This window comes from Gallinula chloropus (assembly GCF_964237585.1).
Source record: "Gallinula chloropus genome assembly, chromosome: 21".
Lineage (NCBI taxonomy): Eukaryota > Metazoa > Chordata > Aves > Gruiformes > Rallidae > Gallinula > Gallinula chloropus.
In genome coordinates this window covers 4,879,604-5,014,911 of record NC_140106.1, presented here as the reverse complement: position 1 = coordinate 5,014,911, position 135,308 = coordinate 4,879,604, and the positions used below count along the sequence as shown (strand labels likewise).

The 135,308-nt window shown below is 58.9% G+C and overlaps 7 protein-coding genes across 9 annotated transcripts; 5 read left to right on the top strand and 2 right to left on the bottom strand.

The window, feature by feature from the left end:
* The first annotated feature begins 45,160 nt into the window (after positions 1–45,160).
* SLC20A1 (solute carrier family 20 member 1) lies at positions 45,161–53,552 on the top strand. Its single transcript, XM_084274049.1, has 10 exons — positions 45,161–45,633; positions 45,727–45,867; positions 45,961–46,046; positions 47,507–47,603; positions 49,231–49,350; positions 51,200–51,448; positions 51,546–52,104; positions 52,204–52,389; positions 52,694–52,778; positions 53,103–53,552. Exons 1-10 carry the CDS (start codon positions 45,315–45,317, stop codon positions 53,262–53,264), a joined length of 2,004 nt encoding a protein of 667 aa, XP_084130175.1. The 5' UTR covers positions 45,161–45,314; the 3' UTR covers positions 53,265–53,552.
* A 1,429-nt stretch (positions 53,553–54,981) lies between these two features.
* Positions 54,982–59,931, top strand: LOC311199910 (cytosolic purine 5'-nucleotidase-like). 2 transcript variants are annotated; one of them, XM_084274051.1, is made up of 18 exons: positions 54,982–55,391; positions 55,940–56,013; positions 56,124–56,241; positions 56,319–56,414; positions 56,509–56,600; positions 56,704–56,761; positions 56,857–56,950; positions 57,085–57,138; positions 57,233–57,316; positions 57,465–57,506; positions 57,603–57,710; positions 57,873–57,939; positions 58,020–58,190; positions 58,350–58,401; positions 58,476–58,536; positions 58,657–58,833; positions 58,972–59,073; positions 59,176–59,931. In XM_084274051.1, the coding sequence occupies exons 1-18, from the start codon at positions 55,060–55,062 to the stop codon at positions 59,215–59,217; spliced, it is 1,824 nt and encodes a 607-aa protein (XP_084130177.1). In that variant the 5' UTR covers positions 54,982–55,059; the 3' UTR covers positions 59,218–59,931. The 2 variants fall into 2 exon arrangements, with proteins under 2 accessions (XP_084130177.1, XP_084130178.1); XM_084274052.1 differs by lacking the exons at positions 54,982–55,391; positions 55,940–56,013; positions 56,124–56,241 and having other exon boundaries at positions 56,330–56,414; positions 56,540–56,600.
* Positions 59,932–60,335: 404 nt separating this feature from the next.
* On the bottom strand, positions 60,336–70,198 carry CKAP2L (cytoskeleton associated protein 2 like; the record flags this gene model as incomplete). Its single annotated transcript, XM_084273883.1, has 10 exons — positions 60,336–60,630; positions 60,726–60,873; positions 61,133–61,196; positions 62,258–62,413; positions 63,659–63,851; positions 64,200–65,293; positions 65,607–65,667; positions 67,817–67,873; positions 69,381–69,447; positions 70,171–70,198. 10 exons carry the CDS (start codon positions 70,196–70,198, stop codon positions 60,387–60,389), a joined length of 2,112 nt encoding a protein of 703 aa, XP_084130009.1. The 3' UTR covers positions 60,336–60,386.
* A 609-nt stretch (positions 70,199–70,807) lies between these two features.
* Positions 70,808–72,662, bottom strand: LOC311199911 (interleukin-1 beta-like; the record flags this gene model as incomplete). The annotated part of the gene is made up of 6 exons (XM_084274053.1): positions 70,808–71,562; positions 71,663–71,808; positions 71,922–72,092; positions 72,205–72,394; positions 72,477–72,525; positions 72,622–72,662. The coding sequence occupies 6 exons, from the start codon at positions 72,660–72,662 to the stop codon at positions 71,350–71,352; spliced, it is 810 nt and encodes a 269-aa protein (XP_084130179.1). The 3' UTR covers positions 70,808–71,349.
* Positions 72,663–74,096: 1,434 nt separating this feature from the next.
* On the top strand, positions 74,097–113,836 carry OGDH (oxoglutarate dehydrogenase). Of its 2 annotated transcripts, none has more exons than XM_084274047.1 (23): positions 74,097–74,153; positions 78,177–78,425; positions 87,894–88,082; positions 92,571–92,673; positions 99,495–99,610; positions 101,374–101,528; positions 102,688–102,834; positions 103,237–103,327; positions 104,119–104,298; positions 105,509–105,637; positions 107,736–107,915; positions 108,727–108,879; positions 109,356–109,458; positions 109,645–109,773; positions 110,622–110,772; positions 110,854–110,981; positions 111,069–111,247; positions 111,406–111,477; positions 111,896–112,018; positions 112,501–112,573; positions 113,116–113,279; positions 113,383–113,537; positions 113,631–113,836. In XM_084274047.1, exons 2-23 carry the CDS (start codon positions 78,204–78,206, stop codon positions 113,749–113,751), a joined length of 3,063 nt encoding a protein of 1,020 aa, XP_084130173.1. In that variant the 5' UTR covers positions 74,097–74,153; positions 78,177–78,203; the 3' UTR covers positions 113,752–113,836. The 2 variants fall into 2 exon arrangements, with proteins under 2 accessions (XP_084130173.1, XP_084130172.1); XM_084274046.1 differs by having other exon boundaries at positions 74,148–74,171.
* Positions 113,837–115,123: 1,287 nt separating this feature from the next.
* Positions 115,124–122,507, top strand: ZMIZ2 (zinc finger MIZ-type containing 2; the record flags this gene model as incomplete). The annotated part of the gene is given in 22 exon segments (XM_084274048.1): positions 115,124–115,151; positions 115,154–115,353; positions 115,355–115,378; positions 116,262–116,276; positions 116,279–116,331; positions 116,435–116,549; positions 116,653–116,855; positions 116,945–117,137; positions 117,219–117,473; positions 117,555–117,728; positions 117,839–117,904; positions 117,995–118,166; positions 118,562–118,706; positions 119,828–120,038; positions 120,119–120,224; positions 120,396–120,553; positions 120,635–120,702; positions 120,793–120,861; positions 120,982–121,226; positions 121,311–121,486; positions 121,605–121,823; positions 121,961–122,507. Coding segments are annotated over 22 exon segments (3,003 nt in total). The 3' UTR covers positions 122,069–122,507.
* Positions 122,508–123,087: 580 nt separating this feature from the next.
* LOC311199912 (peptidyl-prolyl cis-trans isomerase A) lies at positions 123,088–125,496 on the top strand. Its single transcript, XM_084274054.1, has 5 exons — positions 123,088–123,194; positions 124,513–124,543; positions 124,649–124,737; positions 124,894–125,066; positions 125,174–125,496. The coding sequence occupies exons 1-5, from the start codon at positions 123,126–123,128 to the stop codon at positions 125,307–125,309; spliced, it is 498 nt and encodes a 165-aa protein (XP_084130180.1). The 5' UTR covers positions 123,088–123,125; the 3' UTR covers positions 125,310–125,496.
* Positions 125,497–135,308: the final 9,812 nt, after the last annotated feature.

The window sequence follows — 135,308 nt, the reverse complement described above, 5'->3', positions numbered from 1 at the left end:
TCGCCTCCCGAGTGACAAGCAATAGGACAAGAGGACATGGCCTCAGTGTGCCAGGGGATGTTTAGCTTGGATGTGAGAAAGAATTTCTTCCAATAGACGGTTTTTGGCCTTGGAAAGAGCTGCCCCGGGAGGTGGTGGAGTCACCAGCCTCAGGTGGGTGGTGGCAGAGTCACCAGCCTCAGCGTGGCTCCGGCACAGAGGGTGCAGGGGGACAAGGCAAGGGGACGGGGCAGCTTTTCAAGGTACAAGTGACAATGGCTGCTGCAGTTGCCTCGGCTCTCAGAGGAGCTGGTATCGTTTGCCCGTCTGTCCCGCTGCGAGGTGCAGCTGGCAGTGTGGGACCAGGCTCCTGAAGCTGCAGCCAGGTGCCTGAGGTGACAGGAGGCTGCCAAGGCCCTGCCATGGCTGCAGTACTGGGTGCTGCAGGGTGCCGTTCAGCGCCGGCTGCACTGTGGGACGCAGGCACTTGGCTGCACATGGAGTTGTGTCCCCTGTTTGGAGAGCCACAGGTCCTTCTTGCCTGTCAAACCACCCCAGAGGGATGCAGGCACTCACCCAGGGCCCTTCTGCAGGCCTCTCCCAAGGGCTGCTCTCTGCCCTCGTCACCCAGAATGGCCCAGCCTTGGACCTGCTCCCATGGCCACACGGCTGGTGATTGCCCAGCTCTCTGGTCTGCCCAGGTCTCTCTTTGAGGCCTAAAAGCCTCATTTTGGGGGTCCAAGGCCTCATGGAAAAGTTCCAAGCTGCACTTTCAGAGTGACAGGACTCCCCTCCTTAGGAGCCCAGACCATCCCCTTGAAGGCCTCGACCCTGCATTTGAAGGCCCCCCCACCGCCTCCACGTGAGACTACAGAGCAGTGCTTAGGGACATGGTTCTGTGATGGCTTTGGCAGACCAGCTAGATGGTGGGACTCGTTGATGTGAGATGTCCCTGCTGCAAAGACAGCTGAAGGATTCTGTGATTCTATGATGCCTTGTGGCCATCGAGGAAGCAACAGGTTCCCCCCATTTACAGGGCCCAAAGCCTGGTTTATAGCCCCTGTGTCATGATGAGGGGGTCCCATGCCCATCTGCCTGCCTGCTGACCCTGTGAGCATGCGTGGCCCTGCATGCCCCAAGGTGCAGTTTGGCCCAGGGAACTCCTGGGTCTTCTGCTGTCAGAACCCAGACAGTTGTGCTCTGACCTGCATTTCTCTATATACATTTATTCGGGGTGGGGAGGTGGATTCCATTCATAGGAGAGCTGGTAGGTGTTGGGCTGGTCCTGCACATCATGGCTGGCTGTGCTGGACGGCCATTGAGGTCGGGGTGAAGGTGCGCGGGGTGGTGGGGTCCCTGGTCTAATGGGAGCAGGTCCACCTCCGGTGATCGACTGTAGCCAGGCAGCGGCTTTTCCAGAGAGAAAAGATGGCTTTTGGTGTTGGTTCCAGCTCTCAGCGGTGCCGGCTTCCATTGTCTGGCTGTCAACAAGCGAGGTGTAGCTGCTGGTTTTGGACCGGCCAGCCTTGCGCCTGTGGAGACAGGAGGATTCTGAGGATGTGTCCCAGCTGCGGTGTTGGGGGGGTACAGGGTGGGCTACAATGCCATCCACATTGTGGGACACAGGCACTCAGCTGCATGTGGAGCTGTGGGCACACAGGGCTCTGTGCAGAAAGCGGGGTGCTCAGCACCCTCTGGCTCATCTGGGGCTCTGCTCGCCTGCCGCTGGCTCGTCTCCTCTCAGAGACGAAGGGGAGTTGGGGTGCAGCTGGGACAGCCTGGCTCCTCTCCTACTCTGCCCTACCTCTAAGTGCTTCATGGCTAATAGCAGCCATGGCACACAGAGGTTTGGAGACCACCCGCCCCCAACTGCTGCCCATCAACTTACTTTCGCCTCGTCCTCCATAGAGAGATGGCCCAACACAACAGCATCCCAAAGAGGATGGAGCCCAGGATGGCCGCAGCGCCTTCTATACAGTATATCTGTATATTTCCTGCACTCAATGCACGAGCACTTCTTCCTTCCACACCTGGAGGAACAATTAACGACATGAGCATGTCCTGTACACCACAGATAATCTCCCAGGTGTCCAGGAAATGTTCTTTCTGACGTTTCTAGCCTCTCTGAAGCAGTGAACATCCTGGGGATGCCATGTTCCCTCGGTTTCAGAAGGAGCAGAGGAAACGCTGCAAGCCTCCCCTTCTCCTCTCAGGTTTCCTATAAGCTTAAGTTCCTTAAGCCACACCACTTGAAAGCCCCTGTTTTAGGACTTGCTTCCCTTATGGCCCCTGCAAGACAGCCCAGTACCTGGATTCAGTGGGAAACGGTCATCTCTTCCGGCATGCCAGGCTTCCCCGGGCTTGGGCAGCACTGCCAAGGGTCAGAGAAAGGTAAAGCCTCAGCGTGGCTCCGGCACAGAGGGTGCAGGGGGACGGGGCAGGTGCCCTCTGAGCCGTGCCCGCTCTGGCAGGGCATCCCTTTGGGCCTGAGTGCACGGGAGGGAGCCGCTCGCCTTTCTTGTGCCCGGGCCTCCTCCCGGCAAGCTCTGGGATGCTCCTGGCTCCTTTTGGAACAGGCTCCCTGCACTCACAGGCTGGCTGATGACACCATAAGCAGCAGCGGCACCGGGGGAAGAGCCGGCACACACACAGGGCTTTCATTTGTGACACTGAACGACCAAAGCACAGCAATTACCTGGCACGACGTACGACTGACTTGTCCTCTTATTGTCCTCAGAGCCTGGCACTGGCTGGCTCTGTCCTTCCTGAACCACCTCCTTCTCCACAGCCCCACCATCCATCTCTTCAGAAAGAAAGTGAGACAGTTGAATGAGATGTGCCCATTCCTCATGAGGAGCGTGGTCTCTTCAGGAGGCAATACTTCTCCAAGGACATGGATAGTGCTTAGGAGCAAAGCCTGGGCTTTTATCTGCTGGTCACGTCACACCGTGTCATTCATGGAGGAGCATTTAGGTGCCAGACACTTTCCTGTTTACCAGTGAGCAGCAAATCCTGACCCGCTGACACACTAGGAGATTGCATGCCATCTTTTGTTTGCCTGCCTTCCTGCCCCTGCTGTGTAGGCCACAGCTTGTCTGTAAGTTCATCTCAAACCCCAGCTGGTTAAGAGTGATGGAGACCCACCTCGTGCTGCTTTCACCAAGTCCCTCATCATGGCCTCTAGCATTTCTGATGTGTGCTGGGGAGATTTGCCCCTTTCAGCTCTGGGGGTCTGGTACTGGCGTGGGACCGGTCGTGGGCGGGGATTTCCAAAGCCGCAGGGAGGCCTGGGCGACCTGTTGGCTGCGGCTGGCAACTCAGAATACTGTTTCCAGGCCATGGGCAGGGTGGGGACACACACACAGCTCCTGGGGGACTTCTTACAGGGAAAAAGACTTGGGGGTACTGATGGAAGAACAGCTGGATGTGAGCCAGCAACGGGCACTCGCAGCCCAGAAAGCCAATTGCATCCTACATCCTGGGCTGCCTCACCAGAAGTGACCCTTCCATCTTGACACATGCTATCGTTCTGTGCACAGAAGCAGCCCAGATGAAAGCACTGGAGGAACAAGCCCATCATTCACAGGACTTGTGCAGAAGAGCCTGCTGGCCTCTGACAGCCTGTACTGGTCCTGCCCCATCTGCTCCCCGGGGCTGGGGGCTTTTCCAGCCTGTCCCATGGGGACTGGGGTTCACCCAAGGAGAGCACAGCAGGGCTAGATGTGGAAGGCTCCTGTTTTCCTGACAGGACATCTCCTGAGGACAGCCGTCTCTGAGGCTGAAAGGCAGCACTCAGCCGGGCAGCCTGAGAGCCATGGCCCTGGGCATGGGGCTGTGACAAGCCCAGGGCTTGGACAAGTGCTCCCCTGGGCTATTCCTGGCCCCTGCAGTGCCGCTCCAGCCCGGGCAGCCTGGAAAATGCCCGTGGCAGCAGCCACGAACCCTGTGCCACCCCATGGGGTGTCTGCCACCTCCTCCCTGCAGAGCTGACCACAGCTCGCCCAGCCCCACTGTTCACCCAGCATGGCCCAGCCCTTCCCCACCACGAGCTCAGCCCCACTGCCAGCCAGAGGGGCAGAGGGTTCTGCTCCATGCTGCCATTGCTGGCTGCTGCCCTTGCCAACCGCCTACCTAATTTCAAAGTTGGACGTGGAGCAGCCCCAATACACTGGGCATGCAGGGCCACCAAGAGAAGGATAAGGAGGCAGGAGGGACCCATGGCCCTTCCTGCCTGAATAATACTTGTAATGCTGCTGCTGCTGCTGCTGCTAGCACTACTGTACTGGCACTGGCTGGCTCTGTCCTTCCTGAACCACCTCCTTCTCCACAGCCCCACCATCCATCTCTTCAGAAAGAAAGTGAGACAGTTGAATGAGATGTACCCATTCCTCATGAGGAGCGTGGTCTCTTCAGGAGGCAATACTTCTCCAAGGACATGGATAGTGCTTAGGAGCAAAGCCTGGGCTTTTATCTGCTGGTCACGTCACACCGTGTCATTCATGGAGGAGCATTTAGGTGCCAGACACTTTCCTGTTTACCAGTGAGCAGCAAATCCTGACCCGCTGACACACTAGGAGATTGCATGCCATCTTTTGTTTGCCTGCCTTCCTCCCCCTGCTGTGTAGGCCACAGCTTGTCTGTAAGTTCATCTCAAACCCCAGCTGGTTAAGAGTGATGGAGACCCACCTTGTGCTGCTTTCACCAAGTCCCTCATCATGGCCTCTAGGACATCTGATGTGTGCTGGGGAGATTTGTCCCTTTCAGTTCTGGGCCATGGTCTTCGACGACCTGAAGGAACATTTAAAGTGACATTTCTCCCGACTGAAATCCTGACAGCGAGCGCTCAGGCTGTGACGTCAGTCGAGACGGATTCCTCACTCACCCCTGGGACGCCAGGTGAGCTCCAGGGCAGGATCCGGACTGGGGGCTGGGAAAGCTCTCCCTCTACCCACATCTGCAACCAAAGATAGTCACGAGGAGTTTCCCTCATACACTGTGATATACCCCCTCATAACCGAACAGCAGAACCTGCACAGGGGTCAGGAAGGACACGGCACACACGAGGCAGGTCTGGATTCTCCCACCTGCCACAGACGCCTCGCTCCCACTGGGGCTTTGAGCTGGCAGCTCTCAAAGCAAGTGAAAAGCCACCACGTACCCATGGCACCTCCCTGCAGTGCAGTCCTGGAAGGCAGCTGGGAAGCCGGACACCCGTCACCTCCCTCCATGCCTGTAAACAAAGCGACCAGAGAAGCTCCCATGACATCTTGCCGTCCACGGCTTCAGATGGGAACGGCAGTGAGTGCCGGCCAAACGCGGGATTGCTCCCTGCGCTCGTCTCTCCCTTCCACACAGCAGCGTTGTGCGGACAGTTCCTGGCTGCCCGGAGCCATCCATGCACAGAGCTGTCGGCAGAACAGTCTCCCTGCAGCCACAAACATCCCCACCCTGTCCCACACCATGGCAATGACCAATGGCCCCTCCTGATGCAGATCGACCTTGATATCATCTGCATGGAGGAGCAACAGCATCCCTGCTTGCCCATCCCAAGGCAAGCTCCTTGCCCAGGCTGGCAAATGCTAGCAGCTAAACCACTTCAGAAAGTCACTGCTATCGCCATCATTGAGGAAACCACCAAAGCACAGCCCCAGCATGCCAGTGCTCCTGAGGGGAGGGAGACTGAGGCTTCCCCAGCCTGCCCCTCGCATCATGGACCTTTCCTGGGCATCAGGGCTGGCTCTGCCCAGCACTGAGAGCCACCAGCACAGCCAGGAGCAGCTCTCTTAAATGCCACTGCTGTGTCTCCTGGGGCAGGCAGGTGCTGAGGCACTGCAGAGAGGCCGGGAGCCAGCGGCATGGGGAACGCTTGTCCTGAACCCTGGGGCTTCTCTTGGGAGCTGCTCTGGTGTGGGAGCATTGCAGCAGCAAAGGCTCCAAAGCTGCTGCCTTTTTGCTGTCTAAAGGCTCAGCTGCGGCAGCAACGTCTCATTTTCAAACTCCAGAGAGGCTTTCTTGGTGTCCCAATCCTCATTTTCTGGCTCCATAATGTCACTTTGGATGCCCAGCACATCATTTTTACAGTCTAAACTGCACCTTGAGTGTCAAATTCCACCTATTCCTGGTCAAAACAGCGTCCCTCTTTAGGAGGCCAATCCCATGCCCTGCACATCGGCAGATAACATGCCCAGGGTCCTGACTGCTGACCCCGTGGGCATTCCTGTCCCTGCGTGCCCCAAGATGCTGTTTGGCCCAAACCAGGGGAACTCCTGGGTTTGCTGCTGTCATGAGCCAGAGAGCTGTGCTCTGATCTGCAGTTACTGCTGAGCTGTTATATGGAAATAAATGTTGAAGCCTCAGCTGTTGGTCAGGAGTCTCTTGTTGTCACACCCCAAACCTGTCCCATTCGGGCTGCCTCAGGGCCTTGCAGGAGGATGGGGCGATGGGATTGGGGGTGGTCTCCCTTCATCTCAGGGCTGGATGGTGCTGGGCCAGTCCTGCAAAATGTCTCTGGCTGCATTGGACGGGCATTAAGACCGGGCAGCTTTTCAGGGTACAAGTGAAAATGGCTGCTGCAGTTGCCTCAGCTCTTAGAGGAGCTGGGATCAGTTGTCCATCTGTCCTGCTGCGAGGTGCAGCTGGCAGTGTGGGACCAGGCTCCTGAAGCTGCAGCCAGGTGCCTGAGGTGACAGGAGGCTGGCGAGGCCCTGCCATGGCTGCAGTGCTGGGTGCTGCAGGGTGCCGTTCAGCGCCGGCTGCACTGTGGGACGCAGGCACTTGGCTGCACGTGGAGTTGTGTCCCCTGTTTGGAGGGCCACAGGTCCTTCTTGCCTGTCAAACCACCCCAGAGGGATGCAGGCTCTCACCCAGGGCCCTTCTGCAGGCCTCTCCCAAGGGCTGCTCTCTGCCCTCGTCACCCAGAAAGGCCCAGCCTTGGACCTGCTCCCATGGCCGCACGGCTGGTGATTGCCCAGCTCTCTGGTCTGCCCAGGTCTCTCTTTGAGGCCTAAAAGCCTCATTTTGGGGGTCCAAGGCCTCATGGAAAAGTTCCAAGCTGCACTTTCAGAGTGACAGGACTCCCCTCCTTAGGAGCCCAGACCATCCCTTTGAAGGCCTCAAGCCTGCTTTTGAAGCCCCACCCACAGCCTTCACGTGAGAGTACAGAGCCTCCTTCTCTGGCTCCAGAGTGTCGCTTTTAGGAACCATAGCCCAATTGTGAAGATTCAGCACAGAGTTTTGTGTGCCCAAAGCCTGGTTTTAGGGTGCAATCCCCTCAAGCAGAGATAAAGGCCTCATTTGTTTCATGCTCAAAGCCCTGTTTTCAGACTCCAATCTCCCATTTTTAGTCTGCAAAGCATCACCTGAGGACTCCAAACCCTGTTTCTGTATGGAAAGCCACATATTCATTCCTAGAGCTCCACTGTCAGCACCCAAAGTCCTCTTCTGAAGGCCAAACCCCTGCTTTCAAGGGTCCAGACTCTCCTGTGTGGGGCCCAAAGCCCTCTTTTCCAGCTCTAGATCCCCAGGCCCTCTAATATGGACCAAAGCTTCATTTGGGCAAGGAGGGGCAACGGGCTGCTGAGGGGACTAGAAGACAAATGTTGTGAGGGGCGTCTGAGGGAAGCCGGGCTGTTTAGTCTGGAGAAGAGGAGGAGGCTCAGGGGAGAGCTAATGGCTCTCTACAACTCCCTGAAGGGAGAATGTAGAGAGGTGGGGGGGCTGACATCGCCTCCCGAGTGACAAGCAATAGGACAAGAGGACATGGCCTCAGTGTGCCAGGGGATGTTTAGCTTGGATGTGAGAAAGAATTTCTTCCAATAGACGGTTTTTGGCCTTGGAAAGAGCTGCCCCGGGAGGTGGTGGAGTCACCAGCCTCAGGTGGGTGGTAGCAGAGTCACCAGCCTCAGCGTGGCTCCGGCACAGAGAGTGCAGGGGGACAAGGCAAGGGGACGGGGCAGCTTTTCAAGGTACAAGTGACAATGGCTGCTGCAGTTGCCTCGGCTCTCAGAGGAGCTGGTATGGTTTGCCCGTCTGTCCCGCTGCGAGGTGCAGCTGGCAGTGTGGGACCAGGCTCCTGAAGCTGCAGCCAGGTGCCTGAGGTGACAGGAGGCTGCCAAGGCCCTGCCATGGCTGCAGTACTGGGTGCTGCAGGGTGCCGTTCAGCGCCGGCTCCACTGTGGGACGCAGGCACTTGGCTGCACATGGAGTTGTGTCCCCTGTTTGGAGAGCCACAGGTCCTTCTTGCCTGTCAAACCACCCCAGAGGGATGCAGGCACCCACCCAGGGCCCTTCTGCAGGCCTCTCCCAAGGGCTGCTCTCTGCCCTCGTCACCCAGAATGGCCCAGCCTTGGACCTGCTCCCATGGCCACACGGCTGGTGATTGCCCAGCTCTCTGGTCTGCCCAGGTCTCTCTTTGAGGCCTAAAAGCCTCATTTTGGGGGTCCAAGGCCTCATGGAAAAGTTCCAAGCTGCACTTTCAGAGTGACAGGACTCCCCTCCTTAGGAGCCCAGACCATCCCCTTGAAGGCCTCGACCCTGCTTTTGAAGGCCCCCCCACCGCCTCCACGTGAGACTACAGAGCAGTGCTTAGGGACATGGTTCTGTGATGGCTTTGGCAGACCAGCTAGATGGTGGGACTCGTTGATGTGAGATGTCCCTGCTGCAAAGACAGCTGAAGGATTCTGTGATTCTATGATGCCTTGTGGCCATCGAGGAAGCAACAGGTTCCCCCCATTTACAGGGCCCAAAGCCTGGTTTATAGCCCCTGTGTCATGATGAGGGGGTCCCATGCCCATCTGCCTGCCTGCTGACCCTGTGAGCATGCGTGGCCCTGCGTGCCCCAAGGTGCAGTTTGGCCCAGGGAACTCCTGGGTCTTCTGCTGTCAGAACCCAGACAGTTGTGCTCTGACCTGCATTTCTCTATATACATTTATTCGGGGTGGGGAGGTGGATTCCATTCATAGGAGAGCTGGTAGGTGTTGGGCTGGTCCTGCACATCATGGCTGGCTGTGCTGGACGGCCATTGAGGTCGGGGTGAAGGTGCGCGGGGTGGTGGGGTCCCTGGTCTAATGGGAGCAGGTCCACCTCCGGTGATCGACTGTAGCCAGGCAGCGGCTTTTCCAGAGAGAAAAGATGGCTTTTGGTGTTGGTTCCAGCTCTCAGCGGTGCCGGCTTCCATTGTCTGGCTGTCAACAAGCGAGGTGTAGCTGCTGGTTTTGGACCGGCCAGCCTTGCGCCTGTGGAGACAGGAGGATTCTGAGGATGTGTCCCAGCTGCGGTGTTGGGGGGGTACAGGGTGGGCTACAATGCCATCCACATTGTGGGACACAGGCACTCAGCTGCATGTGGAGCTGTGGGCACACAGGGCTCTGTGCAGAAAGCGAGGTGCTCAGCACCCTCTGGCTCATCTGGGGCTCTGCTCGCCTGCCGCTGGCTCGTCTCCTCTCAGAGACGAAGGGGAGTTGGGGTGCAGCTGGGACAGCCTGGCTCCTCTCCTACTCTGCCCTACCTCTAAGTGCTTCATGGCTAATAGCAGCCATGGCACACAGAGGTTTGGAGACCACCCGCCCCCAACTGCTGCCCATCAACTTACTTTCGCCTCGTCCTCCATAGAGAGATGGCCCAACACAACAGCATCCCAAAGAGGATGGAGCCCAGGATGGCCGCAGCGCCTTCTATACAGTATATCTGTATATTTCCTGCACTCAATGCACGAGCACTTCTTCCTTCCACACCTGGAGGAACAATTAACGACATGAGCATGTCCTGTACACCACAGATAATCTCCCAGGTGTCCAGGAAATGTTCCTTCTGACGTTTCTAGCCTCTCTGAAGCAGTGAACATCCTGGGACTGCCATGTTCCCTCGGTTTCAGAAGGAGCAGAGGAAACGCTGCAAGCCTCCCCTTCTCCTCTCAGGTTTCCTATAAGCTTAAGTTCCTTAAGCCACACCACTTGAAAGCCCCTGTTTTAGGACTTGCTTCCCTTATGGCCCCTGCAAGACAGCCCAGTACCTGGATTCAGTGGGAAACGTTCATCTCTTCGGGCATGCCAGGCTTCCCCGGGCTTGGGCAGCACTGCCAAGGGTCAGAGAAAGGTAAAGCCTCAGTGTGGCTCCAGCACAGAGGGTGCAGGGGGACGGGGCAGGTGCCCTCTGAGCCGTGCCCGCTCTGGCAGGGCATCCCTTTGGGCCTGAGTGCACGGGAGGGAGCCGCTCGCCTCTCTTGTGCCCGGGCCTCCTCCCGGCAAGCTCTGGGATGCTCCTGGCTCCTTTTGGAACAGGCTCCCTGCACTCACAGGCTGGCTGATGACACCATAAGCAGCAGCGGCACCGGGGGAAGAGCCGGCACACACACAGGGCTTTCATTTGTGACACTGAACGACCAAAGCACAGCAATTACCTGGCACGACGTACGACTGACTTGTCCTCTTATTGTCCTCAGAGCCTGGCACTGGCTGGCTCTGTCCTTCCTGAACCACCTCCTTCTCCACAGCCCCACCGTCCATCTCAGCTGGTACTGGCGTGGGACCGGTCGTGGGCGGGGATTTCCAAAGCCGCAGGGAGGCCTGGGCGACCTGTTGGCTGCGGCTGGCAACTCAGAATACTGTTTCCAGGCCATGAGCAGGGTGGGGACACACACACAGCTCCTGGGGGACTTCTTACAGGGAAAAAGACTTGGGGGTACTGATGGAAGAACAGCTGGATGTGAGCCAGCAACGGGCACTCGCAGCCCAGAAGGCCAATTGCATCCTACATCCTGGGCTGCCTCACCAGAAGTGACCCTTCCATCTTGACACATGCTATCGTTCTGTGCACAGAAGCAGCCCAGATGAAAGCACTGGAGGAACAAGCCCATCATTCACAGGGCTTGTGCAGAAGAGCCTGCTGGCCTCTGACAGCCTGTACTGGTCCTGCCCCATCTGCTCCCCGGGGCTGGGGGCTTTTCCAGCCTGTCCCATGGGGACTGGGGTTCACCCAAGGAGAGCACAGCAGGGCTAGATGTGGAAGGCTCCTGTTTTCCTGACAGGACATCTCCTGAGGACGGCCGTCTCTGAGGCTGAAAGGCAGCACTCAGCCGGGCAGCCTGAGAGCCATGGCCCTGGGCATGGGGCTGTGACAAGCCCAGGGCTTGGACAAGTGCTCCCCTGGGCTATTCCTGGCCCCTGCAGTGCCGCTCCAGCCCGGGCAGCCTGGAAAATGCCCGTGGCAGCAGCCACGAACCCTGTGCCACCCCATGGGGTGTCTGCCACCTCCTCCCTGCAGAGCTGACCACAGCTCACCCAGCCCCACTGTTCACCCAGCCTGGCCCAGCCCTTCCCCACCACGAGCTCAGCCCCACTGCCAGCCAGAGGGGCAGAGGGTTCTGCTCCATGCTGCCATTGCTGGCTGCTGCCCTTGCCAACCGCCTACCTAATTTCAAAGTTGGACGTGGAGCAGCCCCAATACACTGGGCATGCAGGGCCACCAAGAGGAGGATAAGGAGGCAGGAGGGACCCATGGCCCTTCCTGCCTGAATAATACTTGTAATGCTGCTGCTGCTGCTGCTGCTAGCACTACTGTACTGGCACTGGCTGGCTCTGTCCTTCCTGAACCACCTCCTTCTCCACAGCCCCACCATCCATCTCTTCAGAAAGAAAGTGAGACAGTTGAATGAGATGTACCCATTCCTCATGAGGAGCGTGGTCTCTTCAGGAGGCAATACTTCTCCAAGGACATGGATAGTGCTTAGGAGCAAAGCCTGGGCTTTTATCTGCTGGTCACGTCACACCGTGTCATTCATGGAGGAGCATTTAGGTGCCAGACACTTTCCTGTTTACCAGTGAGCAGCAAATCCTGACCCGCTGACACACTAGGAGATTGCATGCCATCTTTTGTTTGCCTGCCTTCCTCCCCCTGCTGTGTAGGCCACAGCTTGTCTGTAAGTTCATCTCAAACCCCAGCTGGTTAAGAGTGATGGAGACCCACCTCGTGCTGCTTTCACCAAGTCCCTCATCATGGCCTCTAGGAGTTCTGATGTGTGCTGGGGAGATTTGTCCCTTTCAGCTCTGGGCCATGGTCTTCGACGACCTGAAGGAACATTTAAAGTGACATTTCTCCCGACTGAAATCCTGACAGCGAGCGCTCAGGCTGTGACGTCAGTCGAGACGGATTCCTCACTCACCCCTGGGACGCCAGGTGAGCTCCAGGGCAGGATCCGGACTGGGGGCTGGGAAAGCTCTCCCTCTACCCACATCTGCAACCAAAGATAGTCACGAGGAGTTTCCCTCATACACTGTGATATACCCCCTCATAACCGAACAGCAGAACCTGCACAGGGGTCAGGAAGGACACGGCACACACGAGGCAGGTCTGGATTCTCCCACCTGCCACAGACGCCTCGCTCCCACTGGGGCTTTGAGCTGGCAGCTCTCAAAGCAAGTGAAAAGCCACCACGTACCCATGGCACCTCCCTGCAGTGCAGTCCTGGAAGGCAGCTGGGAAGCTGGACGCCCGTCGCCTCCCTCCATGCCTGTAAACAAAGCGACCAGAGAAGCTCCCATGACATCTTGCCGTCCACGGCTTCAGATGGGAACGGCAGTGAGTGCCGGCCAAACGCGGGATTGCTCCCTGCGCTCGTCTCTGCCTTCCACACAGCAGCGTTGTGCGGACAGTTCCTGGCTGCCCAGAGCCAACCATGCACAGAGCTGTCGGCAGAACGGACTCCCTGCAGCCACAAACATCCCCACCCTGTCCCACACCATGGCAATGACCAATGGCCCCTCCTGATGCAGATCGACCTTGATATCATCTGCATGGAGGAGCAACAGCATCCCTGCTTGCCCATCCCAAGGCAAGCTCCTTGCCCAGGCTGGCAAATGCTAGCAGCTAAACCACTTCAGAAAGTCACTGCTATCGCCATCATTGAGGAAACCACCAAAGCACAGCCCCAGCATGCCAGTGCTCCTGAGGGGAGGGAGACTGAGGCTTCCCCAGCCTGCCCCTCGCATCATGGACCTTTCCTGGGCATCAGGGCTGGCTCTGCCCAGCACTGAGAGCCACCAGCACAGCCAGGAGCAGCTCTCTTAAATGCCACTGCTGTGTTCTCCTGGGGCAGGCAGGTGCTGAGGCACTGCAGAGAGGCCGGGAGCCAGCGGCATGGGGAACGCTTGTCCTGAACCCTGGGGCTTCTCTTGGGAGCTGCTCTGGTGTGGGAGCATTGCAGCAGCAAAGGCTCCAAAGCTGCTGCCTTTTTGCTGTCTAAAGGCTCAGCTGCGGCAGCAACGTCTCATTTTCAAACTCCAGAGAGGCTTTCTTGGTGTCCCAATCCTCATTTTCTAGCTCCATAATGTCACTTTGGATGCCCAGCACATCATTTTTACAGTCTAAACTGCACCTTGAGTGTCAAATTCCACCTATTCCTGGTCAAAACAGCATCCCTGGAGGCCAATCCCATGCCCTGCACATCGGCAGATAACATGCCCAGGGTCCTGGCTGCTGACCCCGTGGGCATTCATGTCCCTGCGTGCCCCAAGATGCTGTTTGGCCCAAACCAGGGGAACTCCTGGGTTTGCTGCTGTCATGAGCCAGAGAGCTGTGCTCTGATCTGCATTTACTGCTGAGCTGTTATATGGAAATAAATGTTGAAGCCTGCAGCTGTTGGTCAGGAGTCTGTTGTTGTCACACCCCAAACCTGTCCCGTTCGGGCTGCCTCAGGGCCTTGCAGGAGGATGGGGCGATGGGATTGGGGGTGGTCTCCCTTCATCTCAGGGCTGGATGGTGCTGGGCCAGTCCTGCAAAATGTCTCTGGCTGCATTGGACGGGCATTAAGACCGGGCAGCTTTTCAGGGTACAAGTGACAATGGCTGCTACAGTTGCCTCAGCTCTTAGAGGAGCTGGGATCAGTTGTCCATCTGTCCTGCTGCGAGGTGCAGCTGGCAGTGTGGGACCAGGCTCCTGAAGCTGCAGCCAGGTGCCTGAGGTGACAGGAGGCTTCCGAGGCCCTGCCATGGCTGCAGTGCTGGGTGCTGCAGGGTGCCGTTCAGCGCCGGCTGCACTGTGGGACGCAGGCACTTGGCTGCACGTGGAGTTGTGTCCCCTGTTTGGAGGGCCACAGGTCCTTCTTGCCTGTCAAACCACCCCAGAGGGATGCAGGCTCTCACCCAGGGCCCTTCTGCAGGCCTCTCCCAAGGGCTGCTCTCAGCCCTCGTCACCCAGAAAGGCCCAGCCTTGGACCTGCTCCCATGGCCACACGGCTGGTGATTGCCCAGCTCTCTGGTCTGCCCAGGTCTCTCTTTGAGGCCTAAAAGCCTCATTTTGGGGGTCCAAGGCCTCATGGAAAAGTTCCAAGCTGCACTTTCAGAGTGACAGGACTCCCCTCCTTAGGAGCCCAGACCATCCCTTTGAAGGCCTCAAGCCTGCTTTTGAAGCCCCACCCACAGCCTTCACATGAGAGTACAGAGCCTCCTTCTCTGGCTCCAGAGTGTCGCTTTTAGGAACCATAGCCCAATTGTGAAGATTCAGCACAGAGTTTTGTGTGCCCAAAGCCTGGTTTTAGGGTGCAATCCCCTCAAGCAGAGATAAAGGCCTCATTTGTTTCATGCTCAAAGCCCTGTTTTCAGACTCCAATCTCCCATTTTTAGTCTGCAAAGCATCACCTGAGGACTCCAAACCCTGTTTCTGTATGGAAAGCCACATATTCATTCCTAGAGCTCCACTGTCAGCACCCAAAGTCCTCTTCTGAAGGCCAAAGCCCTGCTTTCCAGGGTCCAGACTCTCCTGTGTGGGGCCCAAAGCCCTCTTTTCCAGCTCTAAGCCTCTTTGTAGATCCCCAGGCCCTCTAATATGGACCAAAGCTTCATTTGGGCAAGGAGGGGCAAGAGGCTGCTGAGGGGACTGGAAGACAAATGTTGTGAGGGGCGTCTGAGGGAAGCCGGGCTGTTTAGTCTGGAGAAGAGGAGGAGGCTCAGGGGAGAGCTAATGGCTCTCTACAACTCCCTGAAGGGAGAATGTAGAGAGGTGGGGGGGCTGACATCGCCTCCCGAGTGACAAGCAATAGGACAAGAGGACATGGCCTCAGTGTGCCAGGGGATGTTTAGCTTGGATGTGAGAAAGAATTTCTTCCAATAGACGGTTTTTGGCCTTGGAAAGAGCTGCCCCGGGAGGTGGTGGAGTCACCAGCCTCAGGTGGGTGGTGGCAGAGTCACCAGCCTCAGCGTGGCTCCGGCACAGAGGGTGCAGGGGGACAAGGCAAGGGGACGGGGCAGCTTTTCAAGGTACAAGTGACAATGGCTGCTGCAGTTGCCTCGGCTCTCAGAGGAGCTGGTATCGTTTGCCCGTCTGTCCCGCTGCGAGGTGCAGCTGGCAGTGTGGGACCAGGCTCCTGAAGCTGCAGCCAGGTGCCTGAGGTGACAGGAGGCTGCCAAGGCCCTGCCATGGCTGCAGTACTGGGTGCTGCAGGGTGCCGTTCAGCGCCGGCTGCACTGTGGGACGCAGGCACTTGGCTGCACATGGAGTTGTGTCCCCTGTTTGGAGAGCCACAGGTCCTTCTTGCCTGTCAAACCACCCCAGAGGGATGCAGGCACTCACCCAGGGCCCTTCTGCAGGCCTCTCCCAAGGGCTGCTCTCTGCCCTCGTCACCCAGAATGGCCCAGCCTTGGACCTGCTCCCATGGCCACACGGCTGGTGATTGCCCAGCTCTCTGGTCTGCCCAGGTCTCTCTTTGAGGCCTAAAAGCCTCATTTTGGGGGTCCAAGGCCTCATGGAAAAGTTCCAAGCTGCACTTTCAGAGTGACAGGACTCCCCTCCTTAGGAGCCCAGACCATCCCCTTGAAGGCCTCGACCCTGCATTTGAAGGCCCCCCCACCGCCTCCACGTGAGACTACAGAGCAGTGCTTAGGGACATGGTTCTGTGATGGCTTTGGCAGACCAGCTAGATGGTGGGACTCGTTGATGTGAGATGTCCCTGCTGCAAAGACAGCTGAAGGATTCTGTGATTCTATGATGCCTTGTGGCCATCGAGGAAGCAACAGGTTCCCCCCATTTACAGGGCCCAAAGCCTGGTTTATAGCCCCTGTGTCATGATGAGGGGGTCCCATGCCCATCTGCCTGCCTGCTGACCCTGTGAGCATGCGTGGCCCTGCATGCCCCAAGGTGCAGTTTGGCCCAGGGAACTCCTGGGTCTTCTGCTGTCAGAACCCAGACAGTTGTGCTCTGACCTGCATTTCTCTATATACATTTATTCGGGGTGGGGAGGTGGATTCCATTCATAGGAGAGCTGGTAGGTGTTGGGCTGGACCTGCACATCATGGCTGGCTGTGCTGGACGGCCATTGAGGTCGGGGTGAAGGTGCGCGGGGTGGTGGGGTCCCTGGTCTAATGGGAGCAGGTCCACCTCCGGTGATCGACTGTAGCCAGGCAGCGGCTTTTCCAGAGAGAAAAGATGGCTTTTGGTGTTGGTTCCAGCTCTCAGCGGTGCCGGCTTCCATTGTCTGGCTGTCAACAAGCGAGGTGTAGCTGCTGGTTTTGGACCGGCCAGCCTTGCGCCTGTGGAGACAGGAGGATTCTGAGGATGTGTCCCAGCTGCGGTGTTGGGGGGGTACAGGGTGGGCTACAATGCCATCCACATTGTGGGACACAGGCACTCAGCTGCATGTGGAGCTGTGGGCACACAGGGCTCTGTGCAGAAAGCGGGGTGCTCAGCACCCTCTGGCTCATCTGGGGCTCTGCTCGCCTGCCGCTGGCTCGTCTCCTCTCAGAGACGAAGGGGAGTTGGGGTGCAGCTGGGACAGCCTGGCTCCTCTCCTACTCTGCCCTACCTCTAAGTGCTTCATGGCTAATAGCAGCCATGGCACACAGAGGTTTGGAGACCACCCGCCCCCAACTGCTGCCCATCAACTTACTTTCGCCTCGTCCTCCATAGAGAGATGGCCCAACACAACAGCATCCCAAAGAGGAGGGAGCCCAGGATGGCCGCAGCGCCTTCTATACAGTATATCTGTATATTTCCTGCACTCAATGCACGAGCACTTCTTCCTTCCACACCTGGAGGAACAATTAACGACATGAGCATGTCCTGTACACCACAGATAATCTCCCAGGTGTCCAGGAAATGTTCTTTCTGACGTTTCTAGCCTCTCTGAAGCAGTGAACATCCTGGGACTGCCATGTTCCCTCGGTTTCAGAAGGAGCAGAGGAAACGCTGCAAGCCTCCCCTTCTCCTCTCAGGTTTCCTATAAGCTTAAGTTCCTTAAGCCACACCACTTGAAAGCCCCTGTTTTAGGACTTGCTTCCCTTATGGCCCCTGCAAGACAGCCCAGTACCTGGATTCAGTGGGAAACGTTCATCTCTTTGGGCACGCCAGGCTTCCCCGGGCTTGGGCAGCACTGCCAAGGGTCAGAGAAAGGTAAAGCCTCAGCGTGGCTCCGGCACAGAGGGTGCAGGGGGACGGGGCAGGTGCCCTCTGAGCCGTGCCCGCTCTGGCAGGGCATCCCTTTGGGCCTGAGAGCACGGGATCTAGCCGCTCGCCTTTCTTGTGCCCGGGCCTCCTCCCGGCAAGCTCTGGGATGCTCCTGGCTCCTTTTGGAACAGGCTCCCTGCACTCACAGGCTGGCTGATGACACCATAAGCAGCAGCGGCACCGGGGGAAGAGCCGGCACACACACAGGGCTTTCATTTGTGACACTGAACGACCAAAGCACAGCAATTACCTGGCACGACGTACGACTGACTTGTCCTCTTATTGTCCTCAGAGCCTGGCACTGGCTGGCTCTGTCCTTCCTGAACCACCTCCTTCTCCACAGCCCCACCGTCCATCTCAGCTGGTACTGGCGTGGGACCGGTCGTGGGCGGGGATTTCCAAAGCCGCAGGGAGGCCTGGGCGACCTGTTGGCTGCGGCTGGCAACTCAGAATACTGTTTCCAGGCCATGGGCAGGGTGGGGACACACACACAGCTCCTGGGGGACTTCTTACAGGGAAAAAGACTTGGGGGTACTGATGGAAGAACAGCTGGATGTGAGCCAGCAACGGGCACTCACAGCACAGAAGGCCAGTTGCATCCTACATCCTGGGCTGCCTCACCAGAAGTGACCCTTCCATCTTGACACATGCTATCGTTCTGTGCACAGAAGCAGCCCAGATGAAAGCACTGGAGGAACAAGCCCATCATTCACAGGACTTGTGCAGAAGAGCCTGCTGGCCTCTGACAGCCTGTACTGGTCCTGCCCCATCTGCTTCCCGGGGCTGGGGGCTTTTCCAGCCTGTCCCATGGGGACTGGGGTTCACCCAAGGAGAGCACAGCAGGGCTAGATGTGGAAGGCTCCTGTTTTCCTGACAGGACATCTCCTGAGGACGGCCGTCTCTGAGGCTGAAAGGCAGCACTCAGCCGGGCAGCCTGAGAGCCATGGCCCTGGGCATGGGGCTGTGACAACCCCAGGGCTTGGACAAGTGCTCCCCTGGGCTATTCCTGGCCCCTGCAGTGCCGCTCCAGCCCGGGCAGCCTGGAAAATGCCCGTGGCAGCAGCCACGAACCCTGTGCCACCCCATGGGGTGTCTGCCACCTCCTCCCTGCAGAGCTGACCACAGCTCACCCAGACCCACTGTTCACCCAGCCTGGCCCAGCCCTTCCCCACCACGAGCTCAGCCCCACTGCCAGCCAGAGGGGCAGAGGGTTCTGCTCCATGCTGCCATTGCTGGCTGCTGCCCTTGCCAACCGCCTACCTAATTTCAAAGTTGGACGTGGAGCAGCCCCAATACACTGGGCATGCAGGGCCACCAAGAGAAGGATAAGGAGGCAGGAGGGACCCATGGCCCTTCCTGCCTGAATAATACTTGTAATGCTGCTGCTGCTGCTGCTGCTAGCACTACTGTACTGGCACTGGCTGGCTCTGTCCTTCCTGAACCACCTCCTTCTCCACAGCCCCACCATCCATCTCTTCAGAAAGAAAGTGAGACAGTTGAATGAGATGTACCCATTCCTCATGAGGAGCGTGGTCTCTTCAGGAGGCAATACTTCTCCAAGGACATGGATAGTGCTTAGGAGCAAAGCCTGGGCTTTTATCTGCTGGTCACGTCACACCGTGTCATTCATGGAGGAGCATTTAGGTGCCAGACACTTTCCTGTTTACCAGTGAGCAGCAAATCCTGACCCGCTGACACACTAGGAGATTGCATGCCATCTTTTGTTTGCCTGCCTTCCTCCCCCTGCTGTGTAGGCCACAGCTTGTCTGTAAGTTCATCTCAAACCCCAGCTGGTTAAGAGTGATGGAGACCCACCTCGTGCTGCTTTCACCAAGTCCCTCATCATGGCCTCTAGGAGTTCTGATGTGTGCTGGGGAGATTTGTCCCTTTCAGCTCTGGGCCATGGTCTTCGACGACCTGAAGGAACATTTAAAGTGACATTTCTCCCGACTGAAATCCTGACAGCGAGCGCTCAGGCTGTGACGTCAGTCGAGACGGATTCCTCACTCACCCCTGGGACGCCAGGTGAGCTCCAGGGCAGGATCCGGACTGGGGGCTGGGAAAGCTCTCCCTCTACCCACATCTGCAACCAAAGATAGTCACGAGGAGTTTCCCTCATACACTGTGATATACCCCCTCATAACCGAACAGCAGAACCTGCACAGGGGTCAGGAAGGACACGGCACACACGAGGCAGGTCTGGATTCTCCCACCTGCCACAGACGCCTCGCTCCCACTGGGGCTTTGAGCTGGCAGCTCTCAAAGCAAGTGAAAAGCCACCACGTACCCATGGCACCTCCCTGCAGTGCAGTCCTGGAAGGCAGCTGGGAAGCTGGACGCCCGTCGCCTCCCTCCATGCCTGTAAACAAAGCGACCAGAGAAGCTCCCATGACATCTTGCCGTCCACGGCTTCAGATGGGAACGGCAGTGAGTGCCGGCCAAACGCGGGATTGCTCCCTGCGCTCGTCTCTGCCTTCCACACAGCAGCGTTGTGCGGACAGTTCCTGGCTGCCCAGAGCCAACCATGCACAGAGCTGTCGGCAGAACGGACTCCCTGCAGCCACAAACATCCCCACCCTGTCCCACACCATGGCAATGACCAATGGCCCCTCCTGATGCAGATCGACCTTGATATCATCTGCATGGAGGAGCAACAGCATCCCTGCTTGCCCATCCCAAGGGAAGCTCCTTGCCCAGGCTGGCAAATGCTAGCAGCTAAACCACTTCAGAAAGTCACTGCTATCGCCATCATTGAGGAAACCACCAAAGCACAGCCCCAGCATGCCAGTGCTCCTGAGGGGAGGGAGACTGAGGCTTCCCCAGCCTGCCCCTCGCATCATGGACCTTTCCTGGGCATCAGGGCTGGCTCTGCCCAGCACTGAGAGCCACCAGCACAGCCAGGAGCAGCTCTCTTAAATGCCACTGCTGTGTCTCCTGGGGCAGGCAGGTCCTGAGGCAGTGCAGGAAGGCCGGGAGCCAGCGGCATGGGGAACGCTTGTCCTGAACCCTGGGGCTTCTCTTGGGAGCTGCTCTGGTGTGGGAGCATTGCAGCAGCAAAGGCTCCAAAGCTGCTGCCTTTTTGCTGTCTAAAGGCTCAGCTGCGGCAGCAACGTCTCATTTTCAAACTCCAGAGAGGCTTTCTTGGTGTCCCAATCCTCATTTTCTAGCTCCATAATGTCACTTTGGATGCCCAGCACATCATTTTTACAGTCTAAACTGCACCTTGAGTGTCAAATTCCACCTATTCCTGGTCAAAACAGCGTCCCTCTTTAGGAGGCCAATCCCATGCCCTGCACATCGGCAGATAACATGCCCAGGGTCCTGACTGCTGACCCCGTGGGCATTCCTGTCCCTGCGTGCCCCAAGATGCTGTTTGGCCCAAACCAGGGGAACTCCTGGGTTTGCTGCTGTCATGAGCCAGAGAGCTGTGCTCTGATCTGCATTTACTGCTGAGCTGTTATATGGAAATAAATGTTGAAGCCTGCAGCTGTTGGTCAGGAGTCTGTTGTTGTCACACCCCAAACCTGTCCCATTCGGGCTGCCTCAGGGCCTTGCAGGAGGATGGGGCGATGGGATTGGGGGTGGTCTCCCTTCATCTCAGGGCTGGATGGTGCTGGGCCAGTCCTGCAAAATGTCTCTGGCTGCATTGGACGGGCATTAAGACCGGGCAGCTTTTCAGGGTACAAGTGAAAATGGCTGCTGCAGTTGCCTCAGCTCTTAGAGGAGCTGGGATCAGTTGTCCATCTGTCCTGCTGCGAGGTGCAGCTGGCAGTGTGGGACCAGGCTCCTGAAGCTGCAGCCAGGTGCCTGAGGTGACAGGAGGCTTCCGAGGCCCTGCCATGGCTGCAGTGCTGGGTGCTGCAGGGTGCCGTTCAGCGCCGGCTGCACTGTGGGACGCAGGCACTTGGCTGCACGTGGAGTTGTGTCCCCTGTTTGGAGGGCCACAGGTCCTTCTTGCCTGTCAAACCACCCCAGAGGGATGCAGGCTCTCACCCAGGGCCCTTCTGCAGGCCTCTCCCAAGGGCTGCTCTCAGCCCTCGTCACCCAGAAAGGCCCAGCCTTGGACCTGCTCCCATGGCCACACGGCTGGTGATTGCCCAGCTCTCTGGTCTGCCCAGGTCTCTCTTTGAGGCCTAAAAGCCTCATTTTGGGGGTCCAAGGCCTCATGGAAAAGTTCCAAGCTGCACTTTCAGAGTGACAGGACTCCCCTCCTTAGGAGCCCAGACCATCCCTTTGAAGGCCTCAAGCCTGCTTTTGAAGCCCCACCCACAGCCTTCACGTGAGAGTACAGAGCCTCCTTCTCTGGCTCCAGAGTGTCGCTTTTAGGAACCATAGCCCAATTGTGAAGATTCAGCACAGAGTTTTGTGTGCCCAAAGCCTGGTTTTAGGGTGCAATCCCCTCAAGCAGAGATAAAGGCCTCATTTGTTTCATGCTCAAAGCCCTGTTTTCAGACTCCAATCTCCCATTTTTAGTCTGCAAAGCATCACCTGAGGACTCCAAACCCTGTTTCTGTATGGAAAGCCACATATTCATTCCTAGAGCTCCACTGTCAGCACCCAAAGTCCTCTTCTGAAGGCCAAACCCCTGCTTTCCAGGGTCCAGACTCTCCTGTGTGGGGCCCAAAGCCCTCTTTTCCAGCTCTAGATCCCCAGGCCCTCTAATATGGACCAAAGCTTCATTTGGGCAAGGAGGGGCAAGAGGCTGCTGAGGGGACTAGAAGACAAATGTTGTGAGGGGCGTCTGAGGGAAGCCGGGCTGTTTAGTCTGGAGAAGAGGAGGAGGCTCAGGGGAGAGCTAATGGCTCTCTACAACTCCCTGAAGGGAGAATGTAGAGAGGTGGGGGGGCTGACATCGCCTCCCGAGTGACAAGCAATAGGACAAGAGGACATGGCCTCAGTGTGCCAGGGGATGTTTAGCTTGGATGTGAGAAAGAATTTCTTCCAATAGACGGTTTTTGGCCTTGGAAAGAGCTGCCCCGGGAGGTGGTGGAGTCACCAGCCTCAGGTGGGTGGTGGCAGAGTCACCAGCCTCAGCGTGGCTCCGGCACAGAGGGTGCAGGGGGACAAGGCAAGGGGACGGGGCAGCTTTTCAAGGTACAAGTGACAATGGCTGCTGCAGTTGCCTCGGCTCTCAGAGGAGCTGGTATGGTTTGCCCATCTGTCCCGCTGCGAGGTGCAGCTGGCAGTGTGGGACCAGGCTCCTGAAGCTGCAGCCAGGTGCCTGAGGTGACAGGAGGCTGCCAAGGCCCTGCCATGGCTGCAGTACTGGGTGCTGCAGGGTGCCGTTCAGCGCCGGCTCCACTGTGGGACGCAGGCACTTGGCTGCACATGGAGTTGTGTCCCCTGTTTGGAGAGCCACAGGTCCTTCTTGCCTGTCAAACCACCCCAGAGGGATGCAGGCACCCACCCAGGGCCCTTCTGCAGGCCTCTCCCAAGGGCTGCTCTCTGCCCTCGTCACCCAGAATGGCCCAGCCTTGGACCTGCTCCCATGGCCACACGGCTGGTGATTGCCCAGCTCTCTGGTCTGCCCAGGTCTCTCTTTGAGGCCTAAAAGCCTCATTTTGGGGGTCCAAGGCCTCATGGAAAAGTTCCAAGCTGCACTTTCAGAGTGACAGGACTCCCCTCCTTAGGAGCCCAGACCATCCCCTTGAAGGCCTCGACCCTGCATTTGAAGGCCCCCCCACCGCCTCCACGTGAGACTACAGAGCAGTGCTTAGGGACATGGTTCTGTGATGGCTTTGGCAGACCAGCTAGATGGTGGGACTCGTTGATGTGAGATGTCCCTGCTGCAAAGACAGCTGAAGGATTCTGTGATTCTATGATGCCTTGTGGCCATCGAGGAAGCAACAGGTTCCCCCCATTTACAGGGCCCAAAGCCTGGTTTATAGCCCCTGTGTCATGATGAGGGGGTCCCATGCCCATCTGCCTGCCTGCTGACCCTGTGAGCATGCGTGGCCCTGCATGCCCCAAGGTGCAGTTTGGCCCAGGGAACTCCTGGGTCTTCTGCTGTCAGAACCCAGACAGTTGTGCTCTGACCTGCATTTCTCTATATACATTTATTCGGGGTGGGGAGGTGGATTCCATTCATAGGAGAGCTGGTAGGTGTTGGGCTGGTCCTGCACATCATGGCTGGCTGTGCTGGACGGCCATTGAGGTCGGGGTGAAGGTGCGCGGGGTGGTGGGGTCCCTGGTCTAATGGGAGCAGGTCCACCTCCGGTGATTGACTGTAGCCAGGCAGCGGCTTTTCCAGAGAGAAAAGATGGCTTTTGGTGTTGGTTCCAGCTCTCAGCGGTGCCGGCTTCCATTGTCTGGCTGTCAACAAGCGAGGTGTAGCTGCTGGTTTTGGACCGGCCAGCCTTGCGCCTGTGCAGACAGGAGGATTCTGAGGATGTGTCCCAGCTGCGGTTTTGGGGGGGTACAGGGTGGGCTACAATGCCATCTACATTGTGGGACACAGGCACTCAGCTGCATGTGGAGCTGTGGGCACACAGGGCTCTGTGCAGAAAGCGGGGTGCTCAGCACCCTCTGGCTCATCTGGGGCTCTGCTCGCCTGCCGCTGGCTCGTCTCCTCTCAGAGACGAACAGGAGTTGGGGTGCAGCTGGGACAGCCTGGCTCCTCTCCTACTCTGCCCTACCTCTAAGTGCTTCATGGCTAATAGCAGCCAAGGCACACAGAGGTTTGGAGACCACCCGCCCCCAACTGCTGCCCATCAACTCACTTTCGCCTCGTCCTCCATAGAGAGATGGCCCAACACAACAGCATCCCAAAGAGGAGGGAGCCCAGGATGGCCGCAGCGCCTTCTATACAGTATATCTGTATATTTCCAGCACTCAATGCACGAGCACTTCTTCCTTCCACACCTGGAGGAACAATTAACGACATGAGCATGTCCTGTACACCACAGATAATCTCCCAGGTGTCCAGGAAATGTTCTTTCTGACATTTCTAGCCTCTCTGAAGCAGTGAACATCCTGGGACTGCCATGTTCCCTCGGTTTCAGAAGCAGCAGAGGAAACGCTGCAAGCCTCCCCTTCTCCTCTCAGGTTTCCTTTAAGCTTAAGTTCCTTAAGCCACACCACTTGAAAGCCCCTGTTTTAGGACTTGCTTCCCTTATGGCCCCTGCAAGACAGCCCAGTACCTGGATTCAGTGGGAAACGTTCATCTCTTCGGGCATGCCAGGCTTCCCCGGGCTTGGGCAGCACTGCCAAGGGTCAGAGAAAGGTAAAGCCTCAGCGTGGCTCCGGCACAGAGGGTGCAGGGGGACGGGGCAGGTGCCCTCTGAGCCATGCCCGCTCTGGCAGGGCATCCCTTTGGGGCTGAGTGCACGGGAGGGAGCCGCTCGCCTCTCTTGTGCCCGGGCCTCCTCCCGGCAAGCTCTGGGATGCTCCTGGCTCCTTTTGGAACAGGCTCCCTGCACTCACAGGCTGGCTGATGACGCCATGAGCAGCAGTGGCACCGGGGGAAGACCTGGCACACACACAAGGCTTTGATTTGTGACTCTGGATGACCAAAGCACAGCAATTACCCGGAACAAAGTCTGACTGCCTTGTCTTCTTATTGTCCTCAGAGCCTGGCACTGGCTGGCTCTGTCCTTCCTGAACCACCTTCTTCTCCACAGCCCCACCGTCCATCTCTTCAGAAAGAAAGTGAGACAGTTGAATGAGATGTACCTGTTCCTCATGAAGAGCATGGTCTCTTCAGGAGGCAATACTTCTCCAAGGACATGGATAGCACTTAGGAGCAAAGCCTGGGCTTTTATCTGCTGGTCACATCACACCGTGTCATTCATGGAGGAGCATTTAGGTGCCAGACACTTTCCTGTTTACCAGTGAGCAGCAAATCCTGACCCGCTGACACACTAGGAGATTGCATGCCATCTTTTGTTTGCCTGCCTTCCTCCCCCTGCTGTGTAGGCCACAGCTTGTCTGTACGTGCATCTCAAACCCCAGCTGGTTAAGAGTGATGGAGACCCACCTCGTGCTGCTTTCACCAAGTCCCTCATCATGGCCTCTAGGACATCTGATGTGTGCTGGGGAGATTTGTCCCTTTCAGTTCTGGGCCATGGTCTTCGACGACCTGAAGGAACATTTAAAGTGACATTTCTCCCGACTGAAATCCTGACAGCGAGCGCTCAGGCTGTGACGTCAGTCGAGACGGATTCCTCACTCACCCCTGGGACGCCAGGTGAGCTCCAGGGCAGGATCCGGACTGGGGGCTGGGAAAGCTCTCCCTCTACCCACATCTGCAACCAAAGATAGTCACGAGGAGTTTCCCTCATACACTGTGATATACCCCCTCATAACCGAACAGCAGAACCTGCACAGGGGTCAGGAAGGACACGGCACACACGAGGCAGGTCTGGATTCTCCCACCTGCCACAGACGCCTCGCTCCCACTGGGGCTTTGAGCTGGCAGCTCTCAAAGCAAGTGAAAAGCCACCACGTACCCATGGCACCTCCCTGCAGTGCAGTCCTGGAAGGCAGCTGGGAAGCTGGACGCCCGTCGCCTCCCTCCATGCCTGTAAACAAAGCGACCAGAGAAGCTCCCATGACATCTTGCCGTACACGGCTTCAGATGGGAACGGCAGTGAGTGCCGGCCAAACGCGGGATTGCTCCCTGCGCTCGTCTCTCCCTTCCACACAGCAGCGTTGTGCGGACAGTTCCTGGCTGCCCAGAGCCAACCATGCACAGAGCTGTCGGCAGAACAGTCTCCCTGCAGCCCACACCCACTCTCACCTCAGCCCCAACAAGCCCGCTGGCTTTGCAGCAGGCCCCAGAAAAAGCCTGGGAGAGATGGCTTTGTGAGCGTTGGGGCACATCCCTGAGCCTCAGCCATTCCCCCTCTGCTCTTCTGCGTGTCTGAGAACACGCCAAGACAACACAGTGAATTCCCCGGAGCGACACACGAAAACCTAAACGCTGGCGCATTGGCGTGACGTACCGGCGGGATTGCCCTGAGGCTCCAGGCCTGGATCCGGCTGGGAGCTGGGGAGCCCATCGGCTACAGGCACATCTGTAATCAAGCATGTTGCCGTTAGACCTTGTGATCTCCTTCCTTCCCAGTGAGCTGCGGTGACTGGAGGGGGGGTCTGGTACTGGTGTGGGACCAGTCGTGGGCGGGGATTTCCAAAGCCACAGGGAGGCCTGGGCGGCCTGTTGGCTGCGGCTGGCAGCTCTCAGAAGTGACCCTTCCATCCTGACACATGCTATGGTTCTGTGCATGGAAGCAGCCCAGATGGAAGCACTGGAGGAACAAGCCCATCATTCACAGGACTTGTGCAGAAGAGCCTGCTGGCCTCTGACAGCCTGTACTGGTCCTGCCCCATCTGCTCCCCGGGGCTGGGGGCTTTTCCAGCCTGTCCCATGGGGACTGGGGTTCACCCAAGGAGAGCACAGCAGGGCTAGATGTGGAAGGCTCCTGTTTTCCTGACAGGACATCTCCTGAGGACGGCTGTCTCTGAGGCTGAAAGGCAGCACTCAGCCGGGCAGCCTGAGAGCCATGGCCCTGGGCATGGGGCTGTGACAAGCCCAGGGCTTGGACAAGTGCTCCACTGGGTTATTCCTGGTCCCTGCAGTGCTGCTCCAGCCCAGGCACAGAGGCCCGAAGGAAGCTGCCATAGGGCAGGGGAACACAGGGACAGCTCTAGGGAAAAAGGTTTCCCACGGCTCCCAGCTCCATCAGTTGCCTAGAAAATAACCGTGGCAGCAGCTGCAAACATCACCACCCTGTCCCACACCATGGCAATGACCAAAGGCCTCTCCTGAAGCATATCGACCTTGACATCATCTGCATGGAGTAGGAGCAGCATCCCTGCTTGCCCATCCCAAGGGAAGCTCCTTCCCAGGGTGGCAAATGCCAGCGTCTAAACCACTTCAGAAAATTACTGCTATCGCCATCATTGAGGAAACCACACAAGCACCACCCCAGCATGCCAGTGCTCCTGAGGGGAGGGAGACTGAGGCTTCCCCATCCTGCCTCTCGCATCATGGACCTTTCCTGGGCATCAGGGCTGGCTCTGCCCAGCACTGAGAGCCACAGGCACAGCCAGGAGCAGCTCTCTTAAATGCTACTGCTGTGTCTCCTGCTGCAGGCAGCGGCTGAGGCACTGCAGAGAGGAATTAGGAACGCTTGTCCTGCACCGTGGGGCTTCTCTTTGGAGCTGCTCCGGCGTTGGAGCATTGCAGCAGCAAAGGCTCCAAAGCGTTTTCTTTGTACTAACGGCCTACTTTTAGTAGCAATGTCTCATTTTCAAAGTTTAGAGAGGCTTTCTTGGTGTCCCAATCCTCATTTTCCAGCTCCATAATGTCATTTTGGTTGCCCAGCACATCATTTTTACAGTCTCAACCGCATCTTGAGTATCCAAACCCACCTCTTTCTGTCCCAAACAGCATCCCTTTTTAGGATGCCGATCCCATGCCCTGCACATCAGCAGATTCCATTCCCAGGGTCCTGACTGCTGACCCCGTGGTCATTCTTGTCCCTGCGTGCCCCAAGATGCTGTTTGGCCCAGACATGGGGAACTCCTGGGTTTGCTGCCATCATCAGCCAGACAGTTGTGCTCTGATCTGCATTTAGTGCTGAGCTCTGATATTGAAATAAATGTCAAAGCCTGCAGTTGTTGGTCAGGAGTCTGTTGTCACACCCCAAACCTGTCCCCTGTTTGGGCTGACTCAGGCCCTTGCAGGAGGATGGGGCGGTGGGATTGGGGGTGGTCTCCCTTCATCTCAGGGCTGGATGGTGCTGGGCCAGTCCTGCAAAATGTCTCTGGCTGCATTGGACGGGCATTAAGACCGGGCAGGTTCATGCAGCACATGCCAGCAAAATCTTGACATCCATGCCCATGAGCCAGTAAGAGAAAGTCAATTGCTGCAAGGTGGTATGTCTTCCAGAATCCACATATGTAGCCAGGGCCCTTAATACCTTTGTTGTTGCATTTGATTGCTTTGCCAACCAACAGGCTACCTTATTTAATTGAGTCCAACCCTTTGATGCAGCAGCTCTGGAAGAAACAAGCTGGCAGCAATTGTCTTTCCTCTAGTCAGGTAAAACTGGCTTCACATTTCATGCAGACACCCATTGTGGTCTTGCCCTGGCACCCCCAAAATGGAAAATGCCTTTTGGAAGAGTCGATTAATATCCTTTCCAGTTTCCCCTGCGGGGGCTGTAGCTACCAGTGCATGAGAGTTGGTATCCACAGTTACATGCACATATTTTAAGCACCCAAATACATTAACATGTGTAACACCCCATTGCCAAAGCTGCAACGCTTGCAGCCTCTGGGGGTTGGTCCCATGGAAAACTGGTTCGTGATTCACTGCTCATTCACTAAGTTTTGCAGGGCCTGCAATTTTTCCAGAGGCAGGGGCCACTGATCTACACACACAGGTTTCTCAGTTAACCATGTCAAGGTTCAGGTGGGCTGTTTAAGGCCCTGCAACACAGTGGCCCCTGTCAAAAATCCCTTGTAAATTTTACTCCCCAGTGTGATAAACACTCTCTGCCCTAGAAGGTCAAGGGGGCATGTGTCACGTCTGGGCAGACCGTAGCTGTTTGGCCCTCCAAATTAGTGATGAGAATTGGCTTGGCTGACACCCTGCCTTGTGCTGCCCCCCAAGCCAAGCACCCCGACCCCCGCACTGACAAGTGGCCATGGACTGGGACAGAGAAGGTGTGAGATAATAGTGACGTCTGCTCCAGTGTCCAAAAGGCCCTGGACTCGAAGGGACGATGGTGAGTGGTTTCTCTTGACAAGTGTGCAGGACAGCTGGGGCCGCTGATCCATCACCTGCTGCCAGCAGGAAACGTGAGGAGATCCAGTCGCCTCGAATCCTCCATCCTGACGCTCCGGTGGCTCTGCTCAGGGAACACAACTCACACAGGGAACAAGTTGAGACAGATGCGGATCTTTTGGGATGGTTACCGGCGGGTGCCGGGTGGAAACCATTGCATGAATTTGTCCTGTACAGTCAGCGTCAGTGACTCCTGTGGGTACAGAAATGCCATTACTAGTACTGCTGGATTTTGCTATCAACAAAGCACTCAGTCTGCCTATTGGTCTCCAGGCATCAGGGGGAACTTTGTTAACATCCCAGTTCAGGATGGTTACTGTGTCGGCGGTGGATACATCCATGCCGGCAGATCAGCTGGTCTTCCCTGAGAGCTGCTTGCACAGGGTGTGCTGCTCTGTGTTCCCAGGAAGGCGTTGGTTGAGGGTGCTTGTGTCTGGGCACAGCCCTCCCCACTCTTCCTGCTGATTCCCTGCAAGGACTGTCCCTTCACATGAAGTTCTGACCTGCACTGTTTTGCAAAGTACCCCGACCGTCCACAGTGCTTACAGGTCATATTTTTTCCAGTAGCATCAGTCCACCTGCTGCATCCCCCGACAGCCATCTGCCCCAAAGCTTCTTAAGGTATCTCAGGGCAGCTCTTAGTGTCTTCTGTCCTGCACACAGGAAACTGTCCACCCTGTTTGCCTGGATGAGAGAAAACAGCTTAAACACGGCCAAGTTCTCGGAAGATATTGAAGATCTTGTTATCAAGACGCTGATCTCAGCTCACCCCATTGTGAAGCACCAGTACCACAGTTGCTTTCCCCAGCATGTGACTGGCAGTGCCTGCTTTGAGATCCTGGGCTTCGACATTTTACTGGACAGAACGTTGAAGCCGTGGCTGCTCGAGGTGAGGGGGGAATCTCCTGCTGGGCTAAAACAAGACTGGAAGCAGTGGAGAGCTGAGAGCTGGCTGGTCTGGGGAAGGCTGCGCAACAAGGGGCGGTGGGCTGAACAGAGCTGCTTCAGAAGGGCAACGTGGGTCCCAAAATCATTGAGCTGTGAAGTCAAGTAGCCAGGCGAGCTGCTGTAGGCTGAGGGAATGGAGGGTGTCCCTGTCCATTCCCTGGACACCCTCTCCAAGAGCAGGGAGTGCCTTAGTTTGAGATCATCCCCGTTACCTTAGAGATGTATTGCTGACAGATCATATGCTTGTCCTTCTTGATCTCCTTTGGGTTACATGTTATGAAGATGCCTTTTCCCTGGCAGCCACTGGGAGGCTGCAGATGAACGTTCCTGTTTTCCTCTTGCCTCTGGAGGAGGGTTGACAGTTCGTGGCAGATTTCTGGGGGTTTTGTTGGGTGGGGTTTGTTGCTGTTTTAAAAAGCTGTCTTTCTGCTCAACACAAATTGAGCCTTTGCAGTGTTTGCTACTTGTTGTTTGCCAGATAAACACCAGTCCAAGTTGAGTATCTCCAGTATCAGGCTACAATATTCTTCCTACAAACATAAAACCACGTTGCAGATATCGAAGGTTGCATAACCATCTGTTTTTCTAAAGTCTTAACTACAATTCAGTGATCTTTGCAATAAAATACTCCAACACATGTCAAATACAGTCAAACCCAAGTTAGCAGTAACATTTCTGAAAGCACAGGAGCAATGGCATACATAAAAGTAGACTTTTAAGAAACATTCAATGCCTAATATAGCTCATTTCCAGGTTCACGAGACAGAGCTCTGAAGAGATGAATCGCTCTCACTTGCTGCCTACTCACTTAATCCCTGCTCATCAGAGAGTGATCTTATACTTAAGTATATTGTGATGGAAAATACTTAATACCCTCATTTTAAATCATCCAAACTTAGGGATATGCAAACTGGGGGGTTGGACTCAATCTCTACATGTCCTTTCCAGCCCCTACAATTCTGTGAAAAAATGTAAGCAGACTTCAGGGAAATCTGCATGGCTGTGGGAGGAAGGGGGAGTTGTTAAGAGCTGCAAAACCTCCCAGCCCCAGAGCTCTCCTGACCAGTGACCAAGCGATGCTGATGCAGACCAGCACAGCCCAAACTTGTGCATCGGAGGAGCCGGACAGCTCTTCCTGACCTACACCAGTCCCAGGCTGGCCCTTGTGGGACCTGACAGCTCCCCTGGTTCCTCCTTTGACTCACACACATCTCCACCTCTGCCTGCAGTGCAGAGAAGCAGGTTACCACTCTGCATGCAGGAGCCAGACAAGGGTTTGAGCTCTGCTGCTGCAGAGAGAGCAGGAGAAGAGAAACCCTGCACACAGAGGGTTTGTGACCTCCTGGTCATGAGTCTTTCCCTCACCACAAGAGATAGCAAGAAAAAACCATGCTTTCTGTCACAGGAAAAGTCATCCTGGGCTCCATCAGCAGAGGGGTGGCAGCAGGGACAGGGAGGGGATTGTCCCTCTCTGCTCTGCCCTCCCCAGCTGGAGTCCTGTGTCCAGAGCTGGGTCCCAACACAAGGAAGATGTGGGGCTGTTGGAGAGGGGTCAGAGGAGCCACAGAGATGCTCAGAGGGCTGGAGCAGCTCCCCTATGGAGAGAGGCTGAGGGAGCTGGGCTGGGTCAGCCTGGAGAAGAGAAGGCTGTGGGGGGACCTCATTGCAGCCTGCCAGTGCCTGAAGGGAGCAGAGGAACAGGAGGGGAATCAGCTTGTTAAAAGGACAGACAATGGCAGGACAAGGGGGATGGAGTGAAGCTGGAGGAGGGAAGGGTTAGAGGAGAGATTGGGGGGAAGTTCTTTGCAGAGAGAGTGGTGAGGGGCTGGAACAGGCTGCCCAGAGAGGGGGTGGGTGCCCCATCCCTGGGGGTGTTCAAGGCCAGGTTGGCTGGGGCCCTGGGCAACCTTGGGAGGCCTGGAGGTTGGTGTCCCTGCCTGTGGCAGCGGGGTTGGAGCTCTGTGACCCTTGGGGTCCCTCCCAACCCAGACCAGGCTGGGATTCTATGATTCTATGATCAAGAGAAGACACAAGAGAACAGCTCTTCACTCCCAAAACACAGACAGCCATGCAAAGAACTTGACCTTAATACAGACCCAAAACAAAACGCTTGTAGAAGCAGCATCTTTGTTGTTAGTACAGGTTAAGATGGAGCCCCAAGGAACAGCCCAGCTGACCCAGGCTATGGGGGCTTTACAAATCCCCTCTGGAAGCGCCTGCTTTGCTCTGCAAGAGCATCAACATCACAGGATGCTCTCAGCTGTTGGTTTCACCAACACCACCGTGCTCTCAGGACACCAAAACAGGATTTGCAGGACTGTGAGCACAAAGAATGTGCCACAGTTAAGACAAGGAAATTTAAAACCTGAAATAGGAAGAAACAGAAGTTCTGTCTTGCTATTCCATTTTTTTCAGTCTCCTCATCTTAACCTTGTCTCATCCTCAGCAGCAGGAAACCCAGCAGAGTGTGACACTGGGCCTGAGCACACAGAATCACAGAGTCACAAGGTTGGAAAAGACCTTTAAGCTCATCAAGTCCAACCATCCCCATCCTGAGCTAAATCATATCCCTAAATACCTCATCAACCCCTGTCTTAAACACACCCAGGGGGTGACTCAGCCCCTCCCTGGGCAGCCTGTGCCACAGCTCCACAACTCTGCCAGGGAAGAACTTTCCCCTCCCAGCTGCTCTGACCCTGCCCTGGGGCAGCTTGAGCCCATTGCCCCTTGTCCCATCTCCTGTCCCCTGGCTGGAGAGACCATCATCCACCTCTCTGCACCCTCCTGGCAGGGCAGGGGAGGTGGGGAGAAGGTCTCCCCTCAGCCTCCTCTTCTCCAGGCTCAACACCCCCAGCTCCCTCAGCTGCTCCTCAGAGGATTTGCCCTCCAGCCCCTTCCCCAGCCTGGTTGCCCTTCTCTGGACTCGCTCCAGGACCTCAATGTCCTTCTGATGCTGAGGAGCCCAGAACTGGCCCCAGCACTGGAGCTGCAGCTCAGGGGTGGAGCGGGAGCGCCCTGCAGAGCTCGGGGTGCTGGTCAGCAGACAGCCCGGGGGGAGCCTGAGAATGTGGGGTTTGTCTCTCTGGAGAGCAGAGAGCTGAAGGGTGACCTCAGGGCCCAGTGCAGCTCTCAGGGTGGTTGAGCTGAGCCCCTTCTCCCCGGGACCGCCGGGCGCTGCACCGGGGGGGGGGGGGGGTGGGACTGGTTCGCAGGTGCTCCCCGAGCTCCCGCCCGGCACCCCCGGCCCTCCCCGCCCGCCAGCGCCCCGGTGCTGAAGGGGCAGCAGCGGGGTCCGCGGGAGGCGGGGTGCTGAGCCAGCGGGTCAGCTCCCGGTCCCGGGGCGGGCTGGGGGTGTCCCAAGGGGGCTTGGGGGGGGGGGGTCGCCTGTCGGGGCGGCCGGAACGTTGCGGCGCGGGGCCGGTTCCGGGCGGGCCGAGAGCTGCGAGGGACGGAAGCGTCGGGCGGGCCCGGAGCGGAGGCGCAGCCGGGCAGCGCCGCGGGGCCGGAGCCGCCGTGGAGGCCGCGGCCGCGCTCAGCGACACGGAGCCCCGGGCGCTGCCGGGGATCCTGCGGCAGGTCGGGGACGTGGGGGAGCGTCCTGCGCGTCCTCCTCGGCTTCCTGCTGCGGCCCGGGGACCGGCTGGGCTTCCCGCCCGGCGCGGCGCAGGCCGGGGCCCTCCAGGTACCGCCGGGGCTCCTCGGCGGGACGTGCCCGGGCCTCGCCGAGACGCGTTCGGCCCCCGCGGAGGTCCGGGCCGGGCTGGGGTGGGGGGGGGAGGCCAGGAACGGGCGGCCCGCGGGTACCCGAGCCAGCCCGGCGGCGCGGGGAGGAGGCCTGAGGGGACGAGGAGCCCCGGGGGCGGGACGGGGACTGCGAGACCCTCGCGGGAAGAGCCGCGACCCTGTGGAAAGTGGTAAGAAATGTTGCTTTTGCAAACTGAAACATGTTATTGTATTCTTTACTGGCTTAGAGGACTCAGGCTGCCTCATCAGAAATCCTGTGTAGGGGGTTTAGGATAGCACATAAAATAAGGGGGAATACAGTTCTCAAATAAGGCTTCAATTTGAGTACATAGCTCTGCTAAAAGATCCAGATGATCCTGGACAATGAGATAAGGGGTTAAATCCTGACTGAGGACATGGGCTGGAACTTAAGGAAATCAGGCTCAAGGAATAGGCTTCAACCATGTTGCAGTCTGAAACGTGTCTGGAGCTTTGACTTCCTTCAGCCCAGGGCCATGTCAGTTGCTGGGAAAGTTAAGATGAAGACAACTACTTGCCAGGAAGCAGTTGTCCCAGCCAAAAGGACTCCTACATTTTAATTTTCTTCACCAATGGAAGGGGGAATGTCCCAGACATGCCATGTGTGTTATATTGTGCACTGCTGTGGATGGGGCACCTTGGCTGAGCCTGTAAAACCCATAGTTAAACAGAGGAAGCAGGTGAAAGGTTCAACCTGAGGAAGACTCTGAACCTTCATCGCTGAGACCACAGATGACCACTACCACAGGACAATGCTCAGATGCAATTGGGAGGAGTTTATGGAAACCACCTCTTGGAACTCATCTTAATAGGCAATGGGACAGGAGATGAATATGTATAGATGTGTGGTAGGATAAGGCTGCAGGCTCTGACCAAAGGTGTGCCCACTTTGTTGGGTCACCCGCTCTTGCAAGAACGTGTAATAAATCACTGCTTCACTAATATCTCTACCTTGAGTCCTGTTTTTAGGACCTTTCCAACAACCCCGCCTGGAGCTCGGCCCTGGGAAGCTGCCGCGGGAGCCTGAAGGGTGGCCGAAGGCAGGCGGGGGGCCCCGGGAGCCGGGCGGGGACGGGGGGTGCTCAGCGGGCGCTCGCAGCCGGCACCGGGCTCATGGATCACGGGAGAGAGACGAGCAAAGCCCCGACCTGCTGCTCTCAGGCTGGGCTGGGCTGCGGGTCTCTGGCCCGGGGCTGTCGCTAATCATTAACAGCAGGAGAGTGGCCCTGGAACAGAGACACCTCTGCTTGCTGGAGAGAAGCTGCAAAAGCAAGAGAAAAACCAGGAGAGAGGGTCAAGAGGGTCGTGTAGAGCTGTAAGGTTGTGCAGGGAGGTGCCACAGTGTGGAACAAGCCTTGGCATAGGAATGTTGTGGCTCTTCCAGTAATGAAAAGTGCTGGAACCTGACTGGAGGCAGCTGTGTCAACCATCCGAAGGGTAGAAAGGTTTGCTGAGTTGTTCTTAACGTTGTCTTCCAGCCCCCAGAACTGGAGTCTGTGCCCTTCAATACCCCACAGAAAGGAGCTCATAAAACGAGGGGTGAGGCTGGTTTCAGTGAGGTGGTTTTCCCTCCACAGACCTGGCTGGCTGGGCTGACAGGAGATCGCTGCCCATCTCCCACTGTCTCTCCAGTGACAGTGAGACCTGCCTTGTGTGAGACTTGCATTTGTGAGGCTGCACCTTGAGTGCTGGGTCCAGTTCTGGGCTCCCCACCATCAGAAGGACATTGAGGTCCTGGAGTGAGTCCAGAGAAGGGCAACCAGGCTGGGGAAGGGGCTGGAGGGCAAATCCTCTGAGGAGCAGCTGAGGGAGCTGGGGGTGTTCAGCCTGGAGAAGAGGAGGCTGAGGGGAGACCTTCTCCCCACCTCCCCTGCCCTGCCAGGAGGGTGCAGAGAGGTGGATGATGGTCTCTTCAGCCAGGGGACAGGAGCTGGGACAAGGGGCAATGGGCTCGAGCTGCCCCAGGGCAGGGTCAGAGCAGCTGGGAGGGGAAAGTTCTTCCCTGGCAGAGTTGTGGGGCTGTGGCACAGGCTGCCCAGGGAGGGGCTGAGTCACCCCCCTGGGGGTGTTTAAAACAAGGGGAGATGAGGTGCTCAGGGAGCTTGTTTAGCTCAGGATGGGGATGGTTGGACTTCATGATCTTCAAAGGTCTTTTCCAACCCTGTGACTGTGACTCTGTGTTCCCCTCAGGGGCTGTTCCATGCCAGGGCCCAGGGAGGGGGGCAGGGCTGTGCCCTGGGATCCAGAGAGAAGGGATGGGGGGGGCAGATTGGAAGGGTCTTGTTCCCCATCCCAGCTTGGCCACAGCCCAGGGGAGGGATGTGGCTTCGAGGTGTCGCTCTGCAGGAGCTGTGTGGGGCTGACTTGAGCTCAGGCTTTGGCTGGGGAGGAGCCAGTGACAGGCACCCTGGCTTCAGAGGGCCTCAGGGCGATGGCCAAGGCAAACAGAGCCAGGGTGATGCCTGGTGTCCTCTGTGCTCGTCCTGCAGGCTGGTCCCACGTGGGGAGGAAGCCCAGGGGGAGGGGCAGAAACACACACCATGACCACAGTGCTCCTGTCCCAGGAGCTGGCAGGAGTCCCTGTGGAGCTGTGTCACAGAGTCAGACTCACAGGGGTTGGAAGGGACCCCCAGAGCCCATGGGGTCCAACCCCCTGCCCAAGCAGGGTCCCTGGGACAGGGCACACAGGGAGACATCCAGATGGGGCTGGAATCTCTCCAGAGAAGGAGACTCCACACCCCCTGGGCAGCCTGTCCCAGGGCTCTCTCACCTTCACTGGGGAAAAGTTCTTCCCCATGTTGGTGTGGAACTCCCTGTGCTCCAACTTGCAGCCATTGCCCCTTGTCCTGTCCCCACAGACACTGAGAAGGGGCTGCCCATTCCCCTCTGCATCCCACCCTTCAGATATTTATAAACATTAATTAGGTCCCCCCTTAGTCTTCTCCTCTCCAGGCTGAACAGCCCCAGCTCCCTCAGCCTTTCCTCCCAGGGGAGATGCTCCAGGCCCTTCAGCATCTCTGTCCCTCCTCTGGACTCTCTCCAGGAGATCCCTGGCTGTTTGATCCCAGGGAGCCCAGCACTGGACACAACACTCCAGGTGGGGCCTGACCAGGGCAGAGCAGAGGGGGTGGATCCCCTCCTGTCACCTGCTGCCCACACTCCTCCTGATGCCCCCAGGATCCCATTGTCTCTCTCAGCCCCAGGGCACACTGCTGGCTCATGGCCACCCTGTCACCCACCAGCACCCCCAGGTCCTTCTCCACAGAGCTCCTCTCCAGCAGTTCCCCCCAGCCTGTCCTGATTCCAGCAGTTATCCCTTCCCAGGTGCCAGACTCTCCACTTGCTTTTATCAAACCTCATCTGGTTTCTCCCTGCCCAGTGTCCCTTTGCCTTGCACAGCCCCTGCCTGCAGGAAGGTGTGATGGGTGGTACTGTGGGCCAGGCTCAGGGTCTGTCTCCTGCTGGCAGCGCTGGAGCTGCCTCTGAATTGTGCCCAGGAAGGGCAGGAGGGCAGCAGTTGAGGTTCCCTGGCTTCCCAGCACGTGTTTTACACTGACAAAAGGCCTGGCAGTTGGCTGGGAAGCAGCTTCAGCTCCTCCAAGGAGCAGGCTTGGTCCTGGGTGGCTGTGCCTCCCTTGGCTGCCCCCCAACTTTATCCCAACCCAAAGCAGGCCAGGCAGGCTGGAGGCTGGCAGTTCCCTTGCTGCCCAGCAGCTGCTGTAGTGCTGGGTTTGGAAATGCAGCCCATGGAAGGGACCCCATGCCAGAGCAGGGGAAGATTAGGAGTCCTCCCGTTGAGGAGGAAGGAGCAGCTGAGACAATGTGTGATGAGCTGACCCCAACCCCCATTCCTGTCCCCCTGTGCTGCTTGTGGGGGGAGAAGAGGTGAAGAATTGGGTGTAAAGTTCAGCCTGGGAAGAAGAGGGGGGAGGGGGGGGGAAGAGTTGGATTTATTTCTCATTGCTCTCCTCTGTTTTCTTTGGTAATAAATCAGATTCTTTCTTTCCTACTTGAGTCTGTTTTGCCTCTGAGAGTAATTGCTGAACGGGCTGAGCTCACAAGCCTCTTGTTACATCTTCTCTTACCTGTCCAGCTGAAGAAGGGCAGTGACAGCACAGGCCAGGTGCCTCCCAAAGCTCCTGAGTGCCTCTCCAAAGACCTTCAGGTTTGCTCTCAGGGAATCTCAGGCACACACTCTGCTGTCCTTTCTCCTTGGGACACTCATCCACCTTGTGCTGCCTGTGGCACCCAGCACCCATCCCAATCCCCTGCTGCCCCTCCCTTCCCAGCTTACCAGCCTGGGAGGACATTGGCCCTCCCTGACTGCTCATGACCAAACAACTCCTCTCCCTGAGCCTTCAGGCCTCAGCCAGGCCCACTCCTCCCAGTGGGGTGGCATTCCCTGCTGGCAGTGGCTGGGCACTTGGAATCTCCCCCTGTTCCTCCCAGGACTTTTCCCTGTGGCCTGTAGAGCTCTGGGGGGGGCGTGTCTCAGCTGGGTGGTGAGGAGCAGACAGCCCCTGCCCCATTTGGGGGGCTTGGTTTTCCATCCCCTCACTCCCTTTCGCTTCCTCATGCTGCCCAAGGAGCTGCTCAGCCCCAACTACATCATACCTGAGACCATCCTGAGCCTGGAGCAGCTCAGCACTGTTGGGATAGGGCCCCAGGAGCTGTGTTGGGATGTGTGGATGGAGCTGGAGCTGCTGCCAGCCCAGCCTGGCAAGAGGGACCTGAAAACCAGGGGAAGCCCTGACAAGCTGCTGCAGAAGCACCAGAACCTGGGAGCAACCCCACCCCAGCAGGGCTCCAGCAGCCAGCACTGGGAGAAAGGGCAGGATTAGACCCATGGCAGGGTGGGAAGGGGGTGGGGATGAGTGGAGAGGGAGTGGATTTGGGGTTGTCATGTGTCGCAGGGGGGGGTGAGGGATAGGGCTTCATTGTATTCCTTTTGATGTCACCTTCCTTCCTGTTGCTGTTCCATTAAAAGCTGCTGCCCCTGTGTGCCTGCATGGGGCAGGGAGGGAGCACAGGGGGCAGAGGGAGGTGCAAAAGCCCCACTGAGCCCCAAATCCCAGCCAGTGTGCCCCAAAGGGCACCCAGCCACCCCCAGGGCTGAGTCCCCAGCAGCAGGGCAGGCAACAGCTTCATCCCCTTCCCAGGGGAAGCTGGGACAGGTGAGTCACTGCAGGGCTCCCAGTGCAGAAATACACACCCTCTGTGGGGCAGGGGAGGGACAGGCATGGCAACAAGGGCTGCAGCACCTTGGTCTTCAACACAGCAGGGCCAGGGCACGATGCAAAACCCTTCCCAGCCCCCAGACAATCCTGCCCTTCCTCAGGTCCCAGAGGGCTCAGCCCAGCTCTGGGAATCACCCCAGGAATGCCAGGAGGGAGCTTTAGAGACACCCCCAACTTGCATCTGCCTGCACCCTGGGCAGCTCTACCTGACCAGTGCCCCCAGTTCATCCCAGCTGTGCCCTCCTGTGTGTGGTGGCTGGACAGGCTCTTCCTCTCTGCCCTGCACACCAGTGGCCTCGGGGCAGAGCTGAGCCCCTGCTGGGCGATGCTGGTGCTGAGGCACCTCCTGCACCCATCCTGAGCCACCAGCTTCTCATGGAGGCACTAACCTGACTGTGCTACTTGTTCCATAGGATCACAGGGGCTGGAAGGGACCCCCAGAGCCCATGGGGTCCAACCCCCTGCCCAAGCAGGGTCCCTGGGACAGGGCACACAGGTCGGTGTCCAGATGGGGCTGGAATCTCTCCAGAGAAGGAGACTCCACACCCCCTGGGCAGCCTGTCCCAGGGCTCCCTCACCCTCACTGGGGAAAAGTTCTTCCCCAGATTGGGGGGGAACTCCCTGTGCTCCAACTTGCAGCCATTGCCCCTTGTCCTGTCCCCACAGACACTGAAAAGGGGCTGGCTGATTCCCCCTGCATCCCACCCTTCAGATATTGATAAACATTCATAAGGTCCCCCCTTAGTCTTCTCCTCTCCAGGCTGAACAGCCCCAGCTCCCTCAGCCTTTCCTCACAGGGGAGATGCTCCAGGCCCTTCAGCATCTCTGTCCCTCCTCTGGACTCTCTCCAGGAGATCCCTGGCTGTTTGATCCCAGGGAGCCCAGAACTGGCCACAACACTCCAGGTGGGGCCTAAGCAGGGCAGAGCAGAGGGGGAGGATCCCCTCCTGTGACCTGCTGCCCACACTCCTCCTGATGCCCCCAGGATCCCATTGTCTCTCTCAGCCCCAGGGCACACTGCTGGCTCATGGCCACCCTGTCACCCACCAGCACCCCCAGGTCCTTCTCCACTGAGCTCCTCTCCAGCAGGTTTCCCCACACCCCCATCTCCTTATGCCCCCCAGTGCCCCAGCAGCAAAACCCTCAGCAGCCCCAGACCAGTGGGGTGACCCCAGGTAGAACTTCCAGTCACTGTCAGGGGCACCTGTGGCACCTGCTCATTTCTGACAGTGCCAGGAGGTGCCCAGGGTTGGTGGGGATGTCACCCTGCCCAGAAGGTGGGCGGGGGGTGGACTGAGAGGTTTGGGGGCAACTAAGGGCTGTGGGAGTGCTGGGGGCTACGAGCTCTCAGGTGGGTGTGGCAGGGGGTTCCATGGGCCATGGAGATGTTGGAGCACAGCCAAAGGAGAAGAGGTGTCCATGGGATGGGTCAGGAGTGGGGCTGGGGGGGGGTCTGCAGGGCCACAGTGGGAGGGGCAGTGACTGGGGGGGGTGCAGTGGGGCTGCAGGGTCTTGCAGTGATACAAAGACACCCACCCACCCCACTGTGCCATCCCACTGGCACCACTGCTCTGGGACACACACAGCTCCTCTCCCCATGCCATGGGGACACCCCAGGCTCGGAGGATTTCAGGGGTGAGACTTGGGACCCAGCAGAACACGTGGGCTTGGGAAGGCAGAAGGATGGAGCAGAGCAGTTCCAGCACTGATTGTTTTATGGAGCAGGGGATGGGTTTGTAGGTGAAGGGGCCATGGGCTTTACCACTTGTTGGGTTATTCCCCAACAGCTCCCTCTGCTCCACTTGACTGAAATTTCATGATCCTGCTGCTCTGGGAGGGGACCTGCAAGAGCTGAGCTGCCACAGGTCCAAGGTTATGGAATTGGAGATACATTTTGGCTGGAAAATACCTTTAGGATCATCAGGTCCAGCTGTTACCATGGCACTGCCAAGCCCACCACCAAATCACATCCCCACCTGCCTCTTCTGCAGGGCTTTTAGATCCCCCCCTCCCCAGGGATGGTGACCCCAGGGCTGCCCCAGCCAGCCTGACATCTCCAACCTGAACCTACCCTGGTACAGTGTGAGGCTGTTTGCTCTCATCCTACTGCTTGTTACTGGGGAGGAGATACTGACACCCCCCCCCACACACACACACCCCCAAGCTACAACCTCCTTCTAGGCAGTTGCAGATCATCCATCTTCTTCTCCAGACCCTTGGCAGCTCTTATGCCCTCCCACCCCCCCTGGACCCACTGCAGGACCCCCACCCAGAGCAGTGTGTACCCCCAGGGCTTGTCCTTCTCTCCTGGGTCTTGGTGGGTGCTGCTGAGTGGGTGCAGTGGCCCCTCTCCTCACATCCCTCACGTCACTGGCACAGCCAACCCACAGGACAAACGGCCCAGTGAAAGGCTGGTGGCTGCTGGGCCAACCCTGATCACTGGATCTCAGCACAGGGCTCCTGCCCTTCAGGATGAGACCCTGTTGCAGCACCCAGCCCCAGGACACAACTGTCCCACTGCTTGTCACCTGTACCCTGCAGATACAGCTGGGGGAAGGGGTGCTGCTCCCTCCAGGGGCTCTGGGGGTTCCCCAGAATCGGCTGTTTCCACCCCACAGGTTCCCACTCCAGGGGGTTGGAGATGCCATCCTGGGAGTGAGGCACCTCATGGGGCTGTTCCCAAAGATCTGCTGGCAGGATTCCTGCTGATGCAGCTGCAGATCCCTCTGCAGTCACCTTGGGAGCTGGGGAGGTCCCTTCCTCTCCACACCCTGCATCTCTTGGTGTCCAGGCAGGTCCTTCACCAAGCCACCACACCTCCTCTCAGCTGAACAAGCCAACAGCCTGGGCTGGTGGGAGGCTGGAGAGGTGGGTGCAGTTGTGTCCTCCCTCTCTGGACCTGGGAATGGCTGTCCCTGTCGAGAATGGGCTTCCCAGCTGAGGCCAGGGAGCCACAACTCTATCCCAGGTTGCACCACAGCATCAATCCCTCAGGGCTTGTGGCACCTCTCTGCTCACAGCCACAAGGAGGAAGAGCAGAGACACTGACCCAAGACACAAAGGAAGACAGCCCAGGGCATGTAGCAGGGCTGGGGAGGAAGAGCTGGAGGTGGGACACCTCCATGGGGACTGCAGCCCATGCAGGACCCAGGGCTGCTGACAAAGTGAAAACTCTCCAGGGAGCAAAGGAACAGGAGGAAGAAGCTTTTCAATATCCCCATGGATGGAGACCCCACCGCTTCTCTGGGCAGCCTGTGCTAGTGTTTGACCTCCACAAAGTGTGGTGCCTTCTGCTCAGGTGCCATTTCCTGGGTTTTCCATTTGTTCCCCTTGGCTCTTGTCCTGTCTGTGGGCACCACCAGGAAGGGTCTCTCCCCCCCCCTTCTTCACTGCCTCCCATCAGCTACTCCCAGGGCTCTGAGTGTCTCCTTGCTGAGCAGCTTGAGGTGTGTCAGCCACTCCTCCCTGGTTCATTTAACCTGTGGAGCTGCTGAAGGTGCATCTGCCCCAGCATCCAGCTCATGAGTGATGATGCTGATCAGGACTGGCCCCAGCACTGACCCCTGGGTCAGACTATTAGTGAGTGGCCTCCAGTGGGACCGTGTGTGTGATCACTACTGTCTGACCCAGACTGTGGGCCAGTGTTCAGTCCACCTCTGGCTTGTGTAGGAGGATGTCACAGTGGAGGCAAACAGCTTCCTCTGCTTTCCCACCAGACTTCACTGTAGAAGGCCATCTGGCTGGTGAAACATGATTTCCCTCCCCTCTGGCAGTCCATGCTGACCCCTTCCCATCAGCTTCAGCTCCTTCCTTGTGTGCTTGGAAATGGTTTCCAGGTCTTTGCTGTTGTCCTCCTTGAGACAGGAGTGGGATTTGCTCTCCTCCCACCTTCAGGAAGGTCCCTCAACAACCATGACCACACAAAGCCCATCTAGATGCAGGGCAGTCAGCACTGCTGACCCCTCCTGTCCCCATGCATCACGTGTTCACCATCTGAGAGAGGTGCCCACACATCCCCTTGGCCCTGCACCCCTTGTGCACAGCACTCCACCTCCTGTCTTTACCCAGCCCATGGGTCTGTGCTGCCTCCATCAGCAGGGGCTACACCCACCAGCCCCCAGCACCCTTCTGTGCTCAGTGCTGCACCCCACATGGTTGGTGCTGCACGCCTGGGCTGCCTCCCCATCCTGTGCAGGCTCTAGCTGTTGGGGGGCAGCTCTGCCACAGAAGTGCCCCCACACCTGGGTCCCTTTCCAGCTTTGGGAGTGGGTCATGAGGGCCCAGGCCATGGGTCTTCTCAGCTTCATCCAGGGGCTCCTGCCTCAGTTTCCCCCTGCAGAGTCTGGGGCAGTCCGGAGCACCCAAGGGTGACATGGATGCAGGGTGGGGTCATCACCCACTAATGCCCCGGGGCCAAGAGGGCCAAGGGGATCCCCACCTTCAGGTCCACGCTCCCCCCCTCACCCCTCACGCCTGTCCTCAGCCGTGCTGCAGCCCTGTGCACCCAGCACCATCCTTGGCTGGGGACACAGGGCCTGTGGGGACACAGGATGGACTCTGGCCCAGTGACGTGGGGACAGTGGAGCTGGGGCACCCTGGCCACTTCCTCCCTGCCAGGTGCCATCCACGGCCCCACGTCACAAGCAATGTCCCACAACAGCCCAGCTTTGGCCAGCACCAAGCCACTGACCCGTGCCCCAGCACCATCCCCCCTCCCTCCAGCTGGACAGCCCAGCTTCCTGAGCTGGACAAGACCTTCTGCCCCTGGGCTGTGGTGCCACCGCTCTGCCCACTGAGCCGCGGTTCCCATGGGGCAACGGTCACTCTGCAGCCCGACACCCTGGGGCACACGTGTGCACCCCGTGGGGGGCTGTGCACACACACACTTGTCCACAGAGGGGAGGGTACACGCACTGGCAGGGTGACAGATGCCCCCCCCATGCCAAGCTGTGGGAGCCAGGGGTACCCACAGAGCTCCTGGGTCCCCCAGGGTCCCTCAGGCTGCGTTCACTCAGCCCTGGGTACCCTGCAGGAAGCAGCTTCAGTCCCTGTGTGGGGCCTTTGCTGGGGAAGCCTGTGCTGCCCCAGTGCTGGGCTGGGAGCCTCCTGGGCTGGGTGCTCCTGGGGTTGACGTTGCTGGGTGCTGACCTGGCTGGGTGCTGACCCAGCTGGGTGCTGATAGAGCCTGTGGGTGACACCACCCCGAGCAGCACGGCGGTGCCACCCTGACCTGGTGCTGGGGGCTGCTCCCAAGACAGGGGCTGAGCTCCGAGCTGTGCAGGACCCTGTGCAGACCCCAAAGGCCCAAAGCTGGATCCAAGGCCACCCCCTGGGGCTGCGCTGGAGCCTGACCAACCCCCCCCCCCCCCAGGCCCGGCGCGGCGAGCCACAGCCGGGCCCGCACCCAGCCCGCACCCAGCCAGGCTGGGCAGGGCCAGACACACACTCATGCGGCGGGTGAGCCGCACCAGGGCCGGGCCGGGCCGGGCCAAGCCAGCCGCCCCCGTGGCGGTCAGACGGCCCCGGGCGGGCCCCGCTCCGCTCAGCGCGCACGTGGTTCCAGGGCGCGCTGCCCGCGCGGGGGTGCGGCGGCCGGTGTGGGCGGGGCCCCGCGGTCCCCTCGGCGCTGGCCCAATAGCGACGCGTCTTCCCCCCACCCCGCCGGCGAGCGGACCAATGGCGAGGGGGGAGAGTGGGCGGGGCGGCGGTCACGTGGCGCGGAGGGAGGCGCTTAAAGGGCGGCGGGCGCGGGCGGTCGCGGCAGTTGGCGGCGGCTTCTCGGCGCCGGGCGGGACGGGACGGGCCCGGTGAGTGTGGGGCTTGGCCCGGCTGGTGAGCGGCGGCCTGGGGCGGGCCGGGCGCGGCACGTGGCGGCGGGAGGGCGGGCGGACAGACAGAGCGAGCGGCGGGCGGTGTCGTGCGCGGGAGCGGCCGTTGCCGGCGGGCGGGAAGGGCCGTTATCCGCCCGCTTCCCTTCCCCCCCACGCTGAGCCCCGTCTCTCCCGCAGGATGAAGAGCGGCGCAGGCCATGGCGCGGTACTCGGCCCCTCGGCCCTGCTCCCGGCGAGCCCGTAGGACAGCGGCGCCCCCGCACCCCCTCTAACCCCCCCTCTGCCCTGTATTTAATTTTCTATCTAATTTATTGCCGCCTCGCCCCGCTCCCCGCCATGGATCCCACCCCCTCGCTGCTCCCTGCCCCCATGGCAGACTCCCTCTGGATGCTGGTGCTGGGTTTCATCATCGCCTTCGTCTTGGCCTTCTCCGTCGGGGCTAACGACGTGGCCAATTCCTTTGGCACGGCGGTGGGCTCGGGGGTGGTGACCCTCCGGCAAGCCTGTATCCTGGCCAGTGTCTTTGAGACTGTGGGCTCCGTCCTGCTGGGAGCCAAAGTCAGCGAGACCATCCGGAAGGGGCTGATCGATGTGGAGATGTACAACTCCACCCAACGGCAGCTGCTGATGGCAGGTTCGATCAGCGCCATGTTCGGTGAGGAATGGGGCTGGAGGAGGGGGTGGGCAGGGTGCCCTGAGGTGCTGTGGGTGATGGGGGGGTCCCTCACTAAGCTGCTGTCTCCTCCAGGCTCTGCTGTGTGGCAGCTGGTGGCTTCTTTCCTGAAGCTCCCCATCTCTGGCACCCACTGCATCGTGGGAGCCACCATTGGCTTCTCGTTGGTGGCCAAAGGCCAGGAAGGTGTCAAGTGGTTTGAGCTGCTAAAGATTGGTGAGTCCTGCTTGTGTGACCACCCCTGAGCGTGGACCCTGTGGGTCCCCCCTTCCAGCACTGGGGGTGCTGATCCTGCCTCTCCCCTCCCAGTGTTGTCCTGGTTCATCTCACCCCTCCTGTCGGGCATCATGTCAGCTGTCCTGTTCTTCCTCGTCCGCAGGCTCATCCTCCGTAAGGTAAGGACTGGCTGCTCCATTTCCTGCTGCCTTGGGGCTACTGGGTGCTCCTCTGTCTGCCAGTGGGATGTGTTGGCTGCTTTACAAGCGCTGGAGCTTCTCTAGGCCCCTCTGCTCTTGGCTGAGCCCTGTGGGGGAGCAGCTGAAGGGACAGACCTGCACCTTCTCCACAGGATGCAGCCTGGGAGGTGGGCAGGCTTTGCTTCTTCTTCTCCTCCAAAACACCTGGGGCAGGAGTGTCCTGTCTGGCTGCTGTAGCAGCAGCTTCAAAGTAGTGAAGTAGCCCAGGACCAGTCAGGTCAGAGCTTCTCCTTGGGCTCTTCCTAAGTCCTGGCCCAAGGCTGGGCCTTGTGCTGCCTCAGGCAGTTGTTAAGGCTGCTGCTCTAAAGGAGAGCCTGGATTCTCTCTGGTGCTATGCAAATGGTGCTTTTTTTCCCCTCTCTGAAGCCTTGGGCTGGCTCTGTGGATGTGCTCCCAGCCTTGGGAGTGTCCAGCAGCCTAGGAAGAGGGATTGGGCACCCAGAGGTGCTTGAGGTGGTGGCAGCAGCAGCTTTTAGGCCTTGTCTTGCTGAGGTGATGGCCCTGCCTGCCTGGAGTGGGCTCATGCCCCTGGCTGTGCAGAGGAACTTGGCATCTTCATTGCTGTTTTTGAGGTTAACTTAAATGATTTCAGGTCTCTGCTCTGACTGTTTCTGGTTGGAGAGATGTTAAGGTCTTCCCACTGCTGGTTTCTACCTGGCAGCCCTTAAAACCAGGCAGTGTCCCTGCTGGCAGGGTAACCTTCTCTAAGTGGCCTTTCCAAGCTGGGCTGCCCCTGCCACGCTTCAGGCTGGTGCTGAATAGGTGGGTGGCTCCATCCTGCTTGGCATCCAGTCCTGCTCAGCGTGTTTGTGCTGGTGCTGGACCCCAATTGGTGGGCAGCAGCAGGGATTTAAGTTCTCCTGCTGGGTGGCTGAGGGCCCCTCCGTGCAGTTCTGTGGGCAAATAAGCAGATTGGTCAGTAATGGACTTTAGTTTGGCCAGGTCAGCTGGAGAGAGGTCAGAGCTTGGTCTGACAAGTGGGTTTTGTCTTGGGGTTCCCTGGGGAGTTGAAGGAAAAGATTTGTGTGGCTGGGGGGATCTGCAGGCTGGGGGGAGGGGGGTGCTCTGATCTGGGGGGCTCAGGAGCTGGGCAGCCCCTGCCTACAGGAGTGGGGGGAGGTCTGGCTGCCCCTGCCCTAGGGAGCTGCAGCATTCTGGTGCTTTCTCCTTCCCCTCTGCCCCCCTCCAGCTGCTGCAGGGACAGCTCTTCAGACACCCTGTTGGCTTGTTCTCTGAAAGCTGTGGGGCACTCTGGCTTGTGGTGTTTGAGCAGCTGACTGTGGGGGGGGCATGAAAACCCCCTCTTCTTATTTTTGGGAAGGAGCTATTGCCTGGTTGCTGCTGGGCTGCTGTGTGACCAACTCCTTCCCCTCCCTCAGGTGGACCCTGTCCCCAGCGGCTTGCGAGCTCTGCCCGTCTTCTACGCCTGCACCGTGGGCATCAACCTCTTCTCCATCATGTACACAGGGGCACCTTGTAAGTAGGCATCACAGTACTTGAAGCTTAGTTTGTAAAACCTTTCCAAAGCCTCCATTAAATGCACGATTTACCCCTCTTTTGCTTTACAGGACTGACAGCTCCTAGAAGGCGGCCGGCCTGTGCTGGCTACAGAAGGCTGCAGGCTAGCGTGTGCTGAGCTCTGGGCTAGGTAGTTGCCCAACCAAAGAGACCTGCTCAAACTAAACCCCTCCAGACCTTTCTCCCTAGACTTCACAGGACCTGCAGATAACATGACTTCCCCCTTCCCTTCTCTTAGCTGTGCTAAAACTCAGGTACCCAGCTGCTGCTGAAGAGATTCCTTGAGGCTGGGAGCAGGGATGGAGGCTGTGCCTCCTGATCCACCATCTCCCTAAGAAATAATCTAATTATCCTTGGCAAGAAGAGCTGGCACCTCCTCTGAGAAAAAGAGTTTGTAATTTGGTTTGAGAAGCCGTCCTGGTTGTTGTGTCTGGGGACAGGCTGTGGGCAGGGCTAGGGCAAGGGCTTTGGGCAGGGAAGGATGGGGTTTGCCAGAGGCTCCATAACTTCTGTCTTCTGGGGTGACTTGTCACAAGCTGTTTTTGGTCTGAGTGTGGGTTTCCTGTTGTGGAGGAGCTGCTGGAGGTGGAGTGAGGGCAGTCAGTGCTGGCTCTGTGGGGGTTTTCTCTGTAAACAGCAGCCGGAAGGAATTTGGGAGGCACATTGGGATGAAGCTGCTGCTGGGGGCACTGCAGGCACAGAGCCATCCCCACAGCTGGGTTTGCTGCTGGGTTCCACCCTCACAACCCCCCTGCCCAGGTGGATTTGTGGTGATCCTGAGTGTTCAGCTGGCTGAGCTCCGTGCTGGGCTAGTGGCCTTGGCATAAGCCAGCCCCTGGCTGTGTGTGGGGTGCCTGGGCAGCAGCAGCTGTTACCTGCAGCAGAAGGTGCAGGAGCTGAGTGGTTGTGCCTGGTCAGGGGCTGCAGCAGGCTGTGTGAGGCAAAACCTCCACTCCAAGTCATGCTGGGAGTGTGAATGCTTGGAACTAGGTCATGGAGCATCTCAGCTGCCTTGGAACTTCTGCTCCTGGGGCTGGGAGAAGCAGGAAGGAACACTGAGGGGCTCTCCAGTGGGAGCAGCCCAGGTCCTGCTGTGCCCTCCCTGCCTGGGGGGAGGTGGTGCTGGCACTGCAGCAGCTGTGCTGGGTTGCTGGGTGTTTTGCTGGGTGTTTGGCTTTGGGTTTTACTGCTTTCTTTTTTTTTTTTTTTTGCCTTTTTCCTTTTCCTTTTTTTTTCTTTGACATTGCAGCAAGTGAGGAGTCAAGGGCTGTGAGGAGCCTCCTGCACCAGCCTGGGGCACGTGCTGCTCTCTGGCTGGGTTTGGCAGAGGGAAGGGAGAGGTGCCTGCATGTGTGAAAGATGAGCTTTGGATAGGGGGGGGATTGTAACAGGGTTTGGGGGCTTCTGTATGGGGGAAGCTCCTGGTTTTTGGTGTGGTCACCTTGTAGCATCCTGATGACGCTTCTCCCTGGCAGGTGAATTAGCTCAGGGATGGTGCCAGGGAGCTGGTGGAGCACTGGAAAGAGCAAATGTCACACCTGGAGGGAGGCAGATGCTTTCAAAGATGCGTTGTTTTATTTCCTAGTGCTGGGCTTTGACAAACTGCCTCTGTGGGGCATCCTCCTCGTGTCGGCGGGGAGCGCTCTTGTCTGTGCTCTTGTCGTCTGGTTCTTTGTGTGTCCCAGAATGAAGAAGAAAATTGAACGTAAGTAACACCCCTCCCTCTGCAGCCCTTGGGGGGGAAACAGCTGTGCTGGGGCAACTCATGTAGCAGATCATAGAATGGGCTGGGTTGGGAGGGACCCCAAGGGTCACAGAGCTCCAACCCCCCTGCCACAGGCAGGGACACCAACCTCCAGGCCTGGAGCTACACAAGGTTGCCCAGGGCCCCAGCCAATCTGGCCTCGGACACCCCCAGGGATGGGGCACCCACCCCCTCTCTGGGCAGCCTGTTCCAGCCCCTCACCACTCTCTCTGCAAAGAACTTCCCCCCAGTCTCTCCTCTCACCCTTCCCTCCTCCAGCTTCACCCCATCCCCCTTGTCCTGCCATTGTCTGTCCTTTTAACAAGCTGATTCCCCTCCTGTTCCTCTGCTCCCTTCAGGCACTGGGAGGCTGCAATGAGGTCCCCCCACAGCCTTCTCTTCTCCAGGCTGACCCAGCCCAGCTCCCTCAGCCTCAATTCCTAGGGGAGCTGCCAGCTTCCCAGTGGGAAGTCTCCTTAGCCCCAGGGTTGGCATCAGCAGGGGGTTCCTCAGCTTCACTGACTGAGTCACTGGGGCACTTGATGAAGCTGCACCCCACCTGCTCCCAACCTGCAGCAGCACCAGGGACCCCAAACATTCCTGGGAGCAGCTGCAGTGCTGCCAAGAGGTACCTGGCAGCCAGGGCAATCCCTCCTTGACCTGCTGAGGATGGGCAGGCACTGGTAACCAGCCTGATCTCACTCTTTAATGTAACAGGAGACAACCTGCCCATTAACTGGCATAACCTTTAATCCCCTGCATACCTGCTGAGCAGTGTTGGGCCTGGCAGATGCAGATCACAGGTTTAAAGCCCTGTAAGCTGCTGAAATCCTTTCCCTGGAGCAAATAAAAAAACCCAAGCCCATCACTATTGAAAGGCATCCAAAAGAGCAGCGCAGAGCTCTGCCTGCTGAGCAGCACAGGCAGCTCTCCTGGAGCTCTGTGTGGTCTTGCATATAAATTGTGTGTGCAGCCCAGGGTGCTTCTGGCCCTGGAGATGAGGGGATAACCAGTGTCCTTGTCAGACTGGTGTAATTGGGGTGTGACTAACAGCTTTATGCTGCCCTTGACATTCTTCCAGCTGTTGAAGCTTTGGCTTAACCCCTGCCTGCCATGGGTGCAGAGCATGGCTGGGAGGAGGGGGTGATGCAGGGGCAGCTGGGCTTGGTGCTGGGCTGGGTGTTGCAGTGGTGGTGGGGTGTGATGAGGCTCTTGCTATCTGGCAGCTCACCTCGTGTTCTCATGTGGGGGGGAAAACCCTTTACCCCACAGAGGAAGGGGGGGGAAATGGGTTTGGCTCTTCCAGTGGGACAGGAAAGGCTGGGGAGGTGCAGACCAGCTCCTGTTTGGGTTTGTCAACCACCTGTGGGAGCTGGAGAGGAGCCCAGGTGGGTAAGTTCTCCTGGCAGGCTGGATCTGGGCTCCTCTGGGCACCTTCCCCTCAGCTTTGGGGTTTGCACCTGCCCCAGGAGCTGGCCCAGAGCACTCTGCAGCTGCTGCAGATGGGAGTGGGACACAGGAACCTCTGCTGGAGGAGGAACCAGCAGAAAAGCCCCATAATGATGCTCACCACACCCCGTGTGGGTGAGGGCCCTAAAAATAGGAGATGAGCTGGTCTGTGACAGATTGGCTGTTGTTCCTGGGACAAGGTGTGACTGCCTGGTAGTTTCCAGAGTTCAGGATGGTGTGGGGGGAAGCTGTAAATGTTTATTTAGCTGCCATAAACCTGAGTGGTGAGGGGTGTGGGCTTGCTTCTGGTGTTGGGTGCAGTGGTGGGAAGGGGTTTGATAGCAGCTGCCTCCTTCCACAGGAGAGATCAAATCCAGTCCTTCTGAAAGCCCCTTGATGGAGAAGAACATCAGCCCCAAGGAGGACCAGGAGGAGCCCAAGGCACCTCTGGGTGATGCCAGGACCCCTGTGGCTGAGGTGGGCTCAGCTGTGCCCCACAGGGCAGCGGTGGAGGACAGGACAGTCTCCTTCAACCTGGGGGAGCCTGAGGAGACCCCAGAGCAGGAGAGGCTCCCCAGCCTTGACCTGAAGGAAACCAGTGTGGACAGTGGTGAGTGGGATGGAGGGGGGGTGATTTTGGGGGTGGGTGGGGTGGGTGCTGCCCCCTCCCCACCTCAGGTGCTGACCTCTGCTGCTTCCCCTGACAGGAGCTGTGCGGCTGCCCAACGGCAACCTGGTCCAGTTCAGCCAGGCTGTGGTGGGCCACCAGCTGAGCTCCAGTGGGCAGTACCAGTACCACACGGTGCACAAGGACTCGGGGCTCTACAAGGAGCTGCTGCACAAGCTCCACCTGGCCAAGATGGGGGACTGCATGGGGGACTCGGGGGACAAACCCCTGCGGCGCAACAACAGCTACACCTCCTACACCATGGCCATCTGCGGCATGCCCCTGGACTCCCTGCGAGCCAGGGACGGGGAGGAGGGCGAGAAGCTGACCTGGCCTGTGGTGGACACCAAGAAGAGGGTCCGCATGGACAGCTACACCAGCTACTGCAACGCGGTGGCGGACGCGCACCCGGCCGCTGACGTGGATCTGGCGGCCGCCGCCACCCGGGTGGAGATGGGAGGTGGTGACCGTAAGGACAGCAGCAGCTCCCTGGGGGAGTGGCACGACCAGGACAAGCCTGAGGTGTCCCTCCTCTTCCAGTTCCTGCAGATCCTCACGGCCTGTTTCGGCTCCTTCGCTCACGGGGGCAATGATGTCAGGTGGGTTGGTGCGGCGGGAGCTGTGGAGGGTGGTGAAGGTTGGTGTCTCCCTGGCCCAGGGCCTCTGTCCCTCTAGCCTGTGTCTCCTCTCCTTTCCAGCAATGCCATAGGGCCCCTGGTCGCCCTGTACCTGATCTATCAGACGGGTGATGTGGCTACCAAGGTGGCAACTCCCATCTGGCTGTTGCTCTATGGAGGTGCAGGGATCTGCATTGGTTTGTGGGTCTGGGGAAGGAGAGTCATCCAGACCATGGGGAAGGACCTGACTCCCATCACACCATCAAGGTAAGGTCTAGCTTGGGCCATGGCAGGGTTGGGGGAGGTGCTTTGGGCAGGCCTAGAGCTGCAGCCCACTCCTGGAGCTGCTCAAGGAGAGGGGATGGTCATTTACTTGGTGTGGAGCTGGGGCATGTGTATCCCCAACCTCTCTCTCTGCATTCCCTTGGGGCTGCTGGGGGTCTGGAGAGCCCAGGGAGGAGTTGTTCCTCCCCCTCACCTGCAGGGTCTGCCTAGGGAGAACAGTCTCAGGTCTGGTGTGGGCTCAGCCAGGGTGGTGGGGAGACTTCTCACCCACTTTCCATCTCTGCAGCGGCTTCAGCATTGAGCTGGCATCTGCCCTGACAGTGGTCATCGCCTCCAATGTTGGTCTCCCTATCAGCACCACCCACTGCAAGGTAGGGGAGTGGGGGACTGGTGGTGCCTCCTTGCTGTGAGCTTGGTGTCCCTAACTCCTGGGGATCTGGTGGAACTCTGGGGAGATCCCAAAACCGGGCTCCTGGCTGCCCTTCCTGTCTCAGTGCAGGCTGGGGGCAGCCTCTGGGTGAGGGGGGCATTGGGGGGGAGAACAAAACCCCTCTGGAGCTCTGGGCTTTTGTGGTACCCTGTCCCTACCCTGGTGGCTCCTCATCCCCCTTTGCTGAGGGTCTGCTGTGTCCCCTGGGGAGGGGAGGGGGGTGCTGCCTCCCTGTGTGTGCTGAACTCCCCTGTTCCCTGGGCAGGTGGGCTCGGTGGTCTCGGTGGGCTGGCTGCGCTCCAGGAAGGCAGTGGACTGGCGCCTCTTCCGCAACATCTTCATGGCCTGGTTTGTCACCGTGCCCATCTCTGGGCTCATCAGTGCTGCCATCATGGCTGTCTTCAAGTATGCCATCCTGAAGGGCTGAGGGGGCTCGTGTGCTGCTCTGGCCTCCCTGCGACCCTGCCTCCCCCCCTCCAGGCTCTGGGGCAGCTCATCCCACCCCAGGCTGGGGCTGCTGGGGCTCCCTCACTCCTGTAGTGTTGTCACTGAAGTATCTCTCTCTTATTTGGATATCAACGGCTTGGAGCTGAGTCTGGGGCAGGGGCTGCAGCTGCACCCCCCATACCCACCATCTGCCCCCCTCCCTGCTCTGCTGTAGCTTTAGATTAGCAGTTCCAGGAGGCCACTCTCAATTAAATCATTACAATTCAGAGCCCAGGGCAGTGATTGCTTCTCCAGTAAGGATGGGCAGGAGGGGAGGGTCCTTGTCCCTCCTGGGGGGAGCGTGGGGAGGCTCTGGGGCATCCCCTCATGCTGGACTGTGCTGCCTTCTGGCTTTGCCTCCATCGCTGTGGTGTGGATGTGAGATACTGCCCGGCCATTCTGCTGGGGGGGGAAGGGGGGGAGAACAACCCCCCCCTCCTGTGTCCCCCCCCTCAACTCCCTGCTGCTACCTCGGATACAATAAAGATTTCCTTCGTAGCCGGTGCTGCTGCTGTTCCCTGGGCTGGGCTGGACCCGGGGCTGGGCTGGGCTGTCCCCTGAGCCGGGCAGCCCCAGGGCTGCTGCTCCCCCCCCCCCCCCCCACCTTGGCCCCAGCGCGGGGCCTGGGGCAGCTGATAAGGGCCCTCTCGGGCTCCCCCCGTGTCACGGGACCGGCTGTCACCTGCCCTGGGCTGATCCCCGCGCCCGGGGGGCTGGTTATCGGGGTCCTACAGCCGATGGGGGTGGAGGGGGGGGGAGGTGGGGCCTGTCCCCGGTGCTGCTGCGGCCGGGCCAAGGCCGGGGCCCGGCACCCGCGTCAGCGCAGCCGGTACCCGCGTGTCGCAAGCTGCGGCCGCTCCGCTCCAGCCCGGGGGCAAGGGAGGAGGGGGGTGGTTTTGGGGGGCAGCCGGGGCTCTCTGGGGGTGCTCATCCCGCTCGGCGGGGCCGAGCTGGGCTGTGTCACGTCCCCTCCTGGCCCCGGCCCTTCGTGGTGCGGTGCTGGGGGCGGCGGTTTGTGCTGGGACCCCCCACCCCCCCTCTTTCCCCCAGCGCTGCGCAGCATCCCCGCGGCTCCCGCCCCTCCCCGGGCGCCCATCGGGGCGGACTCGGGGCGGCGGGGCCGGTCCTTGACCCCGGTTAATGATTCGCCGCCGGTCGCTCCCCGCTGCCAACGGCCCCGCTGGGCAAACACGGAGCCCGAGCGACGGGCCGGGCGCCCGCGACCGCTACTGGCGCCGTCGGGGCCGGGGCCGTGGGCGGGCGCTTCCTGAGGGGCAGCTCGGGCCGGGGGGGGGGGCAGTGCCGGGGGCTGTGAGGCGGGGATGGGGGGGGGGGGCAGTGCCGGGGGTTGTGAGGCGGGGAGGGGGGGGCAGTGCCGGGGGTTGTGAGGCGGGGGGCGGGGGGCAGTGCCGGGGGTTGAGGGGGGGGCAGTGCCGGGGGTTGTGAGGCGGGGAGGGGGGGGGGGGCAGTGCCGGGGGTTGTGAGGCGGGGGGGGGGGGGGGGGGGGGGCAGTGCGGGGGGCTGTGAGGCGGGGAGGGGGGGGGCAGTGCCGGGGGTTGGGGGGCGGGGAGTGGGGGGGGCAGTGCCGGGGGTTGTGAGGCGGGAGGCGGGGGGCGGGGGCGGGGGTTGTGAGGGGCGGGGGGGACGACAGTGCGGGGGGTTGTGAGGGGCGGGGAGATGGGGGGGGGGAGCCGCTTTTGGGGTGTACGGGGACCCAGTGCTCTCGCTGAGGGTGGATGAGGGAACGCTGCCCCCCGGGAGGGGGTGGGGGGGGGGGGGCACTTCCCCCATTTTGGGCTCTTCGTGCCCCGTCCCTGGAGGGGCGGGGAGGCCCCGTTTCGGGGTTCGGCATCCCGAGGTGTCCCCGAGCAGCCGGACCGACCTTTAGGCACGGGGAGGCCGGGCCGGTGCCGGGGCGGGGCGGTCCCGTCCCGTGGGGCTCCGTTAAAGCGGGAGGCGACCGCAAGCGGCGACCGGAGGCGACGGCGATGGGCAGCGAGGGCGAGCGGGGCCCGGCGGGGCCGGGTCAGGCCGACCCGAGGGCGCTGCGCAGGGACTGCCAGCACCGGTGGGGCCGGGGGGCGGCTGGGGGGGGATGAGGGGCAGGGGCGGGTGTCGATGGGGCGGTTGGAGCTGCGGGGAAAGAGTTTCGGGGGAGTTTCGGGTTATCGGGGACGGGTGGAACTGGGGAGGGCAAGGGTTGGGGGGAAGGACTCCCGGGGTGCGGGTAGGGGGTATGCAGGAGGGGGTAGAGACCCTGGAAGAAGGACCCTTCCCCCCATATAGACATGCTGGGGGGGGGGGGGGGGGGGGGGGGGGGGGGGGGGGAGTAAGTCAAAACAGGGGCTTCAGCACACCTCCTGTCCCCATCCCCCTGTCCTGTCCCCGTACTCCCCCCCCACCCGGCCCCAACCTCCAGCTCCAAAGCCTGTTTTTCTGCTCCAATAACTCCCTGTGGGGCCCCAAGCCAGGCTGGGCACACAGCATCTCCCCCCAGCCCCCTTGCAGGGTTGGGGTATGTGGGCACAGGTCCCCCCCATCCCCTCCTCCATGCTTCCCCCCCCCCTCCAGACATGGCCACAGCCTACCCCATAACCTGTCCCCCATTGCCCCCAGGATCTTTGTCAACCGGAGCCTGGCGCTGGAGAAGATCAAGTGCTTCGGCTTTGACATGGACTACACCTTGGCCAGTGCGTGTTTGGGTTTTGGGGTGGGCGTCTGTGGGGTGCCAGGACATCCCCCCTCCCCTTCCCCCCAACCCCAGCCCCTGCCCACGCCACCCCCTGCCCCCCCCAAACAGTGTACAAGTCTCCTGACTACGAGGAGCTGGCCTTTGCCCTGCTGCTGGAGCACCTCGTCTCCATCGGGTACCCCCAGGAGATCCTCGACTACAAGTATGACCCCACCTTCCCCACCCGGTGAGTTTTGGGGAGGGGGTGGCACAGGGTGAGGGTGTCAGTGAGCCCCCCGCCTGCTGATGGGGTGTGCCACGCAGGGGGCTGGTGTTCGATGCCCTGTATGGGAACCTGCTGAAGGTGGACTCCCATGGGAACCTGCTGGTCTGCGCCCACGGCTTCCGCTTCCTCAAGGGGTGAGTCTGGGATCCCCCTGCCCCAGGGACTTTGGGGGGGGGTGGGGGGGGGTGTCCTCGATGTGAGGTGCAGCTCCATGCTGCCTCTCCCCAGGGCTGAAATCCTTCACTACTACCCCAACAAGTTTATCCAGCGGGATGACATGAAGCGCTTCCACATCCTCAACACCCTCTTCAACCTCACAGGTGAGACACCCTCTCCCCCTCCCCACTTCCCACTGTGGACAGCCACCTCCCACTGGGTGCCCCACAGCCCCCCACCCCACTGATCCCCCCCCCTCCCTGACAGAGGCCTACCTCTACGCCTGTCTTGTGGACTTCTTCACCAACTGCTCCAGATACGTCAAGTAAGAAGTAGCTGGTGGCTGGGGGCTTGAACTTGGTTGATCTGGAGTGGGGGGGGTCTTAACACCCCCATCACCCATCTTCCCAACCATTGCAGCTGTGACACTGGCTACAAGCATGGGAACCTCTTCATGTCCTTCCGCAGCATGTTTCAGGATGTGCGTGAGGCCATGGACCAAGTCCACCTCTCGGTGGGTGCAGAGGACAGGGTGCTGGGGTGGGGGGTTTGGGGGGGGCAGGGGAGCTGCCTGGAGGGGAGGAGAGGGGGAAATGCCAAGGGTACTGCAGGGAGACTCGAGCCAGACCCTCACCATCTGCTCTGCAGGGCTGCCTGAAGGAGAAGACACTGGAGAACCTGGAGAAATACGTGGTGAAGGATGTGGGTATATCTGTGGCCGTCCCCACCCTGGTCCCATTGGTCTGGTCCCCATACCCCACCCCCCCAGCCCCAACGCTGACTTGCCCCTTGCCAGCCCCGGGTGCCGCTGCTGCTGAGCCGCATGAAGGAGGTGGGGAAGATCTTCCTGGCCACCAACAGCGACTACACCTACACCGACGTGAGTGAGCCATGGCTGTGGCCGTGCCTGCCCTTGGGCAGCCTCCTTGGCAGCTGTGGGGCAGGTTGTGTGTGAAGCATGGGTCAGGGGAGGGGGGGGGATCTGCCCTCCCCAGGGTCAGTGGTGGAGATTCCTGGTGCCCTTGCAGGCCATCATGTCCTACCTGTTCGACTTCAGCCATGAGGACAAGGTGAGTCTGTCCCCTGGCAGGGGGTGCAGGGTGCCACTGGCAGCCCCTTGCTGACAGCTCCTACCCCCCCCCCCCCCCACTCCCACCACCTGCCAGGCCAAGACCCCGCCGCGCCCCTGGCGATCCTATTTTGACCTGATCGTGGTGGACACCCGCAAGCCGCTCTTCTTCGCCGAGGGCACCGTGCTGCGCCAAGTCAACACGGTGGGGACCCCTCCCCTGCTGCAGGGCTGGTGGGGGCAGTGGGTGCTGGCTGGGCTCTGGGTGGGGGGGGGGAGGCTCCTGTGGGCACAGCCGGATGAGTTCACCATTGGGTGGGCACAGGTAACAGCACCTGTCCCATCCCAGGGTCCTCTTGTCCCGTAGGACACAGGGAAGCTGCGCATTGGGACGTACACTGGCCCACTCCAGCACTGCGCTGTCTACTCTGGTGGTGAGTGCCTGGGGAGTGCTCTGGGGGTAGTACAGGGGGACATGTCTGCACCCCATCACCCTGCCAACCTGCTGTCACAGGCTCCTCGGACATGGTGTGTGACCTGCTGGGTGTGAAGGGCAAAGACATTCTCTACATGGGGGATCACATCTTCGGGGACATCCTCAAGTCCAAGAAGCGGCAGGGCTGGCGCACCTTCCTGGTGGTGCCCGAGCTGGCCCGTGAGCTACAGGTCTGGACAGAGAAGAGTGGTGAGCTCACAGCCAAGCCCAGATTTGGGGGGGGGGTGGGGGGTCCCACACTACTACCCTTGATGTCAAAACTGGAGCAGATGACAGCCAAGCCCGTGTTGGTTGTGCTGGGCAGCACAGGCTGTTACCTGCGCTGAGCTGGCCACGTTGCCCTCGCAGAGCTGTTTGAAGAGTTGCGGAGCCTGGACCTCTTCCTAGCAGAGCTGTACCAGTGAGTAAGCAGGGGACAAGGCACCTTTGGGGACACTCCAGGCAAGACCCTAACTGGGGCTTCTCCCACTTCAGGCACTTGGACAGCAGCAGCAGCGAGCGCCCCGACATCAGCTCCATCAAGCGTCGGATCCAGGTGACACCCCCAGCCTGCACACAGCTGAGCCCCTTGCCACTGCTCCCTGCCCCCCCAACCACGTGGGACACCCCCCAGGAAGGTTCTTGGGTGCCCTGACCGTCCTTACTGCACCCCCAGAGAGTCACACACGAGATGGACATGTGCTATGGGAAGATGGGCAGCCTGTTCCGCTGCGGGTCCCGCCAGACGCTCTTCGCCAACCAGCTGATGCGCTACGCCGACCTCTACGCCGCCTCCTTCCTCAACTTCCTCTACTACCCCTTCAGCTACCTCTTCCGGGCACCCCCTGTCCTGGTATGTGGCTTCCAAACCCTCCTGTTTCCCTGCCGTGCCCTGAGTTTCCCTCCATGTCTGGGGGGTGGGGGTACAGGGCTGGTGCAGGAGGTTGGTGGGCACCCACCCCCCTCCGTGCGAGCCCTGTCTGCGCCCCAGATGGCACACGAGTCGACGGTGGAGCACGGCCGGCTGGACACAGGGGAGGCAGGTCTGGCTCTGGCACCCTGGCTGGCCCCACACAGCCCCTCCAGCCAGCAGGTGTGTTTGTGTGTGGGGCAGGGAGAAGGGGCACAGGGGTCCCAGCACCCTGAGGGTGGTGTGAGCCCGTGCCCGCTGACCCCCCCCCCACCTGAATCACAGGTCCCCAGCAGCGGTGAGGAGGAAGATGATGGAGAAGCCTGAGCCCACCCCAGTGCCCGTGGCTGCTGTGATGACAGGCACCAGCCCCAGGAGGACAGGTGTTGGCCCCAGACCCCTTCTGCTGCTGGACTGAAGCCCCCCATAGTCAGCCACAGGATGGGTGGCAGCCCTGGCCCACGGCTGCCTGTGCTCCTCCCCCTGCAGTGGTGCCTTCCTCCCCCACTCTGGGAGAAGGGAACCCCCCAAGCAGCCCGGGGCCTCACACCCCCCAGGGATAACTGCACCTCGTGTCACTAGACCCCACCTTGTACCCAGGGGTGGGGGGTGTCCCAGCAGCCCCCACCCAGTGGGTCTGGTACCTGATATGGGCAGCACTGAGGAGATAGGGGGCAGGGAGGGGGGCCACACTGCTGCCCCGGTGAATCCCTTGCCCCAGGGCTTCCCTGCCTCTGGTTGGTGTTTAGAAGATCCTTGGACTCCAGGCACTGCAGAGACACAGAACTGGCCATTTTTTAAGGCAGAGTGCTTTACCCCATGGCCAGGGAGGTGGGGGCAAAGAGTGATTCCCAAATCCTGGGTCAGCAGCTTGGATGATGCCAGCCCCTGGGCAGAGGGTGGCAGCCCCCTGCCTCTGCCAGCACTGTCCTGCATCCTGGAGGAGGGGGGGCCAGGCCAGCAGCACCCCCCAAACCCAAAGCCAGCCCCATCCTGTGACTGCTGGATACTTGGTGTGTCAATAAAGATGCTGGGCCCACACTGGCAGTGGCTGTGTCAGGAGGCAAAGGGGTGGGACAAGGGTGGGATGGCTGCTCATTGCAGATGGGAAGGTCCACGGCTGTGGTGGGACTCAGGACATCAGCTGCACCCCACAGTGGGGAAGGGCTGGATGCTGTGCACACAGGGCACGATGCAGCTCTGGGACAAAGGCCTCAGGACACCCCTCCAAAACACAGGATATCATCCTAGAGCAGGAAAATCATAGGGGTGTGGCACAGCAGAGGAGCCAAGGGACACAGCCCAGGTCTCCAACCCCTGGACCTTGCACACTCCACACAAGGCCACACGCTGATTGCAATATATATTTAAACCTCAGTTTATATCTATGTGAAACTTGCCACCCCATCATATTTACATCAGGGAGGCAACAAGTGAGAGGAGTGCATGCACACCTGTGCAGGGGAGCAAACAGCCTGGGTCCTACCAGGGGCCCCTCAGCAGCACTCAGGGGGATACACACTCAAACCCTCCAGCTCTGCCACTTCTGGCAGAGCTTTGTTTTTCCTGAAGAAGAACTGAGCCTCCTCCTCAGCACACAGGAGTTCACTGAGGGATGACACCACAGGGTCATGGTCCTTCAGCATCTCTGGGTAACGTCTCCCAGCATCCCCTATCCGCAGCGAGCGCCGCACCGGCGTCAGGAATTTCATGTCCTGGCCTTCCAGCAGCTCCTTTCCCCTGCAGAGAGGACAAGAGCCCTTTAGGTAAATCCTGCTGAGCAGCCAGGCACAGGCAGGGCACTTGGAGCCAGGAGTGGGCAAGCTCAGCCTTACCTGGATGCAGAGGTAACCTGTAACTTGATGGAGGGAGGCAGACTGGTCAGGGGCTTCCCCGTGGGGCCAGGATTGGCTGTCTCACAGCGTGTCTGGCTCGGGCAGGGTGTGCTGATCTCCCAAGGAATGGGCTGCTCAGACTTTTTCCCTGACAGGAGAGGAAAAGGGCAGCTCAGCTGCAGCAAGTGGCAGCTTGAAAGGGGGGAGGTGGGTGGATTAAATCACCACAGTGCTCTGGACACAGTCAAGGGCACCTTGCTGTGGAGGATTCCACTTTCACAACACGGGATGTCCATCAAAGTCAAGAGGGTTGCAGGACAGACTGCAAACTCTGCTGCTTTTCTGCCTGCAGCAGCAGGGAACCCCAGCCTGTCCACACTCCAGCTGACCCCCCACATGCACATTACCTTCTGATGTTGGGTCTGCAGCCCTCAAAATATCAAGAACAACTTCCCTGAGCTCCTGGAGCGGCTGCAAGAAGAGCAGAATACAGGTCAAGGCAGGCTGGGCTTATGAACAGAGCCTGGACTTACAAATGAATAGAAGATGGTTTTACTGCATCCCACACTGTGCTGGAGACAGCAGCAAGAGGCTGAAGTTTCCCCCCTCTCTCTCAGACCAGTCAGCACAACACAGCAGGGCAGGAACCCACCCTGTGCAGGAAAAACCCCACCAGATGCTGCAGCTGCATCTCCCAGCCCAGCACCACTGTGGCTCTGCTTCCAGGCACAGCACTAGAGGGCAGGGTGCTTCCCCCTGGCTCTGCTCATGCCCACCCAGATCTGCTTGCTTGGCTGATTCACACAATCACAGGGGTTGGAAGGGACCCCCAGAGCCCATGGGGTCCAACCCCCTGCCCAAGCAGGGTCCCTGGGACAGGGCACACAGGGAGACATCCAGATGGGGCTGGAATCTCTCCAGAGAAGGAGACTCCATAGCCCCTGGGCAGCCTGTCCCAGGGCTCCCTCACCCTCACTGGGGAAAAGTTCTTCCCCATGTTGGTGGGGAGCTCCCTGGGCTCCAACTTGAGCCCATCACCCCTTGTCCTGTCCCCACAGGCACTGAAAAGAGGCTGCCCATGTCCCCCTGTGTCCCACCCTTCAGATATTGATCCCCATTGATCAGATCCCCTCTCAGGCTTCTCCTCTCCAGGCTGAACAGCCCCAGCTCCCTCAGCCTTTCCTCCCAGGGGAGATGCTCCAGCCCTTTCAGCATCTCTGTCCCTCCTCTGGACTCTCTCCAGGAGATCCCTGGCTGTTTGATCCCAGGGAGCCCAGCACTGGACACAACACTCCAGTGGGGCCTGAGCAGGGCAGAGCAGAGGGGGAGGATCCCCTCCTGTCACCTGCTGCCTCAATTCCTTTTGAATCCCCCCAGATTCAAGATTCAAGCCAAAGCTGCTTCCACAGGACAGGGCAGCTCTAAAGGGCTTTTTCTCCTGGTCACTACTGCTGCTAAACTCACCCCTGACTCTGAGGAATCCTGCAGGGCTGGAGGCAGGGAATGGGGAGCAGGGAACAGGCCTCACTCACCACAGCACCAGCGCAGACGGCGGCTTTGTACAGGGCTGTCACGTCGAAGGGGCCGCTCTGGGCCAGGAGTTTGGCTTTACAGATCCAGAACTTGGCAAATTTCTCTGCCTGGGGCACCCGGGACAGGAGGGCAGAGATCTCCTCTGCCTGGACACCCTACAAAAAAAGGGGCAAGGTCCCAGAGAAAGGCATCAGTTGCAGGGCCAGAGGTGTGCATCAGGCCAGCCATACCCACTCTCCCCCCACTCTCTAGGAACAGGATGCTCTCCTGCAAGTCTTCTACATACCCCCAGACAGGTGGCACCTTTCTTGCCTCTATTTTCACCTTGGCAAAACGTGTCTGGTATTTCAGAGGGATGTCAAGGGACAAACTGTTCAGAGCTGCCACCAAACCCCAGGCCAGGACCTGTGGTCAGCATTCCTGGGGGTGACACTTCACTGCAGCTGTGAGGTCGACCAGGCACATAGCTCAGCACAAGCTCCTGCTGCACACTCTGCTGCCAGGTAGCAGCAATGACACATCCAACCCCACAGCTGGAGTCACTGCCCTTTGCCCATCAGCAGGCTGTGCTGCGTGCCTCTGGCCCAGCTGTAACTCCACAATGACTATCAATCCAGTGACAGGCACTGTACAGAGTCACAGACTGCCCTGGGGTGGAAGGGACCCCAAGGGTCACAGAGCTCCAACCCCCTGCCACAGGCAGGGACACCAACCTCAGGCCTGGAGCTACACAAGGTTGTCCAGGGCCCCATCCAACCTGGCCTTGAACACCCCCAGGGATGGGGCACCCACCCCCTCTCTGGGCAGCCCCTTCCAGCCCCTCACCACTCTCTCTGGAAAAAACACCCCCCCCCAATCTCTCCTCTCCCCCTTCCCTCCTCCAGCTTCACTCCATCCCCCTTGTCCTGCCAGTCTCTGCCCTTTAACAAGCTGATTCCCCTCCTGTTCCTCTGCTCCCATCAGGGACTGGGAGGCTGCAATGAGGTCCCCCCACAGCCTTCTCTTCTCCAGGCTGACCCAGCCCAGCTCCCTCAGCCTCTCTCCATAGGGGAGCTGCTCCAGCCCCCTGAGCATCCCTGTGGCTCCTCTGACCCCTCTCCAACAGCCCCACATCTTCCTTGTGTTGGGCCCCAGCTCTGGACACAGGACTCCAGCTGGGGCCTCGTGAGGGCAGAGCAGAGAGGGACAATCCCCTCCCTGTCTCTGCTGCCACCCCAGTTCTGATGGAGCTCAGGATCCCACTGTCCTTCCTTCTACACATGATGTTACCCCTCTGACAACTACAGCCAAGTGAGCAAGACTGCCTGCTCCAACCCTCTTGGTGTTGCTGTGGGGACACAACCCTCATCTCCTGTGATGCCCCCACAAGACCTTTCAAGCAGCAACTTTCCCATTCCCACCTCCTCAATGAGCTTCAGACACTCAGTTAATACGTTGTTGGTCTTCTCCAGGCAGAGCTTCTCTGGCTTCTCCTGCTTCTCTTTCTGTTTGATGTTTTTCCAGGACAGCTTCACTGGATTTTTCTGAAGCAGTGTCATAGGTGGCCGCTTGTACGTCTTACCTTTGGATGCCAACCACTCCTCCAGTTGTTTCCTGTTAAAGGACCAAGAGATGGCTGTTACCAGGGCCAGCACTCACCAGGCTAGTTTTCCCCTTTGGATGCACAGGAAAAAACCAGTACCATCCACCATAAAAAGGTATCTGAGCTGGGAAAGGAAATCCCTCCCCCTCCTCCTGCTCACTGAATGGGTGGGAGAGGAACCCAGGGTACCACCAAATCTCATCCCCACCCTCTTTTCTGGACCATCAAACTCCAAGCAATGTCTCTGATAAGGAGACTTTGCATCCCATGTCCTGCAGGTTGGTGCTGGTTCAGAGTCAAACCCTTTGTGCTCCACTGTGCCCTGGAGGGGAGGGCAGTTGGCCAACGCTGGTACGTACTTACGATCCGCAGCTGAGGGGGTCTTGGGAACACGCCGAGCCTGTATTCCACCTGCTTTCAGCAGCTCTGGTTTAAACCCCTCTCTCTTATTCCTAAAATCCCTCAGAGCTGGTTGGGGTTTGGCCCCGTGGGTGCTGTGAGGCTGGTTGTGGGCTGCTGCCCCTTGGGATGCTGCCCCACGTCCCGGAGGCGCACCCTTCCTACCCGCCTCCCCTTTAGCCACAGGCCTTTGCCATTGCATCCCACCACCAGGCTTCAGGCTGGATTTCAAGTTTGTGGTCCCTTGGGGCCTGCCAGAGGCCAGAGGCTTTGTGGGAGATCCCTTCATTTGGGGAAGGGGTCTGCTGGTGGGCTTCAGGCTCCCCGCTGCAGGCGCGCCCGGCCGCAAGCCGGTGGCAGCCTTGGCTGTGGTAGCTCTTCCCTGGCTTGTCCCTGGTTTTCTCTGCAGCAGGTGAGTAGGAGCAGGAGGGAAACGATGGGGCTGGGAGGGACCAGTTTGGACACTCAGTTTTTGAGAGACACTCTGTGAGCCTGGGAGGGGTTTCCTGAATTTATCCTGAATCAGGTGGCTGTTAACTCTGTCCTTTGGGCCCACGGCAGATCTGGAGGTGATGGTTGAGCTCTGCCTGGGAGCCAAGACTGTCTCTTTCCTGACATTGTTCCTGTCAGGCTGATGGACTCCCTTCAGCACAGAGGTTTGTGCTGGTCTGTTTTCTTTGTTGCAGAGCAGCCTCTCCTGCAGACCCTCATCCAGGGAGCAAGGTGCCCCAGGAGCTGTGGGGTCACCTCCAGGCTGAGGTGCTGCTGTAACAGTCTCTGGAGGAGGCTGCTTCTTCTTCTCTGGGTTTAGGTGACCAGAGGTTGAAGTCAGGAGCTTCCCTCTGGGCTGTGTGGGGTGCTTGGTGCTTGCTACAAGCCCCATGGGACATTTTGCACTCTTCCTTGGCTGCTCTGGGCGTACTGGTGCTGCTCTCTGGGATGTCCTTGAAGGCTTCTGCTGAGGAGCACAGCCAGCACGCTGCAGGGGGTTGGCAGCAGACCTGCCATCCCTCTGAGTGCCCTTCATGAGAACATCCTTCTTGCTCCCATCAACCTGGAGAGACAAAGCAAACCTCAAATCCTCAAAGCAAGGACAGCCTGGTCAAACCCCAGCAGCCCAGGGGGTGTCTGCACAAAGCCTAACAAAGGAGCTCTCAGAGGATCAATCACACAACACCCACCAGCACAAGGGCACCAGCTTCCTCTGAGAAATGATGAGGTGATTTGTTGCCAGATTGTCAGCAACCTGCACCCTGTTTGGGTCAGGAACTCCCCACCCTGCTGTGGGCACCCCATGGGTTCCCTGTGCTGCCCAGGCTCACTTCAAACATGAAATACAGCACTACAGTCACCAGATTTCTACTTACATGCTTAGGAGCTGGTTCTGAGGGTGGCTTCAGGTGAGTCCTCCAGTCCCTTGAGAAGGGTCTGCAGGAAGTCAAACAAGATGTCAGGTTATTGAGCAACTGCTGCAGAAAACGTTAAACATACAGAATCACAGAGTCTCTGGATCACAGGGGCTGGAAGGGACCCCCAGAGCCCATGGGGTCCAACCCCCTGCCCAAGCAGGGTCCCTGGGACAGGGCACACAGGTCGGTGTCCAGACGGGGCTGGAATCTCTCCAGAGAAGGAGACTCCACACCCCCTGGGCAGCCTGTCCCAGGGCTCCCTCACCCTCACTGGGGAAAAGTTCTTCCCCAGATTAGTGGTGAACTCCCTGTGCTCCAACTTGAGCCCATCACCCCTTGTCCTGTCCCCACAGACACTGAGAAGGGGCTGCCCATTTCCCCTGCATCCCATACTTCAGATATTGATCCCCATTGATCAGATCCCCTCTCAGTCTCTCCTCTCCATTCTGAACAGCCCCAGCTCCCTCAGCCTTTCCTCCCAGGGGAGATGCTCCAGGCCCTTCAGCATCTCTGTCCCTCCTCTGGACTCTCTCCAGGAGATCCCTGGCTGTTTGATCCCAGGGAGCCCAGCACTGGACACAACACTCCAGGTGAGCACTGCTGGGTGTCTCAGTCCCTGGGAGCTCCTGGGAAGCTTTTGGAAAGCAAAACACTGTCAAGTATGAACCACACGATGCTACTTTGTTCTCCTCTCATTGGTGTGGCAGCAGGAAAGCAATGCAAACTACTGATGCCCAAGGGTATCACAAAACTTACAGCTGCCCCTGCCAACAGCAACCAAAACAGTTCCTGCAGGCAGGGGGGGCTGGCAGGCAGGACACCAGCCAGGCTTGGAGGCTCCTGCTTGCTGCTGGGCTGGGTGGGTGGCATCCTGCTGAGGAGCACTGCAGGTCCCAGCAGTGTCTCAGAGCCCTGCCCAGGGTTTTACTCTGTCAAGGTGAGCTGCAAGGAGTCCTTCAGCTGCCCCAGCATTGGCAGTGAAGTGGGGAGCTTGGAGAGCAGCCCTGGCTGTCAGGTTCCCCTGTCCCATCCTCCTCCCTCAACTGGAACCCTTTGACAGCAACCAGCTGCTGGGTTCTCCACCCCTCTGCTTCAGAGCCAGCAGCTCTGTTTGGGAAGATGAATGCCTGTGATGCTGCTTTGCTGTAAGAAAGAGCCTGAAGAGTTATTGTCCTCTATTCTACATCAAGGTTGCCATCAAGAAAAAACATCCATCTTCTCATTTCTATTCCATCAGTGGTGTTTTCCAGAGCCCAGCACAGGGACTGGCTGGCTCTCTCTGGTGCCTGATCCCTCTTCCCTTTATCTTCTCCTCATTGAGAGGTTTTACAGCTTCCTTTGTGCTACAATGTCATGAGAAATACTGACTGCAGCAGAATTCAGGTTTCCCAAGTACATCCACAGCTTCAATTAAAGCTTTGTTGGAAGGTGCCTCACTACCTCAGGCTGTGAGGGGCTGTTGCTCTCACAGCAATGCATCTGCTGCCAGCCCCACCCCAGGGGAACTGGGCAAGGCAGGGAAGAGGTCCCAGAGTCAGGCAACTCATTTAGCAGATCATAGAATGGCCTGAGTTGGAAGGGACCCCAAGGGTCACAGAGCTCCAACCCCCTGCCACAGGCAGGGACACCAACCTCCAGCCCTGGAGCTACACAAGGTTGCCCAGGGCCCCAGCCAACCTGGCCTGGAACACCCCCAGGGATGGGGCACTCACCCCCTCTCTGGGCAGCCCCTTCCAGCCCCTCACCACTCTCTCTGTAAAAAACTTCCCCCCAATATCTAATCTCCCCCTTCCCTCCTCCAGCTTCACTCCATCCCCCTTGTCTTGCCAGTCTCTGCCCTTTAACAGGGAGATGCTGCTCCCTTCAGGGACTGGGAGGCTGCAGTGAGGTCCCCCCACAGCCTTCTCTTCTCCAGGCTGACCCAGCCCAGCTCCCTCAGCCTCTCTCCATAGGGGAGCTGCTCCAGCCCCCTGAGCATCCCTGTGGCTCCTCTGACCCCTCTCCAACAGCCCCACATCTTCCCTGTGTTGGGCCCCAGCTCTGGACACAGGACTCCAGCTGGGGAGGGCAGAGCAGAGAGGGACAATCCCCTCCTTGTCCATATAGATACAGATGGTTGTATCTATTTCCTTTGAAATGCACTGAAAAAGCCCCTTTCTACCACTAACCTGTTCCAGAGGGCCACCAAAAGCTGCCAGCAGCAGCAGCAGTAGGTGAGCTCTGACCTGTCAGACCCAAGAGCTGAGAAAGTTTTACAGAGACTCAGAAAACGCCCAGAAGAGCCAGTGTCAGGATCCAGCAGGAAACATCAAGATTCCACCATCCCTTTGCTCCTGTTGCTTGTAGCTCCACAGAACACTGACAGGGTGCTGTGGGGCAGAGCCAAACCTGGGTGCTGCCTCAGCAGCGGGGTGATGTGAGGAGAGGGTTCTCTGCCTGTGAGTGAATTGCTGTGGGGAGACGCTGCCAAGGTGAGAAGTCTTGAGCTCAGCAAATCACTCAGTGCTCTGAGTCCCAAGGAACCTCTACAGATCACAGAATCACAGGGGTTGGAAGGGGCCTCCAGAGCCCATGGGGTCCAACCCCCTGCCCAAGCAGGGTCCCTGGGACAGGGCACACAGGTCGGTGTCCAGATGGGGCTGGAATCTCTCCAGAGAAGGAGACTCCACACCCCCTGGGCAGCCTGTCCCAGGGCTCCCTCACCCTCACTGGGGAAAAGATCTTCCCCATGTTGGTGGGGAACTCCCTGTGCTCCAACTTGCAGCCATTGCCCCCTGTCCTGTCCCCACAGACACTGAAAAGGGGCTGCCCATGTCTCCCTGCATCCCATACTTCAGATATTGATAAACATTAATAAGGTCCCTCCTTAGTCTTCTCCTCCCCAGGCTGAACAGCCCCAGCTCCCTCAGCCTTTCCTCCCAGGGGAGATGCTCCAGGCCCTTCAGCATCTCTGTCCCTCCTCTGGACTCTCTCCAGGAGATCCCTGGCTGTTTGATCCCAGGGAGCCCAGCACTGGACACAACACTCCAGGTGGGGCCTGAGCAGGGCAGAGCAGAGGGGGAGGATCCCCTCCTGTGACCTGCTGCCCACACTCCTCCTGATGCCCCCAGGATCCCATTGTCTCTCTCAGCCCCCAGGGCACACTGCTGGCTCATGGCCACCCTGTCACCCACCAGCACCCCCAGGCCCTTCTCCACAGAGCTCCTCTCCAGCAGGTCACCCCCAGCCTGTCCTGATTCCAGCAGTTATCCCTTCCCAGGTGCCAGACTCTCCACTTGCTTTTGTTGAACCTCATCTGGTCTCTCCCTACCCAGCTCTCCAGCCTGTCCAGGTCTCTCTGGATGGCAGCGCAGTGTCCTGCGTGTCAGCCACTCCTCCCAGCTCTGGATCATCAAGTACTTGCTGAGGGTGGATGCTGTTCCCTCATCAAGGTCAATGAAGATATTAAACAGGATTGGACCCAACACTGAGCCCTGGGGAACACCACTGGTCACAGGTCTCCAGTCAGACTCTGCTCCACTGATCAACACCCTCTGGGCTCGGTCCAACAGCCAGTTCTCAACCCACCTCAGTGTCCACTCATCCATCCCCTGCTCTCTCAGCTTTGCTATCAGGGTGTCATGGGAGACAGCATCAAAAGCCCTGCTGAAGTCAAGGCAGATGACACCCACTGCTCTCCCTCCATCCACCCAGCTGATCACCTAGTCCAAGCCAAACACCCTCCTGACTTACTTTGCACTTGGGCATTTCAGCTTCTCTTTGGCTGCTGGGCAGTCCTGGAGCCGTCTCCTCTGCTCCTCTGCAAAGACAGGGGAGGGAAATGCAGCACAGGCACCACAGTCTCAGCACCCAGAGCACCCGGGAAGGATGGATTTCCTGCACATCACAGGGCAGCTCCCCTGACATCCCTGTTCCCAGGGATTCCCTGAGCCCTTCCAGCCACCCAGCAGCACCCAGACGGCCACCAGCACGTAGTGAGTCCCCACAGCTCCGGGCAGGGTGCTGCTGAACACCTCAGGGTGCTGAGGGGGAGCCACGGGGCTGCCTGGGACGCGTTTCAGCCCCGTAGCCCTGACCCCGCTGCTGACACAGGCAGGCGGGACAAGGCCAGAGCTCCTCAGCGGGGGTGTGGGGGGGGGGTGGGGGGCCAGGGGCCAGTCCCGCTCCGTTCGGCTCAGGACTGCGGTGCTGGGGACACCCCAGCCCGGCTCTGCCCCTTCCTCAGAGCCCCAGAGCAGCGCACCCCGCCTCCCCCCCCCCAAGGCACCCCCTGCCCTCCCAAACCACACCAAGGCGGGTGCGACACCCTCAGCATCCCCCCCCCCCCCCCCGAGCCCGAACAGCCCCCCCGGGCAGCCCCACCCGCTCCACCGGTTCAACGGGCACCCGCGACCGCGCCCCGTACCGCGGGGGCCTCACAGCCCGCACCCTACGCCCACCCCACGGGGCCCCCCGCGCCCCAGCCTTGCCCCGCACGGCCCTGGAGCGCCCGCTGCCCCCCCCGAGCCGCCCGGCGCCTCACCCTGCGCAGCCACCGCCACCCGCGCCATAGCGAGACCGGCCACCGCCAACAGCCCACCCGCCGCCGCCAACGGCCACCCCGCGCTCATTGGCTGCCGTCTTCTTCAAACAGACCAATGGAGAGAGGGGGCCGGTAGGTGAAGAGAGCTGCGATTGGCTAGGGGCGGGAGGGGGGTGGTGATAACACGTCCCCGCGGGCAGCGCGGCTTAGCGGGGGCGGGACGGGGCGGAACGGGGCGGAACGGGGCGGGTGACCCGGCCCCGGGGCCAGGCCCTGGCGCTGAGCGGACGAGCCGCGCCGCGCCCCGCGGTACCTCCCGTGGCGAAACACCGGGCCGGGCCGGGCCTAGCCAGAGCCCGTCACTCCATCGTGCCCCGCCTCAGCAGGGGTGGCAGAGGAAGAAGCTCTCGGGTGGCTGCTGGGGGCTGTGCGGCGGGACTGGCCAAGCCAGGGCGGTCCCTGCGCTGTGAGTAGCCATGGGCCACCCCTCACCCCCCTGGGCTTTGCACCCAAAGCCCGGAGAGTCCCCAAAATCAGCTGAAACAACAGGACAACCCCACCCATAACCCACCCCAACCCCCCCGCATCATTGAACCCCCGTGAGGGCAACAAGCTGAGCGACGCTGCTGTGCTGGGAAACCTTTTATTTCCACCTCCATCACCAAGAAATATGCCCATTCCTGATAACAAAACACAGTGTTTTGAACAAAATCCACGGTATTTCGAACAAAATCCACGGTATTTCGAACAAAATCTACAGTATTTTGAACAAAATCCACAGTATTTCAAACAATCTACAGTATTTCAAACAAAATCCACAGTATTTCAAACAAAATCTACAGTATTTCAAATAAAACCCACAGTATTTTGAACAAAATCCACAGTATTTCCCACAAAACCCACAGTATTTCCCACAAAACCCACAGTATTTCCCACAAAACCCACAGTATTTCGAACAAAATCAAGGGATGGGCACAATAAAATAAATAGTAAAGATATAAAAGCATTGGACAGACACAATAAATAAATATAAATTGAGGTGACTTGGGCTCACGGGGCCCAGAACTGCTATTTCACATGAAATAGATGGAGAGGACTGGGGTCCTGGCTGGGGGTTGTACTCGGTACATACAGCCTGAGAACCGGTGACTGCCGGTTGGGTTGGGTGCGGGAGGCTCCTCAGCGCCTGCTCAGCTCGTAGGTGGCGATGTTGACCTGGTCGGGCTGGTTGGTGATGCCCACAGGCTGCCGGGGCTGCAGGGAGGTGCAGATGAACCAGCCTGGGAAGGCAGCTGATTCAAAGCGAGTGGTGCCCTCGGCCGGGCTGTCCAGGCGGTAGAAGATGAAACGGGTCATCTCCACGCTCTCGATGTCTCTCCTGATGTCGGCTTCCTATAACCAGGGAGGAGATGGTGTATGTCAAACAAGGTTCAAGGTAGGATGGAGCCCCCAGCCCCCATGAGGGATGAAGCAGTTGAGAAGCCCCACTCACCTCTAGCTGCAGCACCGGCTCAGCACCGCTCATCACACATGACATATAGAGTTGGTAGCCCTTGATGCCCAATGCCACTGGCACCTGCCCTGTCCCCAGACCACCCTGCGATGACCGGGGACGGTACAGAGCGATGTTGAGCTTCACTGCAGAGAGAAGGGGCGGGTTAACGGGTGGTCCTGGGATGTAGGGGTAAGCCACCCTTGGGTAGTCCCGGGGTTTGGTACAGGGACTGAGGTTTGGGACTGTGTCCTCTCACCTTTCCGCCCATTGGAGGGTCCTTGCAGGTGCAGGGCCACTAGCTGGGTGGGTGACTCTAGCACGAAGCACTTGTGGTCGATGTCGAGGATGTCAAAGGACTGGGAGCGTGTGTAGCGGTAGACAGGTGCCCCGGTGTAGCTGCTCTCAACTTGCTGGAAGGAGATGGGCTCTGTGGGGAGGGAGACAGTCAGGGGGCTGCTGAGGGACCTGGGTCCAAGAGCATCCCCCCAAGAGCATGCCCAGGGCTGGATTGACATTCCTGATGCCACCCTCCCCCATACCAAAAATATCATCCAGGAAGCCCCCAAGATCACTGTCGGCAAAATCCTTGTGTGCTGAGCGCTTCAGGAGCTTGGTCACAGCGACCACGAGGACAGCAGCCTGGCGAAAGGTCCTGGAAGGATGCCCCTTGGTCAATGTCACTTGGATGCCCACCCCAGGTGATGTCAGCTCCACGTCCAGGCGTAGTTTCTGGGGAGGAAAGGGAACAGAGGGTGAGAACCTGGCTTCCCCAACACAGAGTTCTCACCATTCCCACTGCTCAAAGTGTTACCTTCTGCGGGCAGACGCAGTCCAGGCCATAAAATGTCTCCTCATTCAGGCTGAAAGGCAAAGAGAGAGAGATGGTGAAGCCAGGAACACCATAGCACCAGGGTGGTGTCATGTCCCCAGCATCTCCTCGGCACAGCCACACTTACCTGCTGCTCTCCAGCATGTCCAAATCAGGGACAAATGCCATCTCCATCGCCAACTGCAAAAACCTGGGCAGAGACCTGCTGGTATCTGTTGGATGCCGCAGTGCTTGGCTGCTTGCCTGGCCTGCTGGCAGCGTCGCTTGGGTGCTCTTTGAGCCTTGGTACCGGTGCAGCGGGTTTTCAAGAGCTGCTGGAAGGAAGCTCCGTCAGAGCGGGATTTCCACCTTTCGCAATGAGTGGGTTTGCCCAGTTCCTCTGGGAAGACTGGAGGGTTGTGTGGGGGGGGTTTACTTCCCCCAAGCAGTGCTATAGAGCTGAGCAAGGGACTGTGCATGGGGCAGAGCAGGGGTAATACTCTGGGCTCAATGCGTGGGGTAGAGCGGGGGTGATGTCTGGGGGGGCAATGTGTGGGGCTGGTACTCATGTGTTGTCTCCAGGCAGCTGGGATGACCCAGCAAGGACAGCCCCTTCCCCAAGCCACCAGGGTCACAATGACACCCACCCTCGTCAGGGCTGGGGACCGTGGCTGCCCCGGAAGGGGCTGATGGTGCAACTGCTGCCACTCCATTACCTCACGGCTTCCTCCTGCGCTGCCCAGGACCACGACACGATGTCCGGCAGAACTTCCTCCATCACCCCTCCTTTCCTCACTGCCCCAGTAGCGAGGGGCGTGGGACTCCGCTGTCCCCTCAGCCCCTTGTGCCCACCCTGTGCCCACCCTGTGCCACTCTGGTGACACGACCTCTGAGGACACCCACCTTCGGGGGACATTCCTCATCCCCAGGCAGGCGGCAGCCCAGTGCTGTGGGATGCCTTGTGCCCACTCAAGTGGCGGCCGTTGCGCCACGCCAGCTGGGCTGGGGATGTGCGTGGCCTGGGCTTGCGTGGCCAGAGGCTGTCCAAGTGTTTCCTGGTGCTCGTTTCACTTCCCAAAAAGCCCGAACCAGCCCCACGCAGTGTCCCTCAGCTTGGAGCCGTGACTCACACGGCAGGAAATCACCAGCAACCCCAGAAACTCCCCGGCAACTCCTGCCCGGCCAGCCCTGCCCGTTCCCTGTGCAGCGTGGGAGGGGGGGGAGAGGCCGGATGGATCCACACAGGGACGAGCCTACCCAGGCCATGGCATCCCCCAGGCCAAGGCATCCTTCCCACCACCCCATGGGGGTCCCCAGGCCACGCTGCGAGTCCTCAGCGCACAGCCAGGGTGCCCAGGGGAGGCCAGAGACCCGCAGGGAATGGCGGGGCGGGGGACTAGGGGGGGGGGGGGGCGGGGGGGGTGCCGGCCCGGGCTGACAGCCGACCCCCGGCAGCGCGATCGCCCCTCAGCCCCCCCCGCCCCGCCCCCAACGGTTGGCCCCGCCCCCAGGGTTTGGCCCCGCCCCTGGGGCGCGGCGCGCGGCGGCGGCGGCGCAGGCGCCTCGGGCCGGGCTCGCAGGGGGTGTGGCAGCGCCGTGACGCGACGCTCGGGGCGGGGCAGCGCGGGCCGGGCGGCAGCCGGGGCTTGGGGGCCGCTGTCAGAGCCGGGGCCGTGAGCGGTGAGGACGGGTGTGGCGGTGGGTATCGCGGCGGAGCCGGAGCCGGGGCCGGGAGTTAAGGGCAGGAGCGGGAAGAGGGGAGGGGAAAGGCCCGGCCGCGCCAGGCGGAGGGTGGCGGTTGCTCCCCGGTGTCCTTGGCGCCGCCGCCTGAGCGCCTCAGGGCGGCGGTTGGGGGGTGGGTGGGGGGGGGAGAAGGGGGCGGGATCGCTGCTAGATGGGCAGCCCGGCCTGGCCAATTGGGAGGGTGGCTCGGCGCCTTAGGCCGCTCCTATTAGCGGTGACGTGCGCCAAGTCTGAGAGGCGAAGGCGGCGGCGGCCTCCGATTGGCGAGCGGGGAGCGGGGGTGGGCCCGGGCCCGGCGCGCGCGCGTGTGTCTGAGGGGCGGGCGGGGGTCCTGCGCCCCCTTTCCCTCCCGCTCTCCCCGACCCGGCTCCTTCGGTCCCCAGCCCGCCCGGCGGGTGGATCCCCCTGTTCCAAGGCGGCGGGGCCTCCCGGGACGGGCCGGGGGCTGCGTGACGTGCCCGCGCCTGCCCGCCGCGGGCCTGAGGCTCCCGGTGCTGGAGCGGCCGAGCCTCGAGCCCGCGGCCGCCAACGGCTCCCGACCCGCCGTTGCTTCTGGCGCGGGGCTTGTGGCGGTTGATCCCGCGAGCCCCAGCGGCTCCCCGGCAGCTGCCGTTGGGCAGGCGTCAGGCGACCCGGCTGCCAGAGGCCAAATTTAGCACCTTCATCCGCTTAGGAGCGCGGCCCGCCTGTCCCGGCGGCTGATCCGGTACGAGCAGCGCGGCCGCTTGACCTCTGGGTGCTGCCGGGGGCGTGAGGCGGCTGCTACCGCCAGGTCCCGGGCAGCGGCCCCGGGGCTGCCGCTCTTTAACGCCTCTTTAACAGCCCAGGGGATCTTCAGGCTTGCGTGTGACCCCTGCACACGGGTTATCACGCCCTGGCCCCGGGTCCTGGGGTGCCGGTTTCATTTACCCCCTGGCTCTGCAGCCTGCCAGGAGCTCCTGGTGTTTCAGGCAAGCAGCCGGTTCCGGGAGAGGCCCTTGAGGACCAGCTGGTTCTGCTTATTTTGGGTGAGACCTTGGCATTTAACTGCCCTGTTTTCCAGAGAAGCCGCTGGGATGCTGCTGAGTGGCAGCATGGAAAACAGGCACTGAAGCTAGAAGGACGGCCAGTGCTTTCCTCCTAAAGCTCTTTCCCCTCCCTGTGTGTGCTTGGGTGCTGCCTGTGTGTGCCTGGGTGCTGACACCCAGCTTGGTCAGCTCTGCAAAAGGATTTGCATGTGTTTTCCTGGTTAAATCTGAGGAGGGGAAGCTGGGCTGCAGCTAGTGAATAGGCTGCCCAGGGAGGTGGTGGAGTCTCCTTCTCTGGAGATACTCCAGACCCATCTGGACGCCTATCTGAGTGATATGTCCTAGGGAGCTGCTTTGGCAGGGGGGTTGGACCCGATGATCTCTTGAGGTCCCTTCCAACCCCTACAATTCTATGATTCTAGTGCTGCTGTGCTCACCATCCTGCCACCTGCCTGCTCTTTCTTGCCTGTTTTGCTCCAGCTAGATGTGAGCAAGCAGTGTGGAAAGGATGAGTAGGCTTCCTTTTTTTTTTTTGTCCTGTTGGATAAAAGACTTTGGATGAGTTAGAGTGATACCCAGTGTTCCTTGGACTCCTTGCATTTTGTGGCTGCTGCTCTGACAAGGAGCCAGAACTATGGCAAGGCAAGTCTGGAAGACTGACTGACAAAATACAGGTCACACCAGTGTATTTTTATTTTATTTTCCTTTAATCTGCAGTGCAACTGGAAGTCATGATAGCTGCTCTGGCGTTGGGCTGCTGCTTGTTCAACTGGTTGAGGAAAATGGAAACCAGCCAGTTGGGTCACCTTCAGCCTCAGATCCTACTTCTTGCAGGGAGAGCCAGGTGGAAAGGGCAGCTCTGAGAAGAGCTGCTTCCAACTGCCAGCATTTCCCCCCAGCTGATTTTGCTCCCTTGGGCTGTGGCTGTTGGTCAGATGTGTAATGAGGAGTGTGGTTAACCTGGGCTATGCAGGGCTGTGCCCCAGCAAGAGCTGACTGGTGGAGGTGGCTGGGGGACCTTTGAGAGGTCTCACACTGGCTCTGAGTTCCTTGTCTGGGTTCTTGGGGCAGGGGAGAACTCTTCTTTAGGTCTTTTGACTGCACCAGCCTTTTCAGGTTTGAGTCTTTAAGGAGAAGTGATAAAGTGGCCTGTCCTGGAGCTGCATCTCAAGTGCTTTGTGGCACCATATCTCTGCTTTCTGGGGGCTTTCCCCATAGGTGGTTTCTTCCCAACTTTATCCTGGGAGATGTAACATAATCTGTTGAGGAAAAAACCTCAGCTGGGCAGAGTGGTTGTGAGCTGAGTAACTTGACAAAGCTTGGAGCTGAGACCCTTTCCCTGGGGGAGAGAGTGACAGAAAACACCTCCCCTCTGGGTTGGTGTGATGAGAGCTGTGCTTAGGCAGCTTGCACAGCCCCAGAGGAGTGTGTCTGGCTTGACTGGATCACCTCAGTGTGAAGGAAAACATGATGTTCAGCTTTAAAATCCAGCTGCTATCAGGGTTGTTTTTTTCAGCACCTTTCTGGGCACGGTGCTTTAAAGTGTTTTTCTTTAACCTTATACAACATCCTTGGAAAAATGAGAGGTTGAAGGACTGAAGCATCCAACTCCTGCTGGAGTAGGAGTTTCATAAAGAGGATTTTCCTGTTTAAAACAAATTGAGTATTCTCAGAAGAGGAATTTAAAAAATAGTAAGAAACAGAGGAATACTGTATTGATTTATCATTGGAAAATGAGTAAAGGTTGTTGTGGAATAACTAAAGAGGAAAGTGTTGGGGGAACCTGATACTGTTAATCTGAGCTGCATTTCACCATCACAGGATCCCAGCCTGGGCTGGGTTGGGAGGGACCCCAAGGGTCACAGAGCTCCAACCGCCTGCCACAGGCAGGGACACCAACCTCCAGGCCTGGAGCTACACAGGGTTGCCCAGGGCCCCAGCCAACCTGGCCAAGCCAAATAAAATACCTCTCCTAGCTGTTTGGAACTTCACTGTGGGATCACAGAATCACAGGGGCTGGAAGGGACCCCCAGAGCCCATGGGGTCCAACCCCCTGCCCAAGCAGGGTCCCTGGGACAGGGCACACAGGGAGACATCCAGATGGGGCTGGAATCTCTCCAGAGAAGGAGACTCCACACCCCCTGGGCAGCCTGTCCCAGGGCTCCCTCACCCTCACTGGGGAAAAGTTCTTCCCCAGATTGGTGGGGAAGATTGGTGGGCTCCAACTTGAGCCCATCACCCCTTGTCGTGTCCCCACAGACACTGAGCAGAGGCTGCCCATGTTCCCCTGTGTCTCATCCTTCAGCTATTGATACCCATTGATCAGATCCCCTCTCAGTCTCTTCACTGCAGGCTGAACAGCCCCAGCTCCCTCAGCCTTTCCTCCCAGGGGAGATGCTCCAGGCCCTTCAGCATCTCTGTCCCTCCTCTGGACTCTCTCCAGGAGATCCCTGGCTGTTTGATCCCAGGGAGCCCAGAACTGGCCACAACACTCCAGGTGGGGCCTAAGCAGGGCAGAGCAGAGGGGGAGGATCCCCTCCTGTGACCTGCTGCCCACACTCCTCCTGATGCCCCCAGGATCCCATTGTCTCTCTCAGCCCCAGGGCACACTGCTGGCTCATGGCCACCCTGTCACCCAGCAGCACCCCCAGGTCCTTCTCCACTGAGCTCTTCTCCAGCAGGTCATCCCAACCTGTACTGATACAAACTGTTGTTCCTTCCCAGGTGCCAGACTCTGCACTTGCTTTTGTTGAACCTCACTCAGTTTCTTACTCCCCAGCTCTCCAGCCTGTCCAGATCTGGCTGAATGATGCTGGGAATTTGTATTAATCCCAATTAAAACCTGATACTAAGCTCCATTCTCCATCCTTGGGATGGGGTGGGGGGGGGTGATCTCTTCTCTGTGCTCACCTGCACTAACTCCTAACCTGGTTTTCCCTTTCTCTCTCAACAGGAGCCTGTGTGAGGCGACAGGACAAACATGTTTAAGTTAAGGACTTGTGTGGCAAAGCTGAGGCCCTTGATAGCCTCACAGACTGTAAAGACAATTTCCCAACACAGGCTGGCAGCACCCAGGACGTTTCAACACATCAGGTGCTACAGCACACCGGTAGCTGCTGAGCCTTTTTTGAATGGGACTAGTTCAAACTACTTGGAGGAAATGTATTATGCTTGGCTGGAAAACCCCAAAAGTGTACATAAGGTAAGGAGCAACCTGCCCAGGATGTCACCTTTGCTTCTCTTTGGGGCTCTGAGCAGTGGGGTCAGGTAAGTGCACGCAGCTCCAGGAGGACTGAATTCAGCCAGAAGGGCCAAGCTGGGTTTGGATGGTTTGTTGGATGGTTCTTGCTTCGTTTTGCCTGAAAGAAACATCAGTGATTCCTTGAGCAGAAGCCAAGAGGAGTTCCTCTGTCCAAGGGGGCTTGTGGGACACTGGCAGCATCCTGGATTGCAAGCAGACACAAGGAATGCCTTCTCCTGGGAATTCACCTCTAACCAGCTCCCAATGCTTTGTTGTTTTCCAGCTCTCATGGCTCTTCAGAAGGGTTTATCCTGGAGTAGAAGATGGAGGGTGGGGGGAGGCAGGGAAGGGGGTTCTCTGCATCTTGACTTGTTTCCCTTTTGCTTCACACACGTGTTATGTGCTGGGGGAGACAGGCCACAGCCTGTCTGAGCTTGACTTTGAGCTCCTGTGCGTAAAGCCAGGCTGTGGATCTGCAGCCTGAGGGAGGAGGGTTGGGTCTGGCAGCCAGAGGAATTCCCAACAGCTGTTCTTTATCTTAAAATTGGGAAACCAACTCAGCCATGGGTGGTTTACTGGATTACTGAAGCTCAGCCAGTGCTTTATCATAGAGTCCAGGTGAGGGCTCAGCTGGGAAGAGGGTTTCCCAAACCTGACTCCCATTTTTTTCCCCATCCCCAGTGTTTCACAAGGAAAGTTTTCCTCTGGTGACTAAGTCTCAGCATTACCCAGGGGATTTTTAAGAGTTTCATATATGTCCTGAGGTAGAGCAGGGATTTTCTTTGTTCAGTAGCATGTGAGCAGTCAGCAACCCAGGGCATGATGGCTAAATGACCCATTGGGTGAGTAAGGAATCTCATGCCCCACTCCTTGCATCAGTGTTGAGCGTGTTTCTGATGGCACTGATGCCAAGCACTCAAATGCAGGGTTGCCTGTAGGGTGCTTAAAGGTTTTAAGGTAGGATCACAGCTGGATTTTCACAAGTTACTTGGACTTTCTGCTTCTTTCGAGGCAAAGAGGTGGCTGAGCCAAGCAGTGCTGACTTGGAGAGCACAAAGTATGATGGTGTGGGTGGTTCCCTCTGTCAAATAGTGTCTGGAAAGCTCCCCAAGCATGTGGTGCAGCCCAGTCCTTCAGCATCAAAAGCCATGAATCTAAATGCTGCTAATTTACTAATGAGTGAGGCTTATACCACACTGGTCCCAGTGATGGGCACAGTTGTGTCTTTGGCAGGAGATTTGATACTGGCTCTTGAGCCTACAGGCTCTGCTCAGTCTTGAATGTCTCTCTGAGCAGATGGGAGAGTGGGATTTGTATTTGGGTCCAGAGGTCAGTGTCCTGGTTCCTTTAGATCTCTCCTGGTCTTGTCTCTTCACCACATCTCCTTGTCTGTAGGTAGGCAGCACGTACAGTGAGCATTGGAGGAGAATTGAGGTTGAAAGGAGCCTCTGCCCTCTCTTGTCTGGCTTGGAGGTGGCATCCAGCTTCGTGGTTAGATCAGGTGACTCAGGGCCTTCTGCTCCCCCCACTGCTCCAGGTCCTCAGCCCAGTGGTGATGGTGGAGAGTTGCAAGTGTCACCCCTGGGAACCAGTGTCACAGCTCAGGCAGCAGCGCACGAGGTGACGTCAGATTTTTGGCTCCAGTGTGGTGGGGAATGGATTGTGACAGCAGGGAGGTTAATGTGAGAGGGAAACAGGGTCTGACCAGTGCCAGGCAGCAAACCTGATGCTCAGCATGTAAGAAGCAAGTCTTGAAAGCTGCTTTTTAAACATAATCAAGCTGGCACCCTGCTTGGCAGCAAGGGGTGGGACCTGGGGTGTTGGACTAGATTGATTGCAGCCTCCCAGTGCCTAAAGGGAGCAGGGAAACAGGAGGGAATCAGCTTGTTAAAGGGCAGAGAATGGCAGGACAAGGGGGATAGAGTGAAGCTGGAGGAGGGAAGGGTGAGATGAGATCTTGGGGGGAAGTTTTTTACAGAGAGAGTGGTGAGGGGCTGGAACAGGCTGCCCAGAGAGGGGGTGGGTGCCCCGTCCCTGGGGGTGTTCAAGGCCAGGTTGGCTGGGGCCCTGGGCAACCTTGTGTAGCTCCAGGCCTGGAGGTTGGTGTCCCTGCCTGTGGCAGGGGGGTTGGAGCTCTGTGACCCTTGGGGTCCCTCCCAACCCAGCCCAGTCTATGATTCTATGATCTTTGAAGGTCCCTTCCCCCACAAACCATTCTGGGATCCTGTGAAATCCACCTGCAGGTCCCAGACCTTGTGGTGTGGTTGACACATGAGGTCTGGCATGGACTTTACTCTTGCTTCTTGATGCACTTGCCCCTCACTTGATTTCTCTCTCCTGGGTGGATCCCACATCAGTCCAGTGACATCTTCACCAAAACCCATCCCACCTCTTGGCTTTGCTCCTTTCTCCCCTGGGTGCTTTGTCACAGTTCACCCTGTCCCTGCTGGGACCCTGAGCTGCTGTGCTGGGGTTGTGGCCATCCTTGGCCTCAGCTCATGAGCCATCAGCCCACGTCTCCTGTGACACGACGTGTGTCACTCACTCACATCCCTGATAAGCCTCAACCTCCATCCTGTTAGATGTAGGGTCAGATCCAAGGGTGGAGTTCTCCAAACCTGCTGGGCTGGCACATGGACCTGGCTGTGGCTTATCTGTTCTCTGCACAGAGCAAAGACCAGCCCTGCCTTGCTGAGCTGTTCTTTCCTGCTGAGGGCAGGGAAGAGATGGGGTTTCCTTGCTGTTGTCACCAAAACCTCCTGAGGAATCTGACTGACACCATGAATTCACTTCATGCAGAGACCAGTGGGTTAAACTGCAGGAAATACTGAAGTGAATGTTCAGAGTAGGGAAGATTTTAAAGAAAACCACCCCAAACCCCAAAGTTTAGGATTTTTTTTCAGCTGAATTCCAGTTTCTGAGTCTGCTGAGCAGAGTTGGGGAAGGAACAGGTGAGGGAATGAGGTGCTGGTGGTTCTATGGCTCTCTCAGGACTGCTGGCTCCTGGGGCTGCTTCCCAGGGCACAGGGACATCCTCTTGTCCTGTGGTGCTGAGTGGCTCCATCAGCAGAGGGGTGGCAGCAGGGACAGGGAGGGGATTGTCCCTCTCTGCTCTGCCCTCCCCAGCTGGAGTCCTGTGTCCAGAGCTGGGGCCCAACACAAGGAAGATGTGGGGCTGTTGGAGAGGGGTCAGAGGAGCCACAGGGATGCTCAGAGGGCTGGAGCAGCTCCCCTATGGAGAGAGGCTGAGGGAGCTGGGCTGGGTCAGCCTGGAGAAGAGAAGGCTGTGGGGGGACCTCATTGTAGCCTTCCAGTCCCTGATGGGAGCAGAGGAACAGGAGGGGAATCAGCTTGTTAAAGGGCAGAGACTGGCAGGACAAGGGGCTGGAGTGAAGCTGGAGGAGGGAAGGGGGAGATGAGATATTAGGGGGGGGAAGTTCTATACAGAGAGAGTGGTGAGGGGCTGGAAGGGGCTGCCCAGAGAGGGGGTGGGTGCCCCATCCCTGGGGGTGTTCCAGGCCAGGTTGGCTGGGGCCCTGGGCAACCTTGTGTAGCTCCAGGCCTGGAGGTTGGTGTCCCTGCCTGTGGCAGGGGGGGTTGGAGCTCTGTGACCTTGGGGTCCCTCCCAACCCAGCCCAAGCTGTGATTCCATCATTCTGTGGCACTGGCTGCTCAGCACATCCCATGACATCCCCCTGGCACCTTGAGCAGCTTGTTTGCTGTCTGGTGGGGGATACCTACAGCCCTCCATCTGCAACAAGTGTAGCCTTCCCAAACAGCAACTTCTGCACTTAAGGTGAGCTGGTGTAGAGGGCCAGAGCTCTCCCACTGTCAACATGGACTTGTTAACGTGCTGCTGCTTTGATTTGTGTTTTGAAAGTGATTTTATCACCACAGAGCCCGTGGCCATGGACCTTACCCCAGCTTTGCTGATGTGATGGCAGGAACCTGAGTCTTCAGCAGGGCCAGATCTCCACACCTGACCCTGGGAGGTGCCTTTGCTGCATCCTTTGCAATCCTGCTCCCAAATGGGGGTCCAGGCTGAATTTGGGAGGAGTCACAAGAATTAGGAACACTTTGGGTTGCATCACCCCAGAGAACTGAAGGTCCTTTTTTGCCTTGACAAAGGACAAGGTGATGTGCAGAGCAGGAGCTGCTCTATCAGTCCTCTACTCTTTGCAAAGTTTCCCTGCTGTAAATGTGGTTTGGGCTCCTCTTCTCCCAGCTTTAGGCTCTGAATGTTCCTCCTCTTCTCCTTGCTGAAGCAGGAAGTGCTGATGGTGCAGAGCAGGTTTGGGCAGTGCTCCCTGTCCCCTTGGAGCCCATGGCTGGAGGAGGAGCAGGGCTGCAGCCTGTGCTAGAGGTAGAGGATTTGTCTCTCATCCAGGCCTGAAACAGGCCCAGCCCAGTTTGAGGTGCCCAGCAGTGGATGGGGGGATGTCACCCCTGTCCCCTTGCTGCACATGCCTGGCCTCTGAGCTGGCTTGGTGACAGAGGCTGGGATGTAGCAGGCTGAGCCTGTGCCCTTCTCCAGGAGCAGAGTCACAAGGGAAATGAAAGATGCTGGTTTCACTCAGTGAGCTCCTCTTGGGGCTCCTAGCAGAGGAGCCTGTGGTGAGCTTTGCTCTCTTGAGTTGAGCTCAGAATCCCTCTGAACCCTCCAGATGTGCAGCCATCACCTGGCTCTGCCACCCAGCAGCAGCCCAGAGGAGCACTGGGAACACTGGTCCAGGCTGTCAGTCACCTGGGGCTACCAGGAGTGGGGAGATCCTGGTTTTGAGGAGCCCTCTTTTTAAAAATGAGGTGAAACCCAACTTCCTCATACACATAAACACCCCCCTTATCCCTGTGTGTGGGTTTATGTGTGGGGTGTGAGAGCTGGAGGAGCTCCCAGGGCTGCCATGGGCACAGAGGGGCTGAGGGGAATAACAACCTGAATAGCTTTATTCCTACTCTCACCTTCAGGAAAGCAGGATAATGCTGATGGGGCTGTTGAGCCTCTCCCATGGGATATATCAGCTCCAAAGGCACTTCCACAGGTCAGCAGAAACCCCTAGGGTGGCCCTTGAATACCCTCAAGTTCTAAACCACATCAGCAGCTTGAAAGCTGACATTTTTATTGCTCTTATCAGAGCCACAGCCTTCATGTGGCAGCCTGGAGTGCTCCCTGATTACCTTGGGCAATAAAACAATCAGTGCAAGTCCCTGAGCTGCCTCCAGCCCTTGCCACACCTTGTTCAGAGACTTGAAAATCAACTCTCTCTTTTTTTTTCACAACAGAGGCAAATCACATCCCCAGGGGGTTAATATTGTCCAAAGTCAGAAGGGAGGAGGTCATAAAAGTGATACCTCTGCCTCCTGGTTCTGTTCTTTTCTTTCCCCCCCCCCCTCTCCCCAGTTGCTGCCAGTCCCCTCACTGGTCTGGATGCTCCCTTTCTCTTGCCTGTCTTTCTTTTCCCCAGTACATTAAAGAACCATCAACCACTGAACACAGCAGCCAGCCACATTCCTTCCCATCCTGAGGGCACAGAGCCTGTCCCAGGGTGCTGGTCCCTCCTGCTCCCAGCAGCTGATGGCTTCTGGGGCACCCCTGAGCTCTGTGCATCTGGGGAAAGGAAGAGGCTGGGGCCAGGAGTAAGGATTGTATGGAAAGCAGCTATCCCTCTTTCCCTACTGAATTTCCTTTAGCAGGCAGTGCTCAGAGCAGGGGTGGGTGTTGGCTGCCTTTCCCTTTCTCCCCTCCTTTGGGGGAGTTATTGTTTATCAGTTCTGGTGCCAAATTGCTCCAGATTTCATTTCTGTTCCTTCAGCGTGACCCGTTGCTAAATTTAATCCTGTGCAGAGCCACGTGGTGGGTGCTGGGCTGAGTCTGGGCTGGAAATAGCTGCCCAGGGACTGTGGTGGGCATTGCAGCTGCAGGAGCCCCAGGGATGGGGGAAAGCTGGTGCTTCTCTGGCAAAGGGCAGCTTTCCAGTCCCTCCATCCTGCTGTCATGGCACAAAAGCTGCTTTTTCTGCCCCAAACCACCACTGTTGTACTGGGCACTGGGGAGGCTGCAGCTGGAGTGCTGGGTCCAGTTCTGGGCTCCTCATCAGAAGGACGTTGAGGTGCTGGAGTGAGGGGGGATGACCTGCTGGAGAGGAGCTCTGTGGAGAAGGACCTGGGGGTGCTGGTGGGTGACAGGGTGGCCATGAGCCAGCAGTGTGCCCTGGGGCTGAGAGAGACAATGGGATCCTGGGGGCATCAGGAGGAGTGTGGGCAGCAGGTCACAGGAGGGGATCCTCCCCCTCTGCTCTGCCCTGCTCAGGCCCCACCTGGAGTGTTGTGTCCTGTTCTGGGCTCCCTGGGATCAAACAGCCAGGGATCTCCTGGAGAGAGTCCAGAGGAGGGACAGAGATGCTGAAGGGCCTGGAGCATCTCCCCTGGGAGGAAAGGCTGAGGGACCTGGGGCTGTTCAGCCTGGAGAGGAGAGACTGAGAGGGGGTCTGATCAATGGGGATCAATATCTGAAGGGGGGGACACAGGGGGACATGGGCAGCCTCTTCTCAATGTCTGTGGGGACAGGACAAGGGGTGATGGGCTCAAGTTGGAGCACAGGGAGTTCCCCCCCAATCTGGGGAAGAACTTTTCCCCAGTGAGGGTGAGGGAGCCCTGGGACAGGCTGCCCAGGGGGTGTGGAGTCTCCTTCTCTGGAGAGATTCCAGCCCCATCTGGACACTGACCTGTGTGCCCTGTCCCAGGGACCCTGCTTGGGCAGGGGGTTGGACCCCATGGGCTCTGGAGGCCCCTTCCAACCCCTGTGATTCTGTGAGTTCAGAGAAGGGCAACCAGGCTGGGGAAGGGGCTGGAGGGTGAATCCAGCTGAGGGAGCTGGGGGTGTTCAGCCTGGAGAAGAGGAGGCTGAGGGGAGACCTTCTCCCCACCTCCCCTGCCCTGCCAGGAGGGTGCAGAGAGGTGGGTGATGGTCTCTGCAGCCAGGGGACAGGAGATGGGACAAGGGGCAATGGGCTCAAGCTGCCCCAGGGCAGGGTCAGAGCAGCTGGGAGGGGAAAGTTCTTCCCTGGCAGAGCTGTGGGGCTGTGGCACAGGCTGCCCAGGGAGGGGCTGAGTCACCCCCTGGGGGTGTTTAACAGGGGGGAGATGAGGTGCTCAGGGAGCTGGTTCAGCTCAGGATGGGAAGAGTGGAACATGATGATCTTAAAGGTCTTTTCCATCCTGGTGATTCTGAGATTCTGAGCTGCTCCCACAGTTCTTTTCAACATCCTATAAACACCTTCCCCCACCTCTGCATCCCTGAGATTGGGTTTGGTGTTCCTGGCAGCCTCAAGGTTCAGGGATGTGCAGGGTGCTGAGTGCTGAGCTCTTGTTTCTGGGCAATGGAGAGCCCCTTGAGCTGGCACCAGGCTGCAGATCCAGTGAGCTTTGTTTGCTCCCTGGTGTCCCAGGAAGGGGCAGACGTGCAGATGTAGCTCTGCCTTGCTCAGTGGCACGTGCCAAGTGGGTAGGGGTGAGAATGTGACAGGAGGACGTGGCTTGGACTTTGCTCTGCTTGTCTCTCCCCTTCCCCAGGCCTGTTGATGCCACATCAAGCAGACAGATGAACTGGAGTTTGGCCAGGGATGATTCTGTGCTGGATAACTACCACCAAGTTACACCAAATCCGTTTGAGGGCTTTTTTTTGGGAGGTTTTGCTCTTGTTTAACACCTGAAAATGCTCATCTGCAGAGGGGTGTGGGAGCAGAGGTGCCTTGCTCAGGGCACAGGAGAGCTGGCACAGGCATATCCATATAGCACTGGCACCAGAATCACTGCATGGATGGGGAAGAGCTGGAAAAGGGGCAGGAAAGGGAAAAATCTGTTGGTTACAGGGCAAAAAATACATTTTTAGAAGATATTGTGGCTATTCAGAGGGCAGCATCCTGCCCTGGAGAGAGTCTGAAGGCCAGCTGGGGCTCAGAGCAGCAGTTTGAGAGCCAGGCTGGGTGAGGGGTGTCCCCCATGGAGTGTCCTGAGCCCTGCTGCCAGGGGAGGGGGGGCTCTGGGGGGATCTCATGCTGAAAGAAACAATCTGTAGGGCTGGGAAGTGGGGCAATAATGTAACTGCAGGTGGTGGTTTGAGCCTGGCTGCAGGCCAGGTGGCACCCAGGCAGCTGGATCACTGCCCTTCTCAGCTGGAGGAAAGAGAAAATAGATCCTGAGAGGCTGAGGAGTGGAGATAAGGGCAGGGAGAGATCATTCCACACTCAGTGTCATGGGCAGAACAGACCCAACACAGAATAAAGGAAGGAAAACTCTAATTGCTGACCCTGCCCTGCACCCCCAGGGACACCAGAGTTGGGGGATCAGAAGTGTCACCAGATCTTAAAGCCCCTTCCCCACCCCTCCCTGCTCAGCAGACTGCACTGGAGTCAGGATTTCACTCCCTTCTTCCCCCCATTGTGGCACAGGGAGGGGCAGGGACTGGGGGAATGGGGGTTTGGGTCAGTTCCTTGCAAGTTGGTTTCCTTCTTGGCCAGGGGGGCATCATTCCTCACCCCTTCCCCTGCTGCACCCTGGGGTCCCACCCACAGCAGACAGTCCCCCACCAACATCCCCAACCTGAGTCCTTCCCCACGGGGCTTCAGCTCTTCCCCAGCTGCCCCAGGGTGGGTCCTGCTGTGGGTGCAGTCAGCAATCACAGAGTGTCTCTCAGCCCCTCAGGCCCAGACTGCTCCAGCCTGGTCCCCTGGGGGGTCACCAGTGCCCCTGCCCCAGCAAACTGGCTCTGCTGTGGGTCTCTCTCATCTCTCTGTCTCTGCAAGTGCTGCCAGGAGTTTGCTCCAGCCTGGGTCACAGCAGCTCCTGTCTGTCTCCCCCTGCTCCAGCCTGGGGCCTCTCCAGGGGCTGCAGGTGGGGTCTGGGCCTTGTCCCTGGGCTGTGGGGGGACACCTGCTCCACCATGGGTTTCTCCAGGGGCTCTGGGGCTTTGTGCTGGTACCTGGGGTGCCTCCTCTCCCCCTTCCCTGCCCTTGGTCCCTGCACAGCTCCTCACATCCTCTCTGGGGGAAACAAGTGGCTGTTTGTGGCTTTTTCCTTCTTAAATGTGGTTCTCAGAGGTGCTGTGACCGTCCCTGATGGGTTTGGCCTTGGTTAGCATCAAGTTTGGCCTTGAGCTGCCTGGTGTTGGCCCTGTGGGGCTGCAGGGAGCTTCTGGCTGTTCCTTCCAGAACCCCCTCTGCAGCCCCCCTGCTCCACGGTGGGAGAGCATTAGTGCTTCCCTGCCCAGGGGTGGGCAGGCAGCTTCAGCACCACCTCCCATGGAGCTGGGCTGCAGGAGTGGAGTCAGCTCTATCCCCAGGGGATTTTAAACCCTGCTGAGACCCCCTTGCTCACCTCACATTGTTGGCTCCACAACCCCAACATCTCTTTTCTTTTGCCTCCTTTTCCTAGTCATGGGACGTCTTCTTCCGCAACATCAACGCTGGAGCTGCTCCAGGCACTGCCTACCAAAGCCCCCCTTCCCTGAGCTCCAGCCAGTCCACCCTGTCCCAAGCCCAGGTCCTGGTTCAAGCACAACCCAACGTAGATAAGCTGGTGGAGGATCATCTGGCTGTGCAGTCTCTCATCAGGGCATACCAGGTAAGAAGCAGCCAGCCTCTGTGCTGGGGAGGAGCCTGTTTGTAGGACATTTGGGGGCTGAGGTGGGCTGGGGTTGTGCTGGCTGGGGAATGGAGGGTGTGAAGGATCTCTGCTGGGCCACCTCTTTTGTAGCAGGAGCTGCTGGTCTGTTGGGGCAGAAGCTCAGCTGTTGCTTTGCCAGACAATAGGAAGAGTAAAGTTGTTGTCACCCAAACAGAGCAGTTTATGGGGGGGTGGGGGCTGTGGGGAGGGAAGTAGGGGGTGTTCTCAGCACATTGCAGTTGGCAGGGGAGTTGGCTGGCTTCTTGAATGATGCTCCTGTGCTGTGGTCTCCTGCTGGGTTCAGCAGTGATGTGGGACACCCATCCTGCTCCTCCACACCCATCCTGCTCCTCCTGTGTCACTGAGAGAACTTCTGAGCCCCCCACCCCCCAAAAAAAAACCCCCAAACCCCAGTTCAGGGAGCATTTCCTTGCAGTTTGCAGCTGGTCAGAGTGCTGCTGGGCTGCAACTCAACTGATACTGCTGGAGTCAGCCCTTTGGGAGGAACAAGGAAGGAAACACCCTGTGGCTGGGTGGTGGCCAGCCAGTGTTTGAACTCCAGAGAGCATTTAAATGCAGATCTACATCTGTATCTTTCTTTCACCTTTGGTTGCAATGAGTTTGTCAAGTGGACTGGGCACTGGGGAGGCTGCAGCTCCAGTGCTGGGTCCAGTTCTGGGCATCAGAAGGACATTGAGGTCCTGGAGTGAGTCCAGAGAAGGGCAACCAGGCTGGGGAAGGGGCTGGAGGGTAAATCCTCTGAGGAGCAGCTGAGGGAGCTGGGGGTGTTGAGCCTGGAGAAGAGGAGGCTGAGGGCAGCTCAGCTGGGAGGGAAAATTTCTTCCCTGGCAGAGTTGTGGGGCTGTGGCACAGGCTGCCCAGGGAGGGGCTGAGTCACCCCCCTGGGGGTGTTTAAAATAAGTGTAAATGAGGTGCTCAGGGAGCTGGTTCAGCTCAGGATGGGAATGGTTGGATTGGGTGATCTTAAAGGTCTTTTCCAACCTTGTGATTCTGTGATTGGGGCTGTGGTGAGAAGCTGAGAGGATCTACCTGTTGCAGAGGTGTGACTATGGTCTTCACACCTATTCCTGTAAAGAACCATCTGCCACAGGTCGTGTTCCTGCTTAGGTGTGGGGAAAATCCAATGTGCAAGGGCACAGGCTAAGTCAGGAACTGCAGCACCAGGCAAGTCCAAAGGTCTGTCCAGCCACAGCCCTGTGCTCTGTGACAGCAGCCCTGCCCACCTCCACAGCTGAGGTCTGATGGCAGTGCTGGGGCACCACTCTGCTCCTCTTGAAGAAGAATAATCAGAGTCACAGGGTTGGAAAAGACCTTTAATAAGCCCATCCAGTCCAACCATCCCCATCCTGAGCTGAACCAGATCCCTGAGCACCTCATCTCCCCCCTGTTAAACACCCCCAGGGGGTGACTCAGCCCCTCCCTGGGCAGCCTGTGCCACAGCCCCACAACTCTGCCAGGGAAGAACTTTCCCCTCCCAGCTGCTCTGACCCTGCCCTGGGGCAGCTTGAGCCCATTGCCCCTTGTCCCATCTCCTGTCCCCTGGCTGCAGAGACCATCACCCACCTCTCTGCACCCTCCTGGCAGGGCAGGGGAGGTGGGGAGAAGGTCTCCCCTCAGCCTCCTCTTCTCCAGGCTCAGCTGGATTCACCCTCCAGCCCCTTCCCCAGCCTGGTTGCCCTTCTCTGGACTCGCTCCAGGACCTCAGTGTCCTTCTGATGCTGAGGAGCCCAGAACTGGACCCAGCACTGGAGCTGCAGCCTCCCCAGTGCCCAGTACAAGAAGCTGGGATGTGTTAGTGAGGACCTGTGTCTTCCCTGGGGGCTGATTTCCTGGCTGGGGGGTGACTGTCCTGCCAGCTCTGCAGCTTGGTCAGACCCTGGTGAGCTGTTTCTAGAGGCCACACAGCTCTTGCTGGTGGGGAGATGCCAAATTCTGACTGGGGGCATTGGAAGCAGCTGCTCCAAGTCAGTGATGTGAACACAAACCCCACTGCATTCCCCTCATTTCCCAAGTGTCCAAACAGCAGCACTGGGAGGGGGTTGTTCCAGGATGTAGTTCTGGCAGCTCTTTGCATCCCCCTCCTTTCCCCTGGCTGTGCCTACACAGGGGGCCAGCTGAGCAAGGTCAGTGCAGTGTGTGGAGGTACCAGAGAGCAGAGGGGCAGGAGAAAACCCTGTGCTGGGGTAACCTACTTAAAACACCAGGAAAATAGTTTCTTAATTGGATCAAGCTGAATTGTCCCTGTAATTACAAGTGATCAGGAACCTGCTCTGCTGTTCATTAGTGATGGTTTCTTAATTGTAGCTGTGGTTGCCTCTCCAAGCCATCACTTCTGTTTGGATCATAGAACAGATGGGGATGGGAAGGGACCTCAGACTCCCCCAACCCAGTGCCTCCCCCTGCCATGGGCAGGGATACCCTCCCCCAGCCCAGGGTGCCCCCAGCCCCATCCAACCCAGCCTTGAGCTGTCAGGGATCCCAGGGCAGCCCCAGCTCCTCTGGGCACCCTGTGCCAGGGCCTTCCCCCTCCCCAGGAAGGATTTCTGCCCCCCAGCCCCTCTCCATCCCCCTCCTGCAGCTGGAGACCATTCCCCTAGGCCTGGTCCTCCCTGCCCTGAGCACCAGCCCCTCTCCAGCTCTCCTGGAGCCCCTCAAGGGATGGGAAGGGGCTCGGAGCTCTCCCTGGAGCCATCTCTTCTCCATGCAGAAACAGCCCAACTCTCTCAGCCTGTCTCCATAGCAGAGCTGCTGCAGCCCTTGGATCATCTCCATGGCCTCCTCTGGACATGCTCCATCAGCTGAGTGTTCTTTTTATCCTGGGGACCCCCAGGATGGATGCAGTACTGCAGGGGTGTGGGGGGGTCTCCCCAGAGCAGAGCAGAGGGGCAGAATCCCCCCTCCCCACCCCCCCTCCAGCCCTGCTGGTCCCACTGCTGGGGATGCAGCTGGCTGGGTGGGCTGTGGGTGCACCCTGCTGGCTCCTGGGGAGCTTCCACACAACTCCACGTTTCTCCTGCCTTAGTGAGCAGCAGGTGTAGTGCTGCTTCCTGGCTGGGCACTTCCCACCATCTCCCCTGGGAAGCTCCTCAACCACCCCAGCATAGCACTGCTTGCACTGTGTTTTTTCAGCACATGGGCTGGTGGTTGAAGTCCCCTCTCAGCACCAGGACCTGCAAATCTCTGCTGTGGGTGGGGCTGTTTTGGACTGGGAGGTTTTTTGGTTTGGCTTGTGGTGCATGTGGAGAAGGACAAGCAGCCTGGCTCCTCCAGGGCAGGAGATCTTCTCCCTGCTCTTGCTCCAAGCTGAGGATTTCCTCCATAGCCACATGCTGCTGAGTTGACCCCAGAGACATCAGACACTCCCTGCTCGAGCTGTTTGCTGGACATGAGGGGGATGGAGTGAAGCTGGAGGAGGGAAGGGGGAGATTAGATATCAGGGGGAAGTTCTTTGCAGAGAGAGTGGGGAGGGGCTGGAACAGGCTGCCCAGAGAGGGGGTGGGTGCCCTGTCCCTGGGGGTGTTCAAGGCCAGGTTGGCTGGGGCCCTGGGCACCCTTGTGTAGCTCCAGGCCTGGAGGTTGGTGTCCCTGCCTGTGGCAGGGGGTTGGAGCTCTGTGATCCTTGGGGTCCCTTCCATCCAACACCTGTCTGGGATTCTGTGGTGTCCTGGTGAGAGTGTCCTGGCTGTGGGGAGCAACGTGGTGAGCTGGCATCCTGCTGACTCCTGAAGGATGGGCTAAGCCCCCATGCTTTGCTGCAAGATGGACAAGCCAGCAGTTCCACACACAGCTGGCCCAGAAGAGCTCTCCATGTTGCCACCAGTGCTTAGGGACACTTGGTCTCCTGACCATGCAGAGAGCATGGGAGGGATTTCTGCCACCTTAGCAGGTTGCCTTGACATCAGTGGCTGGTTTCAGGCTGGTAAAACCACAAAACCCCTTTCCCCAACCCCCTCTGGGATGCTTTGAACAGGTAAATAAAGTCAGATGGGTACATCTGGTCTGTGCCAGAGGGTTGGTAACCGCCCTGTGTGCAAGAAGACGTGGAGAGGAAACCTGCAGGGCTTGGGTTATGTTTCTTTACTGTGGCCCTTTGAATTTGGTTCCATTTGTTTGGGTTTGGGGTGGGTTTTTTGGGGGTTTTTTTTTAGGACTGTCTCTTCAATGAACTCATTGTAATGACTAACCTGTGCTGGTTCTTCCAGGTCAGGGGTCACCACACTGCAAAGCTCGATCCCCTCGGCATTAGTTGTGTAGATTTTGATGAGGCATCAGTAACTGTCTCTCCAAGCGTCGGTGAGAATTACTCTGCCAATTAATTCTAATGTCATTTACCTTTTTTGCCCCTCCCTTCTTTTTGTTTCTCTCCTTTTTCTCCTCTCCTCTTTGGTATCTTGTTCTCCTTTCCATTCCTGGCCCATTCCATAGATTCGAGGGCATCATGTAGCACAACTCGACCCACTGGGCATCTTGGATGCAGATCTGGACTCCTCCCTTCCAGCTGATATTATCACATCCACAGACAAACTGGGTGAGGGCTTTGAGAGCAGTTAGTGCTGCATTGCTTGAGCTCCTCTCTCTCTCACAGCTTTGTAGGTAGATTGCTTCTAAGGGGAGCTGGGGAGGGAAGGGGGGAAAGGTCTTTAAGTTTCCTGAGTAATGATCACTCTTAAATTGCTGGGTGACTGGTCGCTGTGGAGCAGTTCTGCCCCCCTCCGGCTGTCCCAGGAGGTGGCACCGGTGCCAAAAACCTTGCTCAGCTCATGTATCTTCTCCAACCAGTGCCAATTCATTCTGCCATCGGATTCCTTCACTAAGGGGGCAGAAGCAATTGCATCTTCTGGGAATCCAAACCGGAGAGGTTTTGTATTGGTGAGAGCTGGGGGTCTGTTCCCTCAGCTTCTCCTGTGGGCCCCCAGGGCTGGCTTTGTCTCTGCAGGACTCAGAAGCACCTCTTGGTGTGTGCCCCTGCAAATGACAGCCTGCCTCTCCTTTGCTCCCAGCTTCCCACAGCATCTAAATCCCAGAATGACCACCTTTTTCCAAGACAGCCCTGTGTGTCCCTGTAGTGATCATAACAAGGAAGCTTTGGGATGTGTCCCTGTCTGAGTGAAGAGCTAGAAACCCCACTGCCTTTGAGCAGAAGGTGCATGAGTGTTGCACAGCAGAGTGTGTGATGCCCAGGACTTGAAATCCTCTCTGAAATTGCTTAAATTTAGCCCTTCTCAGTATGCTTTAGATTTGATCTCTGTAGTGTGCTGCCATTCTTCTAGCTAGAAGGAGGTTGTGTGGCTGAGCTCTTTCCACCTTGCTGGTGCTTTCCAGAGGTCATCCCCTTGGCACTCTGGGTGCTTGAGAGGCATGCTTCTAACTTAGAGTAGAGCAGCAGTGATGATTACTAACCCCACACAACTGATCAGAGTGTACAGTGCATGTCAACCACCTTGATTCCCTGTTCAGCTGCCAGCACAGAGGCACCAGCCCTGGACCTGCCTGACCTTCATACAGCATTGGGTGTACTGGGAGGGGTAGGCAAGGGTTAAGTTTGGGTTGTCCCAGTTCTTTGGGGGATGTGGAAGCTGCTTTATCCTGAGCTCTGGACTTTTGAGGTGTATGTTGGGAGTACCAAGCCCTGGCTCTGCCTTGGAGCCAGCACTGTGCCTGGCAGGTTTTGATGGGCAGGGATGGGGAAGAGGATGGCTGTGAACTTGGGTGCAGGAGAGGACACCAGTGCTGGGATCAGCACAGGGAGGGAGCAGAGAGACTTTTTTAGATGCCTTTGAAGCCAGTCCCAGGGGTTGGGGGAAGGAAAAACATTTCTAGCTCAAGGCTTTTGGGCTCTGGGGTCCTTCTGAAGCAGAGCAGTGAGGAACCCAGTGTCTGCTGGATGGGTTTCCTTTAGAGAGAAGAGCAGGGTCTGTGTGAAACCCAGAGCCAGGTGGCTGCAGTGACTGGCACTCATGGGAAGAGGAAGCTGGGTGTGAGGGAGCAGCTCAGTCACAGCCTCACAGACTGGTGTGGGTGGGAAAGGCCCTCTGAGCTCCCCCCATGGGCAGGGACACCCTCCCCCAGCCCAGGGTGCCCCAAGCCCCATCCAACCCAGCCTTGAACCCTGCCAGGGAGCCAGGGGCAGCCCCAGCTCCTCTGGGCACCCTGTGCCAGGGGCTCATTGCCCTCAGCATCAAACAGTTACTCCTTCTGTCCAGTTTAAACCTGCCCTCTTCCAGTTTAACCCCCCACCCCTTCTCCAGGCACTACAGACCCTGGTAAGTCTCTCAGCACCTTTCTTACAAGCCCACTTCACACACAGAGAGGCCACAGCCAGGTCTCCCTGGAACCTTCTCCTCTCCAGGCTGAGCAGCTCCCCCTCTCTCAGCATTTCTGTACAGCAGAGCCCTTCCAGCCCTGGGATCCTCCTCTGGACCTGCTCTAACTGCATCAGCAGAGCAGTGTGAGCTCCCTTGTCCCTGCTTGGAGAGCAGTAACAAGCCCAGCAGTGGCAGAAGGTGTTCAGGCTGCTGTGTCAGCAGGGGCTGGAAGGGCCCCTCAGCCAGGCTGTATGCTCCAGTTCTCTTTCTTTGTGGCTTTAGTACTGAAATGCCTGGCACTTTGGTTCCTGGTGTTGATCAAATTAAGCAGGAATCCATGAATTGACAGGAAATAATGAGTCTTGGGAAGGAGCACTGGCTGCTCTCAGCCACTGGGTTATGTTTGTGTCCCATCACCTCACTGCAGCCTCCCAGTCCCTGGAGGGAGCAGAGGAACAGGAGGGGAATCAGCTTGTTCAAAGGGCAGAGACTGGCAGGACAAGGGGGATGGATTAAACTAAAGGAAGGGAGGTTTAAATTGGATATTAGGGGGAAGTTTTTTACAGAGAGAGAGTGGTGAGGGGCTGGAACAGGCTGCCCAGAGAGGGGGTGGGTGCCCCATCCCTGGGGGTGTTCAAGGCCAGGTTGGCTGGGGCCCTGGGCACCCTTGTGTAGCTCCAGGCCTGGAGGTTGGTGTCCCTGCCTGTGGCAGGGGGTTGGAGCTCTGTGACCCTTGGGGTCCCTCCCAACCCAGCCCAGGCTGGGATTCTGTGATTCAGTGATTGGGACCCCAGACCCAAATGGCTGTGGCTAATCAAAGAGCCTTTATTACCTTGTTTGTAAGTATTACACTGAGCAGACTTTCCCTTTGTATCCTCATCTTGAGAAACCTCATCTGGTGGATCTTAAAATCCAGCTTGGAGAACACAGCTAAATATATATATATATTTAATGTATTTTAATATATATACACATTTAATATATTTGAAATACATAAAATATATATACTTTAATATAGATCTATACTATCTATATTTTAATTTAGATATATCTCTCTCAGTGTATTGATAAACATTCTGTGGAACCACTCTGACAGCCTCAGCAAAAGGAGGAGAGCAGCAGTGGTGCAGAGTGTGGGCAGAGCTCCAGCCCAGCCCAGGCTCAGCCCTTCACCTGCTTGTGGCAGAGAAAGCAAATCTCTGAGTGGATCCTGCTAGCTTTTTTTTTTTTAGCTTTGAAAGAATATTTCTTAAGGCTTGAAAGACTGGTTAATAGCAGGTGTGGATTTGAAACTGGAAACAGATTTGTTTCCTGGTCCTGAGCAGTGAAATCCTTCCAGCTTTTGTGATGTGAGCTCTGCTGCCAGCAGCTGGGACTGGCCAGGCAGAGCTGTAATTCAAAGGAGCTGCAGGGTTTATCTTGGAAACTGATCGTTCTTCTCAGTTGTCTTTTGTTCAGCAACTGGTTTGTGGCTGGTTTGGAATCCCTGGTTGGATTGAGCACCAAGAACTTGGAGATGATGTGAGGGGGGAGGGAGCCAGCCTGGGGATACAGGGGCTGGTGAGTTGTGGGGCTGGTGAGTTGTGGGGCTGGTGAGTTGTGGGTCTTGATGAGTTGTGGGTCTTGATGAGTTGTGGGTCTTGATGAGTTGTGGGGCTGGTGAGTTGTGGGCCCTGGTGAGTTGTGGGTCTTGGTGAGTTGTGGGGCTGGTGAGTTGTGGGGCTGGTGAGTTGTGGGTCTTGATGAGTTGTGGGTCTTGATGAGTTGTGGGGCTGGTGAGTTGTGGGTCTTGATGAGTTGTGGGTCTTGGTGAGTTGTGGGGCTGGTGAGTTGTGGGTCTTGGTGAGTTGTGGATCTTGGTGAGTTGTGGGTCTTGGTGAGTTGTGGGGCTGGTGAGTTGTGGTCCTGCAGCCACCAAGTTGCTCTTTCTTTTGTCTTTAAAAACCCAAATTTCCTCATCCTGGTCTCCCACAGAGCTGCTCTGTCATGGTAAGTGCTGTGAAACAGGGACAGGTGATGGCAGGAACTTGATGTGACCCCTCCAAGGAAACGCTCCCTTAGCTCTGGAGAGAGGGCAGCATGTGTCTGTGCATCTGTCTCTGTGTCAGCCTGTCTGTCCAGGGAAGGTAACTGCTCCTGCCTCTTGCCCAGGGAAATCATCCTCCAGCCTCAGACCCTGCAGGGAGGTGGGCTGGCAGAACTGCCACCTCCCCTTTCTCCAGCTGCTGCCTGCTAACCAGCCACCTCCCCCAGACAGAGGCAGAGAACAAGAGTTCCCAAAGCCTTTCTTGTGCCTCAGGTGACACTGGTGTCAGCTACCCTGGCCAGGAGCAGGGCTCCAGTGACACACACAGCCCACTGCCCCTCTGGCAGCCCTGATGTGGTGTCCCAGTGTGTGGGGCATTGTGCTGCCTCACCATCACTCTTCCTCATGAACAGCCAGCTCATTCCCACCCCAGTCCCCCTCCTGCCTGTGTGGAGGCAGCTGTGGTGCCTCCTTGGGGTGATCTTGTCATCCTCCCAGCAGCACCAAGCAGAGGGAAGGCTGCTGTGAGCAGATGCTGGTGGGAGGCAGATGCTGGTGGGAGGCAGCTCTCTGCTTGGCAGAGGATAACTCTGCCTCTGCTGCAGCTTTAGAGGACAGAAAGGTGCCTTTTGGTCAGAGCAGGTGAAGATGCCAAGCTGGGCAGTCTCCTTCTCCCATTCCAGGTGTGCAGGCATGCAAGGAGATCTCAATCCATGCAGCTCAACTGCATCCCAGTGTCTGATGCCCCCATCCCTCCCCCTGGTCCTCTCAGCAGACCTTCCATCAGGATTTCTTTTCCACCTAGTGTGTAGTCATCCTCCATCCCCCCCACCCTCTTTTGTTTTTTTTTTTTGCCTCTGATGGGTTTTGACTGGAATTTAAACACTGTATTTTTGGACTTGTGCTTTCTGTGACTCGTTTGTCACCTTGGCCAGGTTGGTTTATTTGACTAACTTTGACTGCATGTCTCTATCTTCTTCCTTTCTGCAACCCCTTTCCCTGCTCACCCCAGATCTTGCAGTGTTCAAGGAGCGGCTGAGAGTGTTAACAGTAGGAGGTATGCAATTAATGAGCCTTTAACCCTCTGGAGTGCAGGACTCTCTTTGAATAGGTTATTCTGGGCATGAACCAAGCGGGTAAAGCAAGTCCCCTCCTGTCTCACACCATTCTTGAGTCTTGTGACTTGTTTTATTTTCCATTTGTCCCACTCAAAGGCTTGATGCAGGCACTTGGTTAGTGATGTAGAGACAGATCCCTGTTCCAGAACCTCCACTGGCCTTTCTCAGCCTGTGTGTTTGCATGCCTTGCTTGCCAGAGTACCTGTTGTGTTGTGAACATGAATTTTGTGAAGCTTTGATCTCACCAATTGGTTCAAGTCTCCTAAAAATCCAAGCTGTCCTCTTACACTGCCCTGGTTTTGTCCCAGAGCAAATTCAGCAGCTCACCTCTCCCACCTGATGGTGTTGGTGCCTGTAAATACTCTGTAATACTGTAACACAGTATTCAGCAGCTCATGTCTCCCATCTGATGGTGTTGTGCTGTCAGGAAGGAGCCCAGGCTGCAGCAAAGCAGAAGCAGAGATGGGCAAAGCCCTGAAAACTTGTACAATTTGATACCTCCCAAGGCTGAGTCTTCAGATCAGCATGGCAAAGTGAGCTGAAGGCCCCTGCCCTGAGCCTGGGAGCACAGCAAATTACTGGGAAACTTCCATCAGGCAGCTTAGCCAGGGTGCTCTGGGCTAATGCTGCCTCTCTCAGGACTTCTGTTTGGGTAGGAGCTGCAGAGGAATCCTGCAGACACAGAGCCAAAGCCTCCTGAGCTCCTGCCAGCCCCCCAGCTCCACAGCTGAGCTCCCTCAGGCTGTCTCAGCTCCTTCCCTGGAGACTTGGAAAGTGGTGTGGGGAGAGGAGATGGGCAGCAGCAGCAGCAAAACCTCTGCTCTGGGCTTGCTGGGGGGGTTCCCAGCCTCCAAGCAAGGAACTGGAGCCAAGGGAGGTGTTAGTGCTTTGGGCTGGCAGCTCTGCTTGTCCACTCCCCTTCCAGCCAAGCTCCAGAAAGGTCTTGGGACCCCCTGGTCCCTTCCCCAACTCTGCTTCTGCCTTGCTGTATGGGTTCAGAGAGCTTATTGTCCCTCCTCCTCCCTGTCTCATGTCCCCAAAGACACCCATGAGCTTCAGTGGGTCCTGGGGTGGTACCAGCAGCAGGGAGGGGTTACCTGCAGCCCCAAAACCTGTCTGTGAGCCCTGCTCTGCACCTTCCCTGGGTGCAGCCCAGCTCCCTGCAGCCCTGTGTGCCATCAGGACCTGGGGCTGCCAGCGCCAAAACTGGTGTTTGCTGAGCAGAGCTCGGCTAAACGCCTAATTAAAAGGCTGTTAATTGGGACAAGGAGAGTATCTGGGTGGCAAAACCCCCACAGGTTCAGCTCTGGCTGCCCAAAGCTGAGCTATTCAGGAGAGTCCATCTCAGAGCCCTGAGCCCCTGTTCTCTTCCTGGCTTCTCCTCTCCTCTCTTTGGGATTTGTCTGGTTTAACCCTTTCCTTCTCTGCCTTGACTTTTCATTTTTGATTCCCACTGTGTGCTGACACCTCCATCATGCTCCATGACTCCTCAATTCCTCTCTTTCTTTCCTCTCCCCTCTGTTATAATTTATGATGGGTGTTTTTGGGGTTTGGTTTGGGTTTTTTTTTTGCATTGGGGGTTACAAACCTCCCTGCTCTTCCCTTGGATTTTAATTACCAATTTCCATGTGTATATATATTGCTTTGTGCTTCATTTCCTGCATCCCCTTCCCTAATAACCTGTGAATGTCTTTTTGTTTAATTATGGCTTGGTTTTTACCCATACAAACCTCCTCCATGCTTATTTTTGCTTTTATGCTGCCTTTTGGTCCCTTCTCCCTTCCCAAACAAACCCGGTCCCTGTGTGACGGTGTGTCCCCTCTCCATCCATCCATCCATCCCACTTCCTTCCTCCTTCTCTCTTTGCTTTTGCTTGTCCTACCCATGGAAACTCCTGCAGGCTTTTATGGGCTGGGTGAATCTGACCTGGACAAGGTCTTCCACTTGCCCACAACCACTTTCATCGGCGGGAATGAATCGGCTCTTCCACTCCGGGAGATCATCCGTCGGCTGGAGGTGAGGAGGGCAGGGAGGGCTGGGTGACACCTGTTCATGGGGCAGAGCAGCTGCTTTTATTGTTTTTGGAGGTCCTAGGCCCCTGCTGCTGCCTGTAGCCTTGGCCAACCTGCAGGTTTTAAGCTTTTTGAAGTTGGGAGTTGATCCTCAGTGCTTGTCCCACTGAAGCAGCTGCCCCGCGTTACTCGGACATCCCTGGTCACTTCCAGCTTTATGCTGCGTTGGGGCAACACATTTGGGCTGCCCAAGGTGGAGCAAACCCCAAATATTGTGTGTTCTGAAACCTCAGTAGCTGCATGTTCCAGTTGACAGCAGCAGGCAGTGCTGGGAGGGTACAGGAGCAGGCTGGAGGTGATCCTCCCCACTGAGCGCTGCTGCTGCCCTGTGTAGATCCCCCTTGGAGGGTCTTGGTGAAGGAGCAGCTCCCAGCTGGGGCTTCCAGCTCTTACTGCCAGGTTTCATACCCTCTGTGCTTGGCCTGAGGTCACAGGTGGCTCACAGGCAAGCTGCAGGCTTGCTCAGGTAGTCTCTGCCAGGACAGGTTGACTTTGGGGGAAGCAAGAGTTGTGTCAACATCTTGGGTAAGCTGCAGGAATGGGCTGCTTGCTTGTGGGAGCTTGGTCTGCTGCTTCTCTCCCTGCATTGGGAAGTGGGCTCATGGACCTACTCCCAGCTGATCCCACCAAGGGGGAAAATCCTGCCACCAGGGCAGATATGAGAGACCTGAGGGTCTAGTTGTGAGCCCCTCAGGGAAAGGGAATGAAACATTTTGATGCTGGGTCATGCAAGGGGGCCAAGCTGCCCTGTGGCATCCCCAGGCATCCCCTGTGGCATCCCCTTTCCTGGGCAAACAGACCAAACCAGGCTTCCAAAACAAGGCTGGGGTGCTGGGGGGGGGCTGCCCAGGGGTCCCCCCATGCTGGTCAGTGCTTGGGTGGTGCAGTGCAGCACAGCTGCCAGGCAGGAGGGCTGAAAGGTTAAAGAGAGGCACAGAAGAGTCCTGGGCCCCTTTGCTGGGGGTGGGGAGTTGTTAAAATAACTGGCTGTTGTCTGATGGCCCTTTGGAGGAGGTTGGCTGGAAAGCTGTCAGGCAGACAAGGACCTGGGGGTGTTGGGTGGCTGCAGGCTGAACAGGAGCCAGCAGTGTGCCCAGGCAGCCAGGAAGGTCAATGGCATCCTGGCTTGTGTCAGAAATAGTGTGGCCAGTAGGGCTGGGGAGGGGATTGTGCCCCTGGACTGGGCACTGGGGAGGCTGCAGCTCCAGTGCTGGGTCCAGTTCTGGGCTCCTCACCATCCGAAGGACATTGAGGTCCTGGAGTGAGTGCAGAGAAGGGCAACCAGGCTGGGGAAGGGGCTGGAGGGTGAATCCTCTGAGGAGCAGCTGAGGGAGCTGGGGGTGTTGAGCCTGGAGAAGAGGAGGCTGAGGGGAGACCTTCTCCCCACCTACAACTACCTGAAGGGAGGTTGTAGAGAGGGGGGTGATGGTCTCTTCAGCCAGGGGACAGGAGATGGGACAAGGGGCAATGGGCTCAAGCTGCCCCAGGGCAGGGGCAGAGCAGATGTGAGGGGAAAGCTCTTCCCTGGCAGAGTTGTGGGGCTGTGGCACAGGCTGCCCAGGGAGGGGCTGAGTCCCCAGCCCTGGGGGTGTTTAAAAGGGGGGAGATGAGATGCTCAGGGAGCTGGTTCAGCTCAGGATGGGGATGGTTGGACTGGATGCTCTTGAGAGGTCTCTCCCAACCCTGTGCTGCTGTGCTTCTCCTCAGATGGCATACTGCCGGCACATCGGGGTGGAGTTCATGTTCATCAACGACCTGGAGCAGTGCCAGTGGATCCGGCAGAAGTTCGAGACTCCGGGCATCATGCAGTTCAGCAACGAGGAGAAGCGCACGCTGCTGGCCAGGCTGGTGCGCTCCACCAGGTACCGCGGCCTGGGGGCTTCACCCTGTCCCTGCTGCCTTGTCCCCGGCCTGGGGACCGCCTGACTCACACCTTGAGTCACCCCGCACGCCGGGTGACTCAGCTGGGTGATGTGATGCTGCCCGGCTGGCAGCCAGCCTGAGAGCTGGGATGAGCCCCAGGGAAAGGGGCTGAAAATACAGGCTGAGTGCTGAGGGGTGTCAGAGTGGGGAAGCAGCCAGCTGGGCTCTGCAGGGACAGACAGACAGACACACACACAGACACACACAGACAGACACACACAGACACACACAGACACACACAGAGACACAGAGAGACACAGAGACACACACACAGACACAGACACACACACAGACACAGACACACACACACACAGACACACACAGACAGACACACAGACACACACAGACACAGAGAGACACAGACACACACACACACAGACACACACAGACACAGACACACAGACAGACAGACACACAGACACACACAGACACAGACACACAGACAGACAGACACACACACAGACAGAGAGACACAGAGACACACAGACAGACACACACAGACAGACACACACACAGACAGACACACACAGAGACAGACACACACAGAGACAGACACACACAGAGACAGACACACAAACACACACACACAGACACACACACACACCCTGAGAGCTTGGATGACCTGCAGGGACACACAGACAGACAGACAGACAGACACAGACACACAGAGACACACACACAGACACACACACCCTGAGAGCTTGGATGATCCTGACAGAAAGGGTCTAAAAATACAGTCCAAGTGCTGCAGGGTGTCAGAGTGGGGGAGCAGCCAGCTGGGCTCTGCAGGGACAGACAGACAGACACAGAGACACACACAGACAAACAGACACACACACAGACACACAGAGACACACACACACAGACACACACACACACACACACTGTGGTGACTGGGAAAGGCTGTCAGAGTGGGGGAGCAGGGACACACAGACACACACACATGGTGGTGACTGGGAAAGGCTGTCAGGCTGCTGGGTGATGATTCCTGCTCAAGCATCCCTTGATGCTGGCATCCCCCCTGCTGTGGTACCCAGCCTCTGGCTCCTGCCCCAGCTCAGCCCCAGTGCTGAGCCCTCTCTCTGCCTCTGCCCCCAGGTTTGAGGAGTTCCTCCATCGCAAGTGGTCTTCAGAGAAGCGTTTTGGCCTGGAGGGCTGTGAAGTGCTGATCCCAGCCTTAAAGACCATTATTGACAAGTCCAGTGAGAAGGGAGTGGATTATGTTATCATGGGGATGCCCCACAGGTAACTCTGCCTCTCCACTGCGCTGCTTAGGGTGCAGGGGAGGGGGGTGTTGTCAGTGTTCAGTACCAGAGGGCACGCTGGTTTCTGCCTTCATCTTAACTGGTCCTGTCTGGTGGTGAACCTTCACTAGAGAGCCCAGGCCTTGGCTGCTCTCCCTTCAACACCCAGTTTTCAGCTCCAGAGGAGAAGTCATCTGGAGAGGGGTGGTGGCTCAGCTGGCAGAGCTGGGACCCCAGAGCAAGATTTGGGCTGCCTGCCCTGGGACAGCTGTTGGGATGTGATGGTGGCTAGTAGTCTTTCCCCTTGCAATCTGCTTCTTGGGAACCCCCTCCCCAGCTGCTGTAACAGGAGATGTGGGGTTGTTGTGCTGCCTCTGGGTGACTGGAGATGGTGGTTTTGCAGGGGACGCCTGAATGTTCTTGCCAACGTGATCAGGAAGGAGCTGGAGCAGATCTTCTGCCAGTTTGACTCCAAGCTGGAGGCTGCTGATGAGGTAAGTCTCCTCCTCTGCCTGTAGCACGTCACTGTTACCTGTCCCTCTGGGTCCTCAAAGGCTGTTGCTGTACAGTGTGAGCTGGACTGTGACACTCCTTGTGCTGGCTCTTAGTGGTGGTGGTGGTGTCACTGTTGGTCTGTCCTTGCCTGTCCTCAGGGCTCATGTGTGTCTGTGGATGGTTGGCAGCTCTCTTGTCCTAAAGCAGCCTTAGGCTGAGCAGTGAGGTGGGGGGAAGGCAGCCAGCAGTTGAGCCTGGCTTTGCAGCAGCCCCTCACCCCTATATGGGGCCCTAAATAAACTCCCAAAGCTTGACTCAGTTGTGCAGCAGGCCCTGTCCCTGCAGTGCTCTTGTGCTTCAAAGCTTCCAGCAACATAAACCAGGATTAGGTGGCTTTTGGAGAGCTGGGCTGGGTTGGCTTTACCCAGCTATGCCCTTCAGGTGGAGTTTCTGCCCCAGTTGGGAGTGGCAGCTGTTGTGAGCAGTGCCAGTGTGGGCAGAGCGTGGGGGGAGCACTAGCTGCTTGGCTGTCTCTTCCCAAACCCACTGCACTTGGTTCTTCCCCTGCAGTGTACAGCCTGGCCCAGGTGGGCACCATGGTTTGACACCCAGGACAGGCTGCTGGTGCTTTGCCACATCCCAGCTCAGCTCCTAAAGTCTGTGTGTGCCTGCTGCTCCCTTCCAGTGCTTCCAGACAATGCCCCCTTTTCCCTGGCCCTTCCAAGTCTCCTTCCAAGCCCTAAAAGCCACTCGTTGCTGGGGTTTCACTCTCTTCTCTCCCCTCCCTCAGGGCTCTGGGGATGTCAAGTACCACCTTGGGATGTACCACCGGCGGATTAACCGCGTCACCAACAAGAACATCACCCTGTCCTTGGTGGCAAATCCTTCTCACTTGGAGGCAGCTGATCCTGTTGTTCAAGGGAAGACTAAAGCAGAGCAGTTCTACTGTGGGGACACAAAAGGGAAGAAGGTGAGTGCTGGTCAGGTGCCTGCAACCATCATGGTTGGAGCTGCACAAGGGTTTGGTGGGAAAGCAAAGAAAGCAAAGCAATCCACCTGGGTTTTGTTTACCAAGTCTCTTCCCCTCTCATCTTCTTGTCTCCCCCTGACTTTGCTTCCCCACCCTTCCCTGATGTGCTTGGGTGTGACTTTGGTAGGAGCCAGCCCACCCCAGGGGCTCACTGCTGCTTCCTCGCTCTCTGAACAACCGGCTCACCTGGGGAGCCAAAACCCAAAGCCCCAGCTGGTAAGTGGGAAATGAGGGAATTCCTGAAAGCCAACACTGACCTCACAGCTTGGAGGGCTTGGCAGGAGGAGCCTCAGGCTGATGCATCTTGACATGACCAGGGGTGACTATTCCTAGGGCTGGGAAAGCTGGGTCTGGCAGCAGGAGGCAGCTCTCAGCACCTGTGTGGAAGAGCAGGAGGGCAGTGGGCTGTGGTGGGGTCTTTGTGTGGTCTGATGTATCCCAGCACCAAGGAGTGGAAGGGTGAGATCCAAAGTGCTTCCTTTCCTCCCACACCCCAAGGGCTGGATATAAATAGGCAAACTGTCCTCATCTGACAGATGTCCTCCTCAGCCAGCCCCTGGCTGTGACAGCAAAATCATGTCCCCAAAGCCAGTGAGCTGCCCAAAGGTCTTCTGGGGTGAAAGCATGGGGGCAAGGGGGATTTTTCTCATCTTCCCCCAGTTAGAAAAAGACTTTGCTTTGAGATGTGTGTGTCTGCAAATGGGACTCCCCTTCCAGCTGCCTGTGCTGGGTGCTGGATGCTGCTGTGTCATCCCTGGGCAACCTTGAGTAGCTCCAGGCCTGGAGGTTGGTGGCCCAGGGGGGTTGGAGCTCTGTGATCCTTGGGGTCCCTTCCAACCCAGACCTGTCTGTGATTCTATGATTCTATCCTGCTGCTCTGTCAAGGTGCCCTGAGTGTGCCACCCCTGCTGGGGGGGGGGGAGAACTGGTGGCCACATCCTTCTTCTCAGCAGTTGTGCCAACATCCATTCCCAGGTTTCCCCTTGGATCCCCTGAGAAAGCATCAGGAGCCTTGCTGAGTTCCTCTGTGTCCTTTCAGGGATCACCAAAAGCTCCCAGGGACGAGATTGGAGCCTTTACCTGATGGCTTCCCCTGCTCCCTGTCCCTGCAGAGCCCCCACTGACCACCCTGGCTCTGTGTGTCTCCCAGGTGATGTCCATCCTGCTGCACGGAGACGCCGCGTTCGCCGGGCAGGGCATCGTTTATGAGACGTTCCACCTGAGTGACCTGCCCTCCTACACCACCCACGGCACCATCCACGTCGTGGTCAACAACCAGGTGGGGAGCAAGACCCTCCCTGTGCCCACAGGGGTCCCTTGCAGACCAGTCCCTGCAGGGTTAGCTCTGGGTGGTCACTGGCAGCAGGCAGCTGCTGGTTCCCAGCCAGGATTCCTGGTGTGAGGAATTCCATCACCTTGTCATCAGCAGTGGGAACCTGGTCACACCTGGCTTTTGAGTCCAGCCTGGTGCAGAGGCTTTGTTTACCAAGTCTCTTCCCCTCTCATCTTCCTCTTCTCCCCCTGACTTTGCTCCCCTACCCTTCCCTGATGTGCTTGGGTGTGACTTTGGTAGGAGCCAGCCCACCCCAGGGGCCCACTGCTGCTTCCTCCCTCTCTGAACAACCAGCTCACCTGGGGAGCAGCAGATGCCCAAAGCCCCAGCTGGGAAGTGGGGAAGGAAGAATCCCAGACATAGATACAGCCTGGGAGAAGAGCTCCTGGAGAGCAGCCCTGCTGAGAAGGACTTGGGGATTCTGGTGGAGGAGAAACTTCCCCTGAGCCAGCAGTGGCTCTTGCAGCTCAGAAGGGCGATGGGATCCTGGGCTCCATCAGCAGAGGGGTGGCAGCAGGGGCAGGGAGGGGATTGTCCCTCTCTGCTCTGCCCTCCCCAGCTGGAGTCCTGTGTCCAGAGCTGGGGCCCAACACAAGGAAGATGTGGGGCTGTTGGAGAGGGGTCAGAGGAGCCACGGAGATGCTCAGAGGGCTGGAGCAGCTCCCCTATGGAGAGAGACTGAGGGAGCTGGGCTGGGTCAGCCTGGAGAAGAGAAGGCTGTGGGGGGACCTCACTGCAGCCTCCCAGTCCCTGAAGGGAGCAGAGGAACAGGAGGGGATTCCACTTTTTAAAAGGATAGACAATGGCAGGACAAGGGGGATGGAGTGAAGCTGGAGGAGGGAAGGTTTAGATTAGATATTACAGGGAAGTTTTTTACAGAAAGAGTGGTGAGGGGCTGGAAGGGGCTGCCCAGAGAGGGGGTGGGTGCCCCATCCCTGCGGGTGTCCAAGGCCAGGTTGGCTGGGGCCCTGGGCAACCTTGTGTAGCTCCAGGCCTGGAGGTTGGTGTCCCTGCCTGTGGCAGGGGGTTGGAGCTCTGTGACCCTTGGGGTCCATTCCAGCCCAGGCCATTCTATGATTCTATGAAATGAGGGAATTCCTGAAAGCCAACACTGACCTCACAGCTTGGAGGGCTTGGCAGGAGGAGCCTTAGGCTGATGGATCCTTTCATGACCAGGGGTGACCATTCCCAGGGCTGGGAAAGCTGGGTCTGGCAGCAGGAGGCAGCTCTCAGCACCTGTGTGGAAGAGCAGGAGGGCAGTGGGCTGTGGTGGGGTCTTTGTGTGGTCTGATGTATCCCAGCACCAAGGAGTGGAAGGGTGAGATCCAAAGTGCTTCCTTTCCTCCCACACCCCCAGGGCTGGATATAAATAGGCAAACTGTCCTCATCTGACAGATGTCCTCCTCAGCCAGCCCCTGGCTGTGACAGCAAAATCATGTCCCCAAAGCCAGTGAGCTGCCCAAAGGTCTTCTGGGGTGAAAGCATGGGGGCAAGGGGGATTTTTCTCATCTTCCCCCAGTTAGAAAAAGACTTTGCTTTGAGATGTGTGTGTCTGCAAATGGGACTCCCCTTCCAGCTGCCTGTGCTGGGTGCTGGATGCTGCTGTGTCATCCCTGGGCAACCTTGAGTAGCTCCAGGCCTGGAGGTTGGTGGCCCAGGGGGGTTGGAGCTCTGTGATCCTTGGGGTCCCTTCCAACCCAGACCTGTCTGTGATTCTATGATTCTATCCTGCTGCTCAGTTGAGGTGCCCTGAGAAAGCATCAGGGGCCTCGATGGACTGCAGGGCTGCTCCATTCTGCCCCTGTGTAAACCAGAGGCACCTCAGGGGGACCAGCCCATCCCCATGGGGGCAGTGGGATTCCAGCCCATGTTCAGGGGCCAGGATGGGCTGTGCTGCACGCGGTGGGGGGTGGGGGGCAGGAGATGTGCTGTGGCCGGGTGGCAATAGCCATGGGGGGAACCCCCAGCTGAGCTGGAGCAACCAAGCTGCCCTTGAAGTGTCCTTAACTGCTGTGCTGGTCCCCTTCTGTCTTGCCCCCTGCAGATTGGGTTCACCACAGACCCCCGCATGGCCCGATCCTCCCCGTACCCCACCGACGTCGCGCGTGTCGTCAACGCGCCCATCTTCCACGTCAACGCCGACGACCCCGAGGCCGTCATGTACGTGTGCAAAGTGGCAGCAGAGTGGAGGAGCACCTTTCACAAGGATGTGGTGGTGGATTTGGTAAGAGGCAGGGTGTAAGGCTTTTATCCTAAAGCTCTGGGGTGCTCACTGAGCCCCCTCCCAGCCTGGTTTTGGCTGAAGGTTGAAGTTCTTCAGGGCTTGACTGACCCTCTTGATGTGAGGGAGGAGAAGGAGGTGATGTGAGGGAGGAGAAGGAGGTGATGTGAGGGAGGAGAAGGAGGTGATGTGAGGGAGGAGAAGGAGGTGATGTGAGGGAGGAGAAGGAGGTGATGTGAGGGAGGAGAAGGAGGTGATGTGAGGGAGGAGAAGGAGGTGATGTGAGGGAGGAGAAGGAGGTGATGTGAGGGAGGAGAAGGAGGTGATGTGAGGGAGGAGAAGGAGGTGATGTGAGGGAGGAGAAGGAGGTGATGTGAGGGAGGAGAAGGAGGTGATGTGAGGGAGGAGAAGGAGGTGATGTGAGGGAGGAGAAGGAGGTGATGTGAGGGAGGAGAAGGAGGTGATGTGAGGGAGGAGAAGGAGGTGATGTGAGGGAGGAGAAGGAGGTGATGTGAGGGAGGAGAAGGAGGTGATGTGAGGGAGGAGAAGGAGGTGATGTGAGGGAGGAGAAGGAGGTGATGTGAGGGAGGAGAAGGAGGTGATGTGAGGGAGGAGTGGGGCTGTGAGAGCACTGAGAGGCAACGCTGTCTCTCTATGGAACCCATCCTCGCCCCCTGTGTTGAGGAAGACGTAACTTGAGTCCTCCTGGCTCCTTCAGCCCCTTCCTCACACAGAGCCCTGGGTACTTCTGACTGCTTGTGGAGCCCTGGATTGCCATCAGCTGCTTTCAAAGGCTCTTCTCCCTCCCTGGCAGGTTTGCTACAGACGCAACGGACACAATGAGATGGATGAACCCATGTTCACACAGCCCCTGATGTACAAACAGATCCGGAAACAAAAGCCAGTGCTGCAGAAATATGCAGAGCTGCTCATTTCCCAGGGGGTGGTAAATCAGCCAGAGTATGAGGTAACTCTTCCTTGGGACCTGGAAGGAAAGCTGCAAGCAGCATCTCTGAGGAAAATGACTTGTTTATTCCAGACCTGGGAGCAAACGAGGTGACAGGGCATGTTTCTGCTTGTGCTGGTCACCTAGAGATGGCAGAGCTGTGCTAGGGCTGTGTGAGCACTGCAGACCTGGCAGCCATGGGGTTAGGAGCTGAGCCCTCGTCCTTGGACTGTGCCAGCTCTGAACAGCTCAGGAACATCTAGTTCACAGATTGTCCTGTGACCAGCACAGCGTGGGCTGCACAGTGCTGGGCTGCTGGGGCATGGCTGGAACCCAGCAGAGCCTTGGGGTTTGCTGTGGCCTGGGAGATTTGGGGCAAGTTTCTTGCACTGACTCTGCCACCTGGACAGCAAGTGCAGCAACAGCTCTGCTTGGTTGACATCTGTGTTTGGAGACCCCTCACTAGTTCTCTTCCACCTCCTGCTTCTGTCTTTCAGGAGGAGATTGCCAAGTATGACAAGATCTGTGAGGAGGCCCATGCAAGGTCCAAGGATGAAAAGATCTTGCACATCAAGCACTGGCTTGACTCCCCCTGGCCTGGTAAGTCACAAGCAGCGTTTTGGAGGCCCCTGGCAGAACACCTGGCTTCTTTAGTGGCCTGGCAGCTGTTTGCTAGTAAATCATCCCAGTGGGGAGGTGATATCTGCTCCTGAGGGCGTCCCCCTGACCAGAGCTGTCACAGGGAGCTGGGCACAGCGCTGCAGGCTGTGGCTTCTCCTCCTGCAGGTTTCTTCACTCTGGATGGGCAGCCCCGGAGCATGACCTGCCCCTCCACCGGCCTGAACGAGGAGGACCTGACACACATTGGTCAAGTGGCCAGCTCTGTGCCAGTGGAGGATTTCACTATCCATGGAGGTAGGAACTCCTGGAAGCTATGCCACACTGGGCATTTGTTCCAGAGGAGACAGTGGGAAAGGGCTGGAACACAGCCTGGGAGGAAGGGAACTGCTACAGTGCTTTGACACGTGTGGCCAGCCAGTTGAGGGAAGGAATTCCCTGCTCCATTCTTCTGGGACCCTACCTGGGGCTATCCAGTCCAGGGTCCTCAGCACAAGGAAGTCCTGGATTTGTTAGAGGGAGTCCAGAGGAGGATCCCAGAGCTGGAAGGGCTCTGCTGTACAGAAATGCTGAGAGAGGGGGAGCTGCTCAGCCTGGAGAGGAGAAGGTTCCAGGGAGACCTGGCTGTGGCCTCTCTGTGTGTGAAGTGGGCTTGTAAGAAAGGTGCTGAGAGACTTACCAGGGTCTGTAGTGCCTGGAGAAGGGGTGGGGGGTTAAACTGGAAGAGGGCAGGTTTAAACTGGACAGAAGGAGTAACTGTTGGATGCTGAGGGCAATGAGCCCCTGGCACAGGGTGCCCAGAGAAGCTGGGGCTGCCCCTGGCTCCCTGGCAGGGTTTAAGGCCGGGTTGGATGGGGCTTGGGGCACCCTGGGCTGGGGGACCCATGGCAAGGGGGGACATGGGGGGAGCTCAGAGGGCCTTTCGCACCCACACCACTCTGTGAGGTTTAGCTCATGAGGGAGCTGGGGTTAAGGGAGATGGATCAAGGAGCTGCTCTTTGCAGCTAATCCCTCACTCCTAGTTTATCCCTCTTGCAGGGAATAGGATCTGTTCCTCTGCCCTCCCTGGGTCAGCCTGGGGGACAGAGCCAGGGCTGCTGGAGCTCCTTCTCATGCTGGTTATGAACTGGCCTCTGTCCTGGCAGGTCTGAGCCGTATCCTGAAGACCCGTGGGGAGATGGTGAAGAGCCGCACAGTGGACTGGGCCCTGGCAGAGTACATGGCCTTTGGCTCCCTGCTCAAGGAGGGCATCCACATCCGCCTGAGCGGCCAGGACGTTGAGAGGGGGACATTCAGGTAAAACCAGCTGCAAAAAGCATTCCAGCCTTCCCAGAAGGGATCTGGAAAAGCAGTGGAGTAACACTGCCCTTCTTCCAGCCATCGCCACCACGTCCTGCACGATCAGAATGTGGACAAGAGGACCTGTATCCCCATGAACCACCTCTGGCCCAACCAGGCTCCCTACACCGTCTGCAACAGCTCCCTGTCGGAGTACGGCGTCCTTGGTGAGCCAGGAGCTCTGGGGTCACTGTCCCAGGGGGTGAGGCTGTTCTGGGAGGATAATAACACCCTTACTCTCTCCTATCCCTCAGGATTTGAGCTGGGCTTCGCCATGGCCAGCCCCAACGCCCTGGTGCTTTGGGAAGCTCAATTTGGGGACTTCCACAACACAGCCCAGTGTATAATTGACCAGTTCATCTGTCCTGGGCAGGCCAAGTGGGTCAGGCAGAATGGCATCGTCTTGCTACTTCCACATGGCATGGAGGGCATGGTAAGGACTCCCCTGGCTTGCCTCTCACCAGGCCTGTGCCAGGAGTGGAGCTGAGGGCAGTGGCAGCAGGTAGCACTGCTTGTCCCCCCCCTCCAACTCCCATCAGCTTCTCACACCAGCCTTGCTGACTCTCCCCTCACCTGGCTTGGTCCCTGCAGGGTCCTGAGCACTCCTCAGCCCGCCCAGAGCGATTCCTGCAGATGTGCAACGATGATCCTGACGTCTTCCCTGTGAGTGAAGCTCAGCCTGGCCACCCTGGATCCTACCACTGCCTTGAAATGGGGAAGGGGGGCAGAAATACCACTGGGGTGGGCGTCATGGAGCTTGTAGCAGGAGGTGTGGGGTGCCCTGGGCTTGGCGTTGCAGCCAGGGGAGTTTGGGGAAAGGAGGTGAACACAGTGCCCTCCTGGGGCTGCCACACAGCACGAGGCAGAGGTGACCCCAACAGTGGTGTGGGAAGGGGTTGTTGGCCACCCCAAGGTGTGGGGGGCCCAGACCTGCAGCCTCCCCCAGGTCTCTGAGGGTCTCTGTGTGCTCTGGAGGGGGAAAGGAGGGAGAAGCTGGGTGTCGCTCTGCTCCCCACTGCCAGAGCTGTGAGGCCAAGAGCCACCTTGTGTTTTTTCAAATCCCCTCACCTTGCTGAGGCAGAAGCTGGATAACTTTGACGTGCGCCAGCTCTACGACTGCAACTGGATCGTGGTCAACTGCTCCACTCCAGCCAACTTCTTCCACGTCCTGCGGCGCCAGATCCTCCTGCCCTTCCGCAAACCGGTCAGTGCCGAGCCAGGGCAGCCCCATGGCTCTGCTCAGCCTGGGAACAGGGCTGGGGAGAGGCTGCTGCTTGCACCCTGGCAGCAAATGTGGGTGGTTTGTGTCTGTTTGGGCCAAGGGCCTCTTGGTGCAGGGGGTGGTGTGGGGTGTGAGGTGCTGCTGGCCAACTCCTGCAGCTGGGGATGGCTGTGACCCGTGTGCCGTGCTCCACGGGGAGGGCAGAGGCCATCTGTACTTAGCCCAGCCCAAGCCCTCACCCTTGGGTCCAGCTATGGGGCAGGCAGATCCCTAGCAGCACCTCAGCTTGTCTCTAGAGAGGGAAACCTGGACTGGGAAAGCTGGTGCCCAATCTGGCAAGCACGGTGTGGCTGGGTGAGGAGCAAATCTCTTGCAGGGGAGGGCAAGCAGGGCAGTGCCCTGGACTTTGCTCGCAGAGGGGTGGGTGTTTCTGGGGAGGCTGACCCTCTTCTCCCCTCCTCCAGCTGATAATCTTCACTCCAAAGTCGCTGCTGCGCCACCCCGAAGCCCGCTCGAGCTTTGATGACATGCTGCCAGGTAGGAGCAGGGTGGAGCTGTGTGATTCCCCCTGTGCTGCTCTGCAGAGTGAGGGGCAGGAGCCCAGGGTGAAGGCTGTCTGCCAGCAGCCTCCCCACACTGAGAAGTGGCTGCCAGCCTCAGGGCACAGTCGACAAGCCCATGCAGGAGCTGTGTGCCAGCAGGGCACCTGGGCTGCCTTCCTCTGCCCCCTTCCAGTGCTGAGGCAGCATGCTTACCTCCACTGGGGCTGGGGTGTGCCAAAGATCAAGTGACCTGGCTGGCATCCTAGAGAGACGTGGCTCGCCTTTGCCATGGCCTGTGCTCCATCAGAAGCCGCTTTGTACCAGTGTGGTGTGGCTGGGGCTGGGTAGCCCAGTCCCTCAGAGTCATGGTGCTTTGTGCAGAGCACTGGACCCAGTACTAACTGGTCTGGCTCTGCTTCTCCAGTCTGCCTGCTCAGCCCATGGTCCCCAGAGTGGCTGGTACAGGGTGTGAGCGTGGGCAGCCGCCGGTGATGCCCGTGCTGCTGCAGGTGACTGTGCCATCCTTTCCCTTGGCAGGCACCCACTTCCTGCGTGTCATCCCCGACAGTGGCCCTGCAGCCCAGAGCCCCGAGCGGGTGAAGCGGGTGCTGTTCTGCACGGGGAAGGTTTACTACGACCTGACCCGCGAGCGCAAGGCCCGGCAGATGGAGGCCGACGTGGCCATCACCAGGGTGGAACAGGTGAGCAGGGGCTTGGCTGCCTCTGGGGCTGGGGTGTGGGGTGGAATCCATCCCTCATGCCGCTGTTCCATGCCCCCTGTGATGCTGTTTTGTGTCTCTGCAGCTCTCCCCTTTCCCCTTCGACCTCCTCCAGCGGGAAGCCCAGAAGTACCCAGGTGCTGAGCTGGTGTGGTGCCAGGAGGAGCACAAGAACCAGGGCTACTACGACTACATCAAACCCCGGCTCCGCACCACCATCAACCGTGCCAAGCCTGTCTGGTAGGGACTGGGGGAGTGAGGGGGTGGGGAGGGGTGGGGTGTTGTTTTATGGGGCCAGGCACCCCCTCACTCCTTTCCACCTTTCCCCCCCAGGTATGCAGGGCGGGAGCCAGCAGCTGCCCCTGCCACCGGCAACAAGAAAACCCACCTGACGGAGCTGCAGCGCCTCCTGGACACGGCGTTCAACCTGGAGGCCTTCAAGGACCTGGCCTGAGCGCCCGCCCGCGGCGGCAGCATGTGCCCGGCCACGTGTCCCTCGCTCACCTCCCCTCTCCCCCCTTAACTACAGACCTTGTACACCCCAGGACCCGCGCCTGGCGTCTTGTCTGGATGGGCACCAGGGGCCGGGAGCTGGCCCCCGGGTCCCGAAGCTCTCCCTGGGGGGGATGGGATAGGATGGGATGCGATGGGATGCGATGCGATGGGATGGGGGTGGGATGCGATGGGATGGGATGCGATGGGATGCGATGGGATGGGATGCGATGGGATGGGGGTGGGATGCGATGGGATGGGATGCGATGGGATGCGATGGGATGGGATGGGGGTGGGATGGGAGGGGATGGGAGGGCATGGGATGGGAGGGGATGGGATGCGATGGGATGGGATGCGGTGGGATGGGACGGGATGGGATGGGATGCGATGGGATGGGACGGGATGCGATGGGATGGGAGGGGATGGGATGGGACGGGATGGGATGTGACGGGACGGGATGGGATGCGACGGGATGGGATGCGACAGGATGGGATGCGACGGGATGCGATGGGATGGGACGGGATGGGATGCGATGGGATGGGACGGGATGCGATGGGATGGGACGGGATGGGACGGGACGGGATGCGACGCGATGGGATGCGACGCGATGGGATGGGATGCAATGCGATGGGATGGGATGGGATGGGATGGGACGGGACGGGATGGGATGCGATGGGATGGGATGGGATGGGATGCGATGGGGGGTGCGATGGGGTGTACAATGGGTACTGGCGCCTCCTGCCTCTCCCCAGCCTGAGCAGCCGCTGCCCCCGCATCCCTGGGGGGGTCAGTTCCGCATCGCAGCCCCGGCCGCCCCTGGGGATGCTGCCCCGGGCCGGTTCCCTGCCCGGGGGGGGGGGAGCAGCCCCCCCCCTCCACCGGGTCGGTTCCCCCCGCCCCCCACCCCCCCAGTCTCGCTGCCGGGTTGTGCCCTGGGCGCTCCCTGGGGGTCCCGTCTCCGCGTCACCCGCGTCCTCGCGCGGTGGGGCCGCGCGCTGGGATGGCGCCGTCACGCGCCCGCGGGGGCCCCGTGCAGCGCCGCGCGGCCCCACACGCGCGCGTGGCCCGTCCCCCCCCGTCCCCCCCCCGTCCCCCTCCCGGCGTCACAGGCTCGTGTCATGCGCGTCACACCCCGTCGCCCTGCGCGCGCACAGGCGCCGCGCCACCCGCGCCGTTACACGCGCCCCGCCGCGCCACGGGCACCCCCGCGCACAACCCCCCCCCTCCCCTCTCCCCTCCCCTCCTCTCCCCTCCCCTCCCCTCCCCGCCTCTCTCCGCTCGGCGCTCGGCTGCCCGCGCCTGGCGGGGCGGGGCGGGGCGGCCCGTGCATATTGATGAGCTCGCGGCCCCATTGTGCGCGGCGGCGGCACGGGCTCGGCTCGGCTCGGCTCGGCTCGGCCCGGTTCGGCTCGGCCCGGCCCCTGCGCGCTCCGCCCCGCCGCCGCCGCGCTCCCCGCGCCCCGCCCCGCCGCTGCCCCCGCGCCGCCGCCATGGAGCCGGGGCCACGCGCGGGCTGAAAATCCCGCGCAGCTTCCGCGCAGCCGCGCGCGCCCGGCGCCGCCAAGGGCCATCTTGGGCCGCTCGCGACGGTGAGTTGGGGGCAGCGCCCGGCGGGCGGGAAGCGGCCCCGCGCGCCGCTGCGCTCCCCGCCGCGGCCGGGGGGCGGTTGCCATGGCAATGGGGGGGGGTTGGAGGGAGGGGGGGGAGCGCGGCTCCGCGGCCTGTCCTCGCTGTGCCGCCGGGCCGAGCTGTCACCGCCGGGGGGGCGCCCGGAGCCGGCGGCCCCTTCGTGGCACCTCCAGGGACCGGGGGGGGGAGACGCGGTGGGGTGTCCGTCCGTCCGTCCGTCCCCCGAGCGGTCCCGTCCTGCCGCCCTCCCGCGGGGCCGGGAGGGAACCGAAAGCGCCGGGGTGACCCCGCGGGCCGCCCCCTCCCTCCCCCCCCTCCCGGCTGCTGGTCAGGGCTGGAAATACACCCGAGCGGGGGCGGGGGGCGATGCCGGGGCGGGGAGGGGGGGGGAAAGGCCGCGTCCCCCTGCGGGTCTCGCTCCGGAAAGTCCCCGTGGATCCCCCCGCCCGGCGGCCTGAGGGAAAACCCGCGGCCCGGGGGAGGGGGCTGAGCCGGGGCCGGGGGGGGTTCTGGGCGGGCGGGGAAGCGGCGGTGGGCCCAGCACGGGGAGGGCTCCCCGGGGGGCACGGACCATCCTCCCCGGGGCGGTGGGGGCGGGCACACGCTGGTGGCCGGCTCCCCGTGCCAGCCCCGGGCAGGACGCCCAGTGCCAGCGCTGGAGGCCGGGGTTGGGGTGTGGGGGGGGGAAGCCAGTCAGGTTTCCGGGCCTGTCCTTTCCCCGGCCCCGCCGGGGTCCTTGTTGTTCCCCTGCTCCTGCTGTCGGGGGCGGCCGCCCCCTCAGCCGCGGTTTCCTCTGCCTCCCGCAGCCCCGGTGACGCCGTCCCGCGGCCTTGGCAGACCCAGCCTGTGCCCACCCGCTGCCGATGAACTCCATGAACCCCATGAAACCCTCCCTGCCGCCCACACCCCACGGGTGAGTGCCAGCACCCCGGGCCAGCTGCTGCCTGGTCTGTAGCCTCCATATCCCCCCCCCCCCCCCCCATCCTTCATCTTAATTAATTTGTTTTTCTTTTTAGTGATGGTTCATTTGCATACGAGGCTGTTCCCTGGCAACCAAGTACCAATCAGCCCGCAGGATCCCTCTCTGTGGTAACCACCGTCTGGGGTGTCAGCAACACTTCCCAGAGCCAGGTACCTAGAGCATCCTCATCCTCCTACCCCGGGCAGCCCCCTGCACGTGGCCATGGCTGCCCCCTGTCTCACCTGCAGCCCCCCCCCACCCCACCCTCCCCAGGTTTTTGGCAGCCCAATGGGCCCTGGGGGGAGCAGCTCCAGCACCCCGCTGCTGCCCGGTATGGCTGGCACCGGCTCGGGCGTGAGCTCACCACCATTCCTGCCGCAGCAGCCCTTTGCTGAGGGGGCGTCTGGGAAGGGCTACGTGCAGCCGGGCGTCTATGGCCGTGGTGCCTACCCCACTGGGCCAGGTTTCGCTGCCAGGTAGGGAGCCCTGCGCCCTCCTGTCCTGGGGCCGTGTCCCCCCACTGCAGGGCTGCCATATGCCCCTTCCCTGCTTCTTTATCCTCCAGCTATGCCGGCAGCCCTGGTGGCCCCGGTGGGATGGGGCTCCCCTCGCATGCCGGGCGGTCCCCTGCTGACTTCACCCAGGCAGCCGCCGCTGCCGCCGTGGCTGCTGCTGCTGCCACAGCCACGGCCACGGCTACGGCGACGGTGGCGGCGCTACAGGAGAAGCAGAGCCAAGAGCTGAGCCAGTACGGCGCGGTAAGAGCCCATCCACACAGTGAAGCCAGGGAGCTGGTGGCTCCCCCGCCCCACCATGACTCCCCTCTCTCCCTGCTGCAGATAGGAGCTGGGCAACCCTTCAGCAGCCAGTTCCTGCCCCATGCCGGCCCCCGTGGCCCCGCCAGCATGAGCCCGGCTGGCATGGCGGGGGTCTTGGCTCCCTCCGGTGTCTCCCCTGTGAACATGAGCCCTGCACGAGTGCCCGGCGCTGGCCCGCTCTACGGTGGGCAGCGGATGCCCCAGCACGCCTACCCTGGCCCCCCCCCGAGTCAGCAGCTTCCACGCCAGGGCATCAAGCGGGCGTACTCCAGCGAGGTGAGCACCTGCACTGGCAGGGGGGATGCGGCGAGCCGGGACTGTCTCCCCACTGCTGGTGCTGACCCCCTGACCCCTCAGGGATACCCAGCACAGCAGTACCTCCAGGGCGGGCAGTATGCTGCAGCCAGCGCCCAGTACACCCCCAGCGCCCCCCAGCCCTCCACTCCGTCCCCCTCCTACCCTGGCCACAGGCTGCAGCAGAGCATGGGCCAGTACCTTTCCACCTCGGGCAGCGCTGGACCCTATTACAAGGTACCTAGAGGAACTACAACAGATGTGGTGGGTGTGTGTGTGTGTGTTGGGGGCGGGGTGCATCTGCCATCCCCTGGTGCAAACCCCCTGGGCCTGTCCTCCTCCCACAGCCGGCTGAGCAGTTCAATGGGCAGAGCACTGGCTTTGGCACTTACAGCCAGGCAGCCATCAATGGGGTGAGTCCTGGTAGCGGGTAGGGGGTGTGTGTGTGGGGCGGGGGCAGTGCGGACCTGGCTGGGCGCTGAGGATGTGCTGTGCCTCTGCAGCCAGGCCGGTCGCTGCCAGGATACCCCAGCTCACCCCTGGCTGGGAACCCCACGCCCCCCATGACGCCGGGTAGCGCCATCCCCCCCTACGTGTCTCCTGGGCAGGACGTCAAGTCGCCCTTCCTGCCGGACATGAAGCCCAGCATCACCTCTCTGCACCAGTCTCCCTCGGGTAAGTGTCTCGGGGAGGGGGGTGGTGGGTGGGGGCGCAGCCGAGAGACCCCAGAGCCCCGGTGTGGGGCTCAAGGGCGGTCGCTGTGGGGAGCAGGCGAGGGGAAAGGGGAGGGGCTTCGGGGGAGGGGGCGGGGCCACATGCTCCAGAGGGGCGGAGCTTCCGAGGCGTTGCCCAATGAGAAGGCAGATTTGGGGTAGTGGGCGGGGCTCTGGTGAGATGACCGGGTGGAGAGGCGCGGATGGGCGTGGCTTAGCCTGGGGGCGGGGCCTGGGGCGGGGCATCGGGGGAGCCCCCGGGGCGGGGGGCGGAGCTTCCCGCGGGGCCGGGGTGCCCCGGAGCCGGGCGGGGGTCGCGGGGTCGGGTGCCGTGTCCCCGCTGACGGTGTCCCGCAGGGCCGGCCCCCGGGGAGGAGCTGCGGCTGACCTTCCCGGTGCGGGACGGGGTGGTGCTGGAGCCCTTCCGCCTGCAGCACAACCTGGCCGTCAGCAACCACGTCTTCCAGCTGCGCGACTCCGTCTATAAGACCCTCATGATGAGGTGGGGGCACTGGGGGGCCGCAGGGTGTGACGTGGCGGAGCGCGGGGGGCTGCGCTGTGCCGTGTGGCAGCGCGCTGTGGCATGGCGTGGGGCTGTGTGGTGTCATGGTTCAGAGTGGGGTGGTGTGATGTCATCATTCAGCATAGCGTGGTGTGTGATGTCATGGTTCAGCGTGGTGTGGGGCTGGATGATGTCATGGTTCAGCGTGGTGTGGGGCTGGATGATGTCATGGTTCAGCATGGTGTGGGGCTGGATGATGTCATGGTTCAGCATGGTGTGGGGCTGGATGATGTCATGGTTCAGCGTGGTGTGGGGCTGGATGATGTCATGGTTCAGCGTGGTGTGGGGCTGGATGATGTCATGGTTCAGCGTGGTGTGGGGCTGGATGATGTCATGGTTCAGCGTGGTGTGGGGCTGGATGATGTCATGGTTCAGCGTGGTGTGGTGGTGTGATGTCATGGTTCAGCGTGGTGTGGGGCTGGATGATGTCATGGTTCAGCGTGGTGTGGGGCTGGATGATGTCATGGTTCAGCATGGTGTGGGGCTGGATGATGTCATGGTTCAGCATGGTGTGGGGCTGGATGATGTCATGGTTCAGCATGGTGTGGTGTGATGTCATCATTCAGCATGGGTGTAGTGTGGTGTGATGTCATGGTTCAGCATGGTGTGGGGCTGGATGATGTCATGGTTCAGCATGGTGTGGGGCTGGATGATGTCATGGTTCAGCGTGGTGTGGGGCTGGATGATGTCATGGTTCAGCGTGGTGTGGGGCTGGATGATGTCATGGTTCAGCGTGGCATGGTGGTGTGATGCCATGGTTCAGCATGGCATGGTGGTGTGATGCCACGGTTCAGCGTGGCGTGGGGCTGTGTGGTGCTATGGCATGTGACATGGCCAGTGTGGCAGTGCATGCCACGGTTCAGCGTGGCGTGGGGCTGTGTGGTGCCCGATGCTTGGCATGCCTTGGCACCGGTGCGGTGCTGTATGGTGTAGCGCTGCATGGCACGGCGTGGCACAGCACCGTGTGGCACGATGGTGTGTGGCATGGCTTGGCCCAGCATGGCTCTGCACGGCACGGTGGCGCCTGGCCAGGGGGTTGACATCCCTGCCTGCCCCGCCAGGCCTGACCTGGAGCTGCAGTTCAAGTGCTACCACCATGAGGACCGGCAGATGAATACCAACTGGCCAGCCTCTGTGCAGGTGAGCGTCAACGCCACACCGCTCACCATCGAGCGTGGGGACAACAAGACTTCCCACAAGCCACTCTACCTGAAGCACGTCTGCCAGCCCGGCAGGAACACAATCCAGATCACCGTCACTGCCTGCTGCTGTGTGAGTCACCTGGGAGAGGCTGGGGGTGCGAGCCCGGGCGCTGGGGCTGGGGCTCAGTCCCTCTGTCTCTCTCCCCACAGTCCCACCTCTTCGTCCTGCAGCTGGTGCACCGGCCCTCAGTACGCTCAGTGCTGCAGGGTCTCATCAAGAAGCGCCTGCTCCCTGCTGAGCACTGCATCACCAAAAGTGAGCACTGCAGCCAGCACCCCTGGCCAGCCAGGTCCTGGGGGATGGGGGCTGCAGCATGGTGCCAGGGACACCCTGGGCTGGGGGCTACAGCACGTTGGGGGTGATGAGCCACCATGGTGCCACCTCCACCCCGGTTCTGACCCTTGGTGCTCCTCACCCCTCTCCCAGTCAAGCGCAACTTCAGCAGTGGGACCATCCCAGGAACCCCGGGGCCCAATGGTGAGGATGGTGTGGAGCAAACAGCCATCAAGGTGTCCCTCAAGTGCCCGATCACCTTCCGGAGGATTCAGCTCCCAGCCAGGGGCCATGACTGCCGGCACATACAGGTAAGGGGAGCGATGGAGGCGGGGGATGCCTCCTGTCCGTGTGTCCTCTTCCACCAGCTCACTTGCTGCTCTTCCCTGCAGTGCTTTGACCTGGAGTCCTACTTGCAGCTCAACTGTGAGAGGGGGACATGGCGGTGTCCTGTCTGCAAGTGAGTGGGGACTCAGTGGAGCCATGTCCCTGTTTCCCCAGGGGTTCCCAGCCCTCACCCTGCTCTCATCCTGCCTCTCCTTGCTTGCAGTAAGACAGCCCTGCTGGAGGGGCTGGAGGTGGACCAGTACATGCTGGGCATCCTGATCTACATCCAGAAGTAAGTGTCCCCGCTCTGTCTGTCCATCTGCCCCTGGCTGGCGTATCTGGGAGGCCGTGCTGCTGCATTCCTCCCACCCCCCTGCCAACCTGAGTTCCCCTGCCACCCTGCTGCCCCCAGCTCGGAGCACGAGGAGATCACCATCGACCCGACCTGCAGCTGGAAACCTGTCCCAGTCAAACCCGATGTCCACGTGAAGGAGGAGCCGGAGGGACCAGCACTGAAGCGGTGCCGGACCCTCAGCCCCACGCACATGGTGCTGCCCAACATCATGGAGATGATTGCGGCCCTGGGGCCCGGCTCCACGCCCTTCCCGGCCCTGCCACCGCCACCCGCGGGTGCTGCTGCTGACTATGGTGCCCCAGGTATGGGGGAGCCCGTGGGGGACAGGGGTGGGCCCTGTCCATCTTGTGTCTTCCCCTGCCCAGTTGCCTCTTTTCCTCCTGCAGGTTCCAGCTTTCCAGGACCAGGGGGCTTCCCAGAACCATTCCCACCCCCTGGTGCACCCGGCACACCGACGCTGGGCGACTTTGCACCAGGACCCCCCCCAATATCCTACCAGTCTGACATCCCCGGTGGCCTCCTGGGCCCTGAGAAGCCCCCTGCACCCCCTCTCTCCACACAGGTGAGCTGGGCTGTGGGTGGGGGGGGGGTGCTCCTCCCCAGGCCCCCACATCTCCCAGTCTGGGGGGAGGGGTCCCAGTGAAGGGAGGATCTCACTGTCACGCTCTCTCCTGGCCTAGCTGCCCCCGCCAGGGCGGATGGAGTCAGCCCACGGCCCCATACAGCCGGGGCTGCACAACGGCCCTCCAGGCAGCCAGCCAGCCCAGCCCCTGCACCACCGGAGCGCGCCGGCACGGCCACCCCCGCCAGTCCCTGGCCCGGCTCATGCCACCGACCTTGCTTTCCCCCCTGTGCCCGGCATGGCTGGGCCCGGGGATGGATCAGAGCCTGCACTCGATGTGAGTACCTGGTTGGGGGGTGGGGGGGATGTGCACACGCAGCTGGGGGTCCAGCTGGCGGTTTGGGACCCTGTCGACTTCAGGGTGAGTGGGGAGGAGCTGGGGGGAGCCTGGTTTTCACACACTGCTGCCCCCAGCTCCTGCCTGAGCTGACGAACCCTGATGAGCTGCTCTCCTACCTGGGCCCCCCCGACCTCCCCAGCAGCAGCAACGACGACCTCCTCTCCCTCTTCGAGAACAACTGAGGCATCCCTGCCCCCCATCCCCCCCAGACCCCACCGCGGGGCTGCGGGGTGGGCAGCGCTGGTGTTTTCCTCTGTCTGCTGCAGCACCGGGCCCCTCCTCCCCAGCAAGGGGGCTTCTCCTGAAGGGACACGATGGGATGGACAGGCGAGCAGGCTCACTCACCCCAGAAGCACAAGGCTGTACATAGTGTAGAAACACTACTGCCCCTCCCCAGACGCCCCCCCCCCCTCCCTCCCTCCCCCGTATTTAAAGGCAAGTGTGTTGCTCTGGGGCCGGCCCGCACCCCCTGTATAAATGTGCATAACGCTGCTTCCCTGTGTAACATACAGGCCCGGCCTGGGGCTGCGGGGTCTGCCCCCCCCCCCCCCCCCCTTGCCCCCGCCGGGCTCCCTGTACGGTCTCTCACTGCTGGCTATTAAAGGATCTCGTTTTGGTGGGGTTTCGTGTCGCTGGGAAGGCTGTGCCCGCCTCGGCCCCTCTGCCCCCCCGCTGCGGGGCTGCCTGGGAGGATCCTGCCCCCTCCCCGGGGCAGCCGCGGCCGGGCGAGGCGGCCCCGCCGCCATCAATCATTAACCAGCCGCAGGCCTGGAGCAGCGCGGCGGGAGCGGCTGCCGTGCCCCGGGCGGCAGCGGGGGGTGGCTCTGGGCTCCTCCAAAGCGGGAGCGGGGCCGGCCGGCCCGAGCAGAGCCCGCAACCGCCCCGCATCCCGCCCTGGCCCGACCCGCAGCCCCGCCGCCAGGCCCAGACCCCCGGCCCGGCTCCGCGGCCCCCTCCTCGCACCAACCCCCTGCGCAAGGCGCATGCGCGCCCCGCCCTGCCCGGCCGCCGGAGCCGCGCGCGCCCCCCGCCCCCGCTTCCCCCTCCCCTCCTTTTTCCAATGCGGCGGTGCCCATTGGCCAGCCACCCCGCCACTCCGCCACAGGGCCAGCGGCCATTGGTCGGCTCCGCGGGGAAGGCGGGCCTTCCCGAGCCCTATATAAAGGGGGGCGAGCGGCCGTTTTCCTTCTGCTGCGCCGCGCCCGCCGTACGGTCCCGTCGCCGCTGCCCGCTCCCGCCATGGCCAACCCAGTCGTTTTCTTCGATATCGCCGCCAACGGCGAGCCCCTGGGCCGTGTCACCTTCGAGGTGGGGGGTGTGGGGCGGGCTGAGGGGGAGGGGGGGGCTGGCCGAACCGAAGGGGGGGGCCGGGGCCGCGTGGGGGAGGGGGAGACCCGCCATTTCCTCGCCTGGCCCGTTTCTGGGGTGGGGGGGGGAGGGGCGGGGGGCGCCGCCTCAGTGCGGGCGCGGAGGGGATGGGGGGGGGGGGTCGCTCCGCGGGGCTTCCACGTGGCCGCGGCTCCCGCTCTGCGGGGGGCGGCGGGTATCGGCCGCCCAGCAGCGGCGTGGCGGGAACAAAGGACCCAGGTCCTGGCCCTGCCGAGCGGGATGCGGCTCTCAGCGCCCGGGATTGCCGCGGTCTCGCCGCGCCGCCGGCCTGGGGCGTGTCGCAGCGCCTCAGGCAGCCAGTGCCGCCGCCCGGCGTTTCCCGCCGCGCCTCCCCGGCCGGCCGGCAGCCCCGGGGCTCCACACCCGCCCCGTAGGAGGCCTGGCCCGCCGCAGCGGGGATTGCTGCCGCCTCGGGAAGGCTCCGTTCCGCCCCGCGGCCCCTGCGACGCGTTTTCCGTACTGCGGGGCTGGGGCCGGCGCTGCCCGCGCCGCCATTTTGTCCCCGTGCCCCCCCCACCCCCCGCACGGGGCGGCCCCCGGAGCCTCCTGGATGCGGAGCGAACCGCGTGGATTTCCTAACACACCCCCCCCCCCCCCCTCTTCCCCTCCCCTTTCCCCACCGGGTGATGCTTGTTGGCGCTCCCGGAGTCTCGGAAGGCCGATGGGGATGGAGAGCCGCTGGCAAGCCCATCCCGGCCGGATTGTCGCCGCGGAGGCGAAACATTTCGCGCCCCGCGGAGCGGGCACCCGGCAGCCAGAAACATCCCTGCTATGGCCGGGCACCGCCAGCCGGGGAGCGCTGCGGCTGTCGCAGCGCCCACGGCCAGCGCGCTCCCGCCTGGCAGCGCCTCGCCATGCGGATGTGCGGCCCAGAGACCTTCCCGCTGCCGTCGGGAGGCCGTGTGCCCTCTTCTCTGGGCAGGCTGGAGGCCAAAAAACTTGTTAATTTAAATCCCAGCCAACGGAACGAATGAGCATCTGCCCCGCTGAGGAGCCATGTGGCATATTTTAAGCTCGGTCGGATGCCGTGGCTGTTAGTTCAGAGTTTACAGATGCTTCCAGCTGAAAGCATGAGGTGGGGAATGCTCTGCAGGCGTAGGCATGGCTGGGATCCACCTCTTGGCAGGCATCCCTGGGCTGCACACAGCGAGGTGGGGGGGATCCTTGTGGGCTGGGAGTGCCCCCATGGGTGGTGTCTGCTCTTTACCCTGACTAACAGCCTGTCCTCTCTTTGCAGCTGTTTGCAGACAAGGTCCCCAAGACAGCAGGTCGGTAAGGCAGCACTGGCTGTGCTGTAGCTCCACCTAACTGGATGTTCTCCCTAACTTGAGACAAAATAAACCATTCACTGTGATTTTCTTCTTCCTGTGCAGAAAACTTCCGTGCTCTCAGCACTGGTGAGAAGGGATTTGGCTACAAGGGGTCCTGCTTCCACAGAATCATTCCTGGGTTCATGTGCCAGGTGCGTGGTGCTCCCCCCACAGCAGGGAGGTGGATGGGTGGGCAAGGAGATCTGGTGCTTGCATGGGTTTTGGAGTTGATGGCTGGTAGGTGTGGGGTGAGAAGGTGGCTCTGCCTCCTTCTGCACCTGGTTTAGCCTGTGACTGCTGCTTCACAGGGTGGGGACTTCACACGCCACAATGGCACTGGAGGCAAATCCATCTATGGGGAGAAGTTCCCCGATGAGAACTTCATCCTGAAGCACACGGGCCCCGGCATCCTGTCCATGGCCAACGCCGGCCCCAACACAAACGGCTCCCAGTTCTTCATCTGCACTGCCAAGACTGAATGGTGAGCGGAGGGGGCTGAGTTTAGGGGAGAGGGGTGGGGGGGTTCCCAGTGCTCAGGTTCCCTGCATGGAGCAGTGGGTGCTACCTGCCTGGCTGCTTGTCCTGCAGGTTGGATGGGAAGCACGTTGTCTTTGGCCGCGTGAAGGAAGGGATGAACGTGGTGGAGGCCATGGAGCGCTGCGGCTCCAAGGACGGCAAAACAAGTAAGAAGATCACCATCACCGACTGTGGGCAGCTCTCCTGAACGCTCCTCTCCAACTGACCATTCCTTCAGCAGCCTGGGTGCCAGACCCTGCTGCAGCTCACCCCCCCATCCCACCCTGCTCCTCCCCACTTAACTGCTGCGTTTCTACGGGGTCTCAGCCCCACGTGCATGGTCCAGCCAGGCCGCAGTTACCTTGTTGAGACTAAATAAAACGAGTTAAACCACAGTGGCCCCCTTGCTCTTACTGGGGGGGGATGTGTGTGTGTGGGGGGGGTGTCCTGGCACAGCTCATCACAGAGTCACCAGGTTGGAAAAGCCCTTTAGATCATCAAGTCCAACCATTCCTGCCCTATTCTAACCCCAGATCCCTGAGGACCTCTACCCTCTGTTAAACACCCCTGGGGATGGTGACTCAGCCCCTTCCCTGGGCAGCCTGTTCCAGGTCCTGACAACTCTGGGTGTGATTCTGGGGTGTGGGGAAGGGAACTTGTTTCCCCCCCCTCATTGCTGACCCCTGCACGTGTGGGGGTCTCCCTCAGGCACGAGAGGGTGGTGCCCCCTCCCACCTCAGAGTGCTGAGTCTAATGGTGGGGGGGGGGGGGGAGGAGTGGGCATGGGGGGTCTGGGCTGGAGGCTGCTGGGGTACCAGCAGCCCTGGTTTTGGGGAGAGTTTTGTGGTTCCTGTGGGGTCAGGAGCTGGGTGTGGAGGTAGATCCCTGCACCCTGTGGGGTGCTGTGCTGCCCACAACCCCTTGTCCTGTTTTGGAGCTGGGCCCAGTGTTGGGGCTGTGCTGGGGCTGCTGGTGAGGGGGTCCTGGCCCCTCCTGTCTGCACAGAGGGTGGGTGGGTTCCTGAGTGCCCGCGGGGCTGGGCCTGGCCCTGGGGAAGCTGCCAGGGGGGAGAGGGCTTGTTTGGGGCACCGAGGGGTGGAGGGGGCTTGTTTGGGGCACCGAGGGGGGGAGGGGGCTTGTTTGGGGCACTGAGGGGTGGGGGGGGCTTGTTTGGGGCACTGAGGGGTGTGGGGGTGCTTGTTGGAGGCACCGAGGGCCGGGGGGGCTTTCAGCGCTGCAGGGAGGAGGCGCTGGGGCTCTGGCTGTGCTCTGCCGCGAGGTGGGATCCCCTGGCTGCGGCAGGGGGTTGGTGCAACCGGTGCCCTCTGAAGCAGAAGGGTCCTCGTGGTCCTTCTTGACCCGCCCCCCAGCCCGATGTTCTCTCCTTCCTCTGCCGTTCAGCGGGTTTGGAGGAGCCCCGTCCCCTTACACGGTTCTCAAGCGGGGGTCTGACTGCCCTGCTGTTCCAGCAGCTCCTGTCCAGCCTGCCCAGTTCCACCCATCACCTACCAGCTGCCTGAGGCCCCATCTGATGAGGGTGCCAGGGCCCCGGGATAGCTGGTGCAGGTCCTTGGTGTGGGGCTGCTCCCCTCTGTTGTGGGTTGCAGCTGGCCCACAGGGTGCAGGTACCCCTTGGGGTGCAACTCCTCGTGGCTGCTCCCTGTACCCCTGCCTGGGCACAGCAGGAGGTGATGGGGATGCTGGTGCCCCAACAGCCCATGGGATTGGGGCAGTGGTCCAGGGGGACCCTATAGCTTCTACGTGCTTCTCATCCCTGCCACCCTGCACTGGGCTCTTCACACCCTGCCTGATGGGGCCCAGAAGCTGCCAGAGGCTCCAACAAGGATGTGGCAGCCACTGAGGATGCAGCATCCTTGCTTCCAGCCCCCATCAGCTTGTCTGAGACTGGCAGCACCCCACTGAAGCCTGAAGTTGAGTTTTGGGGGCGGGTTGGCAGAGCCTGCAGGTGGGTGGCCAAGCTGAGAAAAGCCTGCATGGGTTAGGTTGGGTGTGTTTGCCTTTTCAGCCAGGGTGACCAACCCAGCAGCCCCAGAGAAAGCCCATCAATCTGCTTCAACAGGGGTCAGACACCTTTACCAAGGCTGTTCCAAGGTGACACCAACACCAATGATCCACTTGCCTGGCTCAGCACCCCAGATACCACAGGCACCATCCTCACTGTCCCTCAGGTTCCCAACTTGACCACCTCCCTGAACGAGCTTCCTGACACAGGGCAGAGAGCACCTGCACCGAGGTGATGCTGGGGGGCAGTGAGGACACCGTCCCAACGTCTGTCCCTGTCTGCTAGGGGGTGCTGGCCTCTCCTGGCGAGAGGTGGCAACGTCCTCCTTGCCAGACCCCAAGGCAAGCAGACACTGGTTGCCTTCTCAGGAGAACTCCTATGGACACTGGAGACCTCCAGAGAGTCCCCCAAAGGATTCCCAGAGGGGTCCCCTGCAGTTCTGGCTCCTCATTCCCCTGGCCAGACACCCTGCTCTGCAGCATCATCCCCCTTGCATGGCACAACTGGTGGGGAATGCTCTGTGGAGCCCTGGCTGGTTTGTCTCACTTGTCACTGGGCATCATCTGGTGCCCAGATCAGGAGAGCTGGGTGGCCAGTGGGCCAAGCATCCCACGTCACCTGGCACCCCCAGGGTGCAAGAGACCTCCCTGAGGGACAACCTGCCACCCAAGAAAAAGATGATAGTGCTGTGCTGGGTGGCTGTGGTGGTTTGACCCTGGCTGGAGGCCAGATGCTCACCAAAGTCTCTCTGTCACTCCCCTTCTCAGCTGGACAGGGGAGAAAAGAGATACTGAGGGGCTCACAGGGCGAGGAAAGAGCAGGGAGAGATCATTCTGCACTCAGTGTCCTGAGCAAAAGAGACCAACAGAGACTAAAATAAACCAGCTCATTTATTACACACACACACTGAAACCAGAGGTGGCTAATGAGAAACAAAACCAGAACTTGAAGGATTTCCCCCCACCCACCCCTCCCTTCTTCACAGACTCAACTTTACTCGTGGTCTCTCTCCCTCCCCCTGCCCAGGTGTCACAGAGGGGCTGGGGGTTTGGGGGTTTGGGGCAGTTCATCCGTTGTCTCTGCTGCTCCTTCCTCCTTATGGGAGTGTCCTGGTTCTGGACAGGACCGAGTTAACTATCCCAAGCAGCCAGCACAGGTGAGCTGAGTTCCCCAAGGCTGTTTTCCACACCATGTGGCATCACAGCCCTTCACAAGGGGCTGCTTGAGGTGGGGTGTTCCTGTCGGGCTCCGGGGCAGAGTGTGGCCAGAGCACTGGGTCTGTCTTCATGTGGGTGCAGTGTTCTGTGTTACCACCACACTGGGGCTGTAAAGTGCTCTGTGTTGTCACTGGGTGTGAGTGAAATTCTTCAGGGGTAGATCCCCCCTCCCCTTTCTCAGTGCTTTTGTCAGTAAACTGGCCTTATCCCAACCCATGGGTGGGGAGGGGGCTCTGTCTGTTTCTCTTGTGGGAGTGGGTGAGCAGCACATGGTGCTCAGCCACTGTTTGCAGCTGAACCACCACAGGGGAGGATGCCTCACCCCTTCCCCTGCTGCACCCTGGGGTCCCACCCACAGCAGACAGTCCCTCCACAGCATCCCCAACGTGAGTCCTTCCCCACGGGGCTTCAGCTCTTCCCCAGCTGCCCCAGCGTGGGTCCCTGCTGTGGGTGCAGTCAGCAATCACACAGTGTCTCTCAGCCCCTCAGGCCCAGACTGCTCCAGCCTGGCCCCCCCATGGGGTCACAAGCCCCCCCCAGCAAACCTGCTCCGTGGGTCTGTCTCTCTCCCATCTCTGTGTCTCTGTCTCTCCCAACGGGCTGCAAGTGCTGCCAGGGGTTTGCTCCAACCTGGGTCACAGCAGCTCCTGTCTGTCTCCCCCTGCTCCAGCCTGGGGCCTCTCCAGGGGCTGCAGGTGGGGTCTGGGCCTTGTCCCTGGGCTGTGGGGGGACACCCGCTCCCCCATGGGTTTCTCCAGGGGCTGCAGGGGAATTTTTCTCTCCAGCACCCAGAGTGCCTCCTTCCCCCTCCTCTCCTTCGGGCCTGCCCTTGGTGCCTGCACAGCTCCTCACATCCTCTCACTCCCTTCTCTGGGGGCAAAATGCTCCTGCCTGCAGGTTTTTTTCTCCTGTATGTGATTCCCAGAGGTGCTGTGACCATCACCGACTGGCTCAGCCCTGGTCATCAGCAACTCTGGCCTTGAATTGGCCAATGTTTACAGCCTGGGGCCTGCAGAGAGCTTCTGGCTGCTGCTTGCAGAAGCCACCTCGGCAGCAGAGCTACACCAAACTGTGACATAGTGCTGTACCTTGCCTACACAGTAAGTGGTATTTCCCTTTCTCTCTCACTCATGCTTGGATTGCTTACACTCCATCCAGGCTTAATGACACGGACTGTCAACTGACATTACTGCAATCACGTTGATCAGGCTTGGTCTGCAGACTGCTGCTGTCCCATCACTCCACACCAAGAACCCTTTTCCTGCAACAGGCAGCCACCTCTGATAGAAGTTTTAAGCAACAGCCCCTATTTGCCACAGCATGTTGCCCAGAGAAGCACCAGCTGCAGGCAAGGAGAAAGACTGACAGACATTTCCTTTGCTGATCTAAAATTTGAGGGGGTAAAAAAGGACCCAAGTGGTCTTTTCTGCTACTTTGATTTAAACCAAGTTCTGAGCCTGGGTTGCTCTGGAGAGACACTTGGCAAGTAGCTTGTGCAAGAGGAGCAAGCGGCTCTTATTGTGATACCCCCTAAAGAAACCCCTCACAAGGCATCCTTCCGAACACTGAGTTGGGGTTCAGGACACTCAGACTGGGTTCAGTGCTCAGAGGGACCAGTAGAAACCAGGGAAACTAAAAGGCTGTTGTCTAAAGTACACAGAATCCTTACTGAGCCATTGAAAAAACTCCCAATGTCTCTGGTCCTGGGGGACACCAGCCAACATACCTGCACTGCTGACATTCGGGGCAGAGAAGGAGGGTGAAAAGGGTTGGGCAGCTGGACAGAGAGAATCACAGAATCCCAGCGTGGTCTGGGTTGGAAGGGACCCCAAGGGTCACAGAGCTCCAACCCCCTGCCACAGGCAGGGACACCAACCTCCAGGCCTGGAGCTACACAAGGTTGCCCAGAGCCCCAGCCAACCTGGCCTTGAGCACCCCCAGGGACGGGGCACCCACCCCCTCTCTGGGCAGCCTGTTCCAGCCCCTCACCACTCTCTCTGCAAAGAACTTCCCTGTAATATCTAATCTAAACCTTCCCTCCTCCAGCTTCACTCCATCCCCCTTGTCCTGCCATTGTCTATCCTTTTAAAAAGTGGAATCCCCTCCTGTTCCTCTGCTCCCTTCAGGGACTGGGAGGCTGCAGTGAGGTCCCCCCACAGCCTTCTCTTCTCCAGGCTGACCCAGCCCAGCTCCCCCAGCCTCTCTCCATAGGGGAGCTGCTCCAGCCCTCTGAGCATCTCCGTGGCTCCTCTGACCCCTCTCCAACAGCCCCACATCTTCCTTGTGTTGGGCCCCAGCTCTGGACACAGGACTCCAGCTGGGGCCTCAGGAGGGCAAGCAGAGAGGGACAATCCCCCTCCCTGCCCCTGCTGCCACCCCTCTGCTGATGGAGCCCAGGATCCCATCGCCCTTCAGAGCTGCCAGAGCCACTGCTGTTCATGGGGAGTTTCTCCTCCACCAAAGGATGAGAAGGACAAAGCAGCACTGGGCTGCAGGACAGAGGTGGAGTGAGATATAACAGTTGACAGGGAGTAGGACAGTGACTGAGGGGGGGAGAAGTGCTGAAGAGAGAGAAAGAAAAATAAATGATGAGAGAGGAGGGGAGGAAGGCAGAGAGATGGAGCAAGAAGAAAAAAGATGGGCAGCAGAACAAAGGGAAGGAGACGGGAACAGGGACAGGCAGCAGGAGATAGGGACAGAAGAGTTAAAAACAGAGCTGCAAAACTGAAATGTAGGAATTAAAATACAGACACAGCAGGACAGTGTGACAGAGAGAGGAAAAAGGAACAGGGAGCAGGACATTGGAGGAAAAAAAAACCCAACTGTGGTGGGCAGCAGGACAGAGGGATAGAAATAGAAAAAACACTGAGCAAGAGAGGAAAGGAGGGGTAACCAGCTGGACTGGGGGATATGTCTGGGAATGTATGGGTCAGTGAGTGAGACAGAAGAGTCTTGTCCATGTTGGAGGCAGATCCCTTCCTGTTAGCACTCCAGCATCTCCAGGAGCATTGTGGTTTCTTCTGCAGAAAGGTGAATTCCCACGTAGCAGCCCCAGACTCTTCTCAGATTGGCACCCACCTGGCATGGTGTTTACTGGGGGAACGTTCATGCCCTGTGCTCTCTGTGACCTTTTCACCTCCATGAGCACGCTGGGCTCCATAGAGAGCTGAGTTTCACATATAGAAGCCCTAAGACTCCTCCAAGGGAGCTACCCAAGGAGTTCTGATGTCAGAAGCAGGTTCATTTCTGGTAGCTCCCCAGGACTCCTCCAGGGCATATTCAGAAGCATTTTGGTTTCCTCTGGAGGAAGGTGAAGTCCCAGGAAGCAGCCCTAGACTGTTTCAGAGTAGATGCACAAAGATCATGGAGGTTGGGGTGTGGTGGTTTAGCCCTGGCTGGAGAGGCCAGACACCCACCAAAGTCAGTCCATTACTGCCCTTCTTAGTTGGACAGGGGAGAAAATATATATTGAGAGGCTCAGGAGTCAGAATAAGGACAGGGAGAGATCCCTCTGTCAGCAATGACATGGGCAGAACAGGCTCAACACAGAGTGAAGAAACAAAACTACCTGATTTATTACACTACAAAGACCTGGAGTCAGGAGCGTGACCAGGTCTTAAAACAAATGTAACCAGATCTTAAAACACATCCCCCCCCCCCCCCCCCCCCCCCCGCCTTAGCAGACTTTAGTCAGGATTTTGCTCCCTTCTTCCCCCCTGTTGGCAGTACAGGGGGGGCAGGCACTGGGGAAGATGGGGTTCTCAGTAGCACCTTCCCCCCACCCCTCCATTCTCAGCAGACTTCCCTTTAGCCAGGATCTTACTCCCTTCTTCCCCCCTGCTCACAGTACAGGGGGGTGGGGAACTGGGAAAAAATGGGGTTCTTGGTTACTTCTTCATGAGCTGTTTTCCTTTTCCAGATCTTAAAACACCTCTAACCTCCCTCCCCACTCCCTTCTCAGCAGAGTTCACTCTAGTCATGATCTCACTCCCTTCTTCCCCCCAGTCACAGCACAGGGGGCAGGGACTGGGAGATGGGGCTTCGCTCAGTCCCTTGAGAGTTGGTTTCCTTCTCAACCCGGGGGGGGGGGGGGCATTCACTCCACACCCTCCCCCTGCTGCACCGTGGGGGTCTCACCCACGGGAGACAGTCCTCCAAAAACTTCTCCAATGTGAATCCTTTCCCCAGGGCTTTATCTCTTCCCCAGCTGCCCTGGCGTGGGTCACTGCTATGGGTGCAGTCATGAATCACAGTGTCTCCCAGTCCTCTGTGGGGTCACCAGCCTCCCCCAGCAAACCTGTTCCAGTGCAAATCTCTCTCTCACTCATCTCTGTGGCTCTGTTTCTCCTCATGGCTGCAAGTGCTGCCAGGGGCTTGTTCCAACGTAGGGTCACAGCATCTCCTCTATGTCCCCACCAGCGTGGAGCCCCTCCAAGGGCTGCAGGTGGGGTCTGGGCCTTTCCCATGGGTTTCTCCAGGGGCTGCAGGGGCATCTTTCTCTCCAATACCTGGGCCCTGTTCCGGCCTCGGTGTCTGCACAGCTCATTACATCTTCTCCCTCCCTTCTCCAGTGGCAAAATGTATCAGCTTGTGGTTTTTGTTCTCCTGCATGTGAATCTCAGAGGCCTGTGACTATCTCTCAGCTGCAACTGTGGCCTTGAATTGCCCATAGTTTACACTGAGGCCAGCAGGAAACTATAACTGCCGCTGACAAACACCCTCTGAGCAGCACAGCCTCCCAAAACTGCAACATGGGGGAAGGTCCATGCCCAGTGCCTCTTTTGGACTCCTCTTACGGCATCTCCAGGATTCCTTTGTCTCTCTCTCTGGAGAAATTTGGAATCCCAGTTAGCTGCTCCAGACTCCTCCAAGTTTGCTACTCAAGGTGTTTTGTCAGTGTTAGCAGCAGGTCTGTGCCCAGTAGCTTCCTGAGACCTTTGCCAGGCATTTCCAGAATGTTCTTTTCCCCGCTGGAGATGATAGCTGAATTTAGGACACAGTCTCAGATTCCTCCAGGGAACCACTCAAGGAGTTCTGCAGATGTTGGGAGCAGGTCCATGCCTGCCATCTGTCTGATATTCCTCACAGGCCTCTCCAAGAGTGTTTCACAGCCTTCTGGAGTCAGATGAATTCCCAGGTAGCAGCCCCAGAGTATTCTAATGTCATTACCTGAAGAGCATTTTGCATGTTGAGCAGTAGCTCCCTGGCATTCCTCCCAGGCATTTCCAGGAGCACTTCAGTTTCCTCTGGAGACTGGTGAAGTCACAGGTTTTTCATCTACCTGAAGAGCACTGTGTGTGTGTGTGTGTGTGTGTGTGTGTGTGTGTGTTTGGGGAAGGTCTATGCCCAGTAGCTGCCCAGGACTACTTCTGTGTAGCTCCTGAATATTTTAACCTCCACTTGGAGACAGCTGATTCTTGGCAAATAGCAAGACTCCTCCAGAGCAGCCACCCAGGGAGTTTTTGCGTATGCTGGAGGCAGGTCCATGCTCTGTAACTTTCTGAGACTTCTCCTAGGGTGCTTTTGAGTGTTTTGTCCTTCCCTGGCGACAGCTGAAGTCCTGCGTAGAAGCCATGTACAACTCCAAGGTAAATTCTTGGAGTTTGCTTCATGTTGGAGGCAGATCCATGCCTCATATCTCTACAGACTGCTCCCTTGCATCTCCAAGAGTGTTTTGGATTCCCCTGGAGACAGATGAAGTCCTGAGTGGCAACCCCAGATTCCTCCAAGGTATTTAATTGAAGAACTTTGTTCACATTGGAGAGCTTCCTTGGGCTCCTCTCAGACATCTCCAGGAGCGTTTTGGTTTCCTCTGAAGACAGGTGAATTCCCAGCTAGCAGCCCCAGGCTCTTCTGTGAGCAACTGTGTGAAGATCGTTGTATATGTTGGGGGAATGTCCAGGCCTGGTAGCTCCTCAAATTTTCACAGGCATCTCCAGGAATATGCTTGCTTCCTCTGGAGTCAGCTGGATTTTGCAAGGAACAGCCCCAAACTCCTCAAAATACAGCAACCTGAGGATTCTTTCTATATGATGGCTGTGAGTCCATGCCAGTAGCTTCCCAGGCATTTCCAGGCTTCCTCTGGAAACAGGTGAAGACCTGTGGCAGTCCCATGCTTCTCAAAGGGACCTACTGATTAGTTTTGTGTATATTGGAGTTCAGACCCATGCCCAGTAGGTTCCTGGGAGTTTGCCCAGGCAGCTCATGAGTGTTTTGGCCTCCCCTGATGTTGTGGCTTTGACCCATCCAGCAGCTAAGCAGCATGCTTGCTCACCCCTCAGCGCCCAGGAGGATGGGGAGCAGGTTGGTAAGGCAGCACTGGCTGTGCTGTAGCTCCACCTAACTGGATGTTCTCCCTAACTTCAGACAAAATAAACCATTCACTGTGATTTTTCTTCTTCCTGTGCAGAAAACTTCTCACTGGTGAGAAGGGATTTGGCTACAAGGGGTCCTGCTTCCACAGAATCATTCCTGGGTTCATGTGCCAGGTGCAGGGAGGTGGGCGGGTGGGCAAGGAGATCTGGTGCTTGCATGGGTTTTGGAGTTGATGGTTGGCAGATGTGGGGTGGGAAGGTGGCTCTGCCTCCTCCTTCCTGCAGCCTCTGAGGAAGAGGAGGAGAATGAAAAGACAAACCCATGGAAAGAGATAAGACAGTCTAATAGGATAACAAAGGAATTTAACAACACCACCACAATTTGACTGCACAGATCTGTCAGTTGGTGATGACATCATTGAGACTCTGTGGGTAAGGATTAAGGGACAAAAGAATAAAGTAGATGTTGTAGTGGGACTCTACTATAGACCGCTCACCCAGAACGATGATGCTGACAAGTTATTCTTCACAGAACTAAGAGTCACTTCTAGTTCAACTGCTCTTGTCCTTATGGGGGACTTCAACTTGCCAGATGTTAACTGGAAACACCTAATACAAACAGCCCCAGGAGATTCCTAAAGCAACTGGCTGAC

What these genes read in the sequence shown, in the direction of transcription:
- OGDH (XM_084274047.1), top strand. Translation starts at nt 78,204, where the DNA reads ATGTTTAAGTTAAGGACTTGTGTGGCAAAGCTGAGGCCCTTGATAGCC. An exon ending in AGCTGGAGGCTGCTGATGAG is followed by an intron (nt 103,328 to 104,118) that starts GTAAGTCTCCTC and finishes CCCCTCCCTCAG; the next exon opens with GGCTCTGGGGATGTCAAGTA. An exon ending in GGATTTCACTATCCATGGAG is followed by an intron (nt 109,774 to 110,621) that starts GTAGGAACTCCT and finishes CTGTCCTGGCAG; the next exon opens with GTCTGAGCCGTATCCTGAAG.
- SLC20A1 (XM_084274049.1), top strand. Translation starts at nt 45,315, where the DNA reads ATGGATCCCACCCCCTCGCTGCTCCCTGCCCCCATGGCAGACTCCCTC. An exon ending in AATGAAGAAGAAAATTGAAC is followed by an intron (nt 49,351 to 51,199) that starts GTAAGTAACACC and finishes CTCCTTCCACAG; the next exon opens with GAGAGATCAAATCCAGTCCT. An exon ending in GGAAACCAGTGTGGACAGTG is followed by an intron (nt 51,449 to 51,545) that starts GTGAGTGGGATG and finishes TTCCCCTGACAG; the next exon opens with GAGCTGTGCGGCTGCCCAAC.
- LOC311199910 (XM_084274051.1), top strand. Translation starts at nt 55,060, where the DNA reads ATGAGGGAACGCTGCCCCCCGGGAGGGGGTGGGGGGGGGGGGGCACTT. An exon ending in GCGACTACACCTACACCGAC is followed by an intron (nt 57,317 to 57,464) that starts GTGAGTGAGCCA and finishes GTGCCCTTGCAG; the next exon opens with GCCATCATGTCCTACCTGTT. An exon ending in ACAGCCCCTCCAGCCAGCAG is followed by an intron (nt 59,074 to 59,175) that starts GTGTGTTTGTGT and finishes CCTGAATCACAG; the next exon opens with GTCCCCAGCAGCGGTGAGGA.
- LOC311199912 (XM_084274054.1), top strand. Translation starts at nt 123,126, where the DNA reads ATGGCCAACCCAGTCGTTTTCTTCGATATCGCCGCCAACGGCGAGCCC. An exon ending in TTCCTGGGTTCATGTGCCAG is followed by an intron (nt 124,738 to 124,893) that starts GTGCGTGGTGCT and finishes GCTGCTTCACAG; the next exon opens with GGTGGGGACTTCACACGCCA. An exon ending in TGCACTGCCAAGACTGAATG is followed by an intron (nt 125,067 to 125,173) that starts GTGAGCGGAGGG and finishes CTTGTCCTGCAG; the next exon opens with GTTGGATGGGAAGCACGTTG.